At 43.8% G+C, this 144,179-nt stretch overlaps 2 protein-coding genes and 1 non-coding gene across 4 annotated transcripts; 2 read left to right on the plus strand and 1 right to left on the minus strand.

Moving 5' to 3' along the window:
* Positions 1-26,689: 26,689 nt before the first annotated feature.
* On the plus strand, positions 26,690-53,863 carry CEP68 (centrosomal protein 68). Of its 2 annotated transcripts, none has more exons than XM_053586841.1 (7): positions 26,690-26,821; positions 38,900-39,274; positions 42,302-43,831; positions 45,395-45,517; positions 48,586-48,682; positions 52,702-52,875; positions 53,641-53,863. In XM_053586841.1, exons 2-7 carry the CDS (start codon positions 38,942-38,944, stop codon positions 53,724-53,726), a joined length of 2,343 nt encoding a protein of 780 aa, XP_053442816.1. In that variant the 5' UTR covers positions 26,690-26,821; positions 38,900-38,941; the 3' UTR covers positions 53,727-53,863. The 2 variants fall into 2 exon arrangements, with proteins under 2 accessions (XP_053442816.1, XP_053442815.1); XM_053586840.1 differs by lacking the exon at positions 26,690-26,821 and adding an exon at positions 26,864-27,071.
* Positions 53,864-57,264: 3,401 nt separating this feature from the next.
* RAB1A (RAB1A, member RAS oncogene family) lies at positions 57,265-97,765 on the minus strand. The gene is made up of 6 exons (XM_053586842.1): positions 97,295-97,765; positions 73,763-73,835; positions 65,084-65,179; positions 61,179-61,274; positions 59,125-59,256; positions 57,265-58,077 (listed from the first exon to the last, which is right to left on the minus strand). Exons 1-6 carry the CDS (start codon positions 97,315-97,317, stop codon positions 57,880-57,882), a joined length of 618 nt encoding a protein of 205 aa, XP_053442817.1. The 5' UTR covers positions 97,318-97,765; the 3' UTR covers positions 57,265-57,879.
* Positions 97,766-142,992: 45,227 nt separating this feature from the next.
* LOC128585209 (small nucleolar RNA SNORA74) lies at positions 142,993-143,188 on the plus strand. Its single transcript, XR_008379939.1, has one exon. It is a non-coding gene; the product is annotated as a small nucleolar RNA SNORA74 (small nucleolar RNA).
* The last annotated feature ends 991 nt before the right edge of the window (positions 143,189-144,179 follow it).

A 144,179-nucleotide genomic window follows, 5' to 3' on the forward strand; every position in this document is an offset into this window, starting at 1 on the left:
AGCAGTCTGGGAGACCCAGGTGGGAGGATCCAGAGAGAGAGGGAGAGAGAGAAAATTTGGTTCTCCAGGGCAGCGCCTGTGGCTCAATGAGTAGGGCACCGGCCCCATATACCGAGGGTGGTGGATTCAAATCCAGCCCCTGCCAAACTGCGACAAAAAATAGCTGGGCATTATGGCAGGCGCCTGTAGTCCCAGCTACTTGGGAGGCTGAGGCAAGAGAATTGCCTAAGCCCAGGAGTTAGAGGTTGCTGTGAGCTGTGACACTACAGCACTCTACCGAGGGTGACAAAGTGAGACTCTGTCTCTAAAAAAAAAAAAAAAGAAAAGAAAATTTGGTTCTCCAGTGGTGCAGTTCATATAGATGAACAAACTGTGTACAGGAACTCACACCTGTAATCCCAGCACTTTAGGAAGTTGAGGCAGGAGGATCCCTTGAGGCCAGGAATTAGAGACCAGCCATAGCAACATTGTGAGTGAGGTGGTCTATGCCTATAGTCCCCACTATTTGGGCCTGAAGCAGGAGGATCACTTGAACCAGGAGTCTGAGGTTGCTGTGAGCTATGATGATGCCACTGCAGCCTGAGTGACAAAGCAAGACCCTATCTCTAAAAACAAAACAAAAACATACAGAACAACAAGATAAATGCTTAATGTGCTGGTTCACGGCTGTTATCCTAGCACTCTAGGAGGCCTAGGCGGGTGGTTTTGAGACCAGCCTGAGCCAGAGTGAGATCTTGTCTCTAAAAATAGCTGAGTGTTGTGGTGGGCACCAGCTACTTTGGAGGCTGAGGCAAGAGAATCACTTGAGCCCAAGAGTTTGAGGTTGTTGTGAGCTATGACGCCACTCTACTAGGGTGACAAAATGTAACTCTGTCTCCAAAAAAAAAAAAGATTAACACTTGAATCTTTCTCTTTATTTACCAGTCTTCAAAATAATGAGTGGACTGCCTAGCATCTTCCAATGGGGAACAACACTTGTCTTTTTAATAATATTATTAAATCATATTGAAATACACATATTTGATGTATTTTGATCCATTGCAGTTTTATCCTGATTGATATTGAAATCATCCCATCTTTGTCCACCGGAGCCTTTCAGATTAGTTCCCAAATCTTTTTGGCATGACCCTAGTCATGTCTGAAAGCTTCCATACTCTTTGGTATGACAAGATCTTCCAGGTTCATCTCGTATATTTCCTGCCCAAGACCTGGTCCTAGAGATTTCTCCAAAGACTCCTGGTTCCTTTGGTGGGAAATGATTGTTTGCGATCACAATCTCAAACACTTGAGCCAGGAGTCTGAGGTCTCTGTGAGCTACGATGATGCCACTGCAGCCAGAGTGACAAAGCAGGACCATGGAAAGGAGTGCTCATTGCTATAGAGTTGGTCAGTTTCTAGGTGTTTTCCACAAACAGAAACAGAAAATTCATTCTGAAGTCATACTGATGGCCCCATTCACAGTCAGGACTGCAGGTTTTAACAGTCCTGCAGTTAAATCCTGTATAGGATTTCTATACATCCTATCCCCTTTTCCCAACAGTGAGAACTCTGGTTTTCATTGACTCTGGGAATGACAGAATTATAAGGCCACATATTGTACCACTTTATCAGACCACAATAAATATCCAACAGTCACAGAAAAACAGTTCTGCTAGCAAAAATACAACTGCTATAAATTGATGTGTTACTTGTCTTTTAAAAAATATATACATGTTGGGGCGGCGCCTGTGGCTCAGTCGGTGGGGCGCCGGCCCCATATACCGAGGGTGGCGGGTTCAAACCCAGCCCCGGCCAAACTGCAACCAAAAAAAAAAAAAAAATAGCCGGGCGTTGTGGCGGGCGCCTCTAGTCCCAGCTGCTCGGAAGGCTGAGGCAAGAGAATCGCTTAAGCCCAGGAGTTGGAGGTTGCTGTGAGCTGTGTGAGGCCACGGCACTCTACCGAGGGCCATAAAGTGAGACTCTGTCTCCACAAAAAAAAAAAATATATATATATATATATGTGTGTGTATTTTTAAAAATATAGTTGCATATTCTATATCATGTATACTTTTTTCACTTCACAATGTATCTTGGGTACTCTGTGGTAGTATTTTTTTTTTTTTTTTTTTTTTGAGACAGGGTTTTGCTCTGCCAGCTAGGCTGGAGCACGGTAATGAGATCATAGTGTGGCTGCAGTGATCTTCCTGACTCGGCCTCTAGAGTAGCTGGGACTACAGCTGTCCACCACACCTGGCTAATTTTTCTTCTATTTTGTACAGACAAGGGTCTTGCTATATTGCTTAGGCTGGTCTTGAACTCCTGGCCTCGAGTGATTCTCCTACCTTAGCTTCCCAAAGGGCTGGGATTACAGGCATGAGCCGACATGCCCCACGTCCGTGGTATTTAGAGATATCTTTCATTTCTTTTTATGTGGATAGCTGCCAGGTGTGACTGAGCGCTTGGTTTACCATGTGCCAGGGACTGTGCTAAATGGTTTATACAGATTATCTCATTTATTCCTCAGAACAACCCAGTAATGTTGGCACTATTAAAATTGTATTTTATAAATGAGAAATTGAAAAAGTTATTTGTGTGAGGTCATCAAGCTGAAAAGCAGTGAATAGCCTTTTAAAATGGAAGGAGAAAATGGACAGATTTTTATATCTTCATCAGTCATATACTTCCACATCTCTAGCTAGCAGAGAAATAGCAAAATAATTACATTGGTAAATTAGTAGACATCTGTGTCCCAGAATACCCAGAAGTGCTGACTGGTTCATAAATAAGGATTCATGAAGAAGTTTCCATGGATGCAGAGGGATTACTAAGTCGGCAGAAAATTTAAATACACACATAAAGTAACTTGAAAACTATTCTAAACATCTATTCTAGGCTGAGTGTGATGATTCATGCCTGTTGTCCTACCACTCAGGCAGGCCAAGGCAGGAGGATTGCTTGAGCTGAGAAGCTTAAGACTAGCCTGAGCTAGAGCAAGACACACCTCTGCTAAAAATACAAAAATTAGCAGGGCGTTGTTATGGGTGCCTGCAGTCCCAGCTACTTGGGAGGCTGAGGCAGAAGGATCACTTGAGCCTAGGAGCCTGAGGTTGCAGTGAGCTATGCTGAGGAATTGCACTCTAGCCCAGTGCCTGCTGACATACTCCATCCTTCTCCTGCTGTTGTTGTTTGTTTATTTGTACGTTTTTTATAGCAGACTTTCTTGCCATTCCCTGTAGCTGGCCCCCACTCCAGGGCATGTGGAGCAGGTTCTAGATAAAGGAAAACAGCTGGGGGACTGGGATGATGCCCCAGATGGCATCTACCCGGGGCCTCATGTTCTAGTAATTTATATGATCATTTTCTCCTTTCTTTTGAACTACTACAAATTGAGGCAGGCCCTAGGATACTGGTTCCTGTGTGCCTCTCCTCTCTCTACTTAGTTAATGGGCCAGGTGACACCTGACTCAAGGGAAACCATCAGACTCTTGTTGGAACTTGCCATTTGGTCCCAGAGATGCTAGGAGACCACAAGCCACTGACCTTCCAATGCCCACTGCCACCTCCACCAACAGGACTCAAGCAATTGAGAAGTCACTCCACGTTCTCTACCTACCACCCATCCTATCCCATCCATCTGTCAGTCATGCCAATTTCATCTCCAAAACACATCCCCACTGCTGAAACCCTGCCTAGGTCTTTGCCATCTGTCACCTGAACAGTGCAGCATCTGCCAAATCAGTGCCCTTATTCCCAGAGTGATCTTAAACAGAAATCAGACTAAGTCATCTTAGTCTGTGCACCCAGATAGAACCCAGCCCAGGTCCAGGAAGCCTGCCTGCCTCACCTGCCTCATGCAGCGGGCTCTCCCCTTGCTCACCTCACTCCAGCCACACTGGCCTCACCCACATTCATCCACAGCTGGTCTCATCTATCCTTAAGCTGTGCACGCAGGAGTTCCGGTCCTCCATTCACTTGTTGTCTCCTCATCTTTCCAGCCTCAGCTTAACATCACCTCCTCAGAGGAGCCTTTCCTGGTCACATGATCTGAAATAGGCCATCCAAATTTGTCTTCTCTTTGCACCTCATTTGTTTCCTTCCTATCATTTAATAGATGTCTAATTATCTTTTTTTCTTTTTGAGACAGAGTCTCACTCTGTCACCCTAGATAGAGTGTTGTGGTGTCATTGTAGCTCACAGCAATCAAATCCTTAGGCTCAAGAGATCCTCTTGCCTCAGCCTAGGTGCTTGCCACAATGACTAGCTAGTTTTTTTTTCTATTTTTAGTGCAAATGGTCTTGGTCTTGCTCAAGCTTGTCTCTAACTCCTGAGCTCAGGCAATGCACCTGATTCAGCCTCCCAGAGTGCTAGGGTTACAGTGCCCAGCCCAATGTATAATTATCTTATTTGTATACTTGTTTCCCCAGCTACACTGTAAGCTCCATGGCAGCAGGAGCCACAGCTGTCTCACTGCTGGTTGCATTGTATCTGGTCAGGAAAACAACGATGGCACTCAGGGGCATGTGTGGCCTTCCCTCCTTCCATTCAGGACTGCTGCATCTTGATTTTGTTTTAGGGAAAATCACCTCATGCCTATTTCTTTTTCTTTCTTTCTTTCTTTCTTTTTTGAGACAGTTTCACTATGTTGCCCTCAGTAGAGTGTTGTAGCATCATAGCTCACAGCAACCTCCAGTCTTGGGCTTAAGCGATTCTCTTGCCTCAGCCTCCTGAGTAGCTGGGACTACACAACCCACAGCACCTCACAACACCCAGCTATTTTTAGAGACAGGGTCTCACTCTTGCTCAGACTGTTCTCAAACCTGTGAGCTCAGGCAATCTACCCACCTTGGCCTCCCAGAGTGCTAGGATTCCAGGTGTGAGCCACCTATCCGGCTCCTGGCCCATTTCTGTGCAGGTGACCCCGCTCTCAGCACTAGTCCAGTCTCTCACTACTTTTGGCAGATCAGCACATTCCCTTCCCACCACCCACAGGGATTGGAAGGTGAGACAACAGAGGCCCTGAGCAGTGTGGTGTGAAGATGTGTGATCTGGGATTGCTTTATCAGTCGAGGTCCCAGCAGGAAACAGATGTCATATTCAAATTAGACAATTTGAGGAGCAATTACTAAATGGATTGTTTACAAAGGTGTGAGCAGTGTAGGAAAACGTAAGGAATAGAGAGGTATCTTGGGGTCAGAACTACCCTAGGTCTACAGAAAGTGATTATTGCAAACAATCCAAGATGGCGGCCGGGTAATAGCTTCCCTGCAACAGGGCATGGTGAGTCTGGGGAGATAAGACTCCAGGCATCTCTGGCTGTTGGGATCTGCCTATAATCATCCCTTTGAGGATACAGGGAGTCAGCAAGGGACTTCTGGACCCCAAGAGGAGGACAAAAACAGTTGAAAACTACCAAGTGGTTGCGTGTGTTCAATTGACCTAATCCCACCGGCAGCTGTAAGTACAAGCAGCAGTGAGACTGCACACCAGAAAAGCCTTACCTGTGATCTGTTTTGGTGTTTTAGGACTTGGCATTCAGTTTAACTGCCTTGGGGAGAGCTTGAGCAGGAGTGCAGAGAACTTTGGGCATTGTCTAGGGCCCCAGACTGAGCCGCTAAGCCAGACAGAGCTAATAGTGTTTGGCTGTGGGCCGCGGGGAGCCATTGTGAGAGAACTGCCCTGGCAAGCTCCTCAGGATCGCAGAGCAAGGATCGGACAGGAGCTAGTAACCTAGTGACTGAGCAGCCTAAAGGCGGGGACTGAGCTGCCTTACAGCCTTAACCCTCAGGGGCAGAGTGAGACCGGTTTTGGCACACAGGAGCCTCAGGCTATTGCCCTGGGTAGAGTTCTGTGGCATCACAGCTCATAGCAACCTCAAACTCCTGGGCTTGGAGCCGCCCAGACTTCCATAAGAGCTACGCCACAACCCCCAACACAGAACCCGCGCCCGCCAGGTATCTGCATGCCCTGACCAGGAACTGTGGGAGCTGTGCAACCCTGCGTCCTCCCTCCTGTACCCTCCCTGCCTCCACACCGGCCTGCTCATCTGGCCAGGGACTCTGGTAGCTGCATGCCCTCCGGAGCCCTCCCTGCCTCTGCGCAGAGCCCTTCTCCTGTCCAGAGATTGCTGGAGCCTTGGGCTCTCTGTGCCAAAGTCACTGGGTGCCAGGCACTCCCAGAACCATGCGCACCATCTCCTGCCCTGTTGCTGGATCCAGGTGTGTCACACTCCGGGGCTGCTTCCACAACTAGAACTCCCTGGCTGGGGCAGCCCCAGAGGAACTACACAGGGTCACTCCCTACAAAGATCCAGCAACAATAGAGTGATCCCGCTGGGGTCTAATCTTGGAGAGACACCTCCCCAACTCTGAGGACAGCCAGAGGCAATGGTGAAAAACAACCATGAGGTGAAATCAACAGAAAAACTCTGGCAATATGAATAATCGGAGTAGATCAACTCCCCCAAGGATCAATGGGGCAGACACAGCACAAGATCCCATGCACAAATAAATAGCTGAGATGTCAGAAATTGAATTCACAATCTGGATAGCAAATAAGATCAAATTAGAATTCCAAGCAGTAACTCAAAAGATATCTCAAGAATTCAATGAATTCAAAGACCAAATGACCAAAGATTTTGACACATTGAGACAAGAAGTTGCAGCTCTCAAAGATCTGAGAAACACAGTAGAATCCCTCATTAACAGTATGGACCAAGCAGAAGAAAGGATTTCTGACATTGAAGACAAAGCTTTCAAATGCTCCCAAACTCTCAAAGAGGAAGAGAAATGGAGGGTAAAAACAGACTACTCTCTCAAAGAGCTCTGGGATAATTAGAAGAAAACTAATATTCGTCTTATAGGGATCCCCAAAAGTGACAAAGTGGCTTCACAAGGCACAGAGTCTCTTCTCCATGAGATTATGAAGGAGAACTTTCCAGACATGCCAAGAGACGCTGAAATTCAGATAGCATACACTTAGGCAGATAGACTCAGGCAGATAGACTCCAGCATGACTCAACCCAAATGAGACATCCCCCAGACACATCATAATCAATTTCACTAAAGTTAATATGAAGGAGAAAATTCTGAAAGCAGCCAGATGAAAGAAAACCATCACCGACAAGGGCAAGAATATTAGAATAACTGCAGCTCTCTCTGCTGAAACCTTTCAAACTAGAAGAGGATGGACATCTACTTTTACTCTCCTAAAACAAAATAACTTTCAACCCAGGATCCTGTGCCCAGCTAAACTGAGTTTCATTTATGACAGAGAAATTAAATACTTCAATGACATTCACATGTTGAAGAAATTTGCCATAACTAAACCAGCTGTCCAGGTATTCTCAGACCTATCCTCCATAAAGACCACCATAATCCTCCACCACAAAAGTAAACCCACCCAGAAAATTTTGATCAAATTCCAACTTCCACAGTCGCAAAAGGATTAAAAATGTCCACTGGACTCTCGAAAGGCTTGTCAATATTCTCAATTAATGTGAATGGTTTAAATTGTCCTCTAAAGAGGCACAGGTTGGCTGACTGGACACAAAAACTCAAGCCAGATATCTGCTGCATACAAGAATTGCATCTTACATTAAAAGACAAATATAGACTCAAGATGAAGGGATGGTCATCTATACTCCAGGAAAATGGAAAGCAGAAAAAAGCAGGCATTGCAATCCTATTCGCAGATGCAATAGGCTTTAAAGCAACTGAAATAAGGAAGGATAAGGATGGACACTTCATATTTGTTAAAGGTAATACTCAATATGATGAGATCTCAATTATTAATATTTATGCACCCAACCAGAATGCACCTCAATTTATAAGAGAAACTCTAACAGACATGAGCAACTTGATTTCCTCCAATTTCATAGAAGTTGGAGATTTTAACACCCCTTTAGCAGTGCTGGATAGATCCTCCAAAAAGAAGCTAAGCAAAGAAATTTTAGATTTAAACTTAACCATTAAACATCTGGACTTAACAGACATCTACAACATTTCATCCCAACGAAACTGAATAAACATTCTTCTCATCAGCCCATGGAACATACTCCAAAATCGACCACATCCTAGGCCACAAATCTAACCTCAGCAAATTTAAAAAAAATAGAAATTATTCCTTGCACCTTCTCAGACCATCATGGAATAAAAGTTAAACTCAATAACAACAGGAACCTGTATACCCATACAAAAACATGGAAGCTAACCAACCTTATGCTGAAGGATAGATGGGTTATAGATGAGATTAGGAAGGAAATCACCAAATTTTTGGAACAAAACAACAATCAAGACACAAATCACCAGAACCTCTGGGATACTGAAAAGGCAGTCCGAAGAGGGAAATTTATAGCAGCACTGCAAGCCTTCCTCAAGAAAACAGAAAGAGAGGAAGTTAATAACTTAATGGGACATCTCAAGCAACTAGAGAAGGAAGAACACTCCAACACCAAACCCAGCAGAAGAAAAGAAATAACCAAAATCAGAGCAGAATTAAATGAAATTGAAAACAAAAGAATTATACAACAGATCAGTAAATCCAAAAGTTGGGGTTTTAAAAAGATCAATAAAATAGATAAACCTTTGGCCAACCTAACCAGGAAAAAAAAGTAAAATCTCTAATTTCATCAGTCAGAAATGGTAACGATGAAATAACAACAGACCCCTCAGAAATTCAAAAAATCCTTAACGAATACTACAAGAAACTCTACTCTCAGAAATATGAAAATCTGAAAGAAATTGACTAATACCTGGAAGTATGCCACCTACCAAGACTTAGCCAGAATGAAGTGGAAATGTTGAACAGGCCTACATCAAGTTCTGAAATAGCATCAACTATACAAAATCTCCCTGAAAAGAAAAGCCCAGGACCAGATGGCTTTACGTCAGAATTCTACCAAACCGTTAAAGAAGAACTAGTACCTATATTACTAAACCTCTTCCAAAATATAGAAAAAGAAGGAATATTACCCAACACATTCTACGAAGCAAACATCACCTTGATCCCCAAACCAGGGAAAGACCCAACAAGAAAAGAAAATTATAGACCAATATCACTAATGAATATTGATGCTAAAATACTCAATAAGATCCTAACAAACAGAATCCAACAACACAGCAAAAAAATTATACACCACGACCAAGTGGGATTTATCCCAGGGTCTCAAGTTTGGTTCAATATATGTAAATCTATAAATGTAATTCAGCACATAAACAAACTAAAAAATAAGGACCATATGATTCTTTCAATTGATGCAGAAAAAGCTTTTGATAATATCCAGCATCCCTTCATGATCAGAACACCTAAGAAAATAGGTATAGAAGGGACATTTCTTAAACTAATAGAAGCCATCTACAGCAAACCCACAGCCAATATCGTATTGAATGGAGTGAAATTGAAATCATTTCCACTTAGATCAGGAACCAGGCAAGGTTGTCCATTGTCTCCATTGCTAACATTGTAATGGAAGTTTTAGCCATTGCAATTAGGAAAGAAAAGGCGATCAAGGGTATCCACATAGGGTCAAAAGAGATCGAACTTTCACTCTTTGCAGATGATATGATCATATATCTGGAAAACACTAGGGATTCTACTACAAAACTTTTAGAAGTGATCAAGGAATACAGCAATGTCTCAGGCTACAAAATCGACACCCATAAATCTGTAGCCTTTACATGTACCAACAATAACCAAGCCGAAAAAACGGTCAAGGACTCTATTCCTTTCACAGTAGTGCCAAAGAAGATGAAATATTTGGGAGTATACCTAACAAAGGATGTGAAAGATCTCTACAAAGAGAACTATGAAACTTTAAGAAAAGAAATAGCTGAAGTTGTCAACAAATGGAAAAACATACCATGCTCATGGCTGGGAAGAATCAACATTGTTAAAATGTCTATACTACCCAAAGCAATATATCATTTTAATGCAATTCCTATTAAAGCTCCATTGTCATATTTTAAAGATCTTGAGAAAATAATACTTCATTTTATATGGAATCAGAAAAAACCTTGAATAACCAAAACATTACTCAGCAATGAAAACACAACATGAGGAATCACGCTACCAGACCTGAGACTGTACTATAAATCGATAGTGATCAAAACAGCATGGTATTGGCACAAAAACAGAGAAGTAGATGTCTGGAACAGAATAGAGAACCAAGAGATGTATCCAGCTACTTACCGTTATTTGATCTTTGACAAGCCAATTAAAAACATCCAGTGGGGAAAAGATTCCGTATTTAACAAATGGTGCTGGGTGAACTGGCTGGTGACCTGTAGAAGACTGAAACTGGACCCACACCTTTCACCATTAACTAAAATAGACTCTCACTGGATAAAAGATTTAAACTTAAGACATGAAAGTATAAAAATACTTGAAGAAAGTGCAGGGAAAACTCTTGAAGGAATCGGCCTGGTGAATATTTTATGAGGAGGACTCCCCAGGCAATTGAAGGAGTATCAAAAATACACTACTGGGACCTGATCAAACTAAAAAGCTTCTGCCCAGCCAAGAACATAGTAAGTAAAGCAAGCAGACAGCCCTCAGAATGGGAGAAAATATTTGCAGGTTATACCTCCGATAAAGGTCTAATAACCAGAATCCACAGAGAACTCAAACGTATTAGCAAGAAAAGAACACGTGATCTTATCTCAGGGTGGGCAAGGGACTTGAAGAGAAACTTCTCTAAAGAAGACAGATGCACGATCTACAAACACATGAAAAAAAGCTCATCATCCTTAATCATCAGAGAAATGCAAATCAAAACTACTCTGAGATATCACCTAACCCCAGTAAGAGTAGCCCACATAACAAAATCCCCAAACCACAGATGTTGGCGTGGATGTGGAGAAAAGGGCACACTTCTACACTGCTGGTGGGAATGCACATTAATACGTTCCTTCTGGAAGGACGTTTGGAGAATACTTGAGACCTAAAAATAGACCTGCCATTCGATCCTATAATTCCTTTACTAGGTTTATACCCAGAAGACCAAAAATCACAATATAACAATGACATCTGTACCAGAACGTTTATTGTAGCCCAATTCATAATTGCTAAGTCATGGAAGAAGCCCAAATGCCCATCGACCCACGAATGGAGTAGCTAATTGTGGTATATGTAAACCATGGAATATTATGCAGCCTTAAAGAAAGATGGAGACTTTACCTCTTTCATGTTTACATGGATGGAGCTAGAACATATTCTTCTTAGCAAAGTATCTCAGGAATGGAAGAAAAAGTATCCAATGTACTCAGCCCTACTATGAAGCTAAATTATAGCTTTCACATGAAGGCTATAACCCAACTATAGCACAAGACTATGAGGAAAGGGCCAAGGAAGGGGAAGGGAGGGGGGAGGTTAGGGTGAAGGGAGGGTAATGGGTGGGGCCACACCTATGGTGCATCTTAGAATGGGTACAGGCGAAACTTACTAAAGGCAGAATACAAATGTCTACATACAATAACTAAGAAAATGCCATGAAGGCTACGTTGAACAGTTTGATGAGACTATTAGAGATTGTATATGAAACCAGCACATTGTACCCCTTGATTGCACTAATGTACACAGCTATGATTTAACAATCATAAAAAAAAAGAAAGAAAGAAAATGTTTATTGGAATGTAGAGAGAGAGAGAGCGCGCGCGCTGTGTGGAGACTGTCACCTAATAGGTGAGAGGCGCCGGCAGCTTATGGTATGCCCCATGGCAGACAGGTCTAATAAATACCCCAACCATCTGCTGAGTTTGCGTGGTGTTATTCACTGGTCAAACCCCAGTGGATGGGCAGAGAGGGCAGTGCAGCCCACTAACGTATTCCTGGGAAGACCCTGGGGCTCTGAGCAGGGTAGAGAAAAATGGAGGCAAAAGGAAGCTATGGGCACAGTCACCACTGCCAAGGCAGGACTGAGGGAGACAAGGAGGTGTCTGAACACAAGCTGACACTGCAAAAGGCAGAAAAGAAAAGTGGAATAAAACCACATCACTTGTGCTGCTGTCTTGGCTGCTGGGTCACATGTCAGCTGAAGGCAGATACCTCTATTTCTCAGTCAGGAGCCAGTCGATTCCCTTTATTCTTTGAGTGTTCCTTGAAACATAAAGAGCCTTCATAGATAAAATGATTGAGAGTTCAACATATAGAAGTGGAGAAAGAACTTTAGAGAAGTAGGGAACAAAGACAAAAATTGGAAAATCAGGAGCACATTTGGGGATCAGCAAGTAGGCAGCTGACTGCAGCATATAGGACAGGAACAAAAATTTAAGTAGAAGATTCCGGAAAGTTGAATCCATAAAATGGAGGTCCTAGAACTGCCAAGTTGAGGAGTTGAGAAGTCATGCAATTGACAATGAAGAGCTATGAGGTTAATCGTTGTACTAATAATTATTATTTTCTTTATGGTTACTTTGAGGTCCTGGGAGTATATAGCGGCTGTCTATGTAATTGTGAAACTTGATGTCATGAAAAATCAGTCACCACAGGCAGGAGGAAGAAGCTAGATGGGACTCGTCTGCAGAGCTGGACTTGGGGATCTGTGGCTGCTATGGGAATCTGATCGTGGACTTGCTGAGTCCCTCCCCTAAACAGGGAAAGTCACTTCCACTTACTATGTCCTCTAGGAGGCACCAAATGGCTGCCCCTTAACTGTAATAAGCACAGTAGCAATAGCACACCTGCGGGCTATTCCTAAATAGCCTGAGGAGGCAGGGAGCTTCTAATGAGCTGTCCTTTAATTTCTGCATGTGACCAAGTCTCACACTCCCTTGCTCCCAGTGATGACACAACTGTCTACTTCCAGCAGTGGAAGGAATAGTCTCACAATCAAAATACAAGAAAAACAAAATTAGTTGGGGGCTACTATCATTAACACATTATTTTCAGTATAATTATTCCCTTAGAAACCAACGAACTCAAGTTATACAATAAAACTATTAGCCTTTATTAGTATTCTCAGGTTGCTATAATGAAATATTATAGTAATATTATATTACTTAAACAACAAAATTAATTTTCCCACAGTTCCATAAACTGGGAAATTCAAAATCAAGGTGCCAGCAGCAATGGTGTCTGAGACATGTTCTCCCCTTGGGTTGTAGATAGGTGCCTTCTCCCTGTGTGGTCACATGACCCTTCCTCAGTGCATTAGGTGGGAGATGGAGAATGGGCTCTCTGGTATCTTCTTAAAAAGACACTGATCCTGGGCAGCACCTGTGGCTCAAAGGAGTAGGGCGCTGGCCCCATATGCCAGAGGTGGTGGGTTCGAGCCCAGCCCTTGCCAAAAAACTGCAAAAAAAAAAAAGACACTGATCCTGGCTTAGCACCCACAGCTTAGTGGTTAGGGTGCCAGCCACATACAATGGGGTTGGTGGGTTCAAACCTGGCCCGGGCCTGCTAAACAACAATGACAACTATAACAAAAAAGTAGCTGGGCATTGTGGCAGGCACCTGTAGTCCCAGCTACTTGGGAGGCTGAGGCAATAGAATCGCGTAAGCCCAAAAGTTTGAGGTTGCTGTGAGCTGTGGCACCACAGCAGGGTGGCAACATAGTGAGACTCTGTCTCAAAAGAAAAGAAAAAAAAAAAAAAAGGACACTAATCCTATCAGATCAGGGCCCCACCCTTATAACCTCTTTTAACCTTAATTAACTTCATTAATCTCAATGTAGCCATACTGGGGGTTAGGGCTTCAATATATGAATTTTGGAAGGACACATAAATTCTACATAGTCTAATGTAGTGGTTAAGAATGCAGGTTGCAAAACCAGATTGCTTCTTTTCAAATCCTGGCTCTCTTACTTACTAGTTTTGTGGCCTTAAGCATATTGCTTCACCTCTATGCACCTCAGTTTCCTCATATGTAAAATGGGGATAATAAAAGCCCAGGAATACCAAAAATAGTATTTGATGATAATGGGTTAGATGAGAGCATTGATATGTAAATTGCTTAGCATGGTCTGGCACATAGTAAATGCCCATTAAAAGTTAGCTATTACTATTATAACGAATATTAAATTAAAAGTTTAAACTGAGGCACCTAAATATAAATAGATTTTGTATACTAATGTGAGTTGTGAGTTAGACAATTCTGTAGGATTTTCAAAGTAGAGGGCAGGTCCAAAAACAGATTAGAGTTGAGGTGCCGGGGCTTAGGCCTGGAGCTGGGGACAGAAGATGGATTACACCTTCCTCCACACACCTGCATCCCATAGCAGGCCCTCGAAGGGAGAAGGGAGAAGACTTAAAATCACGTTTCAACTCCTGTTTACTTAGGACTGACATTATAAAGGCTAAATTGAGTCTATATTTATGATTTACTTAATCTTTTTACTCAGTAGTGACCAGAAAAATAATGGAGTTTACTGAGTTCAATGCAGGGAAGGGGATGAATTACTAAACTTCCTAAGGGGATTATAGGATTTAAAACTAAAGTTGCTGTTAGGATTATAACTCACAAGTCCCACTTGTTCAACATAGAGTTAGACCAATAAGGGCTGACAGCGATGTCATGCCTGTTAATAAGGCATCTTATTTTCTCTAGATAAAAGAGGTTTACTAGTCCCTGAAGAGGGACTGCAGAGATCCGTGCCTTCAGTCATCTTTGTCCTTTCTAAATATATCAATATCTTCATTTTTTTATTCTTTTTTTTTTTTTTTGAGATAGAGTCTCATTATGTCACCCTCAATAGAGTGCTGCAGCGTCACAGCTCACAGCAACCTCAAACTCTCAGGCTTAAGTGATTCTCTTGTCTGAGCCTGCAGAGTAGGCTACAGGTGCCCATCACAATGTCCGGCTATTCTTTGTTGCAGTTATCATTGTTGTTTAGCTGGCTCAGGCTGGGTTCAAACCCACCAGCCTCGGTTGGCTGGCACTGTAACCACTATGCTATGGGCACAAAGCCTCTTCATTTTTTTTAAAAGAAGGTGGGAAGAGCTTTGTTCCAAGGTCCCAAGAAATCTCTTGAGTTCTGTTAAATGTTCCTTTTTTATTAAGTGCATTTTCAGAAATACTATAGAAAATTACCTCCAGAGCTGACTCTGGCACTGGTCTTGGTACTACAGTAGATACCTGGTACTCTGCCTTCTGAATATACCAGTGGCCAACCTGGAAAGAAACTTTTCTGATCAGGTCAAGCCCTAAAACCATACAGTGGTATAAAGAAAAACTGACTCCTCTCCAACCAAGCTACAGCCTCCAGCCATACAAGTCAGGGAGTTTTTGCAAGGCAGAAGCTAGCACAGAGAATGTGCTCAGTGGACATTTTGCAGATGAACACTCACTCTTTAACTCAGTTAAGCTTTTTGAGTCAAAGTGGGCTCCACCTTGTGGTCATATTGAAGAGCTGCACCACTCCCTCCATGGTACTACCGACAAGGGCAGTGGGATCATCATCCTTTTTTCTCTCGTACCTTTAGATCCCTTAAAAAATAAGAGCATACTAAGATAAAGTCTATTTCATGCATCCTAAACACAAAGGATCTCAAACTTTGCTCTTTATTATCCTGACATTCTCTTCTAGCGATATTTTCTGTTTTCATTTATTCCTTCAAAGCCTTTTTTTTTTTTTTTTTTGGCAGAATCTCACTTTGTGTCCCACGGTAGAGTGCTGTGTCATCACAGCTCAGACTCCTGGGCTCAAGCCATCTTCTTGCGTCAGCCTCCAGGGTAGCTGGGACTACAGGCGCCCACCCATCTATTTGTAGAGACAGGGCCTCTCTAGCTCAGGGTGGTCTCAAACCTGTGAGCTCAGGTGATACCTCGGCCTCCCAGGGTGCTGGGATTACAGGTGTGAGACACCCACCGTGCCTGGCCCAATTCCTTCAAAGCCTTAATGGGCCAGATGGTTAAAAAACATTTTCACGTTAGATTCTTACAACAAACCCAGGAGACAAAAATGTTACCATAGCCTTTTATAAAGAAGGAGATCAAGGCATATGGGCTCAGAGAGTTTTAACAACTCGCCCAAGGCTACACAGCTAATTAGTAGGGAGAGCTGGAATTTGAATTAGGTTAATTAGACCCACAATACAAAGGCTTTCCACCAAACCACCTGCCTCTTAGTTGACCAGGTTTTTGTGTTTTTTTTTGTAGAGACAGAGTCTCACTGTACTGCCCTTGGGTAGAGTGCCGTGGCGTCACACAGCTCACAGCAACCTCTAACTCTTGGGCTTACGCAATTCTCTTGCCTCAGCCTCCCCAGCAGCTGGGACCACAGGCGCCCGCCACAACGCCCGGCTATTTTTTTGTTGCAGTTTGGCCGGGGCTGGGTTTGAATCCGTCACCCTCGGTATATGGGGCCAGCACCCTACTCACTGAGCCACAGGTGCCGCCCAGTTGACCAGGTTTTTTATCTACTCAAATTTTCAAGATGAAAATTAGTAAGAGGATCTTAATTGTTGCCTCTTCCATGCTTTGTCACCCATATGTACAGAAGGCTTATGGACGTCATCTCCGGACTGAGGAATTTATTCCTTCCTCTCTTTCCCTACTGCCACGATCTCACTTTGGCCCTTCCTTCACATCTCACATGAAATACTCCAGTAGCCTCCTAGCAGGTTTGCAGTATCTCCTCCACCCCACTCCACCTCACGGAAGGGAGAGGGTTCTAGTTTTTAAAGTCCAAATTGGTGAAGGCACAATTCCTGTTCAGGGCATTTAGGCCATATGTATCAAAAGTGCTAAAAATGTCCTTTTTAAAAATCCTGTATATAAAAAAGCTATGTGCACAAAGATGGTCAGACATTTGTCCCTTACAACTTTCAAAAATTCCATTATGGGATAAATTATTGAAATCAACTTAATTTCTACTCCAAACCTATAGGATTTTCTCCCTCAGGCAGTCCTTGGAGGTCTTAAGAAGACTCTGCAGTTATAAGTCATCAATGGTCACTGCCAAGACTACCAGTACTTCAGCTGACCTGGTTCCTTCTGTTCTAATAGCCCACTAGCTTTCATGCCACCCTTGGGGCCTACAGTTATTTGGTGAGACCTCTGTTCCTCTCTGAGGTCTAGGCACCTCCCTGGGGTGTTGTTAGAGAACAGGTCCCAGCTGTTGCAGGACCCTGGACTCCTCCCCTAGCCGGGGCAAATCCACCACTGCCTGCTCGGAGACTTCCTGTCTCCTCTAGCTGCTATACACTAAGGCACCTCAAGGGTTTATTAGGCTTTTGAAAACAAAGCCAGGAAGGGAAGTGTTTTGCAGGCAATTTCTGCGTTCAGCCTGCTGTAAGCCTCCCCAGAGAAAAGTAAAACAAAGCCTACTACCTGCTTGAGGAGGGAAAAGGAGGAAATACAAGAAGTCCTACATTTATAGGTCAAAAAATTATCCTACTCTAAGAAGTTGAATGCTGAGACCATGTCATAGAATGTGAATGTTAGATATGAAGTCTGTGGATTGCACATAGATGCTGACACAGCCTGGTACCATATGGTTGGCAAAACCCATTTATTTCACCCAGTTATTCCAGATGTAAATTTCCAGAAATCTGCTGAAAATGGTTGAATAAATAGTTAGTATTATAGCAATTTCCCTTGGCTTTTCCAGCTTTACACTCCTTTCCATGTCTTTGGAAATCTTTTCCCTGTCTGTAGCTTTTTTTTTAGAGACAGAGTCTCACTTTGTCGCCCTCGGTAGCGTGCTGTGCCATCACAGCTCACAGCAACCTCTAGTTCTTGGGCTTAGGCAATTCTCTTGCCTCAGCCTCCTGAGTAGCTGGGACTACAGGCACCCCCCACAACACCCAGCTATTTTTTGTTGCAGTTTGGCCAGGGCTGGGTTTGAACCCGCCACCCTCGTTATATGGGACCAGCGCCCTACTCAACTGAGCCACAGGCGCTGCCCTGCCTGTCTGTAGCTTTAACTATTGCATCTGTACTATCAACCATCCCATCTTTATCTCCTGCCCTGACATCTTAACTTCAGCTCCATGTCTTCAACAGGCTGAAAGGCAGTACCACCCGGGAACCTCACTGTCACTTTCATGGCCCAGATCAACTCACCGTCTTCACCCTGAGTCAGCTTCCTCTGCACATGTCTCATTCTATCAATGAGGCAGGAGGATAAAGTTCATTTCTCTCTTCCATCCCCTAGTCCTAGCTACTTGGGAGGCTGAGGCAAGAGAATCTCTTAAGCCCAAGAGTTTGAGGTTGCTGTGAGCTAGGATGTCACAGCACTCTACTAAGGGTGATATAGTGAGATTCTGTCTCAAAAAAAAAAACAAAAAACTGAAAATGCCTACAGATGTCCCTAATCTTTGAAGAACTTGCTCTGTTTGGTACTGCCTCACAGGCAAATGAATGGATTGGAGAGAGCCCTTATCACAAGGGCACCCAAGGTATTGGCCAATCCAGACTTTCTGAAGGAGCGTGGAATGAAAGTTCTGGCCAACAAGAACACCCTCTGTTAAACAGTGAATAGCCAACAATCAAATCATCTCTCTCGGGGCTTTACACAGATACAGAGGAAGGTGATAATGGCAGGAGGGTAAAAGCAAAGATAGAAAGAGATCGTAGTTGAGTTCCCATGAGGAGTCTGCAAGAATTAGGTCATCGGGAACGCTGTTGATTTGACCCTCTTCTATAGCAGTGAGCTTTCCCGGCAGCCAGGGAATAGAGGAGCAGGGGACCCACTTTTCTTTTCTCTTCCTCTTTTCTCCCCTCCCTTCAGTCCTACCTTTTCCCTTCTTTCTTTTTCTTTTCCTTTCTTCATCTTTGTATTCATTTTCCTTCATTTGTCTACCCAGTGTCTGAATAACCTGCATATTTAAGGGGAATCCCCTGTGGCATAAGTCCTGGCAGAAGGCAGGGCCACAATCCCCACTATGGAAGCCAAGAAGATCAGGTACTTTCTGGCCCACACCCTGGAAGCTGGGACTTGGGCACAAGATGATCCTGGTAATGAATCAGATACTGAGTCAGTTAAGAAATAATTCACTGGCCAGATACGTGGCTCATGCCTACAATTCTAGCACTTTGGGAGGCCAAGGAAGGAGTATCACCTGAGATCAGCGTTCAAGACTAGCCTGAGCAAGAACAGGCTTTACTAAAAATAGAAAAATCAGCCAGCGTGGTGGCAGGTGCTTGTTGTCCTAGCTACAGGATCACTTGAGCCCAAGAGTTTGAAGTTGCAGTGAGCTATGATGACACTGCTGTGTTCCAGCCAAGATGACAGGGGAAAACTGTCTCAAAAAAAAAAAAAGGCAGAATTTACTGTAGCAGCATTAAGTAGCAGTAGTTAATATGCAGTGGCCATGTTACCAGCAGCACTGTGCTTGCTAGACGGTCCCTGAAGGAAGAAAAAAGCTAATCTACAGAAAAGTTGAAAGAATACAATGGATATACCCTTTACTTAGTGAATGAGTTACTGTAAAACAAATTACTGGTACCCTAAATGTAAGAGCAGAATGTAAGAAGCATTTATTATACCATAGTTTCTATAGGTCAGAAACACAGGCACTGTTTACTTGGTCCTCTGGCTCAGGGTCTCTCACAGGCTACAGTGAAAGTGTCAAGGGGCTGCAGTCTTTTTTTTTTTTTTTTTTTTTGTAGAGACAGAGTCTCACTGTACTGCCCTCGGGTAGAGTGCCGTGGCGTCACACGGCTCACAGCAACCTCTTAACCCTTGGGCTTACGCGATTCTCTTGCCTCAGCCTCCCGAGCAGCTGGGACTACAGGCGCCCGCCACAACGCCCGGCTATTTTTTGGTTGCAGTTTGGCCGGGGCTGGGTTTGAACCCGCCACCCTCGGCATATGGGGCTGGCGCCCTACTCACTGAGCCACAGGCGCCGCTCCCGGGGCTGCAGTCTTGCACGAAGGCTTCACTTGGCAAAGATCTGCTTTGAAGCTCACTTCCATGGTTGTTGGTAGGATTCAGTTCCTCACAGGATTTTGGACTGAGGGTTTCAGTTCCTCACTGGCTGTTGGCTGGAGGCCTCCCCCCAAACCTTTTTTCTTTTCTTTTTTTTTTTTTTTTGAGATGGAGTTTCACTTTGTTGGCCTCAGTAGAGTGCTGTGACATCATAGCTCACAGCAACTTCAAACTCTTGGGCTCAAGCAATCCTCTTGCCTCAGCCTCCCAAGTAGCTGGGAAGATAGGCACCCACCACAAGGCTCAGCTATTTTTAGAGATGGAGTCTCACTCTTGCTCAGGCTGGTCTCGAACTCCTGAGCTCAAGTAATCCACTCATGTTGGCCTCCCAGAGTGTTGGGATAACAGGTGTGAGCCACCACACCCAGCCTTGGCGGCCTCCCTTGATTCTTTAAGCATGTGGGCCTATTCTCCATGAGGCAAGTTAACAAGATAGCAGCTAGCTTCTGTCTGAACAAGTGAGGTTAAGAGAATGTCCCAAATGGAAGCCCCCGTCTTTTGGTAACCCAGTAACAGAAGTGACATCACATGTGCTGTTTGCTAGAAGCCAGTCTCTAAATCCAGCCCATACTCAAGGGAAAAGGACTACACAAAGGTGTTAATTCTGGAAAGAAAAGTCAGGATTCAACGAGTGCCATCTTAGGGACCGCCAACCACAGTTTCATCAATTATTAACATTTTATCACATTTGCAAATGCCCTCCCATATAGATAGACAGCTATAAGCTGGGCCCAGTGGCATGCACCTGTAGAACCAGCTACTTAGGAGGCTGAGGCAGGAATTCAAGGCCTCAGTGAGTTATAATGATGTCACTGCACTCTAGCCTGGGCAGCAGACTGAGACCTTGTCACTAAAAAAGTAAAAATAAAATAAATAAATAAACAAGCAAATAAAATGGTATCCATTCATTAGTTGATGGACATTTAAATTGTTTCCACTTTTTGGCTATTTTGAATAATGCTGCTATGAACATTCATTCACAGGTTTTGTATGAAGATGTTTCTCTTGGGTATACACACCTACGTGTAGAATTGCTAGGGCCTATGGTAATTTTAAGCTTAATCTTTTGTGGTATTGCCAGACTGTCTTTCAAACTGGCTATGCCATTTTATAATACATCCTTACCAGGCTCAGAACCCATAGCACAGTGGTTATGGCACCAGCCACATACACCGAAGGTGGTGGGTTCAAACCCAGCCTGGGCCAGCTAACCAACAATGACAACTGCAACAAAAAATAGCCAGGCGTTGTGGCAGGCACCTGTAGTCCCATCTACTTGGGAGGCTGAGGCAAGAGAATCGCTTGAGCCCAAGAGCTTGAGGTGCTGTGAGTGGTGATACCACAGCACTCTACTGAGGGTGACGTAGTTAGACTGTCTCAAAAAAAAAAAATACATTCCTAACAGTAATACATGACTATCCTAATTTCTCTGTATTTTTACCAACATTTGTTATCTATTTTTTATTATAGCCATCCTAGTGGGTGTATAGTGACATCTCACTGTAGCTTTGATTTATATTTCCCTTAGGCTAGTGATATTGAGTCAATTTTTTCCCAGTTACCCTTGATCCCTTCCAAAAATTCATGTCATATTTTACTTCCAAAAAAGTTTCTTGAATTATACTTTTATTTCATTGTTAATGGTTTTCTTCTTTAGAGACACTAATGATAACCCAGGTGCAGTGGCTCACCTAGGATTACGCCTATAATCCTAGCACTTTGGAGACCAAGACAGTGGATTGCTGGAGGTCCAGAGTTCAAGACTAGCCTGAGCTAAAGTGAGACCCTATCTCTGCTAAAAATAGAAAAATTAGCCAGGTGTCATGGCACAGGAGGTTGAAGCAAGGGGATCTCTTGAACCTAAGAGTTTGCGGTTGCTGTGAGCTATAATGATGCCATGGCACTCTAGCATGAGGAACAGAGTGAGACTATCTCAAAAAAGAGAGAGAGAGAGAGAGACTCCAATTACACATACTTTGTATAACTCTCACTGTTTTCTGCTATTTTGACTTCTATTCCAAATTTGGTTTGGTTCTGTTGGCTATTTTAGATGTTTTTCTCAAAGTCCCTGTTTCCCTTGGATACCATGTAATTTTGTTATCTCAATATTATTTGACCTTTTGTTCTATTTCTTTCCTGAATTCAGTCAATTTTCATTTCACAGCTGTTTTATACCTATTTCTATTTTGAGCTTTTATACCTGTAATTGTTAGCTAAATTATTATTTATGTTAAGAGTGTTGTGTTACAGTTTTCCTCTGCTTTTTGATTATTGTGGGGGGAGGGGTAGTTTTCATCAGCCTAAAAGGTTTGGTTTTTATTTTGTTTTATTTTATTTTGTTTGGTTTTTATTTTAGTTGTTTTATATGGATGTTGGCTGCAATGTTTATTTCAAAATATCTTGTATCTTCCTAGAAGTATTTCTGCATAAGGAAGATGACAATGCAGAAGGCCTAAGAGTAGTAAGTCAAGGTTTGGGGCAAGAGATTTAAAAGAAGAAAGGGCTCAGTGCCTGTAGCTCAAGCAGCTAAGGTGCCAGCCACATACACCTGAGCTGGCGGGTTCGAATCCAGCCTGGGCCTGCCAAACAACAATGACGGCTGCAACCAAAAAATAGCTAGACGTTGTGGCAGGCGCCTGTAGTCCCAGCTACTTGGGAAGCAGAGGCAGGAAAATCACTTGAGCCCAGGAGTTGGAGTTTGCTGTGAGCTGTGATGCCACAGCGCTCTACCCAGGGCAACAGCTTGAGGCTCTGTCTCAAAAAAAAAAAAAAAAAAAAAAGAAGACTTCTTAGGAAATCTCTGGGGTTTGATGGAAATGATAGAATTTATGATTAATGTGAGCTTTTAAAAATAAATTAATATGAAATATGACACATTTGATGGAAAAAAAAGAATACAATGAAATCTATGTAAGTGAACAAATAATTAGATCCAGGAAAAAAATAAAAAGTTGTAAAAGTATGAGGGCTGGGCACGGTGGCTCATGCCTGTAAGCCTAGTACACTGGGAGGCTGAGGAGGGTGGGTTGCTTAAGTTTAGGAGTTTGAGACCACCCTGATGAAATTGAGATCCCTGTCTTTACTAAAAAAAAAAAAGAGAGAGGGAGAAAGAAAAACTAGCTGGGCGTGGCAGTGCAGGCCTGTAGTTCCAGCTACTTAGGAGGCTGAGGCAAGGGGGTCTTTTGAGCCCAAGAGTTTAAAGTTGCTGTGAGCTAGTCTGAAACTACTGCACTCTAGCCTGTGGCAACAGAGTGAGACGCTGTCTAAAAAAAAGAAGAGAATGAAAACATAACCTTAATATAGAACTTGACTCAGCAGTAGACAACCTTTACCAACTTGTAATGATAGATATGCCGCCTGGCGTGGTGGTTTATGCCTGCAATCCCAGCACTTTCACAGGCCAGGTGGCAGAATAGCTTGGGAACAGGAGTTCAAGACCAGCCTGAGAAAGATAGCAGAGCCCATCTCCACAAAAAAATTTAAAAATTAGCCAGGCCTGCACCTGTGGTTCTAGCTACTCAAGAGGCTAAAAAGGGAGAAAGGTTTGAGCCCAGGAATTTGAGATTGCAGTGAAGTATTATCGTGCCACTGAACTCTAGTCTAGGCAATAGAACAAGACCCTGTCTCTAAAAAAAAAAGACAAAAAAAATTTTTTTTAGATTAAAAAAAGAATTAATACTGTTGGCTGAACTACATAATGATAACTGTGATGCAGAAAATATAAGGTAGATGAGGGGAAATGGGAAAAGGATAATTTATCAACAATAATTAGAAATCAACAGATCAGATCTCAAATTCATAAATCAAGTAAAAAGTACGAAAACAGAAGAGAAAGTTAAAAATTTGGCATTGCTTCTGATAATGAAGATTAAGGGGTTCAAGCAGCAGTAAGATTCTTTGTCTTGTAAGTTTTTTAGCACTACATCAATTTTTAAGAGCAATATGTGGGTGTAATACTTTAATAACATAAAATTTTTAATTTAATGATGAATATTTTAATCTTAACTTTCTGCCTGTGTAGGAAATTCATTTTATTAAACAATAAGCTGCAACAGGACTTATTTATTTCTTTGACATTAATCAATTATCCTCACATATTTAATAGTAAGATTTAATTTTCATGTATAAATAGGAATGAAAAAACTCACTGCAAAATTTTTTTTAATTGTTGGGGATTCATTGAGGGTACAAGAAACCAGGTTACACTGATTGTATTTGTTAGGTAAAGTCCCTCTTATAATTGTGTCTTGCCCCCCAAAGGTGTGTCACACACTTCAGACCCCCAACCCCCGCCCTCATTGCACATTTTTTTTTTTTTTTTGTAGAGGCACAGTCTCACTTTATCGCCCTCGGTAGAGTGCCGTGGAGTCACACAGCTCACAGCAACCTCCAACTCCTGGGCTTTAGGCAATTCTCTTGCCTCAGCCTCCCAGCAGCTGGGACTACAGGCATCCGCCACAACACCGGGCTATTTTTTGTTGCAGTTTGGCCGGGGCTGGGTTTGAACCCACCACCCTCGGCATATGGGGCCGTCGCCCTACCCACTGAGCCACAGGTGCCGGCCCTCATTGCAAATTTTAAAAGGAAAACTATTGAGAGAAAAACATTAAATGAGGCCAGGCACGGTGGCTCGTGTTTATAATCCTAGCACTCTGGGAGGCCGAAGTTGATGGATTGTCTGAGCAAGACCCTGTCTCTAAAAATAGCCAAGCCTTGTGGCAAGTGCCTGTAGTCCTAGGTACTCAGGAAGCCGAGGCAAGAGAATCACTTGAGCCCAAGGGTTTGAGGTTTCTGTGAGCTAGGCTGATGCCATGACACTCTAACCTGGGCAACAGAGACTCTGTCTCAAAAAACAAAACAAAACACTGTATTCATTAGGGAAAATACTAGACACTATAGCTTTAAAAAAGATGGCTGAGGCTGTGGACGGCCGGAGAAGCAGACAGTGGCAACCTCTGGATAATGGAATCTCTTCTCTAGGCTTGCTCCCTAGGGGCTGCAATTCGGTCCCTGGGCACTCGGCAGCCTTGGCCCCTGAGCATCGAGAGGCCACCGACCAGCCAAACTTTTAAATTAAGTTTTCTGGTGCAAGAAGTATAACCATAGACAGTTCCTGTCAAGCTTAGAAACACTAGAGGAAAGAAAGAGCCTCATTCTTCCAGCTTCGTTCTCTAAAATCCTGGGCAAGGGCTCAGACTATCCCAGGGTGGGTCACATGCCCTTCCCTAGGGAAACCTTTGAGGACAAGAGGAGGGAGACTTTAGGTAGCCAGGCCTGGGCTTCATGTTTCCTCTTCTCCACACTCAACTTGGGAGGCCAGAGAAGTGTAGTGCTAAAGAAAATTCCTCAAGGAAAGATTACTTGTCAGGCAAAACCAAAAGATGCTCACAACACAAAATTATAGAATGTCAGAGCTGAAAGGAACCTCAGAACTCATCCATTCTATCCCCTCTTACAGAGGAGAAACCATACACCATAGAAGATGTTAGAGGCCATGGGAAAGGTAGAGTGGTATAGGCATTCAAAAGACGGACAAGTACATGTCCGGTTGAAGATATCAGGGCTTAACGAAAGTAGGTGGATTTGACCTGGGACTTCACACGCAGTCAGTGTAATGTGCTTGTCTTTTGCTGACTTCAGAATTACTTTTCTGCTCATACTTTGCTTATCTCAAGTTATATCACCCATAACTTCCTTGGCTTTTTGAGTTTTTATTTAACTGGTCTTGATTTTTCTTCCAAGTTCCCTCCATTTGGATTTGGTGCTCTGGTTCTCTGCTTGACCTGGTTACCTGTTTGGACTTGGTCCAGTTCTCTGTCTAGCAGGATGTCTGGGCTGGGAAAGACCGAAGTCTCAACTGTGGGATTTGGTGACTCCCCTGGAAGTCTTCTGTGTATACAGAGAAGAACAAGGGTCACAGATAAATGTCTTCAGTTAGGTAACACATGTCTGAAGGCTGGTTATTAATACACAAGTGGTACTTCTGGGAGTTAAATTCTCATTGAAAAACCAAAGCATTGAAAAACAAGCCTACGTGCTGCCCAAACAAAACGATCTGTAAGCTAGTGGTTGTTCTTGCTGTCAAACTTTGTGACCCCTGGATTAGACAAAAACCACTGAGCTGTCCTGACATGTTTGGGAAAACCCAACAAGTCCTCATAACTTCAACTACCTGGGGTCCAGGAGTTCCATGGTAAAGAATTTGTACCCTGCCCACAACTGGGGTACAGACTTTTTTAAGGATCTAGTGGGAGGGACACTCAGTAGAAACCAGATTGCTGAAAACTCTGAGAGAAAATCATCAGAAGGGAGGAATGGGTCTGAAGTTGGTTACAATAGGACCCCTTCCTCACGCCATCCTGTGGCATTCCTCTACCTCCGGGATCCCCCAGCAGTAAAAGCTAAAGAGCCGCGTCATTAAGCTCATACGTCACCCGGCTGGCGGGGACGGGTGTGTATCACAGCTTCCCACAAGCTGATTCTCTCTTCCCCTCGGAATCCATCACCGACTTTCCATCGGTCCAGGATGTTAGAGAGCCGCCAAGCAGCTCCTGGTTCGTTTATCTATACCCATCCCATCCTTTCTGCGCCTCAGGGCCACCTCCTCCCCGAAGCTGTCCCTAAGCGCCCGCACAGCAGCACCTGCTCCGGCCGGGTCAAACTGCTGGGCTGTCCAGACGCGAACATAAAGAGAGAAAAACTGCGGGACCGCCTCTCAGGGAGCGGCGCGCCACGAACGCTTCAGGGCGCGCAGCGCCCAATGAATGAACGAATGCATGACTACGGACGCCGCATGACTCCGCGCGAAGAAAGGGCGCCTCCGGGGCAGCAGCCCCTCGCGCCCGCCGTAGCGCGACGCGGCCTCACACGACCCCGCTCGTCCCCAAGAGGGAGAACCTGAGGTCGTAAGCGCTGAAACCAAGGGAGGGCGACACCGAAGAAGATCCGGGCTCCCATAGGCCAAGACAACGCAAGGGGGTGGGTCCTTCGTTCAAGAGTGGGCTGCGTATTGGTCGAGCCTTCGGACTAAGGACAGAGATTGGCTGAACCGGTTCTCCGCGCCGAGGGACAAGGGGCGGGCCCGAAGGGAGTGGCTGGCGCTGGGTCCCGCCCCGAACGTTCTGGTCTCTGGCGGGAGGGCCATTCTAGCAGCCTGGGACCCCCCGGCTCGGGGCTACCGCATGGGACCGCTGGAGCTGCTTGGGACGTGCGAGGCGGTAGGCAGGCAGTAGCAGCGGCCGGGCGCGGGTGTCCAGGGCGCCCGCGGCGCTGGGGGCGGTGGCCCGGGCCAGACCTGCGCATGGCCCGGCCCCTCCGCCCCCGCCCTTCGGTCTCTCGCGGTCTGCCCGCCTGACCGTGGCGATGCGGGCCGCCGCGCCTCTTGTCTCTGGCGGGGAGGGCACAAAGGCTTTCTGGGGGCAGGGGCGCTTTTGCCTTCGCCTCCATTTCGCGAGCAGAATGGCGTGTACTGTCTCGGCCGAGGAGGGAGGCCGGGCTCGGCAAAGGCCTGGGCGCGGCGAGGGAGCGCGCGTATCTGCGCATCTCGCGTCTCACGCCTGCGCCGCCAGTTGGCGTGGGCCGCAGGGAAAATAGCTTTCCCTTGGGCTTCTCCCAGCGTTTACCCTGCTCCTCAGTCGGGGTAAAGCACTAAGGTGGTTCCCACTGGCGAGATTGAGACGAATCACGCCGCCCTCCCGCCGCGAGCGCGGCAGCCCCCAGACGCAGAGGAGAAGCCATATGTCTCACTTTGTTGCCCAGAAGGGCTACCCTTTGTAACTGTCATCAATAAGACAGTTCTCAGCAGACCACGGGCGTCTGTCCAGAAACTGTTCCAGGCCCTTTATAATTATTAGTTTGGGTGCAGCGTATTGTTTGCAATAAAAATGAGCTGAATCCTGCCAGTGCCAGGGCAGATTGGACTTCTTGGGGAGAGAAGGCGGAGCACGAAGGGAAGTGTGGTTTGTAAATACTCCTACAGTTCTCAGATCTAGGCCGTAAAGGTTGTTTTTAAAGTGTATGGAAGAGAGTGTTGAGTTAGTTTGTCTTGGGCTTGGTTAAAAGGAGTAAAAGTCACCACTTTTAACTTTGTTTTCTCCATTCTCTTACCCCCCCCAACCTGTTTAGTTCTGGGCCATTCAATGCAGAAAAGAGCAAAGAACTCAGTTTCATCTCTTCTGGAAAGCTTTGTAAAGCTTTTCCCTACCCTAACAACTGGTGATAACTCCTGTCTTTGGCTACCTTCTGTGGCCTCTGTTTTTAAACAGCAGGCTGTGTTATGGTTTCCCCAGCCCCTGGCACAATGCTTGGAACACAGAAGGCAGTCAGTGGTGGAAGGAAGCCAGAAGAAAACAAAAAAATCAGCATGGTAACCCAAAATTGACAAAACAGAAACATTTATTCCTTTAACTTCTCGGGTCAATTATTCTAACAGGTTAGGAAGGCGACTCAGCTCAGGCTATCAGGTTAGGTCAGATTTGAGCTCTGCCATGTTACGCTGATTAAGTCATTTATCTTCTCTGTGCCTTAGTTTCCTCATCCTTACAAGGGGGGTGGTAATAGTACCTACACCATGGGTTATGAGGATTATATACATGTAAAATATTGGTATAAAATGCCTAACATAATTCCTGGCACAAAGACATTGTTAAGTAGCTGTTAGCAGTTGTTAGGATAAAAATAAACAAGATACCTAGACTCAGCAATACTAAGTACTATTATAGTACTTGACCCTTCAGAGTATTCCTGCTTTTTGGACCTTATCTGATCCTTGATTTAAAAAAAATCCCTTGGGTGGCGCCTATGGCTCAGTGAGCTGGGCGCCGGCCCCATATACCGAGGGTGGTGGGTTCAAACCCGGCCCGGCCAAACTGCAACAACAAAATAGCCAGGTGTTGTGGCAGGCGCCTGTAGTCCCAGCTACTCGGGAGGCTGAGGCAGAAGAATCGCTTAAGCCCAGGAGTTGGAGGTTACTGTGAGCTGTGTGACGCCACGGCACTCTACCAAGGGCAATAAAGTGAAACTCTGTCTCTACAAAAAAAAAAATAAATAAATAAAAATCCCTTAAGCCTTTCCTGATTGTCCACCATAGTAAGTATTCCATAGATTATCTGCTTATGCAGCTAGAGTCTTAACCACTCAATAAAAATTGATTAGGTGCCAAATAACAGTTTGGCCAAGAATTACAGTAGTATCCGATATACTCTTAATGAGATCTGTTACTTGAAAAGGTCATGAAAGAACAGAGTAGTGTAATAGATGAAGGCTTTTGTAGCCACAGAAAAATCTTAAGAATGATTAGTTTAGCCACACAGAGGCTTAGCTTGTGAAGATGGATGTGCATTATATCTTTCTTTCTTTTCTTTTCCTTTTTTTTTTTTTTTTTGTAGTCTTACTCTGTTGCCCAGGCTAGCAACCAGTGGTGTCATAATAGCTCATTGCAACCTCCGACTCCAGGGTTCAAGTGATCCTCCTGCCTCAGCCCCCCCCAGAGGATGTGCTTTATATTTTAAATCTTTTTTTCATAAAGAAGCTGTCTCTTATTTTTAAAGTGGCTCTCAAACATTGTGAAAAGTGGAAAAAGTCTTCCCATTGGTTTTAGACCTGTTTGCCAAACCTAGAGGTATGAGATACACCCCTAGGATATAGTGCCTCACTTCCAGGTTTCCTGTACCATTTTCTGGTGACAGGAAACAGGCTAAGTTGTATATTTCCTTCCAGCTGTAAGCACCGCTTATCATGTCAATTTCTCTGAAATTATTTGGAGTCTGGAAAACAAATACTTAACTCCTCACTTATAACTGACTGGGGAGAAATTTAGGTTTGTAATTTTGTTAGTATAGTCACAGTGAACCTTGAATCCTTTCTATGGAAAACTTTCTGGGGACTCCCAGCTCTGACATTGTATAATTAGCCATTAAAAACCTGCCACAAAATGTGAGCCCTTTCTAGTGTCCTGTTGCAAAGGCCTTTAGGACAAGAACCATAAATTTCCTTATTGGTGTTTCTGGCATAAACATGCCCATGGAATGGTTATAGATCTATTATAGTTGTTTCTTTTTAGTGTGCTTACCAATGTAGTGCTTCTGAAACGTTATTGTGCTTATCAGCTCATCTGGAGATACTGCTGCTTAAACACGGGTTCTGATCCCAAGGCTCTGGGGCAGTAAGTAACCGCTTTTTTGAAGTACTTGGTAAATTAGTTTTATTTTCTTATGGTATTGGAATAAAATCTTGAATTTAGGAGTTTTTTTCTATTCTATTGTTCTTAATAATTACTCTATTCTGTTAAAAAAAAAAAAATGATTCCATAGGCAGTGCCCGTAGCTCAGTGGGTAGGGTGCCAGCCACATACACCAAGGCTGGCAGATTCAAACCTGGCCCAGGCCAGCTATACAACAATGACAACTGAAACCAAAAAATATCTGGGCGTTGTGGTGGGCGCTTGTAGTCCCAGGTACTCTGGAGGCTAAGGCAAGAGAATCGTTTGAGCCTAAGAGTTTGAGGTTGCTGTGCGCTATACCGCCACAGCACTCTACCCAGGATGACAGCTTGAAACTGTCTCAAAAAAAAAAAAAAAAAAAGATTTCAGGAATCTTTCCAAGATACTTTTGGTATAACAAGATTTTAATAAAACCAACTGAGATAGATAGGATGAAAGAAAATTAGAAGATGTCAAGGGAAAGATTAGTACAAAAGGTTAGTGCCGGGCGGTGCCTGTGGCTCAGTCGGTAAGGCGCCAGCCCCATATACCGAGGGTGGCGGGTTCAAACCCAGCCCCGGCCAAACTGCAACCAAAAAATAGCCGGGTGTTGTGGCGGGCGCCTGTAGTCCCAGCTACTCGGGAGGCTGAGGCAAGAGAATCGCTTAAGCCCAGGAGTTGGAGGTTGCTGTGAGCTGTGTGAGGCCACGGCACTCTACCGAGGGCCATAAAGTGAGACTCTGTCTCTACAAAAAAAAAAAAGGTTAGTGCCTCTCTGTCTGAAACCTTATTTAGGTGGGCTGCATATTTGGCCAGAGCATCCTAGCAGCAAAAGCAAAGAGGAAAAATTTTTTTTTATTCTTTATTTGTTTATTTATTTATTTTATTTTGGGGATTCATTGAGGGTATAATAAGCCAGGTTACACTGATTGCATTTGTTAGGTAAAGTCCCTCTTGCAATCATGTCTTGCCCCAGAAGGTGTGGCACGCACCAAGGCCCTGCCCCCCTGCAAAGAGGAAAATTTTATCAGTTTTGCCAATACCTTTAAAAACAAATAGGCTGCTCAATTAAATCAGCTGTTTCTGTTACTGAAGCCAGAGAATTCTACTGTGGATTCTCCAAAGAAGACAGAAAGGTACAGTGAGTGGCATTCTTTTTTTTTTTGTTTTTTTTTTTTTTTATTTTTGGCCGGGGCTGGGCTTGAACCCGCCACCTCCGGCATATGGGACCGGCGCCCTACCCGTTGAGCCACAGGCGCCGCCGTGAGTGGCATTCTTAATAGTATCTCTTGAGAGAATCAAGAAGATTCTTTTTTTTTTTTTTTTTTTTTGAGACAGTCTCACCATGCTGCCCTCAAAGTGCTGTGGTGTCACAGCTCACAGCAACCTCCAACTCTTGCCTCAGCCTCCCAAGTAGCTGGGACTACAGGCGCCTGCCACAACGCCCAGTTGGGTTTTTTTTTGTTGCAGTTGTCATTGTTGTTTAGCTGTCATGGGCTGGATTCGAACCTGCCAGCTTCGGTGTATGTGGCTGGCGCTGTAACCACTGTTCTACAGGTGCCAATCCTCAATAAGGTTCTTATCAGTCTTAACACACAGATTCTGATGGCCTCACGGAAAACTAAAAACTATCAGTGCGGTAAAACCAATGGCCTGTGGAACTCCAAGCATGTGGTCCAGGTTTGGCTTCCTCTGAGGGTAGGAATGATGTTTTTCCAAGAAAGCTATTTTTCCGCTTTGCTCTTTGTCATGGGAAAAGATGCAATTATTGATATATTCAGTCCTCAGCATTCTGAGTTTTGTTGGACAAGGATACTCTGCAGACTGCTGAGGAGGCCAAAGGGATTGGGGCTGAGGGCAGGGGTGGTTGGAAGTTTCTATGGATCCAGGTTCCTATGGATATGGCAGTTGCCTCTTTTTAAAGACCATCTAAAGATGTTTCACATTAGCTGAGCGTGGTGGCACACACCTGTAGTCCCAGCTACTGAGGAAGCTGAGGCAGGACAATCACTTGTGGCCAGGAGTTCAAGATTGCAGTGAGCCATGATGATAACATCACTGTACTCAAGCCTGGGCAACAGAACAAGACCCCATCTCTAAAAATAAATAAATGAAGACATCTCACAATGAGTGAGGAGATTGGCCTTACTAAGACTTGTCTGGTGGTTCTACTCAGCCCACATGTGAGCAAGTGACGAGAGTGAGGGGACAGAAAGCCAAGCAGCCTGGCTCACAGCCCTCCCCACCACATTGACCTAGAGGACCTACTGGCTCCTCCTAGGGCCCTGGAGGACTCCTTCTGTTTTGTAGACTCCGTGTAAGACAGAGAAGCAGCCCCTGGGGGTGGGAAAGAAAGGGGCTACTAGCTCCCAAGGATCCTGGGGATGATCTCAGCCTATTGCCAAGCCAAGGTACACATTCTGTCCTCTGTAGCTTTGAGTCTGTTCTTCATTTTCATGTTACTCTGATTTCATCTGGAGAGAAAGGGGACAAATGCCCAGGTGACCTACCCCACAGGGAAAGATGGAGGTGATATGGAGGACTGAGGGGCTACAAGTGTCTTCTATAGCCAGGAAAGGAGCCTGTGGAATGGCAGTTGCTCTTTGCCACTGGCCTCCCAGTTTCAAACCTCCAGGCACAGTTTTCCTGGCTCATACCCTACCCTGAGACAGGTCTTGTGACTGCCCTCTTTGTTGGCCTCCCCCACATGGATCCTTACCCCCTTCCATGCTGCCTCCCTGCTATGATTGGCCTCCACCTTTAAGCCCCTCTCTCCAGTAACTCTTAATTCCCCCAGAGGCCTTCCAGCAACGTGCCCATACTGGGTTCTCCCTTGGCAGTTTCATGTTCCTGGAGAAAGGGCAGCATGGAAAGCCTCTTTGGTTCCCTGGCCAGGTTGTACCACAGTATGTTCATGGAATTTATCGCTTATTCCTGTGGCCTTCTATGAAAATAAGTTTTAACATTTTGGCCCCTGAACTGCTAGGGCTTGCTCTGTCGATCAGTACCTGGCCCCTGTGGTTATGTGCTGGGTTCTGAGATAGCTGATGCCAAAACAGCTTCCAGGGCAAAATTAGTATAAATGAGATTGTTTCAAAGGGAGCTCATGACCTAAAGAACCCTGGAGAAAGCTCTTTTTTGTTGTTTAGAGGAAGACTGCTCCCTAATTGGTCACTCATCAAAAGCAGAGCGTCACCCCTCCCCACCAATTCTTAGTACCCCTTTCTCCCTCCTGGACAGGAGGGACTGGGAAGAAGCCCTGCTGTGAGAGCAGTGCCTGAGGTGATGCAGCAGACACAAGAAGGGTCAGATGTCTGGGCGCACAGAGTCAGTGTTACCACGCGTGTGATGTGTGGACAGATTTTTACTGTAGGCAAGAGTAAGCCAAGCCCAAATGACTCCAAATTATATCTGGTGGATGATATAGCTTCTGCAAGTTCTGGAAGCTACTGAAGAGTTTTGGTTTTGTGTGTGTGTGTGTGTGTGTGGTTTTTGGCTGGGGCTAGGTTTGAACCCGCCACCTCCGGCATGTGGGACCGGCGCCCTACTCCTTGAGCCACAGGCGCCACCCCACTGAAGAGTTTTAATAAGCTAACTTCAGGTGGTCTCTAAAATATCCTGAAGCTTGTCTCTTAGTTTAGACAAAGGACAGGGCAGTTCTGGTGAGACAGACCTTTCTCTGGGTTGAAGTCGTTTATTGTCTGTACTGATGCCTCCTGTCATTCAGTCCAGTCTCCTGGTATTTCCCTCATTAGTCAGGAGCCTGGCTGAGGCCTGTGCCCCATCGGGAAGCCACTATCCTGTAGGAACATTATAAAGCATGTGATCTGAGAGCAGGGAGACCATGTTAGTAGATTGTTTAAGGCTAATGACCTGGGAGATAGTGTTGGTCTAACACAGTCATGTTCACCAGTCTGAGCAGTCTCATCAGGCTGAGAAGTATAAGCTGTCTCTCTCCCTTGATGGTCGGAACAGAATCTCCCACCCCCATACCCCAGGGGGTTAGAAGAAATGATGTGTGAAATCCAGAGTCTGTGGAAATGAACACCACATAGACCTTCATGCTGTGATACAGATGCTCATGTGGCCAATGCAGACAGGGTTGAGCCCTAGGAATCCAAACTTGTGCATATGCTGGAGCCTGGGCCAGTGTTTTCTTTGACATGTGGATATTTTCAAAGAGTGTTTTATCTTCAGTCATTATTTCAAGGAGTTTTCTCTATCTTTTCCCCCAGTCCCTTACTCCCTTTCTCTGTATTTGGTAACATTTTGTATATAATTTACAATGCATTATTTTAGACTCGTTTGCATTCTTTTCTTTCACATGTATCTGCCCTAGTTCTCATAATGAACTTCTGTAGTGCAGGGGGGAAAGCATGATTTTTCAGGCAGATTAATAAGTTTATGAAGGGGCTTGGCACCTGTAGCTCAGTGGCTAGGGCGCCAGCCACATACACGGAAGCTGGCCGGTTCAAATCCAGCCCAGGCCTGCCAAGCAACAATGACAACTGCAACCCCAAAAAAAAACAGGCGTTGTGGTGGGCACCTGTAGTCCCAGCTACTTGGGAGGCTGAGGCAAGAGAATGGCTTAAGCCCAAGAGTTTGAGGTTGCTGTGAGCTATGACGCCACGGCACTCTACCCAGGGCAACATAGTGAGACTCTGTCTCAAAAAAAAATAATAAGTTTATGAAGGGACTGCTTATTCACACTGAGAAAATAACCACCTATACTTTGTCTTTTCAGAAGTACCATTTCCATGAAATTCACTGAACTTCAAACCTTCTTACCGGGTTACTGAAGGGCCACTGGCCACATGGTTAATCTAGTTGAAGTCTGTGTGTATCCTTCTGAGTTACTTAGGAGTATCTCCTGAATAGCTTACAATAGCTTACCACTCCCTGCCCCTCCAGGATAAGTGGGTACCTTCTTCTTTATATCATCAAAACAGAGATAAGGTAGGCACAGTGGCATATGCCTATTGTCCTAGCTACTTGGGAAGCTAAGGGGGGAGCATCACTTGCACCCAGGAGTTTGAGACCAGTCTGGGCTAGCAAGACCTCATCTCTAAAAATAATTAACAGATTAACCAGGCATGGTAGCAAGTGCCTATAGTCCCAGCTACTCAGGAGGCTGAGGTGGAAGGAGCCCTTGAGCACAGGAGTTTGACCAGATGAGCAATGTAATGAGACCCCCATCTCTTTAAAAAAAAAAAAAAAAATTGGTTTGCAGCCCACTCTTGCCCCAGCATCATCTTATTCCAGCACCTGTCTTCAAGACCATACCGTTTAGTAAGGGAGGTGGGAGAGCTCTGGCCACTGAGAGAGTTTTTAGGAACAGAGCAAGAAGTAGCAGCTGGGAGTTGTGAACTAGATTCAGCCTTCATCCTTTTTCTAGTCTATGGGCTCAGCTTTTCCCATCATAGTGAAAACACAACTTGCCTGTAAATGTTTTTATGTGCAGTTTCTTTCTTTTTTTTTTTTTTTGTAGAGACAGAGTCTCACTGTACCGCCCTCAGTAGAGTGCTTATGGTATCACACAGCTCACAGCAACCTCCAACTCCTGGGTTTAGGCAATTCTCCTGCCTCAGCCTCCCAAGTAGCTGGGACTACAGGCGCCCGCCACAATGCCCGGCTATTTTTTTGTTGCAGTTTTGGCCAGGGCCGGGTTTGAACCCGCCACCCTTGGTATATGGGTCCGGTGCCCTACCCGCTGAGCCACAGGCACCGCCCTATTGTGCAGTTTCTCAAAGAGCCACGAGGTGAGGATATGGCTCCATGAAGATCCGTGTCTCAGCAGGACTCAGTCACCCTTCTTGTCCCTCTATCAGTCTTCCCCCTCTTGTGCTGTGTGCGTTCATCTGTTTTGTAACTTGTTCTCACGTTGGTTCTAGAGTCGGATAATCTTGGAATTGACTCTCTTGGAGTCCTAGTTACCCCTTTTTTGAAGTGAGCATTAGAGACCTTCACTTCTATGGGAACCATGTGGCACTCAACATGTGCTGGTGCCAGTGGAGACTGATACCAACCAGTAAAGGGCCCTCAGGCAGCATGTGTCAAAAGCATGCCTGTGGGTACCCATCACCTCAGCGGTTCTGCTAATACTGTTGATGCTGCGACTATGCCAGCACCTCTCTGTGTGCATGGTTATTCATAATAGTGTAAGCAAAAGTAATAGCAAAAGATTAGCAATAACCCAAATATTCATTAATGAGAGACCAGTGAAATAAGCTAGAATGTGTTCGTACACTGACATACAGCACTAGGCAGTGATGAAAAAGAAAGGAAGCTCTCTGTGCTTAGTTAAGTCCTCACCTGACACTGTAAGATAGGTTCTTGGAAACTGTGACTCTGTGCTGTACAAAAGGACCTGTAGCAAAACCACTTCTGCCATAGTCTGATTGACACAAACAGGAGTTATGTTCTGTGACATGTTCCTGGTCACAAAAACTTCGCCAGACTTCTAAATGAAAACCCAAAACACTTCTAATGTTATGCATTCAGATAAATGTGAACTATACATCACATTTAAGAAAGGTGAATAAAAGCAAGTAGAATAATTATTTATCTGCTTGTTCTAGTTCAGGGTCACAGATAGCCAGAGCCTGTCTTAGCAGTTCAGGGTGCAGGGCAGGAGCTGACCCTGGCCAAGGTGCCATCCCATTGAAGGGCACGCTCACCCACCCACCCCACTCATTCACCTAATGTGCACGGCTCTGAGGTGTGGAAAGAAGCTAGAGTACCCAGAGAAAACCTGCACAGATGTGGGGAGCCCAGGCAGACTCCACACTGTGGCCCTGGCCAGGAATCAATTTTTCCATCAATGTTGTAATGAAATGACTGTGGACAAAATGATGTTATGCAAGGACCTGCTGTATATGTGATCCAAGCAATTTTGGAGACCAAGATGGGAGGATTGTTTGAGGCCAGGAGTTCAAGACCAGTGTGGGCAATATAATAAGACCCCTATCACTACAAAAAAATTTAAAAATTAGCCAGGCATGGTGGTACACACCTGTAGTCCCAGCTAAGGGAGGCTGAGGTGGGAGGATTGCTTGAGCCCATGAGTTCGAGGCTGCCTGAGTTTTGATCGCATCACTGCACTCCAGTCTGGGCAACACTGAGACTCTGTTTCAAAAAAAAAAAAAAAGAAGAGATGGTGCCTGTGGCTCAGTGAGTAGGGCGCTGGCCCCATATACCAAGGGTGGAGGGTTCGAACCCAGCCCCAGCCAAAATGCAACAAAAAAAAACAGCCGGGCGTTGTGGCGGGCGCCTGTAATCCCAGCTACTCGGGAGGCTGAGGCAAGAGAATCGCCTAGGCCCAAGAGTTGGAGGTTGCTGTGAGCTGTGACACCACAGCACTCTCCTGAGGGCAACTAAGTGAGACTCTGTCTCTAAAAAAAAAGAAAAAAAGAAAAGGTTCTGAATAGTGTATCCTATACTGTTTGCTACCTTTATGTAAAAGAGGTATTTATGTTTGCCTAGGCATTGAGAGACAAAAGTCATACACAGAAATGAGTAAGACTATTTACCTGGTTTTTTGAGAGTATCTAGTAGTAAATATTTTGTTTGATTTGTATGAGAAATTAGCTGCTGCTTATCCTCTGTTAGGCTCCTTTGTCCCTTCCTTGTAAGGTGACCTGTTACACTGATTCTCTCAGTGCCCCCCATGACATTAATGACAGTAGCCAACACTTAGGGTGTACCTCACCAGGCACCGTTATACTCTGTGGACATTGGCTCATTTTAGTAGTGGAGTGGGGGACCAGGACACAGGGAGAGTCCACCTATAGTATATTTTATAGTTAAGCCATATACTATTACCTGTCCAAAAAAAAAAATTTGTTTTTCTGATTAGTTCCTGCCATATCTGGTGGTCGTGAAAATTAAACGAGAGTGTTTGAGCCTAAGAGTTTGAGGATGCTGTGAGCTGCGATGACACAGTACTCTACTCAGGGTGTCTCAAAAAAAAAAAAAAAAAAAGGAGTTCTCCCTGCCCCAGGTCTTACTGACCTACCAAGAAAAAAAAAAAGAAAATTAAACGAGAGTACCCATGAAGTGCCTACTTTTCTCCAGGGTCACCCCAAATTGGCCTGCAGCCTCGTGTGCCACGCAGGCAGGGTGGAGTACGACCCCTTACACCTGGCCATCTCAGGGCACTGTGGTGCCTGCCTAGGTTGTGTTTCTGGTGAGCCAGGGAGGATGGCTCCCAGCCATGGCCACCTCCCTCTCTGCAGGCTCCTCTGCTTCCATCAGCAGCCACCTCTTACCATCGCTTTGCCTTCTGTCTCTGAGGAAACAAAGCTATTTCTGTCCAAGTTTGAGCTTTGAGGTTGGCACAGTGTGCTCTAAGAGGCTGCCGACATCCTGGGCACTGGCAGTTCGCTGGCTGCCCCTTCTAAATTCTCCCATGGTTGGTCTTCCTCCTGTAGGCGTTTCAGCCCCCAGCACGACCTACCAGTGCTCCTGGCAGCAGCTCTTGCTGGCACACTTAAGCCACACAGAACTGCTATGGGACTGTGCATGGGAGTGCCAACCAGGCCTCTTACCCAGTGGGGTTGAGCCAAAGGACAGAGTGAAAATGTGACTCAGGGCCCAAGCCTTGACTTTAGTTTGGACCTATATTGACAGGGGATGGTACTGGCCACTGTTTGTAAAAGCAGAGGACAAAATGATGTGTGTCTGCTTCCCCTTTGGAAGGGTCTAGAGCCAAGAAAAGGTGGATGGACCTACTGCTCCCTTAAGGAAGTAGCCACCATTTGTTTTCTTATTTGACAAAAAAGTTTGCCTTAATCATTAAAAAGCAAGGATTCCTGGACACAGATGTAGAACTTTTATGTTTTTGTCTTCCCTCTTGCTAGGAAGCCAAAAGCTTTAAGGGAAACCTGACCTAGGGAGTCTCAATGGCCCTGGGTGAAGACGCAGCGGAGGTGGAAGCATCTGCAGGCCCCAAGGCCGTGTCCTACAGGAGATGTAGCTGTGGGGAACCAGAGGGGGATACCCCAGGGCCTGTGAGCAGGGAGCAGCCCCACCACCTGGAAGCGGAGGGAGGACCTATCTTCCCTGTGTGGGGGGCAGAGGAGCCCCCTGCCCCTGCCTGCCCCTCTGGAGCCTACCAGCCACAGACCAGTGACGCCCACAGAGAGCTGGTGGCTGATGGACCTGAGCCTGCCCCTCATTGCCTGCATCCTCCTGCCAGCACGGGAGGAGACCTTTTGCACTCTGTGGGAAGCCAGGTAAGTGTTAAGGCAGCAGGACTGTGTATTGACCCTGTGCTCTCCTTGGGAGTTTGTTCCCCCATTTCCTCACTGTGTAGCATAAGAAGCTAGGGGAGCCTGGCTGTGATGATTTCTGTTTTACAGGTTCACTTGGAGAGCTGGGCCTCAGGGCCACAGGGGGCTCTGTCCACAGCATCTCCTATTCCTCAAGGGTGTGAACCTTTATGAGACTCTGCTGCCCTGAAGGGTAGGGCAAGAGAGCTCTGGCAAAGGGAGCCCTGTCCACTTTGTGAATTGGGAAGGACCTGGAGGAGACCTGGGAATGGAGGGCCAAAGACCATGGGCTCCTGGGAGCTCTGAGACTGACTGGTCTTTGGACCCAGGAGACCTGTCAGCCTTGGAGCCCCTGGGGTAGGCAGCACTGTCCCTTGATTTTTTGTTTGTTTGTTTGTTTGTTTGTTTTGTTTTGAGACAGAATCTCAAGCTGTCACCCTTGGTAGAGTGCCGTAGTATCATAGCTCACAGCAACCTCAAACTCTTGGGCTTAAGCGATTCTCTTGCCTCAGCCTCTTGAGTAGCTAGGACTATAGGCACCCGCCCCAACACCTGGCTATTTTTGGTTGCAGTTGTCATTGTTGTTTAGCAGACCCAGGCTGGGCTCAAACCCGCCAGCCTTGGTGTATATGGCTGGCACTCTACTCACTGAGCTATGAGCACTAGCCACTGTTCCTTGTTAAGGAAAACTTGGGCCTCCCTGACTCCCACGCAGCCTCTACTAGTGGGAGACACATAGGACAGGGACTTCTACCAGCTTCTATGACTGTAGGCAAATCACCAAATCTTTCAAGCCTTCAGTGTGATTGGGAGGGTGACCTGAATGATCTGTCCCTCCCAGCCTTGACATCCTTTTATGTTATGTTTGCCAAGGCCTTTCCTGAGAATGGCTTTGATCTCAGTGTCATTGTGGCCTTGGCTGCTGCCCACTTCCCTCATGGAGCACTGTCCTGTGGAGGAGGCTTTGCGTGAGACTGGGAGATGACAGAGGCTGAGCCTCACTTGCCTGGGAGCAAGGGGCAGTGGGAGGCCCTGGCACCTGTGAGCCAGAGAATTAGAGGGGCAGGAAGCAAATAAGCAGATCCAAGAGTATTTGTTCCCCGAGTTTGAGACTGGTGCTTACGGCCATGATGGGTGGTGTTTGTTGATTCTTAACCATGTGCTTTTCACACATGAGCTCCTTCAGTCACCTCCTGAGGAGGTCGTGCTATATCATCCCCATTTCACAGGGAAGGGAGGTGAAGCTCAAAGTCATGCATTGGGAAGGTGGCAGAGGTTGGGGCTGACGTCGGGTCTTTCTGGTTCCAAGTCTGTGCCCTTAACCACAGTGCTATCCTGCCTCCCTTATGGGGTGAGTTCTCCCCATCGTGCGGATAAAAAGTCCAAAGCGAAGAAGCTGAGATGAGGGACTTGTTCTGCCAGCGTTCAGTTAGCTGCTGTGTGAGCTGAGCGAGGTGGTGCCTACTGGCTTTGGATGTCTCCTGTTAGCAGGAGAACCCCCGATTGAGGGTTCCGTCTTTTGGAATGTGCTTCTCAGGGCTTAGGCAGTGTATCCAGCCTCAGTGTGACGAAGCTGTCTCACAAACTGGGCATCTGGGGAGGAAGAACAATTTTGAGAGGGCTGGGGACAAGGTTGACTGAGGGAGGACAGCTGTGCTCATAGAGCAGGCTGGTCTCAGTAATGCTGGCAGCACACATTGATGGTCTGATCCTTGCCTTGGGTGGCAGACTTCATTTTGAGATTACCTTCTGGGCCCACAAGGAAGCTCCTGAGTGATCTAAGACATTTCAGCCGAGCACAGTGGCTCATGCCTGTAATCCTAGCACTCTAGGAGGCCAAGGCAGGTAAATTGCTTGAGCTCAGGAGTTTGAGACCAGCTCAAGCAAGAGTGAGACTCCCCATCTCTAGTAAAAATTCGCAGGGTAGGCAACGCCTGTGGCTCACTGAGTAGGGCGCCGGCCCCATATACCGAGGGTGACAGGTTCAAACCCAGCCCTGGCCAAACTGCAACAACAAAAAAATAGCTGGGTGTTGTGGCGGGCACCTGGAATCCCAGCTACTCAGGAGGCTGAGGCAAGAGAATTGCCTAAGCCCAAGAGTTGGAGGTTGCTGTGAGCTGTGATGCCACGGCACTGTACCGGGGACAACAAAGTGAGACTGTCTCAAAAAAAAAAAAAAAAGGGCATGGGATTACACCTGGGGGCATTATACAAGGGTACATGTGAAACTTAGTAAATGTAGAATATAAATGTCTTAACACAATATGCCAGGAAGAAAATGCCAGGAAGGCTATGTTAACCAGAGTGATGAAAATGTGTCAAACTGGGGGTGGCGCCTGTGGCTCAGTCGGTAAGGCACCGGCCCCATATACCGAGGGTGGTGGGTTCAAACCTGGCCCCGGCCAAGCTGTAACCAAAAAATGGCCGGGCGTTGTGGCGGGCGCCTGTAGTCCCAGCTACTCTGGAGGCTGAGGCAGGAGAATCACTTAAGCCCAGGAGTTGGAGGTTGCTGTGAGCTGTGTGAGGCCACGGCACTCTACCGAGGGCCATAAAGTGAGACTCTGTCTCTACAAAAAAAAAAAAAATGTGTCAAACTGTTTATAAAACCAGTGTATGGTGCCCCATGAATGCATTAATGTACACAGCTATGATTTAATAATAATCATTTTTTTAAAAAGGCAGTGCCTGTGGCTCAAAGGGGTAGGGCGCCGGTAGGTGGCAGTTTCAAACCCAGCCCTGACCAAAAACTGAAAGAAAAAAAAAAAAAATCGGCGGGGCACCTGTAGTCCCAGCCAGCTACTTAGGAGGCCGAGACAGGAGGATCACTTGAACCCAGGAGTTTGAGGTGGTTTTGAGGTGGGCTGACTCCATGTCACTTTAGTATGAGCAACAGAGTGAGACTCTGTCTTAAAACAAACAAACAAAATAGAACAGGCATTTGGTTTGATGACTTTCACCTGAGTGCTTTTTCCATCCCTCTTAACACTACAGATGGAGGAGTCCAAGCTTTCTACCTCTGGGGAGCTACCTCAGACTCTTACACTTCCCAGAACTACAGCTCTTTGCTCAGGACACAATGCTGACACCGAAAATGATCCATCCCCAGATGATTGGCCTCAGGTGCTGGACCTCAGTCAGCAGCCTCACAACTCAGGGTTCCCTTTCCCATCCTGGCAGAAGGCCATGGTGAGCCGAGGTGCCACTGTTCCTCAGCTTTCCACCTGCAACATCTCAGCCTCCTCCATGGGCAGCAGTTTCCAGAGTCAACAGGAGAAAGTGGAGCCTCAGAATTGCTCCCTTGCCAAGGCCTCCTCCTCCCAGAAGCTGGTTGTTCCCCAGGAACGGAATCCCTCTGTGGTGGGACTAGGGCCTCAGTTCAAGTGGTCACCACAGCCTGTGGTCTCAGGGGGTGATGCTCCTGGGCTAGGCCAGAGGCGCCTCTCCTTCCAGGCTGAGTACTGGGCCTGCGTGCTGCCGGATACCCTGCCTCCTTCACCTGATCGCCAGTCCCCTCTCTGGAATCCAAATAAAGAGTATGAAGACCTGCTTGACTATACTTACCCACTGAGGCCTGGGCCTCAGCTCCCAAAGCACCTTGATAGCCGAGTGCTGACTGACCCTGTCCTACAGGACTCAGGTGTAGACCTGGATAGTTTCTCTGCCTCGCCAGCAAGCACCCTCAAATCACCCACTAATGTCTCTCCCAGTTGCCTACCAGCAGAGTCCACTGCTCTGCCATTTTCTGGCTCAAGAGAGCCAAGCATTAAGTGCTGGCCCTCTGGAGTACCCCAGAAACGGGGCAGCATGGGCTTGGCATCTTGTAGCCAGCTCACATCTACCCCCAGAGCCCCAGGCAGTAGGGATGCTCCTTGGGAGAGCAGAGAGCCAGCCCTGAGGGAAAAGGACTGGCCACACACGGGCAAGCACCTTGAGGTGGGTTCTCCCCAGTTGAGGAAACAGGACAGAGGGTGGCCCTCATCTAGGACAGAGAACCAGAAGAAGGCCAGCCCGAGTATCTGGCATCCTGTTTATGCAGAGTCTAGATGGAAAGCAGAAGAGGAGGTGGAGAGTGATGACGAGTACCTCGCCCTGCCCGCTCGGCTCACGCAGGTTTCTAGTTTGGTTTCATATCTGGGTTCTGTTCCCACCTTGGTTACCCTGCCCACCCGGGCTGCCAAAGGGCAGAGCTCCCTGGAAGTGTCAGACAGTGATGGGCCAGCTTCTTTCCCATCTGACTCCAGCCAAAGCCAGCTTCCCCCTGGGGCTGCACTGCGAAGGCCTGGTGAAACCGAGGGACAGAACCACTGTTTCCTGCGCTCCATCATCCGTGCCCGGGACTCTGCAGAGGAAGGGAGTCTGGTGAACAGCCAGGCCCTCGGGGTCACTTCTGGACTGTTGAAAACACACCCCTCCTTGCCAGCTATGTTGGACCCGTGGTCATTCTCAGCCCCAAGTGCTGAAGGGCAGCTTCCCAGGAGAGGTGGTGAGCAGGGAGAAGAGTCGCTGGTGCAGTGTGTGAAGGTAAAGACGTCCAACATGAAGAGGCTCTGTGTCCGGGTTTCTCGGCTCTTCTCCCCCAGTCTACTATATCATAAAACTTGCTAATGTTCAGTGAGCACTTGGTTTTTGCCAGGCACTGTGCTGTACCTTATATAGTCTTCACGTCTTTTATTAGATTAGTAAGTACTATTCTCATTTCACTGGAGAAGAAGGCAGAGAGAGGTTAAGTAACTTGGTGACTGAAAATTAGCAAGGGCTTGAGCCAGGAGCCAGACCCAGGTAGAGGGGTGTGGCTGCTTCCCAGCTCAGAGGTGTTTCACACAAAAGGGATATGAGCCCAGATGCCTTTGGGAAACACTGGGCTTAACAAAAGTGAGTGGCTTTCTTGACTGCAGGACTTTCAGAGCTTTATTGGCAAAGCGGTGTGATTGTATAAAGTCCGGGGCATTAGATGTACGGTTTCCTAGACTTCTTGGCCCTGACCCTTCTTTTTTGGACCACCTATTAATATCTGGAGGCAAAATTAATACTGCGTGGAAGAGGGTTTTCAGAGTCAGACATATGAATTGGAATCATGGCCCTGCTGTCTTTGGAATTTAGCATCAGTCTCTTGAGTTTGCGCTTTCGTAAAATGTAGATCCCTGCCTTTTGGGGATGTTGTGTGAATTAAATAAAATAATTCATGTTGAGGGCTTTTGTAGTCCCAGACACATACTGAAGGATCAGGAAGGTACTTTCTCACCACAGCCTGAGCGTCCCACTGCCCTGCCTCCCCAGTGAGCACTCAGATGCTGTATCATCACTGCAGCATGGTAGGTGGCCTGTGAGCCACGATTGTCCTCGTACTCCAGGGGGCTTTAACCTCGGGATGTCACATGGATTTGATTTGTCCTGTGAAACAGTGGGAAGGCCACCCTCTGTCCTGCTATATATCTTTCTTTCCTTTTTTTTGAGATACAGTCTTACTTTGTCACCCTCGGTAGAGTGCTGTGGCAACATAGCTCACAGCAACCTCAAACTCTTGGGACTCAAGTGATTCTTTTGCCTCAGCCTCCCAAGTAGCTGGGTCTACAGGCACCCACCACAATGCCCGGCCATTTTTAGAGACAGGGTCTTGCTCTTGCTCAGGCTGGTCTCAAACCCATGAGCTCAGGCAGTCCACCTGCCTCGGCCTCCCAGAGTGCTACAATTACAGGTGTGAGCCACCACGCCCAGCCTTATACCCTTCTTTTTTGATCAAAGATTGAGGTTTGGGCTGTGGGTCAGGTTAGTCATGATTCTAGGCATTGATTTTACATTTCTTTTCCACAGAAACAGTTTGGTAGTAATGGTCCTGATAACAAGAATTGGTTTCTGTGGCTGGGGTACCCGCTCTGGGTTGTTCTATTCCCAGCTGCTGGGCTGGATTCTCTCAGCCTGTCATTTCTGGTGCCACATCAGGCTGTGAGGAGACAGAACCAAGTGGGATTTTACATTGTCTAGAGCTGTGGGGCAGGAACAAGCAGGGAGGACAGAGAGCAACGCCTCGGGAGGGAAAACGCAAGCAGTTCAGGCAGTCATACCATGTATCTTTTGTCTCCACAGACATTTTGCTGTCAGCTGGAAGAGCTGATCTGCTGGCTGTATAATGTTGCAGACATTACTGACCACAGAACTCTGCCCAGGTCTAATCTCACAGGTCTCAAGTCTTCTCTGCAGCTTTACCGGGTAATAATGCAGTCCTGGCTCTGGCTTGTTCACTCATGGAGTTGTGGCTAAGTTACTTGATTACAAAGTAAAATCTCAAATAACTGATACCTGGTATATTGTAATTCAGTTGATGGTTGTACCCAAAATCTAATCAGATGCCCTTTTTGAATTCCTTATTGATTGATACAGAGTCTCAATTTGTCACCCTCAGTAGAGTGCTGTGACATTACAGCTCACAGCAACCTCAAACTCTTGGGCTCAAGTGATTCTCTTGCCTCAGCCTTCCCAGTAGCTGGGACTATAGGTGCCCACCACATTGCCTGGCTATTTTTTAGACATGGGGTCTCGCTCTTGCTCAGGCTGGTCTCAAACTCCTGAGCTCAAGCAATTCACCCACCTTGGCCTTTCAGAGTGCTGGGATTATAGGCATGAGTCACCACTCCCCCCTTTCAAATTCTTAATGATGAAAACTTTGTAAAATGCACGAGGTATTTGCCAGGCCAGTAGAATTTAGAAAAAAATAAATTATGTTTATCTTGAATCAAAAATACTTTTAAAGTGATTTGCAATGTCTCAGAAATTTTTAGTGCAGATGGACCCTGTTGTGAAGCCACTAGTTACAGATGGCTCTTTAAGTGACATTACAATTCAGATTTTTCAGTTGCTCTAGCCACATTCCTCGTGCTCAAGCACCACTTTTGTCTAGGCTACCATTCTGACCAGTGCCATCAACACAGAAAGTTCTGCTAGACTGCACTGCTATTTAAGGATGGGAGCTGAAATTGTACTTACAACATATACAACAAGGCATTTTGATGGTATTTAAACAAAATATGACACCAATTTGCTCGTGTGTGTGTTTGGGATTTTTTTTCTCTTTTTTTTTTTTTTTTTTTGTAGAGACAAGAGTCTCACTTTATCACCCTCAGTAGAGTGCCATGGCATCACACAGCAACCTCCAACTACATCTGGGCTTAGGCGATTCTCTTGCCTCAGCCTCCCATGTAAGCTGGGACTACAGGCGCCCACCACAACACCTGGCTATTTTTTTGATGCAGTTTGGCTGGGGCCAGGTTTGAACCCACCACCCTTGGTATATACTACCCACTGAGCCACAGGCACCACCTGCTTTTTCCCTCTTTTTCATTAAGGTTCTGTTTTTTAAAAAAAAAATTTGTGGATTTTTATTAACTTGATCCTAAAGTAAGTACTTTTAGGGTGACTATAAGTCCCAGTTTGTGCCTATTATTCTGGCATAACTAATGATAGGTCCTCTTTCATTCTCAGAAGTGTTCTGATTTGGAGGGTAAATCATATAGTTGTTATCCCTACATATAATGTTAACCTTGCTGAACTACTGACTGATTTCTAGCATATCCGGAAAGCGAAGCCTTTCTAACCTCTTCGTGAAGGAGCACAGGTGATATCTGTGGTTTCAGCTTGATGCTAGCGTAGATGGGGTTTTCCAGGACAGTTCTTCAAATTTCTGCAACCTTATAGCCTGACCAAGCTTAATAGGGCATGATTTACATGTGCATGAGCCAAGGGTGCGCAGAGCTGACTCGGGCCCTCGCTGGGACCACACCTCAGCTGAATAGATGCCTTTGTTTTCCACCTTGGAGCCAACTAAAACTTAGGGGAGGAACATCCTCTAGCCTAAATGGGCTGGGCCAGTTTCTCCACCCTAGTGGGGATGCTATTTCCTGTGGTGTGGAGAGCTTACCATAAGTTCCTCACCCAGAGTGAGGTGAAGGGAGGAAACGATGGCGGGGTCCAGTGGTCCTGTGTGCAGACTGCATGTGTGCATCTAGCTGTGCAGGGCCCACCTCCAGCAGGTGCAGGGTAGTGTACCACTGCAGGAGAGGAACCTACCCCATTAGACTTAACTGTGTGGCCTTTCTAGTCTGGCAGATCAGGTACAAATAGATATAACTCCATTCCCTCCATTTACTCCTCATGCCATCAGCTTCAGTTTCCAAGCTAGCCAAAAAGCCATTTCGTTTTGTGGGCAGAGCTGAGATCTGGACAAGGTGTTACCCCTGCAGGTCAGTAAGGCCTAGGCCTCTTAGGTCACCCATTCAACTATGTCACAAAGTGGAACTATACCATGAACCCCTTCCCACACCAAATGGTGCATGGCTCATGCGTACATCTAAGCTACCTTGACTTGTGCTTAGATCAAGACCTACTTTTATAAGCAAATGTGTATGTGTTCACAAATTTTAACTGTCACTCATTTTCTTATATACTTACACTTCCTCTTAACACAGTAGGGTTGAGGTAGCATATAACCACATAGAGTATCAGAGAATAAAATAATACATAAGTATAGGTATCAGGGCAAAGGAAAACTGAAGATAGGAAAATAATAAATTGAAAAGTAAGGGCGGTGCCTGTGGCTCAAGGAGTAGGGTGCCGGTCCCATATGCCGGAGGTGGCGGGTTCAAACCCAGCCCCGGCCAAAAAAAAAAAAAGTAAAGTAAAACTATCATTTCAAATTGTTAAACACCAAGTTCAGCAAATCAAGAATTTGACTTCACACTTCTTAGCTGCTAAAAGAACATTAGAACTAATTTAGCTACAAGGCTGGTGGCCATAAGGGAAAAACAGATGAGCTACTTGGGTTACCCTGGAGGACTGCACTGCTTGAGGATGCCGGGGAGAAGCTGAGGTGGTCAGCTGAATGGCAGATCTCTCCTGGTTCAGCTTTGTCAGGCCCTGTAGAATGGAATAGTTTATTCTGAGGATCCCCTACCCTTGTGAGTTCAAGAAAACCTTATGAGGTGGGGGCACTACAAGGAAACCCTGACTCCAAGCTGTTCCAGCTTCTTCCATAGAAAAGAAAATCTTCTGATGTCAAACTAAACAGGAAAAAAAAATTGTTGATTCTATCTACCTTTGGCTCAAAGAGAATGAAGTTAAAACCACTGCACTGTTTACTGGGGAATTATGCAGACCAGGTGGGGTATAATCTTCCACATTAGAGGGGAATTGAGCTACCCTGCATGGGTAGCTCATTTTTAATAATTTCTACAAAATGATAGTAAACAAAGCTTATTTATTTTCTTTTTCTGATATGTTTTAAGCAATTTAAGAAAGATATAGATGAACATCAGTCCCTGACGGAAAGCGTCCTACAGAAGGGAGAGATTCTTCTTCAGTGCCTGTTGGATAATACCCCAGGTGAGATGCTTGAGGTTTTGAATTTAGCCAGAGCTCCATCCCCCTCAGCAGCAGGCCCAGGGGCCCACATTGTCCCTGGTAAAAAGCCAATATTGCAAGAGCCCCCCACATACCCACTGCCTTAGATACCCTTGGTCTCTCTGCCACCAGCCCTGTAAACTCAGTGAGGCATAGTCATAAAATTAAGTCCATTAGAAACTGGACAGTAAGCCTGCAAGTATGACTCTTTTGCTTCTGCATCTGTATTTTTCTAATGGTGTTCTGGTAGGGAATCCTGGTTTTAATTCGATGGTCCTTAGCTTGTGGCTGGAGTATTCAGTGGGTATCCCTAAGTGGTTCCCTACCTCACTCAGCTCAGGTTGAACTCCTGTCTAGTTGTCTGCTGTGGATTCTGCTTTGGGAAGGCTACCCCCACTCCCCGAAAAAGATTGTATTGATCGAAAGGATTTGAAGGCAGTCTATTCTAAGGCAATAGACTGAAGTAGTGAAGTAATGAGGAGGGGTGGCAGTGGCACATAAACCAAGCTTGTGCCCATTTTGTATGATGGGTTTCCCCAATTTAGGAAAATGTAAAAATCAGACATCAAGAGTATGCCCAAGGATTTATATTCCTTATTGTCTTTACAGGGCAGAGGGGTGAAGATGCGATATGGAGGATGAGCTAGGGGAGAATGCTAGGTTAAAGCCTTAAACTGATACACTCCCTAAAACAGCCTGATTTCCTGTAAGACTACAACGAAGTCCTAAGAGACCTCATCAGTATGATGCCTGAGTGTGTGTTTTGGAGTGAGGTGGGATTTACACAGGTATCCAGCAGCATAGGCAAAGCTGGGCAGGCCCTGGGGACTGGAGGCAGTGAGGAGGTGCTTTCCGTATCAGCACTATGGCAGATGCGTACTGGAGATGGGGTAGAGCAGGGCTGGTCACAAGAGCCTTTGCTATGGGGGTTGCCCTATGGTTGCAGGATGTTTAGCAGCATCCCTGACCACACTGGATCTTCCTGTTCCCCACAGTTGTAACAACCAAAATGTTTCCAGACATTGCCAGATGTACTTTGGAAAGAAAAATCACTGGGGTTTGAGAGCTGTGAATAGGCAGAGGGGTTTTTTGGTTTTGTTTTTTTTTTTTTGTGTGGTATTTGGCCGGGGCTGGGATCAAACCCGCCACCTCCGGCATATGGGACTGGCGCCCTACTCCTTGAGCCACAGGCGCCGCCCAGGCAGAGGGGTTTTGATGGACAGGGATCACTAAGGGTTTCCAGTAGGTTAGTGATTTCCTCTGTGTTTCAAGTGAGCCCTTTGCAATCCCCTGCCTTCTTAAGGCCTTTGGGCTTCTCTGGTGTTTTCTTGCATGAAAGTTCTAGGCTTTTTTTTTTTTTTTACTTTTTTATTTATTTATTTACTTTTATTAAACCATAGCTGTGTACATTAGTATGATCGTGGGGCACCATACACTTGGTTCATAGATCGTTTGACACATTTTCATCACATTAGCTAACATAGCTTTTGTAGCATTTTCTTAGGAGTTCCTAGGCTTTTTATTGGGGGCAGGAATTGTATGTGCCAGGCTCCTTTGCTACTTATGACAACAGCATTTTACTGAATGTTTTCCACAGGCCACACACTGTTGAAGCAGTGGGCCCATGAATTTTTTTCATTTAATCACAGCCTTGTAAGATGGATATGTAGTATCACTGCTCTCATCTTACAGAGTTGTGAATTTGTGTCAGGCCATAGGTGGAATGATAGGCTGGCTGAGCTCCTGTACACTGGCTCCCCTCTGCTGTTACAGTGTCCCAAGTTGTAGAGGCCTGAGCAGGTAGGTAAAGAGCTCAAATACCAGGAACCTCCTTTCTTCTCAGAGGCCGTATGTAAAAGCAGGCCTTTAAAAAGCTATAGGTTTTTGGCCTTCATTTAAAAATCAGTTCAGGTTGGGTGCTATGGCTCACGCCTGTAATCCTAGCACTCTGGGTGGCTGACGTGGGTGGCCTCAGGAAGATTGCCTGAACTTAAGAGTTTAACGCCAGCCTGAGCCAGAGCAAGACCCTGTCTCTAAAAATAGCCAGGGGTTGTGGCAGGCACCTGTAGTCCCACCTACTTGGGAGGCTGAGGCAAGAGATTTACTTGAGACCAAGAGTTTGAGGTTGCTGTGAGCTGTGATACTACAGCACTCTACTGAGGGTGACCAAGTGAAACTCTTGTCTACAAAGAAATCAGTTCAGTAATGTTTTACTGCTTAGTCTGTAATAAGATTATCCCACTTTGCCTTTCTCTAAAAAGGGATCTAGAGGTATTTTACTGGAGAAAATAAGAGAGAGTTTAGAGTTTTCTGTGGTTTTTCAGATATGCATCCAGGCTGTTCCAGATTTACCCAGTGCCCCTCCCTGTCTTCTGCCTGTTATAATTAGGAAGTTGGCTGCTTTGAAATTCACAAGTTCCTTCACACTGTGTCTCTAGCCAGGTGCACAACTTGCTTTCTTCCTCCAGGAGCACATTGTCAGTCAATAGAGCCAGCACACAATCATGCCAATTTCATGCTTCCCAGTTTTTTTTTTTTTTTTTACTTAGTCGCAACCAAATACAGAGTAGAACCTCTGTAAGTTGACCACTTACAGGACTATAACAAACTGCTGGTGGTCACAGGCCTGCTGTACTGATTCATACATGTGGTTTATGTCCAGTTTGTGACAATTAGGTCAACTTGAGGTGTCAGTGTAGGGAGGTGGAGAATGATGGAGGGTCTACTGTATTTATTTTTTTTTAGAGACAGTCTCACTTTGTTGCCCTCAGAGTGCTGTGGCATCACAGCTCACAGCAACCTCCAGCTCTTGGGCTTAAAAATTCTGCCACAACTGCTATTTTTTTGTTGCATTTTGGCCGGGGCCAGGTTCAAACCCGCCACCCACGGTATACCGGGCTGGTGCCCTTCGCACTGAGCCACAGGCACTGCCCAAGTCTACTGTATTCTTAACAGTTAAAAATAAAAGTTCCCTGAAATGCACTGGCAGTGCACAGGAAAACTGGGTAAAGGTCTGATGAAGGTGGAGGGGAGAACCCAGCCCAGACGCCCTAACAGTAGTAAGCACACTCTGGTTGCATTCTTCTGCCACACTTTGCCAGCTCTCTCCTGGCTTGTCAGGACAGCACTCTGCCCTGATGACACTGCACTGATGTGGTTTCCCCAGGGGCTGATCTCAACACAGCCAGGCTGTGTTCCTTCTCCTTTCACCCATCCAAGTCAGCATTGTCTGCAGATAGGCAGCTTCCCCTCTCCCTTCCTCTGCTAGCAGATGTTGCAGCTGTGGGAGGAAACTAAGAGAGTGTTAACACAGCTGATAAAGGCACAGGAAACTAAGGCAGCCTTTGTGTTTAACAAATGAAATAAATTTTTTTAAAGAGGAAAAAAACAAGCCTGCTATGATGCACTATGATTAGCCCATCCCTTCCTCACATGAATACTCTGACAGTGTAGGAATGGAATCTTGGCCTCACTAACAATCTTGTTGTAGCCTTTTCTCAGATCATTTTCTTTTTAAGTCTGTAAACGTGGGACCCACAGAAAAGGGTTCACAAGCCTTTTCAAGTACATTATCAGACCATCCATGTGTGAAATGATAGTCCCACTCTCCAGCCAGCAATAGTGTATATAGGACCCAGCATCTGAATCTTTGCATGCTGTTTTATTTTATGTAAGCTTTATGCCTGACCAGATCTAGGTGTGCCCCCACGATTTTATCTCCAAAGTCAGATAACACCCATCATCAGAGAATCATCTCTATGTGCCCTTCTGTGAATTACAGAATTCCAAAGTGAAGCCAGTGAATTCTTTCCTCAGCTTTAATCAGAAGTTGAAGTGCAACAGAAACCCAGAATCACTGTTGAAAAAGGTGTACATTCTAAACTACTGCCAGGTCCCATTTTGTGCAGAATGCTGTCCTCTTGTATGTCCTTCTGAAAATGCTTACAGGGCAACACTCAGCATGGGTTTTTTTGTCTAACGGCTTTGAACCTCATTGTTAGCTTTAAAGGATGTCCTTGGGAGGATTGCAAAGCAGTCTGGTGAGCTGGAGAGCCATGCAGATCGCCTATATGAGTCTATCTTGGTGTCTCTGGACATGTTGGCTGGTTGTACCCTTATGCCTGACAAAAAGCCCATGGCAGCAGAGGAGCGCTCATGTGAAGGGGTTCAACCTGGTAAGTAGAAGAACCCAAGAAAGAAGCTGCCCTCCAACCCTAGTGTTCATTAGGGTACAGAAGCTTGTTGAGCTAAGAGCTATTGGAACAAGACAACCAATGGTACTGAAAAAGGAGCTGCTAGTCTTCCTGTGGTAACAAAAGCTCGCTGTGGTATTTCTTGTTACTCAGTGTCACCCCTGCTGCCTGCTGAGGGTGAGGGTGCCCCATGCTTCCATTTCTGTGGCAGTCTCTTCACCTCCACATCATGTGCCATTCCACCTCCAGGCATTCCTGACAGCAGCAAGTGCCACAGAAACCCACAATTACCAATAAGTATCCACCTACCTCAGCCCCCACCTTAGAGACTTAACAAGTAGTGCAGCTTCCTTTTGCCCCCTCAGGAAAGTCTAACAAGGGAATGAAGGGCTGGGAGAGCAGGAAGGAGCCCAGCACCCACTGTGGGGTTGTTACTATCAGTGCTTTGAATTCCACAACTGCACTGTACGTTCTCTGAAATGTCTTCTACAAAATGTTTGTAGTGCTTAACTAGGTGATTCCAGTATTAGGGCAGAAAGAACACAAATAAAGGTGAATTTAACAAAAAGATAAAGATTTCCTAGGTGAAAACTCACTGTAGATATGTCAAGAGCAGGGACATATACCTACTCTTACATTTGCATCAAAGTAACTTTGAGTAGTTACCTTCTAAAATGAATGCAGGTGACTGCTCTTGTCACTTTTTCCTCTACAACACTATGCCTGTGACAAATATTTCTCTTTTAGGCATCTTCTCAGGCAGAGATGTGAGCCAAATGCTGGGTGAAGAGAAAAACTTTAAAGAAGTCCTTGCAAGAACCATTCAACACTGAAGTCAAAGGAGAAACTTAACTCTAGTATACTAGCTTTAAAATACCTTTTTTCCTGAAGTGAGGGCTGTTGAGTTACTATTTTTATTTACAATGATTCCTCCCACGCTAAGGTTTTCCTTTCAGTGCTTCTCTACAAAGAGCATGTGGCTTTGCAGTTTTTAATAAAATAAGACTTAATGGTCTTGCCTCCTCTATTCATTTTTAAAAAGTGAAGACAAATCTCAACTATTCCACCTCCTGAAATCATTTACAGAAGGCTGGTAAGAAAAGAGGGTTCCAAATACTTGATATTCTCAGGCATAAAAGAGGACCTAAAACAAAAGGCAGAAAAAAGTGAATGGTTGGCCAGAAACTTGTATCTATTCATAAAACTAAACTTAGGTTTATAAATCTCTTTGAAGATTTAGAGAGAAAATACTTTAATCCTCTGTAGAATAAAGGGATAAATGACTAGAACCTCTACAAATTACTTTGAATGGCTGTGCCACCTTCTGCATCTTCAGGACTTAGGCAGGACCTAACTACTGGTATCTTAAAAGAAAATGAGTCAGGGACTTGAGCTGCCATCATGCTTCAGCATGGCTCTCGAGATGATCATCAAGCTTGAGGGTCCTCTGTGAGGACTCATCCTTCCACTCCTACTCTCCCTTGGAAGAGCTTTTTGAAGCAAAATCAGTTATTGCTGGTACCCACAGATTCTACAGAGAAGAATTTTTAAAAGTTCTATGTGGGCCTTCCTGGCAGGACAGCACACTATGTAATGGGAACTGAAGTCCTTTTATTATATAATTGATATATGTTATCAAGTATAAGTATGTATGTATGACATTCTTTAAAACCTACATTTTGAAGAGTACATCCTTACAAAAACTACTGGTCAAAAATTATGCCAATTAAATGCAAAATGTGGCATTCTGTCTGTATTCAACTTCATTATAATCAGCTTCAACAGACAGAAATTTTCACAGAACACTTTATTTTTGGAATACTCTGTTTCTCTTCCTTACCTAGAGGTGGACTTAAGATATTTTTGGTCATTCTCTTTGAAATAAGATGTGACTAAAGGGTGCTCTCAATTGGGCTTTGAATACCACTGAAGAATATCAACATAACTGTTCATTGTATTGGCCATGCTTTAAGAGGTTTAAGATCTTATTCCCTTAAAACTCAAGCTGAAACTTTCAGCCTGGCAAGATCATTTCCATGAGCAAACATGGCTGGGTTAGATTCAAGTAGAATGGCTGGCTGATACATTGTGGTGCCACACTGGAATAGAAGTTCTTAGTAGCCCCTTAAAGTTGACAGGATCCGAGTCTACAAGGAAGTGGCAATACTAAAAGCCAGTTTTAAGACTTGGGTGCATATAGATCCAAAGCTAATAAGCTTATCAGCAAGTGGAAAACAGTGTCAGTACAGAGCTATTGTGAAGTTTAATGAGGAACACAAGGTTTGATAAGATGTGCTGGGATAGGGGGCGGCACCTGTGGCTCAAAGGAGTAGAGCGCTGGCCCCATATGCCAGAGGTAGCAGGTTCAAACCCAGCCCTGGCCAAAAACTGCAAAAAAAAAAAAAAAAAAGATGTGCTGGGATAGCACCATGTAAATAATATGCTAAAGGAAATTTCAATCCAAAGTCAAAGACCAGGCAGTGCCAGTAGCTAAGTGGGTAGGGCACCGGCCACACACACCACGGCTGGCAGGTTTGAACCCGGCCCAGCCCTGCTGAAACAACAACTACAACAACAACAAAAAATAGCCAGGTGTTACGGCAGGTGCCTGTACTCCCAGCTAAGTGGAAAGCTGAGGCAAGACAATTGCTTAAGCCCAAGAGTTGGAGGTTACTGTAAGCTGCGACGCCACAGCACTCTACCCAGGGTGACAGCTTGAGACTCTGTCTCAAAAAAAAAAAAAAAGTCAAAGAACAAGAAGTTACTGCTCAGACCAACAATGGCTATCACTCTGTAAGGATTTCTCAGAGCTTGCAACTGCTTTGCAACTAAAACACTCTTTACTAGGTAAGCTAATGGCAGCCACTTACATTTAAAATTGTGACAAGCAATAATTCACTTTATTAAGTGAACAGAGTAGTAAAGTCCAAACATTTTTGAAATGTTTGAAAATGGGGGTAAAAATGGTTATATATATTGTTCAAAACTGCATTTATTGGCATATACATAAAAGCAACCAGTGCAGCATGCTGAAATGTGTTGTGCTAATTCCCAATCTTGACTGCCTGGGGGGAAAGAACACCTACAGAAGTTTTCAAAGTAAGTCTGTAAATATGTTCACATCTTAAATTCATACAGTGTTTTCGAGAATAAGCCTACAGTTTGAACTTATGCTGTATAAAACTGAAATGTACAGCACCACATTGTCTAACATTGTTTTCTATTATTTAACTACTTTAAAAAATAATTTCTGAATTCTTTCCCCCTTTATGGTATATTGATTAAGGCAAAAAAAACCCCAAATACTTAAAAGATCACCCAAATAACTATTGGTAACTTCAGGAATTTGTTAGTTGCCTCATGTGAGGATAAATAGATCCAACAAGCACGCCTATAATACAAAGTAAACTATGATTTTATTGTGAAATTCTCATAGATGGAAAATTAAATTGAATATTCTGTCCATTTCATTTTACAATAATCTTACCACTTATTTTTGTACCATGTATTTCAATTGCCTGTTAAGTGAAAAATAAAAAAAAAATCTGTAAGTTTTGGCTTGTTTTTCCCTTGAATTTTATCATTAAATTAAGGAAGCCACAATAAAATGTGTTGCCAGCAGCCACATCCCAAGGCCCTGTGTTAAGAATTTTTTGGCCGCTACTTCGACCTAAGGATACAATCTTTGATCTCTATTACCTTAAAAGGCCAGTATTAGCAGAAGATTAATTTTTCCCCACAATAAAAACAAACCCTAGGATCTTTCACACATGCAAAATTTCACTGAAATAAATATATTTTCCTCACTTATTCCCACCCAGCATTCATGTTTTCAGTTAATTTTTAGGGATATAATCTCTAAAATTAGGGCAAAATTTCCTGCTTTCTACATCAATGCTTAACTGTCCTCCAACTTAAGTTATATATTTGTGGAGGATGAACTAGTTGACAACAGAGAGCATGGAAGAAACATTAGCACACGTTAGTCTGATCATTTGCCAACAGGAAAGGTGTGCGAATTTCCACCTCTACCACAGATATGAATTAGCAAAATGTTGATAAATGAAGCCATTTCAAATGGTTTTAGAGAAGGATCAGAGATAATGGGCTGACAGCATATAGTCTAAACTTGTTTTCCACACAATTTGAGCTCCCTAAACTGCTAGAGTTGGTTAAATCCCTACTGAGCACAGAAGCCTCTGTGGGTCATTTATTGGGTATATCATCTAGAAAAGCAAATATTGGATTCTGCTCTAAAATAGGTCTAGAATGCCTTGGCTGCACACACAAATGGCTGTTCTTAAACATAATGCAAGGCTCTATTTCCCTTTAATCATAAGAATTAAAATACTTATCACCATATAGTTGATATTACTTCCAATAAGTACAATATTTATTAAACATATCTTCAGTTGTTTTGTTACATAGTGTGCAACAAATTACAATATTCTGCAGCCACAAATTATATGCAGAGTATGAAGAAACTATTAATCAGATAGTGTAATCTTTCCATTTATAACTCTACAAGGAAGAACTAGCAAATCAGATCTTACATATAACATCTCACTAAACTTTATGCATGGAAAGTGACAGACACCAGTTGTGCTGTTTGATACAAAATGGCTGAACTTCATCTTCAGAAGACTAAACCCGACATCTAAACATGCCAATATAAACATCAAAACAAAATATATTCTAACCAACCACGGGAAACAGTCTGATATCAGGAAAGCAACAAAGATTACACACATTATTTTATAAACCAGCACACAAAGGTTTAAAACAGTTCTGAAAATGAAGTTAGCTGTCTTGAGTCAAGGGAATAAAAAAAAAGTCAGTATTGACCATTTACAATCTCTGACCTTTGTGGAGACGGTAAGAATCTGTTGTAGTGCAGCTACATACAGTACAATTCAGGCAATTTTGTTTTTTCACTTGGGTTCAGATTGCAAATTCATTGCTGTGAGAAAAGGGTGGAGGCAAATTTTAGCAGCAACCTCCACCTGACTGCTTGACCGGAGTGCTCTGAATTTTAACATTGGACTTCTCTGCACCACCAGCTGTTGCTCCAGGACCCATTCGCTTTTTAATCTCAGCTGCCATAGTCATGAAAGACTGTTCTACATTCGTTGCATTCTTAGCACTGGTTTCCAAAAATGGAATTCCAAGGGAATCAGCAAATTCCTACAACAACAATGAGGCACAATTAAAATTCTAAAATCTTTTTCACTTAATGCATTGCTACCATCTATAATGGACATTAAGGAAGGACTACATTCACTGGATCCAAACAGACACTGTAACAAAACGGTCACTGTCAAAGTATTTTAGTGCTGCCATATTTTTAAAAGTTTAGGTGACTGTGGCCATAGAATAACTTGTTACAGAGTCACAACTAAAAACTAACACCCTGGCTCGGCATCAACCACATACACTGAGGCTGGCAGGTTCAAACCCAGCCCGGGCCAGCTAAACAATGACAACTGCAACAAAAAATAGCCAGGTTTTGGGACAGGCGCCTGTAGTCCCAGCTACTTGGGAGGCTGAGGCAAGAAAATCTCTTCAGCCCAAGAGTTTGAGGTTGCTGTGAGCTGTGACACCACAGCATTCTACCAAGGGCGACAAAGTGAAACTATCTCAAAAAACAAAAAGACTCGGCGCCTGTAGCTCAAGCAGCAAAGGCACCAGCCACATACACCAGAGCTGGTGGGTTCGAATCCAGCCCAGGCCTGCCAAATAATGACAACTACAACCAAAAAATAGCTGGGCATCATGGCAGGCGCCTGTAGTCCCAACTATTCAGGAAGGTTGAGGAAGGAGAATCGCTTAAGCCCAAGAGGTGGGGATTGCCGTGAGCTGTGATGCCACAGCACTCTACCCAGAGTGATAGCTTGAGGCTGTGTCTCAAAAAACAAACAAACAAAAAAAAAACCTAACACCTTTGGCTCGGTATCCACATGCACCCAGGCTGGCAGGTTCAAACCTGGCCCAGGCCAGCTAAACAATAATGACAACTACAACAAAAAAATAGCTGAGCATTGTGGCAGGTGCCTGTAGTCCCAGCTACTTGGGAGGCTGAAGTAAAAGAATCACTTAAACCCAAGAGTTTGAGGTTGCTGTGAGCTGTGATGCCACAGCACTCTACTGAGGGCGACATAATGAGACGCTGTCTCAAAAAGAAAAAAATCCAACATCTTCAAATTCAGTTTGAAATTCAAACTATAAACATACCTTTGCTGTTGTGTAGTCTACTACTTTCTTTGTGGTCAGATCACATTTGTTCCCTACCAACAACTTGTTGACGTTTTCACTGGCATAACGATCTATTTCCTGCAGCCACTGTTTAACATTATTGAAGGACTCCTAAAAAGACAGACATTTTAAAGCATGGTAATTTAGTTCTGAGCACAACTGCTCTACTGAAACAAGAAGCATCTGATAAACAGAAGCATCCTTTTTGATCTAACAAACCAAAAAAATAAAAAATTAAAAATCTCTAGCTATAGTATAACTATATATATAGTACTAAGAAAGGAGTGAACTAATACATAAAAATGACAATAAAAACCTAAATGAATCACAAATAAGAGCTTGAAGGCTTAAAGATGAAAATACCTCATTTGAAAGGGAACTACAGGGTGGCACCTGTGGCTCACTGGGTAGTGTGCCGGCCCCAGATACCGAGGGTGGCGGGTTTGAACCCAGCACCAGCCAAACTGCAACAAAAAAATAGCCAGGCTTTGTGGCGGCTGCCTGTAGTCCCAGCTACTTGGGAGGCTGAGGCAAGAGAATCGCCTAAGCCCAGGAGTTAGAGGTTGCTGTGAGCTGTGTGACGCCACTGCACTCTACTGAGGGCAATTAAATGAGACTCTGTCTCTACAAAAAAAAAAAAAGAGAGAAAGGGAACTACAGCTTAATATGAAACTACAACTCAGGCAAACCTTATTATTTTGAAATATGTAATCTAAATATACTGTAAAACCTGGTTTTGGGGGTGGCACCTGTGGCTCAGTCGGTAAGGCGCCGGCCCCGTATACCAAGGGTGGCGGGTTCAAACCCGGCCCCGGCTGAACTGCAACCAAAAAATAGCCGGGCATTGTGGCAGGCACCTGTAGTCCCAGCTACTCAGGAGGCTGAGGCAAGAGAATCGCTTAAGCCCAGGAGCTGGAGGTTGCTGTGAGCTGTGTGAGGCCACAGCACTCTACCGAGGGCCATAAAGTGAAACTCTATCTCTACAAAAAAAAAGAAAAAAAAAAACCTGGTTTTGGAATTTGAAAAACTTATGGTTTATGAATAAGATGACCTACTAAGGGGTACTGCGAGACATGTCAAAAGATACTACTGAATAAACAGTCTTGTTCTTTTCCACTCATATTTAGCGGACGAAATTTATCTTAAAATATTTCATGGCAATGACTAGAGATTTTTACAATTAGAACCATTTTTTTCCTGTTGACACCACCTATCCAATTCTTCCAATGGCACTAAATCTAAACGTCTATGTATTAAGTTATCTCCTAATTAGCTATGATGAAGGTGAAGGATAACATTTGTTATGAGAAAAATTAATTCTGATTTTCAAAGTTTATCTTTTATTCTTTTAATAGAAAAAAGGGAGTGACCCTGAAAATCAGCTGTTTCTGATCAAAAGAACAGTTACGAGCTGATGGACCACATTCTTCACACTATCCTGCATACTTCTTTACATCCCCCTGCCTTCTCTCACAGCTAATCTTCAGATACGCAGCAATTATAATTAGGAAATTCCCGTACAAATAATTATCACCAAGAACACACAATAAACTAAAACATCCTGCAATCGCTACAAACTCTTGCCTACAGGTTAGTGTCTTGGCTACGTGATCAAAGTTACTTAGTTGATAATAAATACAACCATAGTCCCTTGAAAACAAATGTACAACTAATTACTAATTTTCTATTACTAAAGGAAAATTAAAAAATGTTTTATGTGATTCACATTTATATTGGGGGGCTGGACAAAATTTTCCACCATAAAAATGATGGCTAGCAGTGGTGTCCAACCTGTGGCCCCCAAGCCACATGCAGATTACTTGAGGACTGCTTTATCTCTGGAGTTGAATATTGTGAAAAGTATGCAGGGGCCTTTTCCTTTGCTCATTAGCTGTCATTAGTATTTGTGTATTTAATGTGTGGCCTTAGACAACTCATTCTTCCAATGTGCAGCAGAAAAGAAAAAAAGGTTGGACACGTGATTAGTAACTCCCTGCCTTGTCACTATAACACAATCTTTTCTTGGAACTTACCTGATCTGTCACATCATACACAACTATGATGCCATGGGCTCCTCTGTAATAACTGGAGGTGATTGTTCGAAATCTTTCTTGGCCAGCCGTGTCCCACTATTAGAAAACAATCAAGAAATCAAAACAATTCCATTAAAAAAGCTTTAGGGGAAAGTACAGGAAGAGGGAAAACGGTTTAGTTTTTGTAGCTATGGAGATCATCAGGAGTTGACATGGAAACATTAGCCCTCAATGCTCACACTACTAGATTGCATGGTAACTGTCAAATATCTGAAAGTCCAGAAGACGGTACCTACAATTAAGCTTGTTTTGTAGTAATGATACAAAAATTGTAAGCTCTTTGAGAGCAGGAACTACTCATTCTGTTCACATTCCCTACAGCCCTCAACAGTGTTTTGGGCAGTCAGTACAAATGCAGAAGCAGGATGACTTGGTTAGGAAAGCTTTTGCCTAAAGCCCCTTGAACTCAGTATTCTCACACTTTGGACACATTTTACCATCAGAAAAGGACTGGAACTACCAATCAAGGCAACACTTTAACCATTTAAGGCAGTTATTATCTTAATCCTAGAAAAAATAAGGAATATGATTCCAAATACTTTTAACAAAACTCATTTTAAGAGCAATTTACCACACTTCAACCATTTGGGTTCAAACACAAAAAACTAAAGCTTACATTATTAAAGTTCTGGGATTAAAAAAGAAACAACTATTAAAAATACCTTGAGAGGCTCGGTGCCTGAAGCTCAGCAGCTAGGGCACCAGCCACATACAATAGGGCTGACACGTTGGAACAAGGCCAGGGCCAGCTAAACAACAATGACAACAACAACAAAAAATAGCTGGCGTTGGGCAGTGCCTGTGGCTCAGTGGGTAGGGCGCCAGCCCCATATACCAAGGGTGGCGGGTTTGAGCCCAGCCCCGGCCAAACTACAACAAAAGGCAGCCAGGCGTTGTGGCGGGCGCCTGTGGTCCCAGTTACTCGGGAGGCTAAGGCAAGAGAATCGCCTAAGCCCAGGAGTTGGAGGTTGCTATGAGCTGTGTGACACCACGGCACTCTACCAAGGGTGATAAAGTGAGACTCTGCCTCTTAAAAAAAAAAAAAAAAAAAGAGGGCAGCGCCTGTGGCTCAGTTGGTAAGGCGCCGGCCCCATATACCGAGGGTGGCGGGTTCAAACCCGGCCCCGGCTGAACTGCAACCAAAAAAAAATAGCTAGGTATTGTGGCGGGCGCCTGTAGTCCCAGCTACTCAGGAGGCTGAGGCAAGAGAATCGCTTAAGCCCAGGAGTTGGAGGTTGCTGTGAGCTGTGTGACGCCATGGCACTCTACCAAGGGCCATAAAGTGAGACTCTGTCTCTACAAAAAAAGAAAAAAGAAATAGACGGTGTAGAGACTGAGGCAAGAGAATTGCTTAAACCTAGGAGTTTGAGGTTGCTGTGAGCTGTGATGCCACAGCACTCTACTGAGGGTGACATAGTGAGACTGTCTCAAAAAAAAAAAAAAAAAATACCTTGAGAGATTAAAAGCCTTGGTTTTAACAAAAGCAATAGGATTTTTGTTAAAATTACTCCCAGACAACAGCCTCTTTTTAAAAAAGGCACACACCTTTAGGCCTGTGTAGTGTCTCAAGCCTATAATCCTAGCACTCACTTTAGGAGGCTCAGACAGGAGGACTGGGAGCATCACTTGAAACCAGGAGTTCAAGACCAGCCTGGTCAAATAGCAAGACCCTTACCTATATGAAAAATTAAAAAAAAATTAGGTAGAAAAAATTAGGTAGGTGTGGTGGCACACACCTGTAGTCCTAGCTACCTAGAAGGCTGAGGCAGGAGGATTACTTGAGGCTGGGAGTTTAAGACCAAGAGAAAAATTGGCTCAGAGCCTACAGCTCAGTGGGCAGGGTGCAGCCACACACACCGGAGCTGGCGGGTTCGAATCCAGCCCAGGCCTGCCAAACAACAATGACAAATACAGCCAAAAAATAGCTGGGCTTTGTGGCGGGTGCCTGTAGTCCCAGCTACTTGGGAAGCTGAGGCAAGAGAATCATTTAAGCCCAAGAGTGCTGTGAGCTATGATGCAACAGCACTCTACCCAGGGTGACAGCTTGAGACTCTGTCTCAAAAAAAAAAAAAAGAAAGAAAAGAAAAGAAAAATTAGCTGGGCATAGTGATATATACCTGTAATCTCAGCTACTTGGGAGGCTGAGGCAGAAGGATTGCTTGAGCCCAGGAATTTGAGGTTGCCAGTGAGTTATGATGATGCCTAAGCAACAGAGTAAAACTCTTGTCTCAAAAAAAAAAGATGCAACTGAACTACTTCAACTGCCTCTAATTAACTGGGGGCTAAGGATGTAAATGTAAAGATAGTAAGGGAGACAGGATGCACAGGGACACAAAATAGTAAAGACAGAGAGCTACGAGTAATTTGGTTCTGCTAGTTAATTTAAGGAAGTTATTAAATCTTGCAGCATCTATTTTATGAGCAGTAAAATGAACATGTTAGAAAAGCTAAGCTCCTTTCCGAGAAAATTCCGAGTTTCTACACAGCGGTACATACTACCTAACAATAATACTTAGAACAGAGCTAAATAAATACATCTTCAACTAAGCCACAAATGAAGGCCCTCTCCTAGGTTTCCTCTAATGTTCCTCAACACAGTAAAAGACAAAAAAAGTTAGTAACATTCACCCTAGGACAAGGTAAACTTCAACTTAAGACTTCCACTGATAAAGAGACTAGGACCACGTTTGACTTAAAACATCAATTTCTTTGTTTTATGAGAAATGTCAATGAGGAAAGCAATCTCAGGGAAAAAAAGGTTTTTACTTTTTTTTTTTGAAACAGAGTCTCACTTTGTTGCCCTAGGTGGAGTGCCATGGTACCATAGCACACAGTAACCTCAAACTCTTGGGCTCAAGTAATCCTCTTGCCTCCATTTTTAATTTTTACTAGAGATGGAGTCTCACTCCTGCTCAGGTTGGTCTCGAACTCCTGAGCTCAAGCAATCTACCTACCTCAAGCCTCGCAGAGTGCTAGAATTACAGCACGAGGCACTGTGCCTGTATAGAAAAATTATTTTTAATCTGAACATTTTTTTTTTTTTTGCACTGTGTCACCCTCAGTAGAGTGCCGTGGCATCACAACTTATAGCAACCTCAAACTCTTGGGCTTTAGTGATTCTCTTGTCTCAGCCTCCCAAGTAGCTGGGACTACAGATACCTGTCACAACACCCAGCTATTTTTTTGTTGTAGTTGTCATTGTTGTTTAACAGGTCTGGGCCGGGTTCGAACCTGCCAGCCTCGGTGTATGTGGCCAGTGCCCTACTCACTGAGCTATGGGTGCCAAGCCAATTGCTTTTTTCTTGTAGACAGTTTACTCTGCTGCGTAGATTAGAGAGCAGTGATACAATCATAGCTCACTGCAACTTTCAGCTCCTGAGCTCAAGAGATCCTCTTGCCTCAGCGTCCCAAGTAGATGGGACCCACAACACCCAAGCTAGTTTTAGTAGAGACAGGGTCTCATTCTTGCTCAGGCTGGTCTTGACTCCTGAGCTCAAAGGATCCACCCATCTCGGCTTCCCAGAGTGCAGCAAAGATTACAGATGTGAGACCTAATGTTTTAATTTTTTTATAGAAATGAGGTCTTGTTATGTGCCTAGGGTATCCTCAAACTCCTGGCCTCAACCAATCAGTTCTCTCACTTTAGCCCCCAAGAGTACCAAGATTACAGGTGTAAGCCACCGTGCCTGGTTCTAAACAGTTCTTACTCTACCAACTCTATCACAGATGCATGATTCTTAAGAAACTTTATATATTTAATTTTGTTAGTATATTAAACATATATAAAATAATACATTCCAAATTTACCAATTTCTAAAAATAATTTTCAGGCAAAAAACACTTACTATTTGAAGCTTGATTGTTTTCCCATCTAACTCTATAGTTCGTATTTTGAAATCCACACCAATTGTGCTGATGTAGCTTTCTGTATATGTATCATCCTGAAAAGGAGAATAGTTAAATAATATTCAACAGAGTAAATTTTAAAATATGTTTAGCTTTATGTACAAAGTGTATAAAGCATAACATGCTAAAAACAGCCACTCAATTCTGCTTCAATATAGATTTCATGTTCTGATTACAAAGCACTGACTAATAGTACCTGGTGTCCTAAAAGTTTGTCATACATAGGAAAAAACGAGAAATTATAGCTAAATGTACCTTAATTTACAAAATATTAACAAAATTTGCTCTATGTGTTGGCCACCTCTTTCTATACACACTCGTGGCAAACACATTCCAAGAACCTGCTGTTATAATTTTCCCTGTGTATGACGATTCTTAGGACAGAAGAATCTTGGGATACCCTGTTGTTTTCTCTTCCCTTAAAATCTTTTTGATAGCTGGCGGCACCTGTGGCTCAGTGAGTAGGGCGCCGGCCCCATATGCCGAGGGTGGCGGGTTCAAACCCAGCCCCGGCCAAACTGCAACCAAAAAATAGCCGGGTGTTGTGGCGGGCGCCTGTAGTCCCAGCTACTCGGGAGGCTGAGGCAAGAGAATCGCTTAAGCCCAGGAGTTGGAGGTTGCTGTGAGCTGTGTGATGCCACAGCACTCTACCAAGGGCCATAAAGTGAGACTCTGTCTCTACAAAAAAAAAAAAAAAAAAATCTTTTCGATAGCCATTCTTTACTTTTTCCAAATATCTCTTTAAAAAAATTCTTTACATATATCATATAGAAAAAGGTTTTATATTTTCAATGACTATGAGTGATTTTTTTCTCATTTATAATCAGCAAAACTCTTGTCTCCCACCCACCCAATTTATCTACCACAAAGGAACGATCATTTCACTCTCCACTAAAGGAGTTTTTTAGCAGTCAATTTTACTTCCTAGTTATGAGTTTTAAAACTTGAGAAATAATGCACATTAATGTAAAACTCATCATTTTAAAGTGTAAAATTAAAACAAAAACAGCATACAATTCAGTGCTTCTTAGTATACTCATAAGTTTGTGAACTACAATCAGAACACTTTCATCACCCCAAAAGAACCAAGTAATCACTCCCTATATTCTCCATCCATTCACAACCATCCAATTATGAATGGATAAACAAAATGTGGTATATTTGTACAATGGAATGGATGGATCCAATCCATTCATCCATCCATTCATAACCAATCCATCTCCCACATCCTCCCTCAGACTCTGGCAACCATTTTCTGTCTCCATGGATTTGCCTACTCTGGACTTTTCATATTAAGTGAAATCATACAATTCCTGGCCTTTCCTGCCTGGCTTTTTTTCTTTTGGAGACAGAATCTTACTCTGTCAACGTGGGACCGAGTGCCACAGCATCAGTCTAGCTCACAGCAACCTTCAATTCCTGGGCTCAGGTGATCCTCTTAACTCAGCTTCCCGTAGCTGGGACAATAGGCACCTGCCACAATACAGCTAACTTTATTTATAGATTTGTTTGTTTATTTGAGACAGAGTCTCACTTTTTCACCTCTGGTAGAGTGCCGTGGCATCATAGTTCACACCAACCTCACACTCTTGCCTCAGCTTCCCAAGTAGCAGGGACTACAGGCCTCCGCCATAACGTCCATCTATTTTTAGAGATGAGGTCTCCCTCTGGCTCAGCTGGATCTCAAACCGGTGAGTTCAGGGCAATTCACCTACCTCAGCCTCCCAGAGTGCTAGGATTATAAGTATAAGCCACTGTGCAGCCAGCTTTTTTATTTTCAGTAGAGCCAGGGTCTCACTCTTGCTCAGGTTGGTCTCAAACTGCTGAGTTTAAACCATCTACACGGCTCGGCCTCCCAAACTACTAAGATTACAGGTGTGAGCCTCTGGGCCCCGCCTGCCTGGCTTCTTTCACTGGGTTTTTCAAGGTTCATCCATGTTGCAGCATAGTATGATGCTTCATTCCTTTGTATGACTGAATAATATCACATTGTACAAATATACCACATTTTGTTTATCCATTCATAAGTTGATGTCTGGGATCTGCATTTAAATACTCCAGCAAAAATAAAGGGAAGAAAGGGTTACAGGAGATCAGTATGAGCAACTTTGGGTAATACTAAATCTGATTAAGTGTGAGATTAAAAGAAAAAAGATCTCTGAAGAAAACTACAGGCTGGGCACAGTAGCTTACACCCATAAGCCCAGCATTTTGGAAGGCCAAGGCTAGAGATTGAGACCCTTCTGGGCAACAGCAAAATCCTATAGTCCCAGCTACTCAGGAGGCTGAGGAAGGATTGCCTGAGCCCAAGGAGTTAGTCTGAGGTTAGAGTGAGACTAACTTTGTCCTACTGAACTCCAGCCTGGGTGACAAAGCTTGTAAGACTTTGTATGTCTTAAAAACAAAGCAAAAAACAGAACAAAACTTACTATTAATACATGGTATACTGACCTATCCTCATATAATCACATTTCTGCATGTCTACAATCACTGGGTAAGAGAATGTACACTTTGAAGGCACTGAATGCAATTTGACAGAATGCTCCTGATTATACTAAACATTCATTTCTTAAAAGTTATTTATTTTGTAATTGAATTCCTAGTAAGTATCAGGTACTACAGAAAGTAGCAGAGAACAAAATGAGTGCAACAAACATTTAGGGCAGGCCCATAGCTCAGTGGGTAGGGCGCCAGGCACATACACTCAGGCTAACGGGTTGGAACCGGGCACAGGCCTGCTAAACAAAAAATAACCGGGTGTTGTGGCAGGTGCCTGTAGTCCCAGCTACATGGGATGCTGAGGCAAAAGAATTGCTTAAACCCAAGAGTTTGAGGATGCGATGAGCTGTGACGCCACAGCACTCTTCTGAGAGTGACAAAGTGAGACTGTCTCAAAACGAATAAAATAAAATAAAATAAAAATAGGCTCAGCACCTGTAGCTCAGAAGGTAGGGCACCAGCCATATGCACCAGAGCTGGTGGGTTCGAATCCACCCCAGGCCTGCCAACCAACAATGACAACTACAACCAAAAAATAGCTGGGTGTTGTGGCGGGCGCCTGTAGTCCCAGCTACTTGGGAGGCTAAGGCAAGAGAATCGCTTATGCCCAAGAGTTGGAGGTTGCTGTGAGCTGTGACGCCATTGCACTCTATCCAGGGTGACAGCTTGAGATTTTGTCTCAAAAAAAATAAATAAAATAAAATAAAAATAAAACTGAGTTCTTGCAAATTCCTAAATGATCCTTACCCCCATGCCTGAGCCACTGCACATACCACATACAATGCCTTCTGCCCAAAATTCTCAGTTTCTCTTTATGTATAATCCTACTCCTCATGCCCTGGGTCACGTGGCAATACTTGCTCATTCTCAATTTTGAGTTCAGGCAATATTGATTGCTCAAATAACTTCTCCAACTCAGCCAATATTTACACAGTACTGAGTACATGACTTAAATCAATAAGCATCCCATACAGGATACTCTTTGAAGCACAAACACCTTCAGCTATTTCATCAAGTGATATCTTCCCACCTACCTATAACTGCTGATTTAATTCTAAGAATTATTCTTAATTTTAACATTTACCAAATTTTACAAATTTTTTTTCTTTTTGTTTTTAGAGACAGAGTCTCATTTTGTCACCCTTGGTAGGGTGCGATGGCATCACAGCAACCTCTAGTTCTTGGGCTTAGGAGATTCTCTTGCCTCAGCCTCCCGGGTAGCTAGAACTAGAACTACAAGGTGCCCGCCACAACGCCCTGCTATTTCTTTGCTGCAGTTTGGCCAGGGCCAGGTTTCTTTTTTTTTTATTGTTGGGGATTCATTGAGGGTACAATAAGCCAGGTTACACTGATTGCAATTGTTAGGTAAAGTCCCTCTTGCCAGGGCCAGGTTTGAACCCGCCACCCTCCGTATATGGGGCTGGCACCCTGCTCACTGAGCCACAGGCACTGCCCCCAACAATTACAAATTAAGTGATAGATAATTCTAACTTAAAGTCTTTTAATTACAAATAAAGTTTAACTTTTTTTTCATGTTTATTGGCAATTTGTATTTCTCCTTTTGTGGGTTGCCTGCTCATGTATGTGCACATTTTTTCTACTAGGACAACCATTCTTTTTTTTTTTTTTTTTGAGACAGAGTCTTACTATGTCGCCCTCACTAAAGTGCTGTTTGTCACAGCTCATAGCAACCTCAAACTCTTGGGCTTAAGAGATTCTCTTGCGTCAGCCTCCCAAGTAGGTGGGACTACAGGCATCCACCACAAAACCCAGTTTTGGGGGGGTTGGGAGGGGTGTAGCTGTCATTGTTGTTTAGCAGGCCCATGCTTGGTTTTAACGCGCCAGCTCCAGTATATGTGGCTGCACCCTCAAACCCCAGCCTGTTTGAGCTACAGGCTCTGAGCCCAACCATTCTCTTCTTGTGATGGGCAAATGTACATTATATATTGAGAATACCAATCCTCTCTCACATACACATTTTTGTAGCACCATTTGTTTCCTTACATGTCTATGCACTTGACTAATTTTAATGCAATCAAATTTAACTGTATTTTCTCTTGCTTTTTCTGTTCTAGAAAATACCTTCACACAACAAGACTGAAGAGCCACCTATGTTTTATCCTAGTACTTCCATGGTCTTATTTTTAATCATTATGTAAAAAGAAATTATATGTTATTTAATATTTTTAAATGCCCTTCATTAATATTGTCACTCATCTCATCAGAAAAATCATGCATGTGTTTGGTATACTGTCAAGCTCATAGTGATAAATTGTAAGTTTTTAAAAATTCTAGGCTTCCCTTAAAAGCTTAAATTTTATTTATTTATTTATTTATTTTTATTATTGGGGATTCATTGAGGGTACAATAAGCCAGGTTACACTGATTGCAATTGTTAGGTAAAGTCCCTCTTGCAATCATGTCTTGCCCCCTTAAAGTGTGACACACACCAAGGCCCCACCCACCTCCCTCCTTCCCTCTTTCTGTTTCCCCCCCATAACCATAATTGTCATTAATTGTCCTCATATCAAAATTGAGTACATAGGATTCATGCTTCTCCATTCTTGTGATGCTTTACTAAGAATAATGTCTTCCACGTCCATCCAGATTAATACGAAGGATGTAAAGTCTCCATTTTTTTTAATGGCTGAATAGTATTCCATGGTATACATATACCACAGCTTGTTAATCCATTCCTGGGTTGGTGGGCATTAAGGCTGTTTCCACATTTTGGCGATTGTAAATTGAGCTGCAATAAACAGTCTAGTACAAGTGTCCTTATGATAAAAGGATTTCTTTCCTTCTGGGTAGATGCCCAGTAATGGGATTGCAGGATCAAATGGGAGGTCTAGCTTGAGTGCTTTGAGGTTTCTCCATACTTCCTTCCAGAAAGGTTGTACTAGTTTGCAGTCCTACCAGCAGTGTAAAAGTGTTCCCTTCTCTCCACATCCACGCCAGCATCTGCAGTTTTGAGATTTTGTGATGTGGGCCATTCTCACTGGGGTTAGATGATATCTCAGGGTTGTTTTGATTTGCATTTCTCCCATATATAGAGATGATGAACATTTTTTCATGTGTTTGTTAGCCATTCGTCTGTCGTCTTTAGAGAAAGTTCTATTCATGTCTCTTGCCCATTGATATAAGGGATTGTTGGCTTTTTTCATGTGGATTACTTTGAGTTCTCTATAGATCCTAGTTATCAAGCTTTTGTCTGATTGAAAATATGCAAATATCCTTTCCCATTGTGTAGGTTGTCTCTTTGCTTTGGTTATTGTCTCCTTAGCTGAAAGCTTAAATTTTATTACAGACAACAAAAACTTTTCCCCTGAAAGTCTCAGTTCATTTGAGAAAATGTCTGCTAAATACACTCAATTCTGCGTATCAGTCAAGTTTTTAAAAAAGCCAAAACAAGGGCGGCACCTGTGGCTCAGTGAGTAGGGCGCCGGCCCCATACACTGAGGGTAGCGGGTTCAAACCCGGCCCTGGCCAAAACTGCAACAACAACAAAAAAAATAAGTAAATGAAAAAGCCAAAACATATTGAAATAAAATCTGCATGTAAATGAATCTGTGCACACTAACAGTCAACATATATGAAAGTGCAAGTGCGTTCTTAAGTATTGTTTTGTAAAGTTGTTATTCTTGCATGCACATACTCATAGAATTGTGATGCTAATTGCATTTCTTTCTTGGAATTAAATCAAATTTAAACAATTTTTGAAGCTACCAGCCTAGAAGTTAATGGTTAAATTTCAGATGTATAAATACCACCTCGTATCTTGGAGCAGATAAAATAAAACACAGTAAAGAAAAGGTATCTCTTAAAATGACTAGCAGAGCATAATAGAATTTAATCTTAATTACCTTAAAAAAATTTGTTTTAAGCCAAAACAAAGGTGTTCCATAAAAAAAAAAGTCTAGTTCAGCTTACAACTCAAAATAAGACACAAGTACTTTTCTTTTCCTTAAGACAACCAACACTCCAATATGCAGTAAAGTGTTTTGTGTGTACCTCCCATTTCTTCACACAGAATCTTCTTAGGTATAGTCAAGGATTAAAATTTCTTTTTTCTTTTCTTTTTTTTTTTTTTTTTTTTTTTGAGACAGTCTCACTTGAGTGTCTTGACAACATAGTTCACAGCAACCTCAGACTGCTGGGCTCAAGAGATCCTCTTGCCTCAGCCTTCCAAGTTAGCTAGATCCACAGGTGCCTGCCACACACCCAGCTATTTCTTAGAGACAGGGTCTCACTCTTGCTGAGGCTGATTCTGAACTCTTGAGATCAAGTAAAGTACCTGCCTAAACCTCCTAGAGTGTTGGGATTACAGGTGTGAGCCACCATGCCCAGCCCTAAGGATCAAAATTTCCAAATAATAATTTTTACTGTTTTGTAAAGGATAGTCTTTGTTTTCTTAAGACAAAATTTCTTTTTTTTAATCCTTATCCTCAGAGGTAGAATCATTTTATCCAGTACCTGAAATATGAGCTTACAGTTTTTGTTATTACAGTAACTCCTGATAGCAGACCTTGCCCCCTCCTACTACCAGAACCCTCTGACCCTTGCAAAGGGGCCACAAAAGTCAACTGAAGACAAAATTTCACTTTGTCACCCTGGGTAGAGTGCAAAGGAGTCACAGCTCATAGCTGGGCTCATTCACTTGCCTCAGCCTCCTAAGTAGCTGGGACTACAGGCACCTGCCACAATGCCCGGCTATTTTTTTAGAGACAGCGGTCTCGCTCTTGCCTAGACTGATCTTAAACTCAGTAAGCTGAAGCAATCCACCTGCCTCAGCCTAGAGTGCTAGAATTACAGGCTTAAGCCACCACGCCCAGTCTTGTCAAGGATATTCTTAAATGAAAATGGCTCTGAGTGTGTGTGTGTGTTCCTGGGAATGCAAAGAGGTAAAGAAAAGGCTCTTGGGCGGTGCCTGTGGCTCAGTGAGTAGGGCGCCGGCCCCATATGCCGAGGGTGGCGGGTTCAAACCCAGCCCCGGCTGAACTGCAACAACAAAAAAAAAATAGCCGGTCGGTGTGGCGGGTGCCTGTAGTCCCAGCTGCTCGGGAGACTGAGGCAAGAGAATCATGTAAGCCCAAGAGTTAGAGGTTGCTGTGAGCCGTGTGACGCCACGGCACTCTACCCGAGGGCGGAACAGTGAGACTCTGTCTCTACAAAAAAAAAAAAAAAAAAGGCTCTCAGCACTGCCTTATGTGTACTAAGGCACCAGGAGTAATTTTACCATTGCTTTTATACCATAACAAATGTCAACACGGTGAAAAACACAATTTCTTTTATATAAGTATACTCCAGGGGTCCTCAAACTGCGGCCCGTGGGCCACATGAGGCAGTGTGATAGTATTTGTTCCTGTTTTGCTTTTTAACTTCAAAATAAGGTATGAGCAGTGTGCATAGGAATTTGTTCATAGTTTTTTTTTAAACTATAGTCCGGCCCTCCACCGGTCTGAGGGACAGTAAATTAGCCCCATGTTTAAAAAGTTTGAGGATGCCTGGTATACTCTAATACTTACTTAGTAAATTCTCATGCCTTAGTATTATTAGGATAACAATGATGACCTCATTGACCACCTGATCCATACTCCCAGTATCAACAATTTATACAGTAAAAAAGGATACATGCTAAATTTGATGGCAGCTGCTAAAAACTATGAAGGATTGTAAATTCCATTAGATCAAAAGTCCCGTTTGTCAGTTTCAGAATGTTGACTACTATGCCATTGTCCTACGAAGCTGGTACTAGGCCCTGCTTTTTCTTTTTATGCTGCTTAAGTTTAACTTGAAGATTTCTTTTCATTAAATCACTTTCAACACAGGCCAACCGTTTTCCCCTTACTTTGCTACGTACTTTGGAATGAACCACTGTTTGACCTCTACCAAGAGTATAGACACTCTGACTTTATAACCACACTTCACTGAATTTAAGAGCAACATTTCTTCTATTTAACAGTCTAATATACTACTTGGGATGTATATTTGGAGGATTTAAATATATAAATTCTAGAAGAATAAGATTATTCTCAATGAAATTGTGTGCTTTTTTTTTTTGTCCACTTAGAAAACACAGCATTTATTATACAATTAATTTTAAAGGTATTTCAACTTACTGCAAACCTAAGGAGGAGGCAAGACTTTCCAACGCCAGAGTCACCAATCAGAAGTAACTTGAATAAATAATCACTGCAAAAAGAAAAAAAAGGTTGCATTAATAAAAGCATATTACATTATAAGTTTAACAACAAAAATATAGCCAAGAACAACCACTAACTTTGAAGAGGATGGCTCCTGAAAAGCCCATGCATGAGTCAAAAAAAGGTAAAACTGTACCCAACACTACTCTCGAGAGATCACTGAAAATGACAGAATTATGTAAGAGAGACAACGTCACCCATGATCTCTGAGTTCAGTGAACTACTACTAGGAAAGAATGAAAAAATAATAATAAGGAATATGCATTCTTGGAAAGTGTAAGAGATATATACAAAAGAAATCCTGGTCCTCTACACTATTAGTACACAGAGAGTTAACTTGTCCCATTGTTCTTGTCAATGGAATATTAGTTTCTCCTTCAAATTCCAAAAACAATTAATTATTTGATAGCAATCCTCCAATGCAGGGACTTCTACAACCCTTTCCTAGCATCTAGATGCAATTCTCCCCTCAAAAAAAAAGAACACTTAACTTGTGAAAACCATTACTATGAATATTTTACACTAGGAGTGTGGCAAAATCAAAGGCTATTTATACAAACACAGAATTTTACCAGTAATTCTAAGCTTGTATTAAGGCATTTTCAGAAACACTGAAAACTAGAGTCTGTTTATCTACCATTGCCAGGTGTAACTCAAAAACCATCCCCAGAGATTCTTTAATGGACCTGAGACAATAGTTCCAAAGAGTCTCAAAAGAAATTCCTCATAGACCCTTCCCCACTTTGTTCTAGGTTTTTTTTTTTTTTTTTTGCAGTTTTTGGCCAGAGCTGGGTTTGAACCCGCCACCTCCGGTATATGGGGCCTGCACCCCACTCCTTAGAGCCACAGACATTGCCCTGTTTTAGGTCATCTTTTAAGCAATTTCAAAAGGACAAAAAATTCTAGAATTTATATACTGTTTTTCTAGAAAATCATATATAAATAATTTTCGATTTTGTTCTTTGTGATTTCGTTTCCAAGAAAAAAAATGCTACCTACTTATGGTAAAAGCCAGATGTCATTCAATTTAAATTTAGATTACAATTATCATTATTTATATGTAAGCAAGATGTAAAAGTTTCAAAGTGAATATATGAAACTCTTACCTACGTTTACATAGTGACAAACATTGTTTTGGTTTTACCCAATTACCATACTAAACCTATTGCCCTTAATTACATCTAAGGAAAAGAATTTTTAAAAAAATCCTGGCACGGCACCCGTAGCTCAGTGGTTAGGGTGCCGGCCACATACACTGCGCTGGTGGGTTCGAACCCGGCCCAGGCCTGCCAAACAACAATGACAACTACAACCAAAAAATCGCCAGGCATTGTGGCGGGCACCTGTAGTCCCAGCTACTTGGGAGGCTGAGGCAAGAGAATCACTTAACCAAGAGTTTGAGGTTGCTGTGAGCTGGATGTGACACCACAGCACTCTACGCAGGGTGACATATTAAGACTTTGTCTCAAATAAATAAATAAAAGTAAAAAATCCTTAGTGCCAGTAAACAGCCAGAGGTCACAGAAGGAAATAAAACGCTTTTAAAGAAGTAAATCAAGAGAGAGGGCTGAGGGGCGGCGCCTGTGGCTCAATCGGTAAGGCGCCGGCCCCATATACCGAGGGTGGCAGGTTCAAACCTGGCCCCAGCTGAACTGCAACCAAAAAATAGCTGGGCGTTGTGGCGGGCACCCGTAGTCCCAGCTACTCGGGAGGCTGAGGCAAGAGAATCGCTGAAGCCCAGGAGTTGGAGGTTGCTGTGAGCTGTGTGATGCCATGGCACTCTACCGAGGGCCATAAAGTGAAACTCTGTCTCTACAAAAAAAAAAAAAAAAAAGAGAGAGAGAGAGAGAGGACTGAATTACAGAATGAACTAAATAATAAACATCCTTTCCAGTTTGGAGATTTTAAAATAAAAAAGGACTGTTATTATATATTGCCACCTATTACTCTTAATAAATGAGACCTACCTAATAGCAAACAATTTCTATTAGGCAGTTCTATTACCTAACTTTAGTATTCCCTAGCAGGCTCCTCATTAATTAAACCAAATAAATCCTCAAGAATACTGAATGAACACAGAACATTAACAATAAATACACGTATTTAAGTCAGCAATATCAGAGCATTAATATTACTATAGCAAGATTGGTGTCAGGGGAGGGGCAATGGTAACTACAACAATATAGTAGATTGATTTTTTTTTTTTTTTTTTTTGCAGTTTTGGCCAGGGCTGGGTTTGAACCCGCCACCTCTGACATATGGGGCCAGCCCTCTACTCCTTTGAGCCACAGGTGCTGCCCAGTAGATTGATTTTTAAACAGAAGTTTCAATACAATACATGGCCTCAATTTACCCATCTCCCGGAGAACAGGCCAGGTATCAAATAAACACTAAAAAGATCCCCAGAACATTGTTACAATAATTGGGGTGTAATGACCAACAGATACAAGAGTCATTATTCAAGTTTTGAGATACACAAAAATCAGGCCGGGAGTAGTGGCTCAAGCTTATAATCCTAGCACTCTGGGAGGCTGAGGTGGATGGATTGCCTGAGCTCTGCTGTTCAAGACCAGCGTGAGCCAGAAAGAGACCTCGTCTCTAAAAATAGCTGGGTGTTGTGGAAGATGCCTATAGTCCCAGCTACTTAGGAGGCTGAGGCAAGAGAATCGCTTGAGCCCAAGAGTTTGAGGTTGGCTGGGCAAGGTGGTTCACACCTGTAAACCAAGGATTTGGGAGGCCGAGGTGGGTGGACTGCCTGACCTCACAGGTTTGAGACCAACCTGAGCCAGAGTGAGACCCCTATCTATAAAAAACAGCTGGGCGTTACGGCAGGTGCCTGTAGTCCCAAATACTTGGGAGGCTGAGGCAAGAGAATTGCCTGAGCCCAAGAGTTTGAGTTTGCTGTGAGCTGTGATGCCACAGCACTCTACCAAGGGCAACAAAGTGATACTCTGCCTCCAAAAAAAAGAAAGAAATATCATGAGCTAGTTGGTTTTTTTTTTTTTTTTTTTGAGACAGATTCTCAGTAGGTTGCCCTCGGTAGAGTGCTGTAGAGTCATAACTCACAGCAACCTCAAACTCCTGGGCTGAAGTGATTCCCTTGCCTCAGCCTCTCAAGTAGCTGGGACTACAGGTGCCCACCACAATGTCTAGCTATTTTTAGAGACGAGGTCTGGCTCTGGCTCAGGCTGGTCTCAACCTGATGAACTCAGGCAACCCCCCAGCCTCTGCCTCCCACAGTGCCAGGATAACAGGCGTGAGCACCGCACCTGGCCTCATGATATTTTTTAAACATAACTATAAGACTCATTTCATGTTTACTTCTCATAAATCACATTGAAATCTATAAAAAACAAACCTTAAAATCTTGCTTTTAAGGCACAATTTTTTTTTTAAGAGACAGAGTCTCACTTTGTCACCCTGGGTAGAGTGCAGGGCGCAAGTATTACTACCAGTGAAAACTTTTTGAACTGCTTGTTTTCATATAAAGCCATGAGCAGGTTACTATACTTTAAAGAAGAAATGGCTTAGCACCTGTGGCTCAATTGGCTAAGGCGCCAGCCACATACACCTGAGCTGGTGGGTTCAAATCCAGCTGGGCCCACCAAACAACAACGGCTGCAACCAAAAAATTGTCGGACGTTGTGGCAGGCGCCTATAGTCCCAGCTACTTGGGAGGTAGAGGCAGGAGAATCGCTTGAGCCCAGGAGTTGGAGGTTGCTGTGAGCTGTGATGCCACAGCACTCTACCCAGGGTGACAGCTTGAGGCTCTGTCTCAAATAAAGAAAGAAAGAAAGAAAGAAGAAATCAGGCTCAGCGCCCGTAGCACTGTGATTACGGTGCTAGCCACATACAGGCTGGCGGATTCGAATCCGGCCCAGGCCAGCTAAACAATAGCAACTACAACAAAAAATAGCTGGGCATTGTGGTGGGCACCTGTAGTCCCAGCTGCTTGGGAGGCTGAGGAAAGAGAATCACTTAAGCCCAGGAGTTTGAGGCTGCTGTGAGATGTGATGCCATGACACTCTACCAAGGGTGACATAAATGATACTCTGTCTCAAAAAAGAAGAAATCAGAGGGGGGAAAAAAGGAAAATATAAAAACAAGAAAAAAGCAAACTAAAAAAGACAAAGAGGAATCATTCAGTGAGGAAGCTATAACAGTTAAACTTAGAATGGTATAATAAAAAGGAGTATGCTGTGGGAAATTAACAGTAGGCTTTAACAAGAGGATGGTGGGGCATCAAAGACAGTAACAGAAAAATTATTTTGGTTATCAGTTTTTCCTGTAAGTCAACTTATCTATTCTAGGTATATTAGAGATTCCAACAGTAAATAAAAGCAATGGTTCAGTAAGGATGAGTTTCATTCTATCCAGTTTTCGTAAAGTTAAATGATAAATGTTGGGATATGTGGTTTTTGCAAACATAATAGGATGGTCTTTTGCTTAACATATGAGGAAAAAATGAAGAATACATTTTATTTTATTTTATTTATTTTTTTTTTTTTTCATCCGGCTGGGGCTAGGTTTGAACCTGCCACCTCCGGCATATGGGACCGGCGCCCTACTCCTTGAGCCACAGGACATCCACCCGAAGAATACATTTTATTACACATCAGCGAGAGGGTGCATTCCAGAACCCTTGTTCTAACTCTCAGTTTAGAGTCTACGTCTATTATTTATGATTTAGGGCCAGGCACGGTAGCTGATGCCTGCTAATCCTAGCACTCTACGAGGCCGAGGCGGGCAGATCCCCTGAGCTCATGAGTTTGAGACCAACCTGAGCTAGAGCGAGACCCCTACTTCTAAAAACAGCCAGGAATTGGGGCCTGCACCTGTAATTCCAGCTATTCAGGAGGGTGAGGCAAGAGAATTGCCTGACAACGACTGCCTCCAAAAAAAAAAAATTATGATCTAAACATAATCTTGATGTTCACTGATATACATTATCTATGCCATTTTTGCATGCAAACACTATTATTTTCTATTCCTTTAAAACAACTCACTACTGTTTGAGAGCATGGAACAATATTATCTAAAAAATAAGTGAAACAGGCTCTGTGCCCATAGCACAGTGGTTATGGCGCCAGCCACATACCACATACAAGGGTGGCAGGCTCGAGCCCAGCCCAGGCCAGCTAAACAATGACAACTGCAACAAAAAGTAGCTGGGTATTGTGGTGGGCACCTGTAGTCCCAGCTACCTGAGAGGCTGAGGCAAGAGAATCGCTTAACCTTAAGAGTTTGAGGTTGCTGTGAGCTGTGACTCTACTTCACTCTACCGAGGGCAACATAGTGAGATTGGCTCAAAAAAAAAAAAAAAAAAAAAAAAGAAAAGGTTTTAGATTCGAAGTTCTATTTAGGTAAAATTCTGTTCTTGTGGGGAAGCGCCTGTGGCTCAAAGGAGTAGGCGCCGGCCCCATATGCCAGAGGTGGCGGGTTCAAGCCCAGCCCCCGAAAAAAAAAAAAATGCTTTTCTTGCCTAACTTATGAAAAGATAAATCAGCTTGTTTCTGAGTAAATTGCTACTGAGAATTCCAAAACCTCAAAAAAGGCACTGTTATATGAAAGGATTATAGAACACTGTTTAAAATAACTCCCCCCCCCGCCTTTTTTTTCTTTTTTGAGACAGAGCATCACTTTATTGTCCTCGGTAGAGTGTCATGGCATCACAGCTCACAGCAACCTCAAACTCTTGGGATTAAGTGATTCTCTTGCCTCAGCCTCTCAAGTAGTTGAGACTACAGGCGCCTACCACAACGCCTGGCTATTTTTTGGTTGTAGTTGTCATTGTTGTTTGGCAGGACTAGGCTGGGTTTGAACCCGCCAGCTCTGATGTATGTGGCTGGCGCCCTAGTCACTGAGCTACAGGTGCCAAGCCTATAATCCCATTTTTGTCTTTAAAAAAACTTTCATGCACACATAAAAAATAATTCAAAAAAACAGATGCTTCTAAATTGTAAGATTATCACTGATAACTTTTTAATAATCTGCAGTAAGCTTGTATTACTTTTATAAAATGTTATTTGAAGGGAGAAAAAAACATTTTGTTTTTCTTTTTATAGAGATAAAGTTTTGCTGTCACCCAGGCAGGAGTACAGTGGCCTGATCATACATAGTTCACTGTGACCTTGATTTCCTAGGCTTAAGAGATCCTCCAACCTCATCCTCCCAAGTAACTGGAACTACAGTTTCTACTTTTCAAAGAGACGGGGTCTTTTTAAGTTGCCCAGGCTGGTCATAAATTCCTGGCCTCAAACAATCCTCATGTCTCACCCTTCCTCCCAGTATCTTGGCATTACAAGCAAGAGTCACTTCAGCAAGCCACGAGGAGAGGGAAAAAAATTAATCAGAGGGTTTTATTTAATGACTAAATACCCTTGCAAATTTGTTCAGCACGTATCATAACACAAATGATTTCTAGGGAGACTAATAGGTCAAGGCTGTAAAGAGATAGCAATGGCACACTCCCTATACAGCCACAAGTACATAAGGTCAACTTTTCAGATTAAATTAATTTTTCTCTTTCATGAAATGAAATCTAGATTATCAGACAAGGTTCACATGTCAATGAATACTTTATAAGAGGAAGGGCTGGCCCTAATGCTTTCAATATAGGACCCTTTAGTAACATACCAAGAAAGAAAAAAGCGTAATAGTGGAGGACTATAGTGTATAGTTGCTTTTTGTTTTATGGGGGGTTTTTTTTGTTATTGTTGTTTCTGAGACAGTGTCACTCTGCCCAGGCTAGAGTGCAGTGGCATTAGCCTAGTTCACAGCAAACTCAAACTCCCAGAGGTTCAAGGGATCCTCTTGCCTCAGTCTCCTGAGTAGCTGGGACTACAGGTACCCACCACAAAACCTGGCTGATTTTTCTATTTTTAGTAGAGATGGTCTCATTCTTGTTCAGGCTGGTCTAGAACTCCTGAGCTCAAGGGATTCTCCCATCTTGGCCTCTCAGAGTGCTGGAATTACAGGTGTGAGCCACGCCGCCCAGTCGCATGTAGTTGTTTTTACACAAATGATACTATAAAAACACGAATTTCATAATGTCACCTATAAGTACTTAGAAAAGGATGGTATTTTTAAAAATTCAATCAGCCAGGCGGCGCCTGTGGCTCAGTCGGTAAGGCGCCGGCCCCATATTCCGAGGGTGGCAGGTTCAAACCCGGCCCCAGCCAAACTGCAACCAAAAAATAGCCGGGCGTTGTGGCAGGCGCCTGTAGTCCCAGCTACTCAGGAGACTGAGGCAAGAGAATCGCTTAAGCCCAGGAGTTGGAGGTTGCTGTGAGCTGTGTGATGCCACGGCACTCTACCGAGGGCCATAAAGTGAGACTCTGTCTCTACAAAAAAAAAAAATTCAATCAGCTAGGGCGTTAGCCACATACACCAGAGCTGGCAGGCCCAAATCCAGCCAGGGCCTGTAGTCCCAGCTACTTGGAAAGCTGAGGCAATAGAATAGCTTAAGCCCAAGAGTTTGAGGTTGCTGTGAGCTATGGCGCCACAGCACTCTAATGAGTGACAAAGTGGAACTCTGTCTCAAAAAAAAAAAAAAAACTTCAATGGACACTAAATTCATTCTCTTTCATCTATAATGGATTCATCTACATGACATGAATTGTTACAGCCTAAATATATCCACGAAAGTTCAAGTCTTAGAAAATTAATCCCCAATACAATTAGGAAAAGGGCATAATAAAGTCACAAGAGCTCTACCCTAGTGAATAATTAATACTGTTATCTCAAAAGTTGCTTAGTTTAGTTATATAAGCAAGTTCAGTCCCCTCTTGCTCTGTCTCATGCTCTCACTTGCCCTTTCCACCTTCCCAGGATAATGCCACAGAAAGGCCAACATCATGCTCTTGGATTTTCCAGACTTCAGAACCATAAGCCAAATAAACTTATAAACTGCCAGTATATGGTAGTCTACTATAGAGCAGAAAACAGATTACAACAGACAGCATGTCGTTTATGTCATACTTGAAACACATAGAAATAAATTCACATACCAAATTTTTTTAAAATCATAAATATGATACAATGACAGAGTGGCTGAATAAACTTTAATGTGAAAATTATCAAACTATTAAACTATATACTACTCTAATAGCAGGAGGTATGGAATGTTTAATAAAAACTTCACAATGACTATGTTTGACACCAACTTTTCTCCTTCACTCTCTAAGCACACTCCATAGAACATAACTCAAAATTGACCTTCCAGGTGTAATAGTTATCCCTTACTGAAGATAACAGGTAAGACCTTTTAGTTTCTTCATATCTTTCCATACTGCGTGAATTTTATAGTAAGCACATGTTACTTTTACATGTAAAAGTAAATGTAAATGTAAAAGTAAAAGTAAATTTTTTAAATTAAATACACCTTCAGTTGTGGGCAAAAGCAGCCAGTCAAAATAAATGGTCAGAGTAACTAATTACTAAGAATCTGAGAGAGCAAGTCTTTTCTCTAAATATAAGTCAATAGCTAAGCAATTTTTTTAAACATCCCCCCACACACACACAATCATTAAAATTGCATGTCTTTCTTTTCTTTTTTTTTTTGAGACACAGTCTCACTATCTTGCCCTTGGTAGAGTACTGTTAACATCACAGCTCACAGCAACCTCAAACTCTTGGGCTTAAGCAATTCTCTTGCCTCAGCCTCCCAAGTAGCTGGGACTACAGGCGCCCACCACAATACCCGGCTATTTTTTGTTGCAGTTGTCATTGTTGTTTAGCTGACCCAGACCAGGTTCGAATCTGCCAACTTTGGTATATGTGGCTGGTACCGTAACCACTGTGTCATGGGCACCGAGTCGAATGTTTTTCTTTGATATTTAGAGACAATAGATTAATTCTCCAGGTTCCATTTAGTTGTATAGGACAGCGTTCCAAAAATAAAAGCTCAGGCTCAGTGTCCGTAGCTCAGTGAGTAGGGTGCTGGCCACATACACCAATGCTGGCGGGTTTGAGCCCAGCCCAGGCCTGCTAAACAACGACAATTGCAACCAAAAAATAGCCGGGTGTTGTGGCAGGTGCCTGTAGTTCCAGCTACTTGGGAGGCCGAAGCAAGAGAATTGCTTAAGTCCAAGAGTTTGAGGTTGCTGTGAGCTATGACGCCACAGCACTCTACCGAGAGGAACACAGTAAGACTGTCTCAAAAAAATAAATAAATAAAAATCAAAGCTGAAATTCTGAAAATGAAGGAAACTTTTGCAGTGCCAAAGGAAAATTAAGACAGTCTTAAGTCTACATATAACAAATATTTTGAAAAATGCACCAAGAGGGAGGGGTTTAAACATTGTCTACCTCCTTACCTTTAAAGCCTGCATGGGTTTTAGAGCTGAAAAATCCTGTATTTGAATATAGACTTTATCACATACTAGTTATAAGACCTTGGAGCAAGTTACACTATGAACTTCACCTAGAAAAGATTCAATTAACACCCACTATCACTCAATTAGCTTCTTGTCAGGATTAGAAATAATGTCTCTATAACATTTAGCACAGTGACTGGTATATTACGCGAGTATGATAAGTGACTATTTATTATCTTCCTCCCTCCAAACCATGAGGTAACTTTTTTTTTTTTGAGATAGAGTCTCACTATGTTGCCCTGGGTATAGTGCCGTGGCATCACAGCTCACAGCAACCTCAAACTCTTGGGCTCAAGCAATTCTCTCACCTCAACCTCCCAAGTTGCTGGGACTACAGGCGCCCACCACAATACTTGGCTATTTTTTTGTTGCAGTTGACATTGCTGTTTAGCAGGCCTGGATGGGGTTTGAACCCGCCTGCCTTGGTGTATGTGGCTGGCGCCCTAACCACTGAGCCATGGGCGCCAAGGTAACTTTACAAAAATTTCAGAGCTATACACAAAAACTTTGAAGCTATTCACCCAAAGCTTCTGTTCACATGACAAAGGATCACAGGAGTTTGCCAAAATAATCTAAAGTGAAAAGTTTAAGACGGTGGCCGTCGCTCAGTGGGTAGGGTGCTGGCCACATACACCCAAGCTAGCGGGTTTGAACGCACCCCGGGCCAGCTAAAACAACAATAAAAAATACCCAGGTGTTGTGGCAGGTGCCTGTAGTCCCAGCTACTTGGGAAGCTGAAGCAAGAAAATCGCTTAAGCCCAGGAGTTGGAAGTTGCTGTGAGCTGTGACACCATAGCACTCTACCCAGGTGACAGCTTGAAACTCTGTCTCAAAAAAAAAAAAGGCCAGCTAATAGTTATAAGTACTACGACTATACTAGTCACAACTGCCGAAACCTAGTGACACATAAAATAGTGATATCATCTCAGGCAGTGGTTCTTAACCTTCCTAATGCCTCCTAATGTCATGACCCTTTAATACAGTTCCTCATGTTGTGGTGACCTGAGAATGGATACAATTAACCTCAACTCTAGAGAAAGCTTTAAATATCTACCCAACAAGACATGATGGCTAAATAAAGTCAAAGGTCCATTCATACATAATATGTACCTTAAAAACCCTTAACATTTTTTTTAAACCCTTAACATTTTTAAAACGATCCCTCCAATCATGAAATTTTAAAGTTACCGACCACAAAAATATTAGTGGCCTAATCACCTGATTTAAATTTTATATTCCTGTCCCAACACGGTGGCTTAAGCCTGTAATCCCAGCACCCTGGGAGGCAGAGGCAGGTAGACAGCCTAAGCAAGAGAGAGACCCTGTCTCTACGAAAAATAGAAAAACTATCCAGGTGTTATGGCAGGGGCCTTTTGTCCCAGTTACTTGAGAAGATAGCTCAGACCCAGAAGTTTGTGGCTGCTGTGAGTTATGACGCCACAGCACTCTACCCAGGGTGACAAAGTGAGACCCTGTCTCAAAAATAAATAAAAATTTAGATTCCTTGGCTGGAGGCAGTGGCTTACTCCTGCAATACTAATACTCTGGGAAGCACTTGGGAGGCCAAGGCAGGAGGATCCCTTGAACTCGGGAGACCAAACTGAGCAAGAATAAGACCATGTCTCTCCCGTAAATAGAACAATTAGCTGGGAGCAGTGGCACATACGTATCTATAGTCCCAGTTACATGGGAGGCTGAAGTAGGCTGTTCATTTGAACCCAGGAGTTTGAGGTTGCTGTGAACTATACTGATGCCACATCACTGTAGCCTAGGGCAACAGAGATAAAGACACTATCTCAAAAAAAAAAAAAAAAATTAAATTAAATTCCTGCAAGTAACCACAGGTAGTAAAGTGGAAACAGCACAGTTAAGACTGAATTCTCAGATCCTTGAGTTAAAATTCCAATTCTGCTGCTTACTATGAATGCCCTTAGGTAGGTCATTTAACTCTTTTCTGCCTCTGTTTCCTCCTCTGTAAAACAGGATTACGATGAATTAAGAGAATTAAACTTTCTTTTTTTAATTTTGAGACACAGTCTCATTTTGTATCCCTTGGTAGAGTGTCATGTCAGCATAGCTCACAGCAACCTCAAACTTTTGGACTCAAGTGATTCTTGCCTCAGCTTCCCAAGGAGCTGGGACTACAGGCGGCTGCCACAACACCCAGCTACTTTTAGGGACAAGGTCTCGCTCTGGCTCAGGCTGGTCTCGAACCTATGAGTTAAGGCAATCCACCCACCTGGGCCTCCCAGAGTGCTAGGATTATAGGCATGAGCCACCATGCCCAGCCTGGGGAATTAAACTTTCTAGCTGGTGGTGGTAACTCAAACTGTCTGTTGCTGATCCCACTCCAAGACAAGCATCAGGACTGAAGAGTCCTCATTGATGCTCCCTTCCTCCCCAGTTAAAACAAAACAAACTTTTTAAAAAATAGAAACCAAACCGGTGGCCCCTTTTCCAAATCTTTTGCATTATTATGCCATCCTATTCTTTTAACATATCACAATAGTTAACTTGTATTAACTGTTATATTGATTATGCTGTCTGAACATGAATCATTTTCTTTTTTTTTTTTTACCGGAGTCAATGAATCATTTTCTTAACTAATCTGTAAGCACCTGGAGCAGAGTGCATGTTTTATACTTTTTTTTTTTTTCTTTCTTTTTTTTGCAGTTTCTGGCCAGGGCCGAGTTTGAACCCACCATCTCTGGTATATGGGGCCAGTACCCTACTGCTTTGAGCCACAGGCACCGCCCAGTATTATTTATTTATTGAGACACATCTCTCTATGTTGCCAGGGCTAGACTGCAGTGGCATCATCATAGCTCACTGCGCCTCAAACTCCTCAAGCAATCCTCCCCCCTCAACCTCCTGAGTAGTTGAGACTATACGTGCACATCACCACATCCGGCTTATTTTCCTATTTGTTGCAGAGATGGAGTCGCATTATGTTGCTTGGGTTGGTCTTGAATTCCTGGCCTCAAGTGATCCTCCCACCTTGGCCTCCCAAAGTGCTGGCATTACAGGTATTAGCCACCACGCCTGGTCATGTTCTTTAAAAAAAACAATAAAAAGAAAAACAGGAAAAACTCTCACGACACAGAAAAGCCAATTTTCTTTACCACGCTTTATCCCAAGGTGAATTAACTATATGTATATATGTATGCATATATATATATATATATATATATATATAATGCCACTGGAAGATTTTTTTTTAATGTGTAATGAAAAAAATTAAGGTAGAAAAAGATAAATACGTGATGATTAAATGCATGAGAAAAATGTTAAAAATGAAACCACCTGGCATTTACACATCATTCTAATAGCCTTTAGTAGGCTACTTGTGTCAAGCAGCACCTGCATAGAAATGTACAATTTACTTTGGAGACTCAGTACTTAGCTGGCATTAACTGCATTTTATAACTAAAGGAATAGGTTGAAAAGCATAAATGACTTGCATAGAGTTAAGTGGTAGTCTGAACTTAAACCTAAGGATTCCAACCCCAAATGTTTTTATCATAACCCCCCAAGATACATTTTATATAGTCACACGATTAAAAATGTCAGTAAATAGGTTAAGTCCTACATATAAAAACCAATCCATCTTAAACTAGTTCCCAGGACCTGACCAAATACAAAGCAAAGTGTGATTCACTGTTTAAATTAACTTAGGACACTTATGTGAGTAGAGAATAAGTTAAGCTCAACTTTAAAAACCCTGGTGAAAATGCCTACAGGAGTTGAGAATTCATTACCTTTAGTAAGTGAAGAATCCAACTGCTCTTAATCAGGGCAGGTGCTAGTCACCAATCTACAAATTGTATGCACATATACAATACCACTACATAATTACCCACATTATATACTTCACTAAGTTGTTCCAAATGGCCTTTTATAAATTTAGCTATTCAATTATTTTTATAAATTCCATCTAATCTGCTTAAGACTATATTATATATTCGACTTGATTAGGCATACATATGGCTAACAGCACCCATATGGATTTTAAGATAGTAAAGCTATATAGAGATCACCTTTGCTCTTAATGTGAACACTGACGTTCCATGATTTTTAGTATGTTTTTGTGTCAAAATTCCTAGAAACACTTCATAAATCAGTAAAATAATAAGAAACAGAAAGGTAAGCACAAAAAGAAGAGGGAGAGGGAGAAGGAAGACTGGGTGATCAAAAGAAAGCCATGCTCAAACCATCCTCACATTTTAAAATTCAGATTAGTTCGGGATACCAGATTTATTTATTTTTTTAGATCATAAAGTGTCTGTGAAAGGATACTTGATTAAAAATTAAGAGGCTGGGGCGGCGCCTGTGGCTCATTGAGTAGGGCGCCGGTCCCATATGCCGGAGGTGGCGAGTTCAAACCCAGCCCCGGCCAAAAAAAAAAAAAAAAAAAAATTAAGAGGCTGCCTCGGCACCCGTAGCACAGTGGTTATGGCGCCAGCCACATACACCAAGGCTGGCAGGTTCGAGTCCGGCCCTGGCCAGCTATACAACAATGACACCTGCAACAACAAATAGCCAGGCATTGTGGTGGATGCCTGTAGTCCCAACTACTTGGGAGGCTGAGGCAAGAGAATTGCTTAAGCCCAAGAGTTTGGGGTTGCTGTGAGCTGTAATATAACAGCACCCCACAGTGGGCTACAAAGTGAGACTCTCTCTAAAAAAAAATTAAATTTTTTGTCACTCTCAGTTTCCACATTTTAATATTGATAATGAATATTCTCCTTTGTGTTTACAATTTCCCCAATCAGGCATTCTTAATTTAAAGTTCATGAATAGCAGAGGGTGTGAACTGCTTGCAACCTGCAAACTATTATGAGTATGTATGGACAAAGGTAGCAGGTTCAGAGGGGTACATGACCAAAATGGGTTTAAAATAACTGTCCTGGGCCAGTAGGCCAGTAATTCTACTAGTCTGGGAAACTGAGGGAGGAAGATCACTAGAGGTCAATTGTTCAGAGACCAGCCTGAGCAAAGCAAGACTGTCTTTAATAAAAATAGAAAACTTAGCCAAGACATGGTGGCTCCCACCAGTAGACCCAGCTACTCAGGCAGATGAGGCAAGAGGATCACTTGAACCCAGGAGTTTGAGGTTATTGCGAGCTAAGCTGAGACCATGGCACTCTAGCCTAGGCAACAGAGAGAAAAGAAAAGAAAAATGAATAAAATAAAATAACTGTCCTAAATCAAGTTACTGGGAAAATATCTATGGGCAGAATGGAAAGGACAAAGAATAATTTTATTGGCTTGGCACCTATGGCTCAAGCGGTTAAGGCACCAGCCACATACACCTGAGCTGGTGGGTTCAAATCCAGCCTGGGCGCGCCAAACAACAACGATGGCTGCAACCAAAAAAAAAAAAAAAAAAAAAAACACAGCCGGGTGTTGTGGTGAGCGCCTGTAGTCCCAGCTACTTGGGAGGCAGAGGCAGGAGAATCGCTTGAGCCCAGGAGATGGAGGTTGCTGCGAGCTGTGATGCCACAGTACTCTACTCAGGGCAACAGCTTGAGGCTCTGTCTCAAAAAAAATAAAATAAAATAAGCTCGGCGCCTGTAGCTCAAGCGGCTAAAGTGCCAGCCACATACACCTGAGCTGGCGGTTTCAAATCCAGCCTGGGCCCACCAAACAACAACGATGGCTGCAACCAAAAAACAGCCCAGCGTTGTGGTGGGTGACTGTAGTCCCAGCTACTTGGGAGGCGGAGGCAGGAGAATCGCTTGAGCCCAGGAGTTGGAGGTTGCTATGAGCTGTGATGCCACAGCACTCTACCCAGGGTGACAGCTTGAGGCTCTGTCTTAAAAAATAAATAAATAAATAAATAAATAAGAATAATTTTATTTAAGTATTATTCTCATACAAAGGAAATACATTCAGAAGTTAAATCCATCACAGTTCTTGGAAAACTTCAATTACACAACTCACTCAGTTTCATTTTTAAAGCTCACTAGTTGGCCAGGCATTCTGGGAGGCCAAAGAGGGTAGATTGCTTGAGCTCACAAGTTCAAGACCAACCTCAGTAAAAGCAAGACCCTGTCTCTACTAAAAATAGAAAAAGTGGGCAGTGCCTGTGGCTCAAAGGAGTAGGGTGCCGGCCCCATATGCCAGAGGTTCAAACCCAGCCCCGGCCAAAAACTGCAAATAAATTAATTAATTAAATTAAATTAAATAAATAAAAATAGAAAAACTGAAGCAAGAGGATCACTTGAGTCTAAGAGTTGGAGGTTGCTTGGAGCTATGACACCATAGCACGCTACTAGCGTAACAGCTTGAGACTCTGTCTCAAAAAAGTAAAAAAATAAAATAAAGCTCACTAGTTTGGGCTGCAAACTGCATAAAATAAATGCTCTATGTAAAGCCATGGCCAATTGGCTAGCACATACCGCAGTGTTTTTCCACCTGTTTCTATCACAGTGCACTTGGACCAAGAGTTAAACTTCTAATGTGCTTTGAAGTTCTTTCAAAAAAAAGTTTTAATGACCTTTAAAAATTTTTGGCTGGGGCTCAGCACCCATAGCACAGTGGTTACAGCACCGGTCACGTGTGCCAAAGCTGGAGGGTTCGAAACCAGCCCAGGCCAGCTAAAACAACAACAACTGCAACAAAAAAAAATAGCTGGGCATTGTGGTGGGTGCCTGTAGTCCCAGCTACTTGGGAGGCTGAGGAAAGAGAATAGCGGAAGCCCAAGAGTTTCAGGTTGCTGTGAGCTGTGATGTCACAGAACTTTACTGATGGCAACAAAGTGAGATTCTGTCTCAAAAAAAAAAAAATTTTTTTTGCAGCACACCAGTTGAAAATCACTGATACAGTAAGCACTCTTTAAATAGCAGTTATTATTATTAAAAAGTGATTATTTTCAACAAACGGTCCTCCTTTGTGAACAAAGACATGCACAAATAATACTACCTGTTATAATTAGGAATCTACATGCACAGAACTTAACTGGAACCTATTGCAACCTCTGATTTATTATAAGGCAGGGTGTTTTGGCCAATTGAGCCAACAAATCACAAAAATACCAAAGAAAACTTCATTTCCTACTTCTTCTCACTAGTTCACATAATCAGCCAGCAATCTAACATTAGTTCTCTGGCTCCTCAGAGTCTCAGGACCATTTTTCCCAAAATATTCAATCATTATCCTTTTGTAATCTAAAACACTCTCAGGGTGGTTCCAAAGAAAAGTAAAAACCTAGATTTTCTTCCCTAAATTCTAGTCAGACATCAAAGCAGCCATCTCAGCCCCACCTTCTACAGGAAAACAGAGCAAGAGTCTAACCACTCCCCTCTCCTAAGGGTAAAAAAAAAAAAAAAATCTGGGCATTTTGCCTAAATCTCTTACTAAAACTCCAAGTGTAGTTCTGACAAAGAGTGCTAAAAAGCTGATAAGCTACATATTAAGCTACACCCTACATTCATCTTAAGACACTCACAGCTTATTAGCAAACTTTTACAATCTCAAAACTTTAAAAAGCATTTTACTTTACCCTAAATATGTCATTATTAGAAGAGACAAATGTAGATACCTTTAGCAAAAGAAAGCTATTTTATACTATCAAAAATAAAACTATTATAACTGCAAATAGTGAAACTATCATACAAGTACAATCAAAGTTTAACTACCAAGGAGAGAAAACACAAATAGCCAAAAGACTGCTAACAGAATGGGAATATATTAAGATGTTAGCACATGAGAAATTATTAAGATTTATTATTGCTTCCATGGTAAATTATTAAGACTGCTTCCAGGGCGGCACCTGTGGCTCAAGGAGTAGGGCGCCGGTCCCATATGCCGGAGGTGGCAGGTTCAAACCCAGCCCCTGCCAAAAGAGACAAAAAAAAAAAGACTGCTTCCAGAATTATTAAGATTGATACCAAAGGCTCGCCACCTGTGGCTCAAGTGGCTAAGGAGCCAGCCACATACACCTGAGCTGGTGGGTTCGAATCCAGCCTGGGCCCGCCAAATAACAGTGACGGCTACAACCAAAAAATAGCCAGGCACTGTGGTGGGCGCCTGTAGTCCCAGCTACTTGGGAGGCAGCAGCAGGAGAATCGCTTGAGCCCAGGAGTTGGAAGTTGCTGTGAGCTGTGATGCCACAGCACTCTACCCAGGGCAACAGCTTGAGGCTCTGTCTCAAAAAAAAAAAAAAAAGATTGATACCAAAATACCCAAGAAATAAAATTACTCAGAAAGCAAAATTCTCAAGGCTGGGCACAGTGGCTCACACCTGTAATCCTACCACTCTGGGAGGCCCAGGCAGTGGATTGCCTGAGCTCACAGGTTCAAGACCAACCTGAGCAAGTACGAGACCCGCTCCCCACCCCGCCCATCTCTAAAAAATAGCTGGGCATTGTTGTGGACACCTGTAGTCCCAGCTACTCAGTTTGAGATTGCTGTGAGCTACCACAGCACTCTACCAAGGGCGACAAAGTAAGACTCTGTCTCAAAAATAAATAGATAATAAATAAAGAAAGAAAGCAAAATTCTCTTTAAATACTTGATTTAAAGTTCTTCCATCTTTAACACTTTAAAAAAAAAACCCTAAGCTTTACATGATGGGAAAAACTGTCAATATCCCTCTTTTCAATTTAATTATGATGAAAAGGAAAAACTGTAATACAAAATTCAGTTATCATTAAATGGTCCTTCCTACAAGATCATCTCTTTCACATAAATCTTAAGATATACTTTTGTGGAGATTCTATAGAGCTACTGGAAACTTAAACTACCCAAAGAATTACAGATGTTGATTTACTACAGACCAAAAAAAATCATATTCTAGACGAGAATACTAGTTATTTTCCTTCTTTAAACTCAATTCTAATCAATACCACCAAAAGTCATGAAATGACCTCATTTTTAATTGATTTCTACTTCTCTTCTAATACAAAACTCTAAGAAGAGGGCAGCGCCTGTGGCTCAAGGAGTGGGGCGCCGGTCCCATATGCCAGAGGTGGCGGGTTCAAACCTAGCCCCGGCCAAAATCCAAACAAAAAAAAAAAAACTCTAAGAAGAACCTGTATGAAAGCAATGGTATTAAATTATATGATCAGACAGATAATAGAAAAGTTTGGGAAAAAAAATAATTATTATTATTTGAAACACAGTCCTGGGCTTGGCGCCTGTAGCACAAGCAGTCACATACACCAGAGCTGGCAGGTTCGAATCTAGCCCAGGCCTGCCAAACAACAATGACAACTATAACCAAAAAACAGCCGGGCATTATGGTTGGGAGGGTGAGGCAAGAGAATCGCTTAAGCCCAGGAGTTGGGAGGTTGCTATGAACAGTGATGCCATGGCATTCTACCCAGGGTGACAGCTTGGGGTTCTCTCAAAAAAAAAAGAAAAAAAAAAAGAAAAAAGAAACACAGTCCTGGCTAAAGAAAAAGTCAAATGTTCCTTGATTCTGCCATAACAGAAGAGCAAAGTTCAGAAGACAAAAATTTTGAGATTCCAGAGATGAAATTGGGGAGGATAGGGTGACTAGGTAATTCTTTCAAAAATATTTCTACATTAAAGAATACCCTTAATCCAAGTAGACTGCTATATTTCTTTCTACTATAATAAACTGGTATAGTTAAGATAGGTACACATGCTTTATTCTTAACATATTCCTTAAAGACAAAGCAGCTAAAATAATTTTTCTTTTTTTTTCTTGAGACAAAGTTTCACTATGTCACCCTGGGTAGAGTGCTATGATGTCACAGCTCACAGCAACCTCTAACTCTTGGGCTTAACCGATTCTCTTGCCTCAGCCTCTCAAGTAGCTGGAACTACAGGCGCCTGCCACAACATCCAGCTATTTTTTTTTTTTGTAGAAACAGAGTCTCACTTTATGGCCCTCGGTAGAGTGCCAGGGTCTCACACAGCTCACAGCAACCTCCAACTCCTGCGCTTAAGCGATTCTTTTGCCTCAGCCTTCCGAGTAGCTGGGACTACAGGCGCCTGCCACAACGCCTGGCTATTTTTTGGTTGCAGTTTGGCCGGGGCTGGGTTTGAACCCATCACCCTCGGTATATGGAGCCGGCGCCTTACCGACTGAGCCACAGGCGCCGCCCCACATCCGGCTATTTTTTTGTTGCAGTAGTCATTGTTGTTTAGCTGGCCCGGGCGGGGTTTGAACCCACCAGCCTCGGTGCATGTGGCTGGTGTGGTAACCACTGTGCTACGAGCACCGAGCCTAAAATGATTTTCTTGACACTACAGAAAAATCCACTAGAAGCCAATGGATTACAAAAATGTTTCTGACATGATTGCAAGAGGGACTTTACCTAACAATTGCAATCAGTGTAACCTGGCTTATTGTACCCTCAATGAATCCCCAACAATAAAGAAAAAAAAGGAAAAAAAAATGTTTCTGGTATGAGAATAATGTTAAGTATTTCTTAACTAGTGTGCTGAAATAATCACTGCCTGCTTTACCACCTAAGAAAATCAATATCTGTCTTCAGACCTCCATTAAAAAAAAAAAAAGCTATGACCCTTTCCATCTACTCTTTGTATTGCTCAGATTATACTTGCAATTGCTTTTTGTTTGTAACTGAAAGGCATATAAGTCAATACCCTTAATTTCTACCTTAATGATAAGTTTGGCTTGTCATTTCTCCCAAATCAGCCTGATAACATGGAAAGCAATCAAACAGACAGCTTAAAATTTAATCATTATTGATATATTTGTCTCTTCACACTTAAGCCAAAAGATTACAACTTAAAAATCATAAAGTAAGGGTGGTGCCTGTGGCTCAAAGGAGTAGGGCACCGGCCCCATATGCTGGAGGTGGTGGGTTCAAACCCAGCCCCGGCCAAAAACTGCAAAAAAAAAATATCATAAAGTAAAAGCACTCAGTAATAAAGGTACCAACAGGTAACCTATGTCAATTAATATACATCTAAAAAATCCTGATACTGGGGCAGCGCCTATGGCTCAGTGAGTAGGTCCCATATACGGAGGGTGGCGGGTTCAAACCTGGCCCCGGCCAAATTGCAACAAAAAATAGCCGGGCATTGTGGCGGGCACCTGTAGTTCCAGCTGCTTGGGAGGCTGAGGCAAGAGAATGACCTAAGTCCAAGAGCTGGAGGTTGCTGTGAACTGTGATACCCCGGCAGGCTACCGAGGGTGGCAAAGTGAAACTCTGTCTTTAAAAAAAAAACAAAAACAAAAATCCTGATACATCTAAGAGAACTAAACCTTTTCTCTTGTCATGATCTCATTTCCATTACAAAATTTAGATAGCACTCATAAGGCAGATTTTATGTTTCTAAAAGGAACAAGATAAATCAGTAGATAATAAACAAAAGCAAGGAACATCTGGGGTACACTTATCAGCTAATATATCATTTGTTAGTTACCAAGATAACATACTGGAATCAGGAAAAGCACTCACCATTAAAAGTTTTAATTTAAGAGAAAGCAAAAGATTTTAAAGTTTAGGACAACATGTTAAAGAAAATGGACTTGTATTTGGGTGATAAAACTCTAAAGAACTTCTCTTCTCTTCCAAATTTTTGAATTACTTTTACAAGGATAACAAACTTCATGAATGACAAAAAGAATAAACTGCTAAAGTAAGATTGCCAAAAATCTGGCTACTAGTTGCCCTTGTGAACTTCGTAATAAAATATCCATCACCTTCTCTCACCCTAACTAATTTTCACTAACATGTTTGCAAAGGTTTTCCCAAACTCCTGATTATTTTATTAGATAGTCTAGAATACAAATATAGGGGGGATTTATTTGGGGAGACATTTATGTACTCAATCCCAGCAAAAACATAAAAACTATTCCTGGGTTTGACCCTGTTGAAGTCATTAATCTAAAAAATCCTCAAAAGAAAGGATGGTTTGGCACTATGTTTACTAAAGAATTACTGTCACTTATTAGCCATTCCTCTTCCTTCTCCCCCTTGAAAATTCCTTACTACCTTCTGCTCCTCCAAACCTAAATCATGGGTCTCTTTCCTAATAAAAAGTCTTCCAAAACTCAAACAGTGAACCACAACCCACCATCTTCCTGAAACCCTGTTACTCTGATCCATGCTGCACATCTGGAACTTGTTATATATACTGGTATACGACATGTACAAAACCTAAACTCTATTTTCTATATTCATTGTAATATCCTTTAGAATGAGGATTATATGCCTAAATCCTAACATTACATGCCTTACATGCAAATGATGTATATCAACTAAAGAGTGCTCTTACAGTTTTTCAATTTTTTTTTACATACATCTGACTCACTACTACCCTCACAGGAATGAATAGTGACTCCTATTATTAGGTTTTACAAAATAAGCAAATTCAGAGGCTGAATAATTTGTCAAACTTCTGTTTAAGAAACTTTCAACATCTATTTACAGTACTACAATATAAATAGCAAATATTGGAACTCTCCCTGTACAGTAGAGGTTTACAAATCTCCATAAAGCAGCAAATCCACGTTCTTTATTGTTGCCAGGAAAACTACTAAATTAGGAACCTCAAGTTCAACTCTGCTCAACTAGACAAAACCAACTTTGTCCTTCGAACCCTTGATAAAACAACAAAAAACTGTCAACACAGTAAATTATGTCACTATGGGAACACTGTCCTCAGCTTCTTAAAGTATATAAAAATTCTAATAAAATACTACAGTTTCTGTTCAATACAAGACTTCAGCACCAAACCACAGTATTACAAAACTTGAAGTTAAAAAAAAAAAAACTTGAAGTAAGAATGCATTTTGCAAGAGCCATGTGACACACACATGACAATCAGCTAAACTGATGGGTGGACCTTTTCTGGGGAAATATTTAGCAGTAATTGACCAAAGCAGCAAATAAACTCAACTTTTAGGACAAATACTGATGTTTGCTTACCCATCCCTCAAAAGGCTTCTGACACTAAAGAGGAATACCAATTCAATCTCCAGCATTTATTTTACCTATACACACACAAACACACATATATTTATGTGTGTGTATATATATATGTATGCTGCAGGAGGATTTTCTAAAAGGCCATGAAGGAGAACCCAAAGAAGTCTTCCCATGGAAAGTGAACACCAGTTCCCAATAAAGGTGCCAGGTGTGTCACATCTGCTATGGTGACTTCTGGAGTAAGCTAGAAAAAGAAATGCATTAACTTTTCATGACACGTCATGGAACCTCATTCCGTATCTGCAAGCATTCAGATAGGTAATCCAAAACCTACAGATCTAGTATAGGTTCCACTTGTTTCTCTTTCAACTTGACATCAGTCTTCCTTTTATTTGGTAGTATTAGAGAGACATTCCTTGGTTTTAGTTTTTTTTCTTGACCTACAGAAGACAAAATGACTTAAGTGTCCTCTTAAAAAAAAAAAAAAACCGGCTCACGAATCTCACAAATGCCCAGGTTCTTAGGAAGGCAAGAGACCTGGCGAATTCTTAAAGAACTCTTCCAAGAGACAACTCAAAAAGTGAACTAAAAATTTTAAATCGCTTCTCACCATCTACTCATTCCCCTCAATCCCACGTCGTCCCGAAAAGCATCCATATCACTGGAAACATGACGGGGAGGGTGGAAGCAGGGAGCCAACAAGCCCAGGATATACAAGTAAAGGTGGTTTCCGCCCTCACGATCCTGACAGCTCCGCAGAGTGCGGGCGCAGGGTCTGACAGTGCCCTCTAGGAGTGCTCTCCCACCCCATCCCCTCCCTTTAAAAACAAGTCCTCCTTCAAAAGTCACTGTCTCCGAGAGAAGCTATCCCTTCACACCGCCCCACCACCCGACTCCCAAGCGTCCCAACCCCCTCAGCAGACTGTTCCTCCGCACTAAGCCTGCACTCGAGAGGCCCTCCAACCTGACCAGGTCCAGGCCCAGGCGGCTCACCCCTCCTGCCCGACCCCTCCCCCCCGGCCGCCCCTCCGCGTCAGACAATGGGGCCCGACTCACGGTCACCAGCCTTTCTTGCCCTATCACCCGCACCTCATCCTAGCCAATGCCCCCATCCCCGCCCCAGCCCTCCTCGCCCCACTTTGAGCTTCCCCAAGCTGCTCCACGGACCCAGCCGACCGGTGCTCTCCTGCACTCACTATTCGGGATTCATGCTGGACATGTCACTGCAGCTGCCGCCGCCGCCACCGCCGCCCTTGCTGCCGCAGCCGCCGCCCTGACTCTCTGTGCCACGGGTAAATGAAGGAAAGGAATGAGATAGGCTGTTCCGGGAGAGCAAACGTCTTCTCCCACTCTGCCCCCTTAGAACACAATCAGCAGCCGCCGCCACTCAGGAATCGCTTCCACCCAAAATGGCCGCCGGCGAACCAGGAAATAGGGAAGCCTTAGACCGAAGGGCCTTTACACAGCCCAGAGGGAGGCCGTGCCGCGTGGCACGCCGGGAAAGAGAGTCACGAGCGTGGCTATCCCAGCAGAGGAAAGATGGGGCGGAGCGGAGTCCAGAACTCGGCTTCCCGCCAAGCCCCGCGCCGCTGGGGCATGCGTGCTTGAGGGCTTGTCGCCCGCCCCATTTCCTACTCCCTCACCCACCCCACCCTCCGCCCTTCCCTGCTTCCCTCCTCGCGGACTTGCTGGCTAGGACTTCGCTCGGACTCCCCCTAGCGGATTGGCTAAAGGCGAGAGGCCCTGGTGATGTCATCAGTGAGACGTGGCAGCCGGGCGAGTCAGTGCTCCGCCGGAGAGGGGGAGGGGAGATGAGGGGCAGAGGGCGGCAAGGATGCGGGTGGAGGGAGACCCCGGGCCTGGAGGGAGGGGTCAAAACCAGAGGGACAGCCAGAGGGCGGGGACCCAGAGAGAAGAGGGCTGAGAGACGCGTCTGGCGGGTCCTGCCTCCCGGGTGTCTTTTGCAGACCTGATCAGCTTGAAGCTTGCCCTAACCCTGGTGGTCGGAGGACGTCCGCTCTAAGGACAGAAGGGAAGAGACTATATACGAAGCCGTTTTCAGTTCTCTTCACTCACCCAGCCCCACCTGCGCTCCGTCGTTGTCCAGTATTGGGCGCTCACGCTACCATTTTATTTTTTGATTTCCTGCCATTCCTATTTCAACCCCCTTTTTATCGCCTCAGTATTGCAGTAGCCTCCATCTCTTCTCCGCCTCAGCCCATTTGCACACACTGCTAGATGTGTCTTCCTGAAACACCACCATGGCCCCATCATTTTCAGTGGCTCCACGTTCCATGGATAGGACACAAGCCAGAATCAGCTTAAAATTCAAATCTTCCTGCTCTGATCTCAGCCTTCAAGTTGAATTGCGCTCCCTTATTTTTATTTTTATTTATTTATTTATTTTTGTAGAGACAGAGTCTCACTTTATGGCCCTCGGTAGAGTGCCATGGCATCACACAGCTCACAGCAACCTCCAACTCCTGGGCTTAAGCGATTCTCTTGCCTCAGCCTCCCAAGTAGCTGGGACTACAGGCGCCCATCACAACGCCCTGCTATTTTTTGGTTGCAGTTCAGCCGGGGCCGGGTTTGAACCCGCCACCCTCGGTATATGGGGCCGGCGCCCTACCAACTGAGCCACAGGTGCCGCCCACGCTGCGTTATTTTTAGTTTTTACTTAATGCTGAGCCGTTCCACAAGATTAGAAAGTAATAAGCGGTTAAAAAGTGCAATTATCACTATATAATGCCTACAAACTCCGGAAGTAATATTAACTCATTTTTAAAAAACCTTATGATCTTAACAGTTCTTTTTAATCAGCTCAGGAATTTAAATGCCCACTGAACTTTAACATATTATCTTGGTTATTTAATTACAAAGGGCATAGTATAATACATTGTCCAAAGTTTATCTTCCAACTTGTTCTAAGAATTAAGAAAATTATTTCCTGAGACTGATTGCAAAATCACTTTGAGTTTCTACGATACCAAATACAGAAAGAAGGCAGTTCTCTTTTCTATCCATAAACTAACTGTACCTCTGAGCCCCCAAATTTCACCGTGTGCCTTAGTTTATAACCTCATCAAAAAAAAAGGTACACACTGGGTACCCAGCCAAAAATTCCAAAAAAAAGTACACAGTTTCTTCACATATTCACTTCTTTTATTTATTTATTTATTTATTTATTTATTTATTTTTTAAGAAATGTTCTTTATTGGCTAACAAACATATGAAAAAATGTTCAGCATCCCTATATATTAGAGAAAGGCAAATCAAAACCACCCTGAGATACCATCTAACCCCAGTGAGAATGACCCACATCACAAAATCTCAAAACTGCAGATGCTGGCGTGGATGTGGAGAGAAGGGAACACTTTTACACTGCTGGTGGGACTGCAAACTAGTACAACCTTTCTGGAAGGAAGTATGGAGAAACCTCAAAGCACTCAAGCTAGACCTCCCATTTGATCCTGCAATCCCATTACTGGGCATCTACCCAGAAGGAAAGAAATCCTTTTATCATAAGGACACTTGTACTAGACCGTTTATTACAGCTCAATTTACAATCGCCAAAATGTGGAAACAGCCTAAATGCCCACCAACCCAGGAATGAATTAACAAGCTGTGGTATATGTATACCATGGAATACTATTCAGCCTTTTAAAAAAAATGGAGACTTTACATCCTTCGTATTAACCTGGATGGAAGTGGAAGACATTATTCTTAGTAAAGCATCACAAGAATGGAGAAGCATGAATCCTATGTACTCAATTTTGATATAAGGACAATTAATGACAATTAAGGTCATGGGAGGGAAGGAAAAGCAGAGAGAGGGAAGGAGGGAGAGGGGTGGGGCCTTGGTGTGTGCCACACCTTCTGGGGGCAAGACATGATTGCAAGAGGGACTTTACCTAACAAATGCAATCAGTGTAAACTGGCTTATTGTACCCTCAATGAATCCCCAACAATAAAAAAATAAATAAATAAAAATGCGCATTGTAAATCTTCGAAAAAAAGAAGAAATGTTATTTATTTATTTATTTATTGCAGGTTTTTAGCAGGGCCTGGGTTTGAACCCCCCCACCTCCGGCACATGGGACCGGTGCCCTATTCCTTTGAGCCACAGGCACTGCCCACATATTCACTTCTGAAATGAATATGGTCACCACCCCAGGAGGACCCCGAATGTGTGAGGTAGTTAGAAACGGCTCTCCTGGGAAAGAGGATAAGGCAGGGCCTCCAGGTCCCCACCCACCTTAATTCTGTCCCAAGTGATAGCTTACACCTAAGAAGGAGGGATCATCCTACCAATCTAGCATTCAGAACTTGGCTTGCATAAAGGATATAGAAGACTCTCTAGCCTAGCAACACGTACTACAGAGTCTCGAAGGTGATCTAGAATAGCCTTAAGACTAATTATCATGCAGTCCCCACAATGTCACCATGAGCTCTTGGAGAGGCTCATGGGAGGTCCAAATGTCCGGTAAGATTCTGGTTTCAAGGTGACTTCTGAATCTTGAGATCGACTCAACCCAGGCAACATAAAAGAGAATTCCTGGCCATGTTCAAGGCCTCTTTGCTCACTTGCCCTGGCAATGGAGGCCCATTTATTGTCTATGCCAAATGTATCCTGCTTTGTAAACTTTCTTACTCTATAAACCTATCTTTCTGGCTTGGCGCCAGATACCTACACCTAGCTCAGTGGCTAGGGCGCCAGATACATACACGGGGGCTGGCAGGTTCCAACTCGCCCAGGAGGCCAAACAACAATGACAACTACAAGCAAAAAATAGCTGGGCGTTGTGGCAGCCGCCTGTAATCCCAGCTACTTGGGAGGCTGAAGGAAGAGAATCACTTAAGCCCAAGAGTTTGAGATTGCTATGAGCTGTGACCCCATAGCACTCTACCCAGGGTGTCACAGTGAGACTCTGTCTCTAAATAAATAAATAAATAAACAAAGTAAACTTATCTTTCTCTTCCTCAATAAACTTTTGTTTCACGCTTGCCTTACTTTGAGGTGTCTGGTCATTTTTCGAGGAAGAACACTTCCAGAACCAAGGACCCAGGCAGCCACCTGAAGCCCTGATGTTTTAGTAGACTAGCAGCTGCCTTGAAACTCAATGAATGAGTCAGTAATAAACACCAAAAAGTGTTTATTGCCCTGGACCCTAAAGCCCATAACTCTTCCTGCTTGTTGTGATTTCACAGAATAAAAACTCAAAAGTTAGCACGCCTGTGGCTCAGTGGGTAGGGCACCCGCCCCATGTACCAAGGGTAGCAGGTTCAAACCCACCATCTACTGGGAGGCTGAGGCAAGAGAATTGCCTAAGCCCAGGAGATGGAGGTTGCTGTGAGCTGTGTGACGCCCGGGCACTCTACCAAGGGCAATAAAGTGAGACTCTGTCTCTACAAAAAAAAAAAAAAACAACAACACTCAAAAGTGTCCAAGAACTCATCCAGAGTCAAAAATATAATTTTTAATCTGTCCTTCTGCTAGGAGGATTACTCCCCAAACTTCCTTTAATTAGCAACTTTCTTTTCCAGCCAAGAATTACTTCCTAAACAACTTTCAGGACCTTCTGGCCCGAGAGCCTGTTGACTCTGTAGTACACAATGAAGAGCTGGTTATGATGTGTTCCAGAGAGGGGACCACCCAGCCTTCTGGGCCCTCCCCCCATGGCCAATGGAAAGCCTGGTGATGCCAAGTCAGGAAATCAAAGAGTAGGAGAAGATATTTGGAACAAATATAACCAATAAAGAGCTCATATCTAGAATGTATAAAGAACTCATCCAGACAAGCTATAAGGAAAATTAACAAAAGACCAGAACAGACACCTTATAAAAATGGAGATCTAAATGAACAAGAAATGTGAACAAGTACTCAACGTCATTAGTCGTCAAACAAATGCAAGATAAAAACACAACACTTCAAAATTGGAACTCTTGCATGCTGCTGGTGGGACTGTAAAATGATGTAATCACTATGGAAAAAGAGTATGTTGGTTTCTCAAAAATTTAAAAATAGAACTATTGGGTGGCTCCTGTAGCTCAGTGAGCAGGGCGCCGGCCCCATATGCCGAGGGTGGCGGGTTCAAACCCAGCCCCGGCCAAACTGCAACAAAAAAATAGCCGGGCGTTGTGGCGGGCACCTGTAGTCCCAGCTACTTGGGAGGCGAGGCAGGAGAATTGCCTAAGCCCAGGAATTGGAGTTGAAGGTTGCTGTGAGCCGTGTGACGCCACGGCACTCTACCGAGGGCAATAAAGTGAAACTCTGTCTCTACAAAAAAAAAAAAAAAATAGAACTATGATATGACAGTCCCACTTATACCCCCCAAACTGGAAGTAGGATCTTGAAGAGGTATTCGCACATCCATGTTCATAGCAGTACTATTCACAAAGCCAAGAGGTAGAAGCAACCCAAATGCCCACTGACAGAAGAATGGATAAACAAAATGTGAGGCATTCATACAGTGGAATACTATTCAGCTTTATAAAAGAAGAAAATGCTTTCATATACTACGACACGGATGAACTTTGAGGACATGTGTATGCTAAGTGCAATAGAAGACAAGCACAGTAGGCCAGGTGTAGTGGCTCATCCTATAATCCCAGAACTTTGGAAAGCTGAAGGAGAAAGAGTACTTGAGGCCAGGAATTTGAGACCAGCCTCAGCAACAGAGTGAGACACGCTTGTGCGCCCAACACCCATCTACAAAAAGTAAAAAGATTAGCCAGGCACAGTGACACACTTGTACTCCCAGCTATTCAGAAGGCTGACAGAGGAAGATCACTTGAGCCCAGAAGTTTGAGGCTTCAGTGAGCTGTGATCACACCATTGCCCTCTGACCCGGGTGATAGAACAAGACTCTGTCCCTAAAAAATAAGTCTTTTAAAAAGGCAGATACTGTACAGTTTCACTTATCTGAGGTGTCCAAAGTCAAATTCATAGAAACAGTAACATAGTGATTACAAGGGGATAGGGGAAGAGGGATTGACGAAAGAGAATTATTTAATAGGTACAGAATTTCAGTTATGTTTAATAAAGTTCTGGAGATCTTTTTCTTTTTTTTTTTTTGTAGAGACAGAGTTTCACTTTATTGCCCTCGGTAGAGTGCCATGGTGTCACACAGCTCACAGCAACCTCCAACTCCTGGACTTAGGCGATTCTCCTGCCTCAGCCTCCGGAGTAGCTGGGACTACAGGCGCCCGCCACAATGCCCGGCTATTTTTTTGTTGCAGTTTTGGCTGGGGCTGGGTTTGAACCCGCCACCCTTGGTATATGGGGCCGGCGCCCTGCCCACTGAGCCACAGGCGCCACCCTGGAGATCTTTTTAAAAAAAAAAAAAAAAAAAAAACAACTTTCAACCTAAGTGAGAGGATAGTTGTAAGAGGACTCAGCACGTAGTAAATGCTAATATAATGATGTCCCAGCACTTAGTAAATGATACTAATTACTTTTCTCTGTAGAGCAACAAAAAATGGCTTCCCTCCACTGTTGTAGTTTCTTTGGCTGGACCATGAATTAAATTAACATAAGACAGATAAAAGGAGAAAACCCATATTTAATTAAGTTTTATACATTGTTGTCCCCCAAAATATGAGTCTCTAAGAAGGGTCAGATGACTGAAGCTTATAGAGCATCTGAGCTACAGAAAGGATTAGGGGACTGACACTTTGAGGGTAGCTGTGACAAGGCAAAGGGAGGGAAGTGTATGATGAACAGATGATGTCCTGCCAACCAGATGAATAATCTCCCAGGTAATAAAAGTTGTCTTAATATAGAAACTTTACTAATGTAGATTTCCTTTATAGATATAAGTTTATTTCACAAAAGAGCAGCTTTTCAGAGCTACTCCTGTGTCTGCAATTCCTTTGAATAAATAATAAGCTCAAAATATCACAAATAAGTATATTTGGGGGTGGCATATTCTGATCTCCTACAGTCATTTTTGGGGTAGTGCCTGCTAAGCCTCAATACGTCCTTCCCTCAACTTTCCTGAAAGTTTTAAGTGTACCTGCTGTATACTTACCTTCCAAGGACAGGGGGCTTCATATCTTATTGTGTTGCGCTATGCAAGATGAGAGACAGCGTACAATTTTTTTTTTTTTTTCGTAGAGACAGAGTCTCACTTTATGGCCCTCGGTAGAGTGCCTGGCCTCACCCAGCTCACAGCATCCTCCAACTCCTGGGCCTAAGCAATTCTCTTGCCTTAGCCTCCCGTGTAGCTGGGACTACAGGCGCCCGCCACAACGCCCGGCTATTTTTTGGTTGCAGTTTGGCCGGGCCGGGTTTGAACCTGCCACCCTCAGTATATGGGACCGGTGCCTTACCGACTGAGCCACAGGCGCCGCCCGACAGCTTACAATTTTTGTGTTGTTAACATCAAGACTTCCTTCCCAAACCTAAAGTAGCTAAAAATAATAGTTTCTGTGAATTAAAACTCTAAAGGCTCCCCCCAGCAGCTGACTGACCAAGGGGATCCCCCCAAAATGAGTTGCTAACCATAAGAAAGAAGATGGGGGCGGCACCTGTGGCTCAGTCCGTAAGGCGCCGGCCCCATATACCGAGGGTGGCGGGTTCAAACCCAGCCCCAGCTGAACTGCAAACCAAAAAATAGCTGGGCGTTGTGGCGGGCACCTGTAGTCCCAGCTACTCAGGAAGCTGAGGCAAAAGAATCGCTTAAGCCCAGGAGTTGGAGGTTGCTGTGAGCTGTGTGATGCCGTGGCCATCTACTGAGGGCCATAAAGTGAGACTCTGTCTCTACAAAAAAAAAAAAAAAAAAAAAAGAAGATCAGACTGTCTCATCAGTTCCCTAGACTTCTTAGAGATGGCCTTTGTCATTCATTAACAGGCCTAAGGCTGTGCAAGACGTATCTGCAGATGTTCAATATATACACAACAAATCACTTGAGTCTGGGCAAATGTCCTGTAGTTTGTCTCTGACTAACAGACCCTTATCTTAACTTAGCATTCCTTTTCACTGACTCCTGGTCTATTAGATAAAGCCTCTTTTAGCCAACTGACAGCTAAAGACTCTTTAAACCCACCTGTAAGTCCTCCCCTACCCTTTGAGATGTCCCATCTTTTTGAGCCAAACCAATGTGTGCCTTCCATGGATTGATTTATAACTTTACCTGTAATTCCTGTCTCCCTGAAATGTGTAAAACCAAACTGTAAACCCCTCCCCCCACCAGGAGTTTACTAGCTCAAAGCTTCTTGGATGTGGCTCCAGGTCTTGGTCCTCAAATTTGGCTCAGAATAAACCTCTTTAAATTATTTTACAGAGTATGGCTGCTACTGCTGCTGCTGCGTCTCCTTCTTCCTCTTTGAGACAGAGTCTCACTTTGTCGCCCTTAGTGGAATGCTGTGGAGTCATAGCTCACAGCAACCTCAAACTCTTGAGTTCATGCAATTTTCTTGACTCAGGCTCCTGAGTATCTGGGACTACAGGTACCCACCACAATGCCCACTAGTTTTAGAGGCAGACTCTTGCTCATGCTCAGGCTGGTCTCTGAACTCCTGAGCCAGGCAATCCACCTGCCTCGACCTCCCAGAGTGCTAGGATTACAGGCATGAGAAACCCAAAATGTTTAAACAATATAAAGGTAATTTTCACTTTAACAAAATATCTAAGAGAATCATCAAAGAAAACATCATACTATTAAAGTGACGGTTACCAATATCACAACACTTATTATCTATGTCTCCTGAGACAAGCATCCTTACAATTCTGGTGATTAATTTAACTAGATAATCACGAGGGTGGGAGTGTAGAAAAGAATGTGTGCCGAGCAGACTAAGTCAGCTGTTCTGCTTTGGTTTAGCTTCTCAGACTCCATCTTACAGGTCACTTTCCTGGCTTCAAGAACAATACCCATCTCTACTAAAAATGAAAGGAAAAAAAAAAGCTAGCCTGGTGTAGTGACAGGCACTTGTAGTCCCAGCTACTTGGGAGGCTGAGGCAAAAGGATTACTCAAACCCAGGAGTTTGAGGTTGCTGTGAGCTTTGATGTGACCACACTCTACCTAGGGTGACAGAGTGAAACTCTGTCTCAAAAACAAAACAAACCCCAGGAGTCTGAGGTTGCTGTGAGCTATGATGCCACCGCACTCTACCTAGGGTGACAGAGTGAAACTCTGTCTCAAAAAAAAGAATAGGAAGTAGGATGAGTGATTGCCAGGAACTATCACTGGGAATGGGAGGAGGGAACTATCTATAAAAAGACATACGGGAACTTTTTGGTTTGGTGAAAATATCCTACATCTTCATTGTGGCGATGGTTAGTTACTCAGCTGTATGTTTGTCAAAATTTATAGAACTGTACACTAAAAAGGCATAACTTTATATAAATTATACCTCAATTATAAATGTGACATGTAGGCGGCGCCTGTGGCTCAAAGGGGTGGGACGTCGGCACCATATGCCGGAGGTGGCGGGTTCAGACTCAGCCCCCGCAAAAAATAAAATAAAAATAAAAATAATAAAAAAATAAAGTTTATAAAAAAAAGTGACATTTAAAATTATATTGAGAGAGCAGTGCCTGTGGCTCAGTGAGTAGGGCGTCGGTCCCATATACCGAAGGTGGCAGGTTCGAACCCGGCCTCAACAAACTGCAACAACAACAACAAAAAAAAATTGCTGGGAATTGTGGCAGGCACCTGTAGTCCCAGCTACTCAGGAGGCTGAGTCAAGAGAATGGCCTAAGCCCAAGAGCTGGAGGTTGCTGTGAGCTGTGATGCCATGGTACTCTACTGAGGGCAACAAAGTGAGACTCTGTCTCTAAAAATATATATATATAATATTGAGGTGGAAATACAGAGGAAAGAAATGATTCCAACTCAAATAGTTGAGAATGCTCTCATGAAGAGGTGGTATTTGAGACATACCTTAGAAAAAGAATAAAATTTTGATCCTCGGGAGAAATGATGGGGAGGGAGCCATTTATTCCAGGATGACAAGAGAACACTAGCAAAACCATGGAAATGTGAAAGTGCAAGTATTTTAAAAATAGTGATGACAGGCTCGGTGCCTGTAGCTCAAGCGGCTAAGGCACCAGCCACATACACCAGAGATGGCAGGTTTCAATCCAGCCCGGGCCTGCCAAACAACAATGACAGCTACAACCAAAAAAAAAAAAAAAATAGCCGGGCATTGTGGTGGGTGCCTGTAGTCCCAGCTACTTGGGAGGCTGAAGCAAGAGAATCGCTTAAGCCCAGGAGTCTGAGTTTGCTGTAAGCTATGACACCATAGCACTCTATGGGGAGTGGCAAAGTGAGACTGTCTCAAAAAATATATATATATATTTATGACAGGTTCCATGGGAGAGAGGCGAAAGAAATGTAGGTTTTTTGGTTTTGGGTTTTGTTTTTTTTTTTGAGACAATCTCACTTTTTCACTCCCTGTAGATTGCTATGCTGTCATAGCTTACAGCAAACTCAGACTCCTGGGCTCAAGCAATTCTCTTGCCTCAGCCTCCCAAGCAGCTGAGATTACAGGCGCCGAAAGAAGTGCAGGTTAAAATGATATCACAGAGATGAGAAGGAAGCAATGAGAGAGGATCAGTTGAATGCTTAGAAGGCTCACTTTGGAGCTAACAGTGTGGAGACTGGAGGAAGGGAGATTAGTTCAAAGGTAATTAGTCTCCTTTAGGCAAGAGATGACACGTCCTAATCTAGGGCAATTCCTTCTAGAAAGAAAGGAGGGATGATTCCAAAGAGGAGGAGCTAGAATCTGAGGGCATGAAGAAAAGGGAGGAGCTAAGATCCAGCAAGGGAAAGCCTAATTACTCAGAGCACAGGCCAAGAGGCACTTGGAGTCAGGTGAGAAGAAGGAAGACACTTGGTGCCAGAGGGTTTGAAGTCAGACTTGGAACTGCCTTGCTGTGGCAGTACTAGAACTACCAGAAATTATTCCCCTTCTGAAATGGCACAAAAGACAGTACCGTCAAAGGTAAATGAAGCCAGGAACTAGTTAAAAGTGGTAAGAACAGACCTTACTCTGTAATAACCATTGCAATAGGGGAGAGGGCCCAGTGTGAGCTGAGCTGAACTTTGTGGAAGCCAAAGGCAGGGGACCTTTTGAAGGCTGCGGAGGTGCAAGGGGAAAGGCATTGGGAGGATGCTGGGGGGGTTGGTTCGTGTGACTAGGCCACCTGAGTTTGTTCATTGGTACTTACTCGGAGAAGAAGCAAACGTTTTGTCTTTTGGGGGGTGGGATGGCAGTAGATTTTGCATCTTTATGACAAGTAGCAGTGCTTCAATTGACAGCAAGGTGCCCACTGGACTAGGAGTAAGAGTAGGAGTTATCCCTGGAATCTTTGCTCTCAGATCCTTGAAGAAACTGTTCTGTGTGGTAGATTTACATCTCAAAGGGAAGAAAAGGGATTTATAATTGCAAATTCTCTAAAGTAACTGCTCTAAGGGTTCTGGGGCTTATCTACCTATCAGCAGGTTTGGGCTGGAACAAGTAGTACGTTCTCCCAGCAGTGTAGAGCTTCCTAAGACAGGCACTTTAAGCGGGGGCTGGGGTCCGCCTAAGGGTGCAGTCTTGAATTGTTAGAAACCAGGCTGGGGGCTTGGCGCCTGTGGCTGAGGCGCCAGCCACATACACCTGAGCTGGCAGGTTTGAATGATAGCTGCAACCAAAAAAATAGCCGGACACTGTGGCAGGCGCCTGGAGTCCCAGCTACTTGAGAGGCAGAGACAGGAGAATCGCTTGATCCCAGGAGTTGGAGGTTGCTGTAAGCTGTAATGCAACGGCACTCAACCCAGAGCAACAGCTTGAGGCTCTGTCGCAAAAAAAAAAAAGGAAAGAAACCGTGCTGGTGTTTGTTCAAACCTATTTGTATTTGTGTGATTGGCTGGAGTGGAAGAAATCATTAGTGTTGAGAGTCTGCAGTTCTTATAGGCCAAGATTGAGGCTCAGTGGACAAGAGGGCTTCAAGGAGCCTAACTAGAGTTTGTCAAGAGAGAACCTTGGATTTAAGATGTCAAATGATTGTATGAGAAAACAACCTTTTGTTTCAATAACTAAAGTATCACATTTGATCTATAACTAATAGATAGTAGGCAACAGTGGTGAAAAATCTTAGAAGAAATTGAGAAATTGGAAACTGTTCCCAGAACTCAAAATTTTCTAGCACAGGATAGCCCCTCCCTTACTCAACTTTACCCCAAGCATACCGTTTCTGTTTACAATGTTTTCCACCCCTGCTGTACCTTTCCCTGCTTTTCCCAACCTATAGCTGATCTGTTATCTCAAGGGTGAGACATACTCAATAGATAAGACTGCCACTTCTGGCGGCGCTAGTAGCTCAGTGGGTAGGGTGCCAGCCACATACAGCAAGGCTGGTGGGTTCAAATCCAGCCTAGGCCAACTAAAACAACAATGACAACTACAGGAAAAAAAAAGGCCGGGTGTTGTGGTGGGTGCCTGTGGTCCCAGGTACTTGGGAGGCTGAGGCAAGAGAATTGCTTAAGCCCAAGAGTTTGAGGTTGCTGTGAGCTGTGACGCCACAGGACTCTACTGAGGGTGACAAAGTGAGACTCTGTCTCAAAAAAAAGACTTTCACTTCTTTTTTTTGAGACAGAGTCTCAGTCTATTGCCCTGGGAAGAAGGCCCTGACATCATCGTAGCTCACAGCAACCTCAATCTCTTGGTTTCAAGTGATTCTCTTGCCTCAGTCTCCCGAGTAGCTGGGACTACAGGCACCCTCCAAGATGCCTGGCTAATTTTTCTATTTTTAGTTGAGGCGGGATCTCCTTGCTCAGACTGGTCTTGAACTCCTGAGCTCAAGATATCAACCAGGCTCAGCCTCCCAGAGTACTAGCCTGCTCAGCAGAGACTGTCACTTCTTCACCTCTGCTTTCCGCCTTCCAAAAGTAGAGAGTATAGGGGCCAAGGGAAATCTCTCCATCACCTTGTGAAGCTTCACTGAAAAATCAATTTACAAAAAGCAGATTAATTGAAGAAAATGCACACAAATCTATTTAATTTGTACACAGGGAGGACTACAGAGAGATTATCTACCTTCAAGGGGATTCAGGAATTTATCAACCATCCTGGCAAAACAGGTTGTAGGAGGGGAGAGAAGAGAAATTCTGTTGAAGTGATTACCAGGGAGAATTAATGGATTGGGGAACAGAGGTTAACTTCTACATTGTCTTGTGAAAGGGTCTATTTATGTGTGATTACATTATTGGTTTTACAGGGAGGGGAAGGAAAAACATAATTAGGGCCAGGCTTGGTGGCTCATGCCTGTAATCCTAGCACTCTGGGAGCCAAGGCAGGTGGATGGCCTGAGTTTAAGAGTCAGAGAGCAGCTTGAGAAAGAGCAAGACCCCATTTCTAAAACTAGCTGAGCGTTGTGGTGGGCACCTGTAGTCCCAGCTGCTTGAAAGGCTGAGAGAAGAGGTTCACTTGAGCCCAAGAGTTTGAGGTTGCTGTGAGCTATGAAACCATGGCACTGTACCCAGGGCCACTGAGTTAGACTTTGACATACACACACACATACACACACACACACACACACACACACAAAAGGCAAAGTGCCATATTTGGGGGTATCAATTTCTGAGCCCAAATAAGAGAATGACTGCAGCCTCTCACATCTCTACATCCCTTCCACTGAGCCGTCTCTCCACCATGAGCAAGACTTTATACTGGGTGGGCACTGAGCTGCCCCATCCTGTGTCACAAGAATGTAGGGAGAGTCAGAGAACATTGGGGAAAGACAGAAACTTGGATAACATTTACTACACAGCCCTTGAGACTTTAGACAGAAAAACTAAGCCCTGTGGATGAGTTAATGACCACGTGTCTTGAGTCCCAGGCCAGTACTCTGCCCCTTGCCCCTAACATTACTTGCATAGGCCCCTGGAAAGGAAGTATCAAAATGCACTAATGAGAGACAATTGCCGTATCAAACGCAGCCATCTTTTTAATACCATAGATGAAATGAAAATCACAAGAAGACTGCGTTAAATTCAGTATTCACTCTCTGGTCTTCAAACAGTGCTTAGAAAATTCCCAGAAGCTGGCTCGGTGCCTGTGGCTCAAGCGGCTAAGGCACCAGCCACATACACCTGAGCTGGCGGGTTTGAATCCAGCCGAGGCTGCAAACAAAAAATAGCCGGGCGTTGTGGCAGGCGCCTGTAGTCCCAGCTGCTTGGGAGGCTGAGGCAAGAGAATTGCTTGAGCCCAGGAGTTGGAGGTTGCTGTGAGCTATAATGCCATAGCACTCTACCCAGGGCGACAGCTTGAGGCTCTGTCTCAAAAAAAAAAAAAAGAAAAGAAAATTCCCAGAAGCTATTACTATCCTCTCCTTATTGGAATCCCACATGTCCCTGAGGGCCCAATTCTAATCACACCCCTTCCTGGAAGGCTTCATCAACCTGAAGTGGATGGTCTTCACCCTTTGATCTACCTGTGCCCTTCTTTATAGGCTCATGGAATGTCTCGTACTAAGCTGTCCAATTTGGAAGCCATGTGGCTATTTAAATTATTTAAAATTAAGTCAAAGTCCAGGCACAGTGGCTCATGCTTGTAACCCTAGCTTTCCAGGAGGCCAAGGCAGGTGGATCCCTTGAGCTCAGGAATTCGAAACCAGCCTGAGCAAGAGCGAGACCCGGTATCTACTAAAAATAGAAAAACCAAGGTGTTGTGTTGGGGCCTGTAGTTCCAGCTACTTGAGAGGCTAAGGCAAGAGGATTACTTGAGCCCAGGAGTTTGAGGTTGCCGTGAGCTGTGATACCACGGCACCGTACCCAGGATGACAGTAAAACCCTGTGTAAAAATAAAAAAAATTCAGGTGGCGCCTGTGGCTCAGTTAGTAGGGTGCCGGCCCCATATGCCAAGGGTGGCGGGTTCAAACCCAGCCCCGGCCAAACTGCAACAACAAAAAAAAATAGCCGGGCGTTGTGGCGGGCGCCTGTAGTCCCAGCTGCTCGGGAGGCTGAGGCAAGAGAATCACGTAAGCCCAAGAGTTAGAGGTTGCTGTGAGCCGTGTGACGCCACAGCACTCTACCCGAGGGTGGTACAGTGAGACTCTGTCTCTACAAAAAAAAAAAATTCAATTCAGTCTTCAGTTTCACTATCCACATTTCAAATGCTCAGCAGCCACCATGTTAGACAGTGCAGATTTATAGAACATGTCCACTATTACAGAAAGTTCTAGTGGATAGCACTACTTACTCTGAGTTATAATTTTATATGTATGTTACTGAAAGCTTGGCACTTGTCCACAAAGCCACATCAGAGGAATGAGGACAAGTGGTTGAGAAGAAGGAAAGAGAAGTTTATTTACTGTGCTGAGAAAGGAGGAAAAATGGAGGACTTAATGTCTCAAAATCAAAATTTCCTGTATCAAAGCAGAAACACAGAGCTTTTTTTTTTTTTTTTTGTAGAGACAGAGTCTCACTTTATGGCCCTTGGTAGAGTGCCGTGGCCTCACACAGCTCACAGCAACCTCCAACTCCTGGGCTCAAGCGATTCTCTTGCCTCAGCCTCCCGAGTAGCTGGGACTACAGGCGCCCACCACAACGCCCGGCTATTTTTTGGTTGCGGTTTTGGCCGGGGCTGGGTTTGAACCCGCCACCCTCGGTATATGGGGCTGGCGCCCACTGACTGAGCCATAGGCGCCGCCCAGAAACACAGAGCTTTTAAAGGAAGACCTCCTGGGCTATTGTCATTTAACTGCAGTTAGTGATTCTAATTTTCCTATCTCTGTTCAGACCTCTGCCCCCCTGGGAGTCCTACCAAGACCTCCACCTACCCAGCCCAAGCCTCCAGACCGTTTAACTGCTCATTTTCTGCAGCACAAAGAACGAAAGACATTCCACTGTCCCTAAGACCACTGAACACCGCCCGCCAGATGGGGATATAGATCTCAGTTCCCAAAGAGATGGGGGAAGTTTTAAAAGAGACAGAAATCATTTTTTGCCAGTTTTCCCTGGTCCTTTCCCCATTCTCAATTTTACACTTCTATATCAATGGGAGGAGGGGTGATAACACTGTTATATGTATGTATTTTATTTTTTCAGCTAGGCTACAGGCTCTTTGAGCAGGGAACATGCGTTATTATACCTGTATCCTTTCCCACTAGCATTTAGCATAGTGCTTTATAACTTAATAGATAGCCAATATACAACAGAACATGTATAAGTTGACCACCCAAGGAACTATAATAAACCTGTCAACATACAGAGTTGGTCAACATAAGGAACCAGGCCTTCTGCACTGATACATACATGTAGTACATGTCTGGTCTATGAAATTTAGGTCAACTAGCTGGGCGTTGTGGCGGGCGCCTATAGTCCCAGCCACTCAGGAGGCTCAGGCAAGAGAATCACTTGAGCCCAAGAGTTTGAGGTTGCTGTGAGTTATGACACCATGGCACTCTACCGAGGGTGACAAAGTGAAACTCTGTCTCAAAAAAAAAAGGAAATTAGGTCAACTTAAGAAGGTGATCAGTGTAGGAAGGTGGTCAACTATGGAGGTTCTACTGTATTAATGGATGGGCTCCTCAGGAAAAATTGACGTTAGTAAGCTCTAGGATAAAATGAATATTTTTACTCTTCCTTCAGCTAAAAATAAATCAATCCATCTTCCACGAAGAAGCACAATGCATTGAAGCCTAACAGATAAGAAATTCCTGTCCATTCAGGCATGGTCAGCAGGAAGAAAGAGCAAAGGAAAGATTTGGCTAAAGTGCTTGGCATGGAGACCAAGCTCCAGGCCCTGCCATCTATCAAAAAGAGCCTCTATCTGAACACCCGGTTCCCTCACTCCCACCTGCTATGGAGTTTTCCCCATTTTGAAATATTCCTCTGAGGTCAGGGTGATGCCGAGGCTATCATATGTTCATCAATAGGCAGGACAGGCCACAGATGTGTTGGATAAAATCAGATTGAAATTCCCTAAATAAATTTCAGAACCATTTCAGATACCTTGGGCTTGGGGTGACAGGCCTCAGCCAGCCAACCCGTTCCTATTTCAGAGCACATACCTGCAACCTTACCAAGCTCTCACACACCTACCTGATCCAGTCAATCAGGACAGCTTTTTGACTTAGCTCCTGTAGCCTCTTTTTCCTGGAAATCTGCTAGCAAGCAGATTTGAGGGCAGAGACCCCTGCCATCATTGTCAAACACATTTTTTGAGATGATTCAATAAACTGATGTTTGTGGAAGTGAGTGCTATGGAGGAGGCCTCAAAAATGTAAACTCTCAACTGGGTACAGTGGCTCACACCTATAATTGCAGCCCTCCGGGTGACCCAGGCAGGAGTAGAGTATTGCTTGAAGCCAGGAGTTCAAAACTAGCCTGGGCAGCAAGACTCCATCTCTACAAAATATTTTAAAATTAGCCAGGTGTGGTGACATGTGCCTGTAGTCCCAGGAGTTTGAAGCTAAAGTGAGCTATGCTTGGGCTACTGCACTCCAGCTTGCACAACAAAAAAAGACTCTCTTTTTTTTTTTTTTTTTGAGACAGAGCCTCAAGCTGTCACCCTGGGGTAGAGTGCAGTGGCATCACAGCTCACAGCAAACTCCATATCCTGGGCTCAAGCAATTCTCCTGCCTCTGCCTCCCAAGTAGCTGGGACTACAGGCGCTTGCCACAATGTCCGGTTATTTTTTGGTTGCAGCCCGTCATTGTTGTTTGGCGGGCCTGGGCTGGATTTGAACTCACCAGCTCAGGTGTATGTGGCTGGCGCCTTAGCCACTTGAGCCGCAGGCACCGAGCCAAGACTCTCTCTTTAAAAAAAATAAAAATAAAAAAGTCAAGAATGGAGAAGCATGGATCCTATGTACCCAATTTTGATATGAGGACAATTAATGACAATTAAGGTCATGGGGGGGGGAGGAAAAGCAGAGAGATGGAAGGAGGGAGGGGGGTGGGGCCTTGGTGTGTGCCATATCTTCTGGGGGCAAGACATGATTGCAAGAGGGACTTTACCTAACAAATGCAATCAGTGTAACCTGGCTTATTGTACCCTCAATGAATCCCCAGCAATAAAATTAAAAAAAAATGGAAAAAAAAAAAGTAAACTTCCTATGCTTCAGAATCTAGCCCTGATGTACACGTAAGTGGGAAATGATTCCTCCCTCCTCTGAACTTCCTCTACCACACTGCTGAGTATCTTAAGTATCCTGCCACTCGGTTGGCACAGATATTGTTAGTCAGCCTTCTGTGTATGCCTCCTGAGGACTTTACACTTCTTTGTGTCTCCAGGGCTTAGCCCATAGTATATCTTCTATGAACATCTAGTGTTTGATTTATTTGTAAAATCAGCTAATATATTTTATTTTATTTATTTACTTTTTTCTTCTTTTTTTTTTCTGTTTTGAGATGAAGTCTCACTGTGTTGCTCAAAGTTAGAGTGCCCTGGCATCATTATAGCTCATAGAAACCTCAATCTCTTGGGCTCAAGAGATCTTCTTGCCTCAGCCTCCTGAGTAGCTGGGACAATAGGTGCCCTCCAGCGACGAGGTTCTCACTCTTGCTCAGGCTGGCTTGAACTCCAGAGATCAGGCTATCTACCCACTCCAGCCTTCCAGAGTGCTAGGATTACAGGGTGAACCACCAAGCCCAGTCCAACGAGTATATTTTAATAAATATTTAATCAATTTTATGGAACACATAAATATTGGTCATCGTCATTTCCCTTAGTACAGAGGTTCTAAACCTGTAGGTCATGACCCCTTTGTAACAATGAAAATACATCCTGCATATCAGATATTTACATTATGATTCATAACAGTAGCAAAATTACAGTTATGAAGTAGCAACGAAAATAATTTTATGGTTGGAGGTCATACAACATGAGGAACTGTATTAAAGGTTTGCAGCATTAGGAGGCATTAGGAAGGTTGAGAACCACTGCCTTAATAGAATATATTCAAGACACAGGCTCCTAAAAATTTTTTAAATATTTATATACCAGCTGGGCACAATGCTGGGTACCTATAATCACAGCCCCCTAGGAGCCAGAGGCAGGAGGATCAATTGAGGCTGCAGGTGTTTGAGGCTGTAGTACAGTGGTTTTCAACCTTCCTAAGGCCTCCTAATGCTACCCTTTAATACATTTAATCATGTTGTGGTGACCCCAAACCATAAAATTATTTTCGTTGCTACTTCATAACTGTAATTTTGCTACTGTTATGAATTGTAATGTAAATATCTGATATGCAGGATGTATTTTCATTGTTATCAAGGGGTCATGACCCACAGGTTGAGAACCGCTGTAGTGTGTCATGATTGTGCCTACAAATAAATAGCCAACACACTTCAGCTTAAGCAATGTAGTGACACCCTGTCCCTTAAAAAACTCCATATATCTCAGAACACTTTACACAACGTCTAAGATGTTTTAAGCACTAAGGAAATGTTGAGTGAATGATGTTTGTTTGTAGATAAACCTTAAAAAAAGCAAGTCACAGTCCTCTGCTCACTTGTATCCCAACATACATATAACAGTGACAGGCTTCGAACAACCAAACTATTGACTGATAAATCTCCAGGCTTGCTTTTTTTTTTGAGATAGTCTTACTATGTCCCCTTAGGTACAGTGCCGTGGCGTCACAGCTCACAGCAACCTCTAACTCTTGGGCTTAAATGATTCTCTTGCCTCAGCCTCCCAAGTAGCTGCGCCTGCCACAACACCTGGCTGTTTTTTGGTTGTAGTTGTCATTGTTGTTTAGCAGGTTTGGCCTGGGCTCGAACCTGCCAGCCTTGGTGTATGTGGCTGGCACCCTATTCACTGAGCTATGGGCGCTGAGCCACTCTCCAGGGTTTCTTATTATTGATTGCTGCTATGGCACCATCTGTGGGTGAGCCGCCACAGCCTTCCTCAAATATCAGTTGAGGCTCCTCAGTTGAAGCCATACCAAACTGTTGTGTGTCCCAAGGAACTCATTTTCACTCCCTTCTCAAACAATGGCAACCTTGTGGACAACTTCCATTTCACCTAATGGCGATACCACATAACGAGGCTGGGCACATCAAAGACCTGAACTAGGGCGTAGGCAACTATATGACAATATGAAATCACCACCAGGGCGGTGCCTGTGGCTCAGTTGGTAAGGCGCCGGCCCCATATACCGAGGGTGGCAGGTTCAAACCCGGCCCCAGCCAAACTGCAACCAAAAAATAGCCTGGCGATGTGGCGGGCACCTGTAGTCTCAGCTACTCGGGAGGCTGAGGCAAGAGAATCGCTTAAGCCCAGGAGTTGGAGGTTGCTGTGAGCTGTGTGAGGCCATGGCACTCTATCGAGGGCCATAAAGTGAGACTCTGTCTCTACAAAAAAAAAAAAAAAGAAATCACCACCAGAGCACCATATAAAATCCCATATGTTGAGCTGGATCCCGTTGCCCATGCTTATAAACCTAGCTCTTTGGGAGGCTGAGGTGGGTGGATCTCTTAAACTCAGGAATTCAAAACCAGCCTGAGCAAGAGCCAGACTCCCTCTCCACTAAAAATAGACAGACTAACCAGGCACCTATAGTCCCAGCTACTCTGGAGGCTGAGGCAGGAAGATCGTTTGAACCCAGGAGTTTGAGGTTGCTGTGAGCTATGATGTCATAGCACTCTACCCAGGGCCACAAAGTGAGACTCAATCTCAAAAAAATAAAAAAATAAAATAAAATCTCATATGTTGAGCGATGATCATTGGAATTGGGTTAAAATATAAGAGTAAGAAAATGGGGTTATCTTTTTCTACTCACTTTGCCACAGGAGACTCAGGCAGGAAGTCTTCAGTTAACAGTTTTCTTCACAGGGCAGGGCCTGTGGCTCAACTGGCAAGGTGCTGGCCCCATATACCAAGAGTGGCGGGTTCAAACCCGGCCCCGGCCAAACTGCAACAACAACAAAAAAATAGCCGGGCGTTGTGGCGGGCGCCTGTAGTCCCAGCTTCTCGGGAGGCTGAGGCAAGAGAATCGCTTAAGCCCAGGAGTTGGAGGTTGCTGTGAGCTGTGTGAGGCCACAGCCCTCTACCAAGGGCCATAAAGTGAGACTCTGTCTTTACAAAAAAAAAAAAAAAAGAGTTTTCTTCACAGCCAAGCACGGTGGCTCACACCTGTAATTCCAGCACTCTGGAAGACCAAGGCAGGAGGATGTCCTGAGCTCAGGAGTTCCAGACCAGCCTGAGCAAGAGTTAGATCTTGTCTCTACTAAAAATGGAAAAATTAGACAGGTGTTGTACTGGGCGCCTATAGTCCCAGGTACTCAGGTGGCTGAGGTAGGAGGATCACTGGAGCCCAGGAGTTGGAGGTTGCTTTGAGCTAGGCTGATGCCCTGGCACTCTAGCCTGGGGCAACTGATGAGATTGTCTTAAAAAAAAAAAAAAAAAGATTTGCCTTTGCATAAAATCCATTTTGATCTGTCATTTATTCATCGATCCATTCATTCATTCAATAATTGTACATTAAGCACCTATTCTGTTCTAACATGGAGATATACCAGTGATTAAACTGACTAGGTCTGTGCCCTCTCGGAGAATTTAACTTCTCATGAGAGAGATCTATTAATTATTATATTTCCTCATTAATTTCCACCATCAATTTAATAGCAGGTTTTTCAGGAAAGAATTGTGTATTTAAAGGCCGGGCGCAGTGGCTCATGCCTATAATCCTAGCACTCTGGGAGGTTGAGATGGGTGCATTGCTTGAGCTGACAAGGTCAAGACTAGCTTGAGCAAGAGTGAGAGCCTATCTCTAAAAAATAGTCAAAAAATAGCCAAGCATTGTGGCAGGCACCTGTAAGTCATAGCTACCAGGCAGGCTGAAGCAAGAGGATCGCTTGAGCCCAAGAGTTTGAGGTTGCTGTGAGCTACGATGCCATAACACTCTACCAAGGGTAACTGAATGAGACTCTGTCTCAAAAAAAAAAAAGAATCTTGGCATATAAGTTGCCAGCTGATGCTTTATTTTAAAGAGTTGATGGGTCCTTCTAAAAGTTCCTGGAATCAATGATAAAGTTATTTGCAATATTTATCTTCCTGGGTAGAGTTTCCTGGAATAGAAAAGTTATGTTGATGATAAAAGAATAGTAAGTCATGTAAATGTATAGAGTAGGCTGTGCAGATTGTCTCATAAACAGGTATAAAGAAATAAAGTAATTACACAATTTAGGATATGTAATTACAATTACAAAATAAGGTGTTATGTGAGCATAAGACTGGGGCATCTTACCAATTCTGCAGAGGTCAGAGAAGCATCTTTGAGGAACTTGCACTTGAACTGAGGCAAAAAGATGAGTTTGGCTAGATGAAGAATTGAAGAGGTGGGAGTGGGAGGATAAGATAGCATTTGTAAAGGTCTCGTGTAAAAAAAACATGGTGGATTTAAGTGCTTGAAAGATTAGCAAGGCTGGAACACAGGCAATGAGAGGGAAGAGGTATACTGGGAAGGCTGATGGGCAGATGAAGAGCATCGCTTTCCAGCACTCGGCTTCTGAGTGACCATATTTTGAGATAAGAAACTGCTTCAAGGCTGGACCGGGTGGTGTGAGCCAAGGCGGGAGGACCCTTTAAGCTCTGGAGTTTGAAACCAGCCTAAACAAGAGTTAGACCCGTCTCGACTAAAAATAGAAAAAATCTAGCTCAGTGTAATGACTTATGACTTGTAGTACCAGCTACTGGAGATGCTGAGACAAGAACTCTTAAGCCCAAGTTTGAGGTTGCTGTGAGCTATGATGACACAGCAGTCTAGCTTGGGGCAGCAAAGTGAGACTCAGAAAAAAAAAAAAACAAAAAAGAAAATGCTTTATGCTCTGAGATCTGAAGATTGTATCCCCAGAATTATGATCAACGTTCTGAAACCCTTAAAAATAATGATGAAGGGGAGGCACCTGTGGCTCAGTCGGTAAGGCACCGGCCCCATATACCGAGGGTGGCGGGTTCAAACCCGGCCCCGGCTGAACTGCAACCAAAAAATAGCTGGGCGTAGTGGTGGGCGCCTGTAGTCCCAGCTACTTGGGAGGCTGAGGCAAGAGAATCGCTTAAGCCCAGGAGTGGGAGGTTGCTGTGAGCTGTGTGATGCCATGGCACTCTACCGAGGGCCATAAAGTGAGACTCTGTCTCTACCAAAAAAAAAAAAAAATAGCTGGGCATTATGACAGGTACCTGTAGTCCCAGCTACTTGGGAGGCTGAGGCAAGAGAATCACTTGAGCCCAAGAGTTTGAGGTCACTGTGAGCTATGATGAGATGGCCAAATAAGACTGTGTCTTAAAAAAACAAAAACAAAAACAACGGGCTCAGCACCTGTAGCTCAGTGAGTAGGGCCCCAGCCACATACAACAAGGCCCCAGCCACATACAACAAGGCTGAGGTTGCTGTGAGCTGTGATTTAAAAGCACTCTACTGAGGGCAACATAGTGAGACTCTGTCTCAAAAAACAAACAAACAAAAAAAAAATAGCAACCATGAGTGAGCCTTCATGCTGCGCTACCATAATAACATCAGATTCAAATTGTTGCCCAACAACAGCAAAACCAGTTCTAGAATATCCTCCTACATGTACTCAAACTTGTGGTCAAACAGGTTGTCTGGATTCTGGTCTGTAGATCTGGCCATGCCCAAGAGGCAGCAAGAAGAAATTAGATAAATTTAAATTAAGGAAGAAGAGTTATTTCCATATGGTTGGTTGGAAAGTGGGCAAAACAACTTTTTTTTTTTTTAAATTTTTGGGTTTAAAACGTGCTTTATAGTGATTTTATTTTTTTATTTTATTTTATTTTTTATTTTTTGGTAGAGACAGAATCTCACTTTACCGCCCTCGGTAGAGTGCCATGATGTCACAGGACTCACAGCAACCTCCAGCTCTTGGGCTTCCGCAATTCTCCTGCCTCAGCCTCCCGAGCAGCTGGGATTACAGGCGCCCGCCACAACGCCCAGCTATTTTTTGGTTGCAGTTCAGCCGGGGCTGGGTTTGAACCCGCCACCCTCCGTATATGGGGCCAGTGCCCTACTCATTGAGCCACAGGCACCGCCCAGTGATTTTATTTTTATATATAATCATTTATTAATTCATACAAAATTATTTCTCTATTTTATTTTTTTGAAACAGAGCCTCAAGCTGTCGCCCTGGGTAGAATGCTATGGCATCACAGCTCACAGCAACCTCAAACTCTTGGGTTTAAGCAATTCTCTTGTCTCAGCCTCCCAAGTAGCTGGGACTACAGGCACCTGCCACGGCTATTTTTTGGTTGTAGTTGTCATTGTTGTTGGCAGGTCTGGGCTGGATTTGAACCCACCAGCTCTGGTGTAGGTGGCTGGTGCCTTAGCCACTTGAGCTACAAGCGCCAAGCCTCATAAAACATTTAAATAATGTCTACTAGGTACAAGCTGCCATGCTGGATTTTGAGTAAAACTTGCTTTCTGACTTTAAACGCTTTTTTGTCTTTACTTTTCTTTCTTTCTTTTTTTTTTTTTTTTGGTGTGTTTTTTTTGGCCGGGGCTGGGTTTGAACCCGCCACCTACGGCATATGGATGGGACCAGCGCCCTACTCCTTGAGCCACAGGCGCGGCCCCACTTTTCTTTCTTTTTTTCTTTTTTGAGACAGTCTTGCTCTGTCATTTGATGTAGAGGTGGTATCATAGCTCACTGCAGCCTCAAACTCCTGGCTCAAACGAACAATCCTCCTGCCTCTGAAGCAGCTGGGACTATGGGTGCCTGCTAACAAGCCTGGCTAATTTTTTTTTTTTTTTTTAGAGATGGGGTCTTGCTATGGTGCCCAGTCTAGTCTTGAACTCCTAGGCTCAAGCAATCCTCCCTCCTTACCTTCCTAAAGGGCTGGGATTACAAGTGAGAGCCATCATGTCTGGCCTTGCCTTTAAAGATTCTAAGGACATGAAAATAAGTTTAAAACTCTTTATTCAGGAGCTTTTTTTTTTTTTTTTGAGACAGAGTCTCACTATGTTGCCCTCAGCAGAGTGCCATGGCGTCACAGCAACCTCAGACTCTTGGGCTTAAGTAATTCTCTTGCCTAAGCCTCCCAAATAGCTGGGACTACAGGCACCTGCCACAATGCCTGGCTGTTTTTTGTTGCAGTTGTCAATTTTATTTAGCTGGCCTGGGCTGGGTTCCAACCTGCCAGCCTCGGTGTATGTGGCAGTAACCATAACCACTATGTTACGGGTGCCGAGCCTTACAGGAGCCTTTTTGTTCTGACTATCTATGCTGTGTAAGAATGCACTCTAAAATAAAGTAGCTAAAAACAATGTTTTTTTTTTTGGTTTGTGTATTAACTGGGCTCAGGTCAGCAGTTCTTTCTTAGTGACTCTCATGCAATTGCAGTTATATGCCAATTGGAACTGCAGTCATCTGAAGGCTCAACTAGATTAAAGGCCCACTGGTTCATTCACTTGTCAGGCAGCTGATGCTGAATACTGGCCAAAGACACAGCTGAAGCTGATATCCAGAGCACCCACATGTGGCTTCTCTGTGTGGCCTGTGCTTCTCGCAACAGGAAGACTGAATTCACAGAGGAAGCAGCCCAAAAGTCACTATTCCAGGAGCAAAATATACCAGGTCAGTAAAGAATAATTTCTGGATCTTCCCCAGTGTTACTTTTGCCATATCTCTATTGGTCAGAGCTGTCACAGGGCCTTTCCAGATTCACAGGGATAAAAAAGTAGACTGTATCTCTTTTTTTTTTTTTTTGAGACAGTCTCATTTTGTTGCCCTTGGTAGAGTGCCGTGGTGTCGCACCTCACAGCAACCTCCAACTTTTGGGCTCAAGCAATTCTCTTGCCTCAGCCCCCCAAGTAGATGGGACTATGTGGGCTAGCCACACTGCCCGGCCATTTATAGAGATGAGGTTTCGCTCTGGCTCAGGCAATCCACGCCTCCCAGAGTGCTAGGATTAGAGATGTGAGCCACCATGCCTGGCCAGCCTCTAATTTTTATAGTGGACTGTAAAGCAAGCCCATTGCTAAACTTTCACCCAAGAGGGACACTATCTTTACTGTACTGAACAGCAAGTAAACCTACCTTCTGCTCTGGAGGGAGATGTTATCTCCATCTTCCAAGATTATATCCATATTACCCAGAATACACGCAAAACCATGAGAGACCCACATCTCTCTCACGGAGAGTTGGTTCCCAACACTTTGTGGGCAGTAGCATAGTATCTCCTAATTCAGGCAAGAGCCGAATTGTATGCTTCCTTGGTTGATAGTCGGTCTACTTTAAAACAATATCTCCATAGAATTCTAATATTCTAATACTTGTGTTTGGAATATAACAAGAGACTTTCCCTGAATATCATCTCATTATTCAGTCACAAAAGAGAAAGGTAATTGGTAATATAGTCTATTTTTTTTTTTTGAGACAAGTCTCTCTATGTTGCCCTCAGTAGAGTACTCTAGCATCACAGCTCACAGCAACCTCAAACTCTTGGGCTCAGGCGATTCTCTTGCCTCAGCCTCCCAAGTAGCTATGTCTACCGGCACCCACCACAATGCCCAACTATTTTTATTTTTATTTTTTAATTTTAATTTTATTTATTTATTTATTTATTTTGAGACAAAGTCTCACTATGTTGCCCTCGGTAGAGTGTTGTGGCGTCACAGCTCACAGCAACCTCAAACTCTTGGGCTTAAGTGATTCTCTTGCCTCAGCCTCCCAAGTAGTTAGGACTTAGCTATTTTTTTGTTGCAGTTGTCATTGTTGTTTAGGTGGCCCAGGCCAGCTTGAACCCATCAGCCTTGATGCATGTGGCTGGCGCGTAACCATTGTACTACAGGTACCGAGACTCATCCAGCTATTTTTAGAAATGGGGTCTTGCTCTTGCTTGGACTGGTGGGAACTCTGCGCTCAGACAATTCTACCCATCTCAGCCTCCCAGAGTGCTAAGATTACAGGTATGAACCACCAGACCAGGCCCGGTAATATAGTCTTTTATAGTCATCAATATACTGATGAAAAGTGATGCCATGGAAGGTGATGTGGTTTGGATATTTGTCTCTTTCAAAACTCACGTTGAAATTTAGTCCCCAGTGTGGCAGTATTACAAGGTGGAGTCTTTAAAAGGTGATTGGGTCAGAAGGACTCTGTCCCTATGAATGGACTAATCTTTTCATAGGTAGTGGATTGATGGGTTATCATGGGAGTGAGACATGACTTTATAAGAAGCGCTAGCATGCTCATACTCCTTGCCACGTCATGTCACCCCATGAAGCCTTGGGACTCTGCAGAGTCCTCACTAGCAGGAAGCCTCTCAACAGATGCCCTCCTTCAATGTAGGACTTCCTGCCCACCAGAACTATAAGAAATAAGAAATAATTATCCAGGGCGGCGCCTGTGGCTCAGTGAGTAGGGCGCCGGCCCCATATACTGAGGGTGGCGGGTTCAAACCCAGCCCCAGCCAAACTGCAACAAAAAATAGCTGGGCGTTGTGGTGGGCGCCTGTAGTCCCAGCTACTCGGGAGGCTGAGGCAAGAGAATCGCTTAAGCCCAAGAGCTGGAGGTTGCTGTGAGCCGTGTCACGCCACGGCACTCTACCGAGGGCGGTAAAGTGAGACTCTGTCTCCACAAAAAAAAAAAATTATCCAAAACTTGGAAATCAGGCCAAGTGCAATGGTATCATCATAGCTCATATCAACCTCAAAATCTTTGGCTTGAGCCCTCCTCCCACCTCAGCCTCTTTAGTAGCTGGGACAATGGGTGTGTACCACCATGCCTGACTAACTTTTCTATTTTTTGAAGAGATGGTGTTCCACTCTTGCTCAGTCTGGGCTTAAACTCCTAGGATTATAAGCATGAGCAGTGGCCTGATTGTGTGTTCTTTCTTTTCTTTTCTTTTTTTTTTTTTTTTGCAGTTTTTGGCAGGGGCTGGGTTTGAACCTGTCACCTCCAGTATATGGGGCCAGCGCCCTGCTCCTTTGAGCCACAGGCGCCACCCTACTCCTTATTATTAATTAAGGGCTAAAACTCTGCAAAATTACTTGCTAACATGTTAGCTTGTGTCTTGCTAGAATAATTTCTTTCTAGTAGCAATGGTAACATAAGTTAATGTGTAGGTACACAGGTTGGGGAAAGGAAGGCTGGCCTACAAATTTCCTGAATATTCAAGAATCAACTTTTTTTTTTGAGACAGAGTCTCACTATGTTGCCCTCAGTAGAGTGCTGTGGTGTCACAATTCACAGCAACCTCAAACTCTTGGGCTTAAGTGATTCTCTTGCCTCAGCCTCCCATGTAGCTGGACTGCAGGTACTGGCCACAACACCTGGCTATTTTTTGTTGTAGTTGTCACTGTTGTTTGGTGGGCCCGGGCTGGATTTGAACCTGCCGGCTCTAGTGTATGTGGCTGGTGCCCTAGCTGCTGAGCTATAGGCACCGAGCCTAAGAATCAGCTTTTGAAAGCTAGTGTGCGCTGACTCCAATATACTAGTCAGGAATCCCAAAAGTGATGATGTATTGCCTTATAGGACATTAACCGATTTTGTACCTAACCTAATAATCTTATTGTAGCTTTTTTTTTTGAGACAGAGTCTCACTATGTCACCCTCAGTAGAGTGCCACAGCATCACATTTCACAGCAACCTCAAACTCTTGGGCTTAAGAGATTCTCTTGCCTCAGCCTCCCAAGTAGCTGGGACTACGGGCGCCTACCACAACGCCCAGCTATTTTTTTGTTGCAGTTGTTTAGTTGGTCCGAGCCAGGTTTAAACCCGCAACCCTCGGTGTATGTGGCTGGTGTGTAACCACTGTGGTACGGGTGCTGAGCCTTTATTCTAGCATTTTTTTTTTTTTTTTTGTAGAGACAGAGCTCACTGTGCCGCCCTCGGGTAGAGTGCTGAGACGTCACACGGCTCACAGCAACCTCTAACTCTTGGGCTTACGCGATTCTCTTGCCTCAGCCTCCCGAGCAGCTGGGACTACAGGTGCCCACCACAACACCCAGCTATTTTTTAGTTGTCATTGTTGTTTGGCAGGCCTGGGCTGGGTTTGAACCCCCAGTTCCGGTGTACGTGGCTGGCACCCTAGCAGCTGAGCTATAGGCGCCAAGTCGGCATATCATTTTATATGAGTCATATCCTTAAACTTTTTTAAAAAATCATACTTTGTTTCTAAGAGTGTAGCCTCACGAAATCATGTTCAAGAAGAACAGTGTGAGGGCCAGGCCCAGTGGCTCATGCCTGTAATCCCTAGCATTCTGGGAGGCTAAGGTGGGTGGATTTCTTGAGCTCATGAGTTCAAGACCAGCCTGAGGAAGAGCAAGACCCCGTCTCTAAAATAAAAAAATAGCTGGGCATCATGGCAGGTGCCTGTAGCCCCAGCTACTCAGGAGGTTGAGACAAGAGGATCACTTGAGACCAAGAGTTAGAGGTTGCTGTGAGCTATGACACCCTGGCACTCTGCTGGGGGCAAGAAAGTCAGACTCTGTCTCCAAAAAAAAAAGGTGTGTTACAGTGAGATACCACTTCATGCCCATTAGAATGGCTAAAAGTCAAATAGTAAGTCTTGGTGAGGATGTGGGAAAATGGGGACACTAATGCATTGTTGGTAAGAATGTAAACTGAAGGCCAGATGAGGTGGCTCATGCCTATAATCCTAGCACTCTGGGAGGCTGAGGCAGGTGGATTGCCTGAGTTCACAGATTCAAGACCAGCTGAGCCAGAGTGAGACCCTGTCTCTAAAAATAGCTGGGGGCTACACCTGTGACTCAGTTGGTAAGGCGCCGGCCCCATATACCGAGGGTGGCGGGTTCAAACCCGGCCCCGGCCGAACTGCAACTGAAAAATAGCCGGGTGTTGTGGCAGGTGCCTGTAGTCCCAGCTACTTGGGAGGCTGAGGCCAAGAGAATCGCTTCAGCCCAGGATTTGGAGGTTGCTGTGAGCTGCGAAGCTATAGCACTTTACTTACGGTGACAGCCTGAGGCTCTGCTTCAAAAAAAAAGAGGCGGCGCCTGTGGCTCAGTGAGTAGGGTGCCGGCTCCATATACCGAGGGTGGCGGGTTCAAACCTGGCCCCGGCCAAAATGCAACAAAAAATAGCCAGGTGTTGTGGTGGGCACCTGTAGTCCCAGCTACTTGGGAGGCTGAGGCAAGAGAATCCCCTAAGCCCAGGAGTTGGAGGTTGCCGTGAGCTGTGACGCCATAGCACTCTACCGAGGGTGACAAAATGGGACTGTTTCTAAAAAAAAAAGAAAAAAGAAAAAAGAAAGAATAAAGAAAATTAGCCAGGCTCAGTGGCTCACATCTATAATCCTAGCCCTCTGGGAGGCTAAGGCAGGTGGATTGCTTGAGCTCAGAATTTGCAGACCAGGCTGAGCAAGAGTGAGACCCCCATCTCTCCTAAAAGTACAAAAACTAGCCAGGCATTGTGGCAGGTGCCTGTAGTCCCAGCTGCTTGGGAGGCTGAGGCAAGGGGATTGCTTGAGCCCAAGAGTCTGATGTTCCTGTGAGCTATGATGGATGTCATGGCACTCTTCCAAGGGCAGGTGACAAAGTGAGACTTTGTCTTAAAAAAAAAAAAAAAAATTATCCAGGCATGGTGGCTGAGTGTAGTCCCAGCTGCTTGGGAGGCTGAATGAAAGAGGAGGATCACTTGAGCCCTGGAGTTCGATGTTGCAGTCACTTGTGATAACACCATTGCACTCTAGCCCAAATAACAGAATGAGATCCTGTCTCAAAAAAAAAAAAGTAATTACCCAGTTCTTCCTCCCACTACGTACTCCTTTCAAAAACATAGGCATACAAAAGGTCAAAGGACTCTAAGGCTACCAGTAATCAGACACTGCATTGCCTACCAGAGGAGCTCTGGATCCTTGAGAGGCTCCGGGATGTGATCATCAAGGTGCCTTTGTCAGAATCTAGGGCCCACTGTGAAAAAGGATGATCACCTCATAGTTTATCACAGGTTCCCTCACATCTCAGCTAACCTATTTTCTGATGCAAGAGTGATAACAACATATGAATTCCTGGAATGGAATGGGAGGAATGTGGAGGCACCAGAGAACATACGCCCTACTACCCCTGTAAACACAGGGCCCAGCCAGAGTATTACAAGCACCTCACACAGGCATGCTTGCATGTTGCATAAGATCGGGAAGGAAATGAGTCCTTTTTAGAAAAGATTTAGGAGACTCCAATGACATGAGGTCTCTGTCAGAAGAGCTGAAATTTGCAGATGAAAACACCAGCTGTCAGTGTGTCTTTACTCTTCAAAGTAGAGCGGCTAAGGACAGGACAGCATTTTTCTGTTGCCAACAAAAAAACAAACGAACAAACAAAAAAACACAGTGCAAGGATCATCACACTTGAAGAGGATAGTAGAGCGCTGAAAGAACTCCCTATAACAGCACTTCTCAAACTTTCTCAGTGAAGAATCAGCTTTGTAAATTTCCAACCCAACATGAACTGACACTTTTTTTTTTTTTTTTTTGTAGAGACAGAGTCTCACTGTACCGCCCTCGGGTAGAGTGCCATGACGTCACATGGCTTACAGCAACCTCTAACTCTTGGACTTACGCGATTCTCTTGCCTCAGCCTCCGGAGCAGCTGGGACTACAGGCACCTGCCACAACACCCGGCTATTTTTTGGTTGCAGTTTGGCTGGGGCTGAGTTTGAACCCACCACCCTCGGCATATGGGGCCGGCGCCCTACTCACTGAGCCACAGGCGCCGCCCGACACTTTTGTTGAATGAAGTAAAAATAAAGTACTAGAAAAAGAATTGTATCTATTTCTATATCTATTACTATAGAGCTTCCTAGATAATTACTCTCAATTTCTGAGCTTACATTGTGATGGACAGGTAACAAACAGTTTGCTGACTGGTACTAGGTAGTGGAGCTCACTTTAAGTAGCACTGCCCTCCCTATAAGGCTGTCTTTAAAAGGCAAATGTCAAGTTGTCCAACTTTATCATAAATGATTTTTTTGTAAATGAACCACCAGTACATAAAGGTGAGAATTCCTTATTACAATCTTTATCATTAAAAGAAAATTCATTCAACTTCAATGCTTTACTTTCCATTGCTGCATCCAAAAATAAAAGTTGGATTTTTCTTTTCTTTTCTTTTTTTCTGAGACAGTCTCACGGTGTTACCCAGGCTAGAATGCCATGACATCAGTCTAGCTCAAACTCCTAGGTTCAAGGGATCCTTCTGCCTCAGCCTCCCAAGTAGCTGGGACTATAGCACCCACCACCTTGCCTGGCTAATTTTTCTATTTTAAGTAGAGATAGGTATTCATTCTTGCTCAGGTTGGTCTCAAAGTCCTGAGCTCAAGAATTCCTCCCACCTCAGCCTCCCAGAGTGCTAGGATTATAGGTGTGAGCCACTGTTTTGCTTTATTCTAAGGAAAAATATTTTAAATGGCTTTTTGTTTTGTTTTGTTTTTGAGACAGAGTCTCAAGCTGTTGCCCTTGGTAGAGTGCCATGGTGTCACAGCTCACAGCAACCTCAAACTCTTGGGCTCAAGTGATTCTCTTGCCTCAGCCTCCCAAGTAGCTGAGACTACAGGCACCTGCCACAGCGGCTATTTTTGGTTGCAGTTGCCATTGTTGTGTAGTGGTCCTGGGCAGTGTTCGAACTCGCCATCTTGGTGTATGTGGCTAATGCCGTAACCACTGTACTACAGGCGCCAAGCCTTTAAATGGTTTTGTTAAAAGAAATTAGGACAAGTTTGCCTTTTGTAAAACTTTATCCTAAGTCTTTTTTTTTTTTTTTTGAGACAGAGTCTCAAGCTGTCGCCCTGGGTAGAGTGCTGTGGCGTCACAGCTCACAGCAACCTCAAACTCTTGGGCTTAAGCGATTCTCTTGCCTCAGCCTCCCAAGTAGCTGGGACTACAGACGCCCGCCACAACACCCAGCTATTTTTGATTGTAGTCGACATTGTTGTTAGGCGGGCCAGGCTGGATTTGAACCCGCCAGCTCAGGTGCCTGTGGCTGGTGCTTCTAGCTGCTGGAGCTACAGGTGCTGAGCCTATCCCAAGTCTTAAATACAAAGTAAGACAGATTGTTCCATGCTCAGGAGGCAAGCTATTTTCCTGTATGGTGATTTTCGCTAATTGATCCACCAGTTAAGGAGAGAAGCCTGGGTAGTTCATCTAGAGCAGAAATTGTCAAAACTGATCAGCATATAAATTCACTGTGCTAGAGACATCTGGCACGTGTGTAATACTGAGCCGAGTACACCTGCTTCCCAAGACAGAACTCCCAGGACAATACATGTAGTCAGTCTGGCAAGAAAAGGAGTGAGTTTCACACAGGAACATGCATTTGGGGCTTAATGAGGCACATAGGATTATTATTTATAACACAATCAACATACACAATTTAGGAAGTGATTAAATCTTGTCCCAGAAGAGCTCACATGGATCCAAACCATGATGGCCCAATTATTTAGGAGATTTTTTTCCTTTTCTGTCATAATTTTCTCTCCTGTGAGCAAAAGGGATTTGAACTATTGAGATAAAATCCAAGGGCATAATGGCTTTTGTTTCTTTTCCCTCAAGTTAAATAGTAGCAAAAGCTTAGCTGAAAAAAACAAAACAGATTAAAAATAACCTCACCTAAACCCTCCCCCCCCCCATACAGCCATGCATATTTTGGTCATTGGGTGGTCATCCTTTGTATTTTATTTTTTCTTTCTTTCATATTTTTTTTGTTTTTTGTTTTTTTTTGAGACAGAGTCTTGCTCTGTCACCCAGGTTAGTCACCATCTAGCAGTATCATCATAGCACACAGCAACCTCAAACTCTTGAGCTCAAACAATCCTCCTGCCTCAGCTTCCTGAGTAGCTGGGACTATAGGCACCAGCCACAACATCTGGTGAGTTTTTCTATTTTTAGTAGAGATGTGAGTCTTGCTCTTGCTCAGGCTGGTCTAGAACTCCTGAGCTCAAGCAGTCCTCCTGCCTTGGCCTCCCAGAGTACTAGCATTATAGGCATGAGCCACCACACCCGGCCATCCTTAGCATTTTCATATCCTCCAATTCCTTAGGATTTTACTCTTGATACTCTTTTAAAAGTACTTTTAGTTATTTATGTGCAAGGTCCTTCCAAACTCCTTTGGGGTGGACAGTGTAGTGTAGTATAGTATAGTATAGTATAGTATAGTTGTTATATCTACTTTTTGAGGCAATAGTAAAAATATTCATCTTGGGCACTAACCAGTCTAAATGAGGCGTGAACCAATCAGAAGTGATACTTGTTGTGAATTCCCTGTATAGGTGAACAGAGCCCAGGATGAAAACTAGCCCTGTCCACTTGTGAGAGAAAGGAAATCTCGGCCTCCCAGGGAGACCCCCACTCCCCCCCACTTCCCTCCAGAATACCCACTAAGTCAGAGCTATTATCTCTGATGCACTTGAGAACCATGTAGGAACTTTAAAAAAAAATACCCCTATCTAGGCTCCATCCCACTCCACAGAAACATTACAAGTTGAAATAGTAATAGCACTGACAGAGTACAGGAAGAAGGCGATCTGCAGGAACACAAAATAAGAACAGGATGCTACTGGGAAAAAAAACATGCAAAAAACATCATCCAGAGAATAGTCTTGAGAATGAAAAACAAAAAAGTAAAACTGAAAAACTCAATAGCAGGTTTGGAGAATGAAACAGAAAGTGTCAGAAACTGTCATTTGAACCCAAGTGAGCCTGATCCCAAAATCCATGAAAATAAAAGAAAGATACCTTCCATTTATTAACATTATCTAACCCAAATTACGTGGTGTAAACTTGTATATTGGCTTGGTACTCACAGCACAGTGGTTATGGCGCCAGACACATACACTGAGGCTGGCAGGTTCGAACCTGGCCCAGGCCAGCTAAACAACAATGACAACTGCAAAAAAAAAAAAAACCGGTTCTTGTTCCGGGTGCCTGTAGTCCCAGCTACTTGGGAGGCTGAGGCAAGAGAATTGCTTGAGCCCAAGAGTTTGAGGTCGCTGTAAGCTGTGACGCTACGGCACTCTTCCGAGGGTGACATAGTAAGACTCCATCTCAAAGAAAAAAAACAAACAAAATTATCATTGTGATATAATAGAGCATCAGAGCTTGCCGTTGCCAAGCTTATTACAAGTCAGCTTCGGTCTAGTTGTTTTGGAATCTACTGGATCATCAGCAAAACTAGAGGCAAGTTAGTATCTTTGTTTTGTTCTGAAAGTTTTAAAAAATAGTAATAATTGGGCGGTGCCTGTGGCTCAGTAAGTAGGGTGCCGGCCCCATATACCGAGGGTGGTGGGTTCGTACCCAGCCCCGGCCAAACTGCGACAAAAAAATAGCTGGGTGTTGTGGCGGGTGCCTGTAGTCCCAGCTACTGGGAGGCTGAGGCAAGAGCTGAAAGTTGCTGTGAACTGTGACCTTACGGCACTCTACTGAGGGCAACAAAGTGAGACTCTGTCTCTAAAAAAAAACAAAAACTAATAATTTCTGGTTTCAATGTCTGTACTTGATGTAGTCATCATATGCCAATCATAGGATGCCATTCATACAAATTGCTACTAGCTAAAGCCTCACACTATATACAGGTCTTGATGTCCATTTAGTTTGGCTTAGAGAATTTCATTTTGGAAAAAAACATAAGACTATGTTTTAGGGAGGGCATGGTGACTCATGACTGTAATCCTAGTTTGAGGTTGCAATGAGCTATGATGATGTCACTGCACTGTAGCATGGGCAACAGATCTGAATAATGAAAGGAAGAAAGGAAGGAAGAGAGGCCGGGAGAAAGGAAGGGAGGGAGAGAGAGGAAAGAAAAGAAAAACAAGTTTTAGAATTACGAAATTTTGGAGCTGGGAAGAACTCCAGGTGTCATCTAACCTTGATTTTTTGGTCTCAATTATGGGAGCAGCTAAGCTGGTTATGGACTGGAATTCAAGTAGGCCAGCTCCAAGTCCACTGCCCCTTCCACTCCACAGAACCATTACAAGTTGAAATAGCAGTAGCACCAATTCCTGCATATTGTTACTTTAAAATCAGGAAGCAGTAACTGGGTCAGCTGCTGCAACCACAGAATAAAATAAAAATGAGGACAGAAACACATGACCCTGCCTCCTAACTGTAATGCTGATGAAAAAGAAGGATCAAATCTTCCAACCTCACCTTTCCTGCATGTAACAATCAACAAGTGTTTATTGAATAGTTTCAAAATGGCTGACAGTGAATGAAACACTGGACTACAGAGTGAAGCACAAGAGGAATTCCATGCATATGATGACTGGACACTATTAAACACCTGATGCAACATTCATTAATGTCAATGAATTACTAACTTAGGAATGCTACAGATTCAGTTTAATTTCTCTCACAATTAAACCAATTATATGAGGTCTCTTTGTACGGCAATATTATTTTAGTATAGTGAATGTGAAAAAGCAGAAGGTTTGGAGATGAAATGCGGATACGTCCAGACTATTGAAATCAAAAGGTATTTTTTGACATTTAAAAATGACTGAATTACAGATGCAGTATATACAATAAAAAAATTTAAATACGAGTAAGCAAACAAAAACCGGAGATGATCACATTAATGTATATCTTTCTAGATCTTTATCTTTGTGATGTTTAAGCAATATATATATATATATTTTTTTTTTTTTTTTGCAGTTTTTGGCCGGGGCTGGGTTTGAACCCGCCACCTCTGGCATATGGTTTGAACCCGCCACCTCTGTTGCCTACTCCTTTGAGCCACAGGTGCTGCCCAGTTTAACCAAAATTTTATATTATACATACTATTTTGTGACCTTTTGCTTTTTTTTTCCAGTTTTTTCTCCACCTTTCTGTTTTAGTAAATTTTGTCTTGTTTACTTTTTTTTTTTTTTTTGGTTTTTGGCCAGGGCTAGGTTTGAACCCACCACCTCTGGCATATGGGACCAGCGCCCCTACTCCTTGAGCCACAGGCACCACCCAAATTTTGTCTTGTTTAATACCCAGATCCCAAACTGTTCCTACCACTTGGTTTGTTCAAGAAGATTCAGTCCAAAATTTCCATTATATCTGATTATTCTGCCTTTTAATCTCTCTCTCTTCATTTTGTTCTTTCTTTTCTTTCTTTTATCATTATTTTTAACAAAAAAAATCTGTCAAGGGTAACTTTTTTTGTTTTAGAGATACCGTCTCACTCTGTAACCTGTTATGATCACAGCCCACTGTAACCTCGAACTTCTGGGCTCAAGCCCTCCTCCCACCTCAGCCTTCTGAATATCTAGGTCTGCAGGGGTACTGCACCATATCCAGCTAATTTTCACTGTTTGTAGAGATGGGGGTATCACTATGTTGCCCAGGCGGGCCATGTATTCCTGGCCTCAAGTGATCCTCCTGCCTTGGCCCCAAAGTACTGGAATTATAGGCATGGCCTCTTAAATCTTTTTTCATCCAGTCTAGTCTGTTTTTACATGACACTGACCTAAGAAGAAATTAGGACAATTGTCCTAGCTTCTGCTTTTATTTTGGTTGCTGGCTTGTATATATTAGCTTGATCCTCTATCAAACACAGGTTTGAACTGCGCAGGTCCACTCATACCCGGATTTTCTTCTGCCTCTGTTACCCTTGAGATAATAAAATCAACCCTTGATTTTTCTCCTCCTTCTTAGCATACTCAATGTAAAGACAATGAGAATGAAGATCTTTTTTTTTTTTGTGGTTTTTGGTCGGGGCTGGGTTTGAACCCACCACCTCCAGCATATGGGACCAGCACCCTCCGCCTTGAGCCACAGGCGCCGCCGAGAATGAAGATCTTTATGATGATCTACTTCCAGTTAATGAAGAGTAAACATATCTTATCTTCCTTATAACCCCGTCCCCTCTCCTCTCCTCTCCTCTCCTTTCCTTCCCTGACAGACTCTTCCGTTGCCCTGGGTAGAGCGATCTGCTCTCATAGCTCACAGCAACCTCAAACTCTTAGGCTCAAGTGATTATTTTGCCTCAGCCTCCCAAGTAGCTGGGACTACAGGCGCCCGCCACACCACCTGGCTGTATTTTTAGAGACAGAGGTCTCACTCTAGCTCAGGCTGGTCTCGAACCTATGAGCTCAGGTGATCCAGCCACCTCAGCCATCCAGAGTGCTGGTATTATGGGCGTAAACTATAGCTCCTGGCCCTAATTTTTTTATTTTTAACTGAGGCGGGGGCTCCACACCCATAGTTCAGTGGTTAGGTCACTAGCCACATACACTGGGGCTGGTGGGTTCGAACCTGGCCTGGGCCTGCTAAACAACAATGACAATTACAACAAAAAAATAGCTGAGGGTGGTGCCTGTGGCTTTGTGGGTAGGGCTCTGGCCCCTTATACCGAGGGTGGTGGGTTCAAACCCAGCCCGGGCCAAACTGCAACAAAAAAATAGCAGATGTGACAGGTGCCCATAGTCCCAGCTACTCAAGAGACTGAGGCAAGAGAATTGCCTAAATCCAGGAGTAGGAGGTTGCTGTGAGCTGTGTGATGCCACAGCACTCTACCGAGGGCCATAAAGTAAGACTCTGTCTCTACAAAAAAAAAAAAAAAAAAAAAAAGCTGGGTGTTGTGGTGGGTGCCTGTAGTCCCAGCTACTTGGGAGGCTGAGACAAAAGAACCACTTAAGCCCAAGAGTTTGAGGTTGCTGTGAGCTGTGATCCCACAGCACTCTACTGAGGGCGACATAGTTAAACTCTGTCTCAAAAAAAAAAAAGCCAGAAGTGGGGTCTGGCTCTTGCTCAGGCTGGTTTCCAAATCCTGAGCTCAGGCAATCCACTTCCTTGGCCTCCAAGAGTGCTAGGATTACAGGTGTAAACCAGCGCCCCAACTATCTTTTGAGATAAAGTCTCACTATGCTACCCAGGCTAGAGTACCGTAGTGTCAGCCTAGCTCACAGCAACCTCAAACTCCTATGTTCAAGAGATCTTCCTGCCTCAACCTCCCAAGTAGCTGGGACTACAGAATGCCAGGCTAATTTTTCTATTTTTAGTAGAGATGGGGTCTCACTCTTGCTCAGGCTGGCCTGGAATTCTCGCCTCCCAGAGTGCTAGGATTACAGGCATGAGCCACCACACCTGGTCATGACTTTCTCTTCTTTTTTTTTGAGACAGAGTCTCACCATGTCACCCTAGGTAGAGTGCTATGGCTTCACAGCTCATAGCAACCTCAAACTCTTGGGCTTAAGCAAGTGTCTTGCCTCATCCTCCCAAGTAGCTGGGACTACTGGCACCCATGACAACACCTGGCTATTTTTTTTGTTGCAGTTGTCATTGTTTAGCAGGCCCAGGCTGGGTTCAAATCCACCAGCCTCAGTGTATGTGGCCAGAGCTGTAACCAATGATTTTTATTTTTTTTTGAGACAGAGTCTCACTATGTCGCCTTTGGTAGAGTGTCATGGCATCACAGCTCACAGCAACCTCAATCGTTGGGCTTAAGCGATTCTCTTGCCTAAGCCTCCCAAGTAGCTGGGACTACAGGTGCCCCCCACAACGCCCGGCTATTTTTTGGTTGTAGTTGTCATTATTGTTTGACAGGCCTGGGCTGGATTCAAACCCTTCAGCTCCGGTGTATGTGGCTGGCACTCTAGCCACTGAGCTGCAGGCGCCAAGCCACCGATGATTTTCTTAATAACATTTTCTTCAACATTAAATGATAATATTTATTGCAAGAATACAGTATATAATACATGTACAGAATATGTGCTAATTTCAATCACTTATGTTATTGGTGAGGCCCTGGTCAATAATAGGTTACTAGTAGTTAAGTTTTGTGGGAGTCAAAAATTATTCACAAATTTTCAACTGCATGGAGAGTTAACATTCTGAACTTCCATGTTGTTCAAGGATAAACTATATTTTCTATGAACTGTAAATTAGATCTAAATACTTAATTGGCCCAATGAAACATTTTTGGCTAGACTACCTCACTAATGATAGTGGTATCTCCTCGAATTCTATCAAAAGACATAATAATATATGGCTGCCCAAAAGAGTGTTTTTTTTTTTTTTTGTAGAGATAGAGTCTCACTTTATCACCCTTGGTAGAGTATTGTGGCATTACAGCTCACAGCAACCTCCACCTCCTGGGCTTAGGTGATTCTCTTGCGTCAGCCTCCCCAGTAGCTGGGACTACAGGCGCCCACCAGAACACCCAGCTATTTTTTGTTGCAGTTTGGCTGGGGCCGGGTTTGAACCCACCACCCTTGGTGTATGGGGTTGGCACCCTACTCAGTGAGCCACAGGCGCCGCCCAAAAGAGTGGTTCTTAAATGCCTAGTCCCTGGTGGTAATTAGCAAGTGTCAGGTTGATAGGTGTCCGACAGATAGTTTATCTATGCAATGTCTTAACCAATCTTCTTGTTTAAGCTCTGGATTTTCTATGTTCTGCCTTTGTTGTTAAGTGGTTTGAGAGGTTAGGTGACTTTTCTAGTGAGGAGTAATTGGAATGTTTGTGAAAATCAGGGGAAAAGGGTAATTATTTGGAAGACAGAATAAAAAAAATGCCAAGAGCTTTGATAAGACTCAGTTTGGCTCTTTACCACCTGTCCTATGTGCACTGTATTGCAGCAACAATTTCCCTAGAGGTGTCCTGACACCAGCCTCACCTGCCCAGTGGGACATTTTCTACTAAGGGCTCTTTTTCTAAAATTGAAATCATGTAATTCTCCTTTTTTTTTTTTGTAGAGACAGAGTCTCACTTTATGGCCCTCAGTAGAGTGCCATGGCCTCACACAGCTCATAGCAACCTCCAACTCCTGGGGCTTAAGCGATCCTCTTGCCTCAGCCTCCCGAGTAGCTGGGACTACAGGCGCCCGCCACAATGCCTGGCTATTTTTTGGTTGCAGTTTGGCCGGGGCCAGGTTTGAACCCGCCACCCTCAGTATATGGGGCCGGCACCTTACCGACTGAGCCACAGGCGCCGCCCAAAATCATGTAATTCTCTTGTTTGAAAGTCTCTTCAGGCTCTCTTCTACTAATACAGGATTCCAAGTCAATGCCCCAGCACTGTATACAAGGCTTTTCAAAGCCTGCCCCACCCTGATCCCTCCATTAATTCCCCATTCTGCACCCCACACACCCTTCACTCTGGCCACACAAGGCCTGCCACCATGCCCTGAACATGCCCTGTGCCTTCACAATTCTTTGTCTTAGAACATGATGATTCCTTCCATCATTGAATGTTTTCCCCCACTTTTGGCTTAGCAACTCCTAGTTAACTTTCGAGCCTCCAAACAAATACTCCTCCGCTTCAAGCCCAGCCCCGGCCTGCAACAACAAAAAAATAGCCAGGCGTTGTGGCAGGCGCCTGTAGTCCCAGCTACTTGGGAGGCTGAGTCAAGAGAATCACCTAAGCCCAAGGATTTGGAGGTTGCTGTGAGCTGTGTGAGGCCACAGCACTCTACTGAGGGCGATAAGGTGGGACTCTGTCTCTACAAAAAAAAGAAAACAAATACTCCTCCACTGTAAAGCATTTTTGACTCTCTTGTACTAGATGTTCTCTATTTGGGGGTCATGTCAATCTTTGTTGCTATATTATAGCTTTTACCATCCTATTTTGCATTTACCCATAGAACCGGTAGGTTCAGCAAGCATCATGCATGGGTCATGATCAAAATCCAACTTTATTTCTTTCTTCCTTTCTGCCTTTTTTCTATAACTTTATATAATGGAAATGTTCAACATTCAAAAACATAGAATAGTATAATTAATCTCCGTGTCCCCATCAACTCAGCTTCAACAATCATCAAGTTATGGCCAAAATTGTTCATCTATGCCCTCACCTATTTCCTCCCCTTGAGAATATTATTTAGGAGCAAATACCAGACTTCACATCATCTCATCCATAAATACTTCACAAGGCTGGGTGCCTGTGCTCAGTGGTTATGGCCCCAGCCACATGCTCTGGGGCTGGTAGGTTCAAACCTGACCCACGGTCTGCTAAACAACAACAAAAAATAGCCAGGCATTGTGGCAGGCGCCTGTAGTCCCAGCTACTAGGGAGGCTGAGGCAAGAGAATTGCTTGAGCCCCCGAGTTTGAGGCTGCTGTGAGCTATGATGACATGGCACTCTAGCGAGGGTGACAAAGTGAGACTCTGTTTCAATAAAAACAAACAAATAAATAAATAAAAAACATAAATACTGGGAAGCACCTGTGGCTCAGTCGGTGGGGCGCCGGCCCCATATACCAAGGGTGGCGGGTTCAAACCCGGCCCCGGCCAAACTGCAACCAAAAAAATAGCCGGGCGTTGTGGCGGGCGCCCGTAGTCCCAGCTGCTTGGGAGGCTGAGGCAAGAGAATCGCTTAAGCCCAAGAGTTGGAGGTTGTTGTGAGCTGTGTAAGCCCACGGCACTCTACCGAGGGCCATAAAGTGAGACTCTGTCTCTACAAAAAAAAAAAAAACAAAAAAACGTAAATACTTCAAGATCTAAATATCTCTATATGACAAGAACTTTGTTTGAAAACATGACCACAGTCAGGCGCAATGGCTTACACCTATATTCCTAGCACTCTGGGAGGCTGAGGCGGGTGGATTACCTGAGCTCAGTAGTTCAGAGACCAGCCTAAGCAAGAGCGAGATCTCGTCTCTAAAAATAGCTGGGCATTGTGTCGGGCACCCGTAGTCCCAGCTACTTGGGAGGCTGAGGCAAGAGAATTGCTTAAGCCTAAGACTTTGAGGTTGCTGAGAACTATGACGCCAGGGCACTCTATGGAAGACAATGAAGTGAGACTCTTCCCTCCATCCCCCCCAAAAAAGAAAGAAAACATAACCAGAATACTACTGTCACTCTTTTTTTTTTTTTTGGCTGGGGCTGGGTTTGAACCCACCACCTCCGGCATATGAGACCGGCGCCCTACTCCTTGAGCCACAGGTGCCGCCCTACTGTCACTCTTAAAAGTAATCAGAATTCTTTAATATTATCAATATTCATAAAAATGTCATCATTTTTATTCAATGCAGTTTCTCTTTTCCTGGCACTAGTTGAAAAGTCCAGTTGACCCAGGATACTTCTGCTCATGCTTACGAAATAGTCTTATTCTTGCTTTGACTACAGTCAATATAAGCAGCAAATATAATCTCAATGTACAAATCAAAATGTCCAAGCTCTTCTAATAATCAAAGCTCAGAACCTGACCTGGGATATATCTTTCCCCCTGCAGTGGGAAGGAGGATTTAGATCTTTTCCTTTCTGCTCTGTCCTTGGTCACTTCTGTCCTTGGTCACCCTTGGTCAGGGTCTGGAGGAGAAGTAAATGGTTCCCTTCCTTGTCCTTTCTTGACCAGGAGGATGTGTTGCTCTTCTAAAGGGTCCCCTATTCCTTTTTGCTCAGCCCTTCAGCCTCTGGGTCCCCCTCCAGCATCTTTCTGTTCTGGGCACTGAGTCCTACTGGACAGAACACAGAGAATGAACCCAATTACAATGCAGGAAACTCTCTAGAAGCCACCACCAAAGCAACACCCCCTCTGTCTCACTGGATTCTCCAGGACAAGACTCAAACCTTGTTCCATGGTGTGCTTAACATTTCTCAAGCCCAAACTTGCCATCTCTCAACAGGAAGAAATAAATTTTAACCTATCTGTATAGTTATATTTGAAGTAAGTTTCTTATCGACAGACTATAACTGGGTCATGCATTTTGCATTTTATCCACTCCACCAAGTTTGGTGTTTCAGTTAGTGTATTTAGGCCATTTACATTTAATGGCTTGGCACACATAGCTCAGTGGTTAGGGTGCCGCACATACACTGAGATAGGCAGGTTCGAACCCAGCCTGGGCCTGCTAAACAACAATGACAACCTCAACAAATAAATACCCGGGTGTTGTCACAAGTGCCTGTAGTTCCAGCTATTTGGGAGGCTGAGGCAAGAGAATCACTTAAGCCCAAAAGTTTGAGGTTTCGGTGAGCTGTGACGCGACAGCACTCTACCAGGGGTGACATAGTGAGACTTTGTCTCAAAAAAAAAAAAAATTAATAATATGTTAGAATTTGTCTGTCATACAGTTTTTTGTTTTGTTTGTTCTCGCTGAAGAAACATATTTTAAACTCACCAAGGTATCCTGTTAGAGTGTCCTGAAAGCATGGGATTAAGAAGACATCATTCCAGGTCTTCTCTCCCTGGGATTGGGCCCTTTCTCCTTTCGATAGCCTTGATCTGACCGAGGAATCTAAAAATTGTAACACGGGTTTTTTTCATCCCCTTTGCAAACAATAAGAAGGGAAGAGACTGTTAACTTCAACTACATGTTGGTACTTTGATATCTATTCACTAGTGTCACAGTGGAAGCTGAAACAAAAGATCCCCCCTTTATTATCTGAAGACACCCATTTACCTGTCCAGACTTTGAGCACTATGTGAACAAGAGCCACTTGTTATTCATCTTTGTATTCCTTTGCAAACCCTAGATGTTGATGCCTTTTTTGCTAATACTTGGCTTTAAGGGATCTGTTTTTTGTTTTTGTTTTTAACTCTCTCTTTTGAAATAATTTCAAACTTACAGAAAAGATGTAAGAATTGTGTGAAGACCTCTCAGATACCCTTTGCTTAGATTCACCAACTGTTAATGTTTGGCCACGTTAGCTCTATCATTCTCTCCTTCAGGGTCTTTCAGGAATCAGAACTTTTTTGTTTTTAGAGACAGAGTCTCACTTTATTGCCCTTGGTAGAATGTTGTGGTGTCACACAGCTCACAGCAACCTCCAACTCCTGGGCTTAGGCGATTCTCTTGCCTCAGCCTCCCGAGTAGCTGGGACCACAGGCGCCCGCCACAACGCCCGGCTATTTTTTTGTTGCAGTTTGGCTGGGGCCAGGATTGAACCTGCCACCCTCAATATATGGGGCCGGCGCCCTACCCACTGAGCCACAGGCGCTGCCCAGGAATCAGACCTTTTTATAATTCTCTATTCAACTTCTGTATAGTTCATTTCTATTTAGTGTCCTATGTTAATAGCCTTTCTTTCTGAATTCACCGATTTTCATATCCAAACAGAAAGAGAAGGCAGGGAATAAAAAGAATAAGATGAACTTATTAACCATTGGGTTTTTATCCATTTAAAACTGTGAGATTTATTTTGAGACCCTATACAAGGCATTTAATGTGTCTATGGATACGGTCAAGCTAGAAAAAAAAGGAGTCATCTTCCGAAATAAACTATTTTTAGAGCAGAATCAGCATAGAAAAGAATTGTGTTGCATTACATAAATAGCTCTTCCTGGGAGCATAATGATCAGTTTGGTTCTCCTATTTAAGAAATCAGCCAGGAAAGAATGGGAGAAAGCTATTATACTATCAAAAATAAATTTTTCATACTGGTCCAAGGAACTAATAATATTTAGGAAGAACCTGCTTGCCATTGAATGTAGAGGATGTGGGGCTGAGTTTTAATAAAGTGTCCATCCAAGGTGTATCTTCATATCCCATAGGGTGCTTGTTCAAATTCTGCCAGTACAAGTGGAGGTATTTTCATTCTGACTCTAACCCACACTGATTCTCATATATTGAGTCATGTCATTTCACTTTAAGGAAGTGCTAAGTGAAATCAGTGAAACAGCTGAACATTGATGAGTTCCAAGAATTGAAACACACAGAATAGAAAGAATAATGAAATCATTCATAGAAGAGGCCATTCACAAACAGCTTAGTTCCCGTGTAGTAAAAAAATAAAGAACAAACTGGAGTGAAATGCAAGTGTAGCTCAGGATTCTGAATTTTAAAATGTTACCCAGGGCGGTGCCTGTGGCTCAAAGGAGTAGGGTGCCGGCCCCATATGCCAGAGGTGGTGGGTTCAAACCCAGCCCCAGCCAAAAACTGAAAACAAACAAACAAAAAATGTTACCCAAATAGCCGGGCGTTGTGGCGGTGTCTGTAGTCCCAGCTACTCTGGAGGCTGAGTCAAGAGAATTGCCTAAGCCCAGGAGTTGAAGGTTCCTGTGAGCTGTGTGACACCACATCACTCTGTGATGAAGTGAGACTCTCTCTCTACAAAAAAAAAGTTACCCAGCAGCTGTCAGCCCTCTAGGCTCACATGATGGGATGCAGGGATGATGCCGCACTGTTGGAAGAGCCAGCATTGAGGTTTGGCTCTGATCACTGTTTTGGTGCTGGGCAGAAAACCTTTGGGACAATGTTTTCCACCTCTAAGAGTGGAATGCCTCCTCCAGTGGAGTGGGTCCTAATCTGAGTACAAACAATTTTTTTTCTGTTAAAAAACAAAAGAGTTTTAAGTTAAGTTTAATTTCTGGCCTATTAAAGTTCTCAGTATAGGTTATTTTGCTTAAGAGATATAACCAGGGTGACGCCTGTGGCTCAAAGGGGTAGAGCGCTCAAAGGGGTATGCTGGAAATGGCGGGTTCAAACCCAGCCCCGGCCAAAAACTGCAAAAAAAAAAAAAAAAAAAAAAGAGAGAGAGAGATAACTAAAGGGTGACTATTCATTCAGTGCATTCACTCCACAAATATTTATTACATGCCAGGCCCCATATAGGACCAGGCACCTGTTCTTAGGCACGTGGCATGTAACAGCAAGTGAACATCCCTATCCTCACCACAGAGACAGACAATAAACATAATAAGGAAATTAGCTAGTGTGTTGGATGGTAATGGGAAATGAGCAAGGCTAGGTGGATTGGCATGTATGGAGAAGCAAATTTTTTTTTTTTGAGACAGAGCCTCAAGCTGTCACCGTGGGTAGATTGCTGTGGCATTGCAACTCACAGCAACCTCCAACTCCTGGGCTCAAGCCATTCTCCTGCCTCTGCCTCCCAAGTAGCTGGGACTACAGGCGCCTGCCACAACACCTGGCTATTTTTTGGTTGTAGCCATTATTGTTGTTTGGCGGCCTGGGCTGGATTCGAACCCGCCAGCTCAGGTATATGTGGCTGGAGCCTTAGCTGCATGAGCCACAGTTGCCAAGCCACAAGTTGCGATCTTAAGGGTGGGCTTTGTTGAGAAGTAACTTTAAGGAAAGACTTGGAAAAGGTACAAATGATCGGGGGGAGGAGAATTCTAGGAAGCAGTAACACCTGGTACAGAGTCCCAAGAAAGAAGGAGCACCTTGTCTTCTTCCAGAAACAACAGAGGAGGCCAGAGTGACTGGAGCATAGTGAGCCAGGAGGAAGTGCAAGTGGTCAGGTAGGGCCTGGGGCTGTTGAAGAATTTCAGCTTCCACGCCTTCCTATTTACAC

Source organism: Nycticebus coucang, chromosome 4, assembly GCF_027406575.1.
Source record: "Nycticebus coucang isolate mNycCou1 chromosome 4, mNycCou1.pri, whole genome shotgun sequence".
NCBI lineage: Eukaryota > Metazoa > Chordata > Mammalia > Primates > Lorisidae > Nycticebus > Nycticebus coucang.

What these genes read in the sequence shown, in the direction of transcription:
- RAB1A (XM_053586842.1), bottom strand. Translation starts at nt 97,317, where the DNA reads ATGTCCAGCATGAATCCCGAATA. An exon ending in TCCAGCATGAATCCCGAATA is followed by an intron (nt 73,836 to 97,294) that starts GTGAGTGCAGGA and finishes TTCTTTTTGCAG; the next exon opens with TGATTATTTATTCAAGTTAC. An exon ending in TGTATGATGTGACAGATCAG is followed by an intron (nt 59,257 to 61,178) that starts GTAAGTTCCAAG and finishes CTGTCTTTTTAG; the next exon opens with GAGTCCTTCAATAATGTTAA.
- CEP68 (XM_053586841.1), top strand. Translation starts at nt 38,942, where the DNA reads ATGGCCCTGGGTGAAGACGCAGCGGAGGTGGAAGCATCTGCAGGCCCC. An exon ending in TGCACTCTGTGGGAAGCCAG is followed by an intron (nt 39,275 to 42,301) that starts GTAAGTGTTAAG and finishes TTAACACTACAG; the next exon opens with ATGGAGGAGTCCAAGCTTTC. An exon ending in CTTCTCTGCAGCTTTACCGG is followed by an intron (nt 45,518 to 48,585) that starts GTAATAATGCAG and finishes ATATGTTTTAAG; the next exon opens with CAATTTAAGAAAGATATAGA.